The 144,179-nt window shown below is 40.3% G+C and overlaps 4 protein-coding genes across 7 annotated transcripts; 2 read left to right on the top strand and 2 right to left on the bottom strand.

Moving 5' to 3' along the window:
- Positions 1-40,389: 40,389 nt before the first annotated feature.
- On the bottom strand, positions 40,390-51,038 carry LOC146491991 (insulin receptor substrate 2-like). 3 transcript variants are annotated; one of them, XM_085150660.1, is made up of 3 exons: positions 48,118-51,038; positions 47,451-47,932; positions 40,390-40,479 (listed from the first exon to the last, which is right to left on the bottom strand). In XM_085150660.1, the coding sequence occupies exons 1-3, from the start codon at positions 50,787-50,789 to the stop codon at positions 40,475-40,477; spliced, it is 3,159 nt and encodes a 1,052-aa protein (XP_085006786.1). In that variant the 5' UTR covers positions 50,790-51,038; the 3' UTR covers positions 40,390-40,474. The 3 variants fall into 3 exon arrangements, with proteins under 3 accessions (XP_085006786.1, XP_085006785.1, XP_085006787.1); XM_085150659.1 differs by having other exon boundaries at positions 40,390-47,932; XM_085150661.1 differs by having other exon boundaries at positions 40,390-47,929.
- A 5,495-nt stretch (positions 51,039-56,533) lies between these two features.
- Positions 56,534-69,899, top strand: acp2 (acid phosphatase 2, lysosomal). Its single transcript, XM_085151114.1, has 13 exons — positions 56,534-56,707; positions 58,651-58,746; positions 59,069-59,155; positions 59,414-59,474; positions 59,565-59,656; positions 59,743-59,841; positions 61,182-61,271; positions 61,865-61,948; positions 62,041-62,089; positions 65,023-65,111; positions 65,268-65,374; positions 65,490-65,665; positions 65,775-69,899. The coding sequence occupies exons 1-13, from the start codon at positions 56,618-56,620 to the stop codon at positions 65,918-65,920; spliced, it is 1,266 nt and encodes a 421-aa protein (XP_085007240.1). The 5' UTR covers positions 56,534-56,617; the 3' UTR covers positions 65,921-69,899.
- A 1,316-nt stretch (positions 69,900-71,215) lies between these two features.
- On the bottom strand, positions 71,216-84,110 carry gpr137c (G protein-coupled receptor 137c). The gene is made up of 8 exons (XM_085151113.1): positions 83,381-84,110; positions 76,327-76,376; positions 75,908-76,015; positions 75,617-75,755; positions 74,793-74,942; positions 73,253-73,378; positions 73,037-73,161; positions 71,216-72,948 (listed from the first exon to the last, which is right to left on the bottom strand). Exons 1-8 carry the CDS (start codon positions 83,753-83,755, stop codon positions 72,666-72,668), a joined length of 1,356 nt encoding a protein of 451 aa, XP_085007239.1. The 5' UTR covers positions 83,756-84,110; the 3' UTR covers positions 71,216-72,665.
- A 1,282-nt stretch (positions 84,111-85,392) lies between these two features.
- txndc16 (thioredoxin domain containing 16) lies at positions 85,393-105,696 on the top strand. Of its 2 annotated transcripts, none has more exons than XM_085151112.1 (20): positions 85,393-85,840; positions 86,978-87,148; positions 88,410-88,492; positions 88,575-88,648; positions 89,635-89,709; positions 89,931-90,052; positions 91,058-91,148; positions 93,533-93,701; positions 95,266-95,435; positions 95,519-95,579; positions 95,670-95,784; positions 95,906-96,052; positions 96,390-96,449; positions 96,826-97,024; positions 97,256-97,392; positions 99,472-99,550; positions 99,983-100,124; positions 102,011-102,198; positions 102,326-102,516; positions 104,316-105,696. In XM_085151112.1, exons 2-20 carry the CDS (start codon positions 86,992-86,994, stop codon positions 104,504-104,506), a joined length of 2,451 nt encoding a protein of 816 aa, XP_085007238.1. In that variant the 5' UTR covers positions 85,393-85,840; positions 86,978-86,991; the 3' UTR covers positions 104,507-105,696. The 2 variants fall into 2 exon arrangements, with proteins under 2 accessions (XP_085007238.1, XP_085007237.1); XM_085151111.1 differs by having other exon boundaries at positions 85,394-85,840; positions 95,670-95,817; positions 104,316-105,695.
- Positions 105,697-144,179: the final 38,483 nt, after the last annotated feature.

The raw sequence follows: 144,179 nt of genomic DNA, 5'->3' as shown, positions 1-144,179 counted from the left end.
TGTGACACGCACACAGACATGCCCCTCACTTTTGCTGCTTAAAATGAACAGAAAAGTCAGCCCGAAACAAATCGTTCCCAAATGAAAAGTACAGGTCGTATTGACAAAATTCTTTCACCGTGAGCGGCAGCAATGTCTGGTCTACTGAATTCTCAGTTTTCATGCCTGTGGAGTTTATTATATGGACGTGGTGACAGTGGAAAGACACCATGCTCTTCTGATTTTCAAATGAACCTTCTGAGCCATTTTAACATTAGAGTCTATGGAAGAGTTGGAGGGAGGAGGCTGTGCATTGGTGACATTTATGAAAGAACCATAACACCTATTACTATAATAAACACATTGGATGAAAGAGGACAGCGATGGCTACGTTTTGAGGGTAAAATCATACCTGTAGAGCAAACGCTGCGGACACAGCAGCAGTTTTAAAAAAGATTTTAAGATTAATTTTTTTCGCTCCTCTCACTCTAGCAGTTGAGCTGTCTCACTCTAGCGCCAACATTCCGTCCCATACACACCCATTATAAACTCTGAAACGGGTGAAAAAACATCATGAAACTTAAACTGGAACTGAAGAAAAAGTATAATAGATATTGAAAAGATAAATACAAGTTGAATAGTTGAATGTCTTGTCTTCGTTTTAAAGTTTGAATGGTGGCTCTATGTCAATGTATGTGGAAGTAGTAAGAGTTTAAAAATGAGTAAGTTGAATGAGGATTTGAAGGGTCTCCCCATTGAAATACATGGGAAATTTTTGTTGAAAAAAGTTGAATAAAATTAAAAATATAAATGTTAAAAATGAGAAAAATAGAAGCAGTCATGTCCAAAAGAAGAGGAATCTAACGGTGTTTGAATGGTTTTTCTAAGTTGAACGGTTTTGAAGGAGTAGGATGCCAAAAAACGTACGGAATAGGAAATAATAACTAGAAAGTGCATTTTCTGAAGAAACTGCAGTGTGAATGCTTGAATCTGAATGTATGCACTGAAATGAATTAATTGCTGAATTTTGAGTTAAAAATTTTGAATGGGATAAAAAAAACTGAATTTTAACCTGAAAACCAAAGTGCTGAACTGCTAAAAGCTGACATTTACACAGAAGAAGTTGGAAAATAGCTGAAAATGTTTTAAAGGTAAATGAGAAAAACCTAAGAAATGAGAAAATAAAATTTAGAGTCAGAAAACATCTGAATGAATATTAAAAGTTCATATTCTTTGAATCACTGAATGACTAAAATGTGATCCCTCCACTTGGATCCACACAGTTTAAAAAGTTTACATCTCTGAGCTTTCAAAGACACGGTGTTGGAAAGAGAAGAATGATGGCTACAGTTTTGAGGGTAAAATGATGGCTGTAGAGCAAACACTGTGGACACAGAAGTCGTTCAAAGAGAAGTGTTTAAGATGAATCTTGGCAGAGTGAGACAGAGCTCGTTAGGCAGGCAGGTGTGAGCCTAGTTGCTGTAGTGACTTCACCCAATGGCTCCATACACAGGCATACAGACATGCACCTCACTTTTGCTGCTTAAAATGAACAGAAAAGTCAGCCCCAAACAAATTCTTCCCAAATGAAAAGTACACGTTGTATCGACAAAATTCTTTCACCGTAAGCACCAGCAATGTCTAGTCTACTGAATTCTCAGTTTTCATGCCTGTGGAGTTTATTATATGGACTGTGGTGACAGTGTAAAGACAGCCTGTACTTCTGATTTTCAAAGCGAACTTTCTTAGCCATTTTAACATTAGAGTCTATGGAAGAGTTGGAGGGAGGAGGCTGTGCATTGGTGACATTTATGAAAGAACCATAACACCTATTACTATAAGTAAACACACTGGATGAAAGAGGACAGCGATGGCTACGTTTTGAGGGTAAAATCATACCTGTAGAGCAAACGCTGTGGACACAGCAGCAGTTGAAAGAGAAGTGTTTAAGATGAATCCTTGGCAGAGTGGCAGGCAGAGCTCGTTAGGCAGGCAGGTGTGACACGCACACAGACATGCCCCTCACTTTTGCTGCTTAAAATGAACAGAAAAGTCAGCCCGAAACAAATCGTTCCCAAATGAAAAGTACAGGTCGTATTGACAAAATTCTTTCACCGTGAGCGGCAGCAATGTCTGGTCTACTGAATTCTCAGTTTTCATGCCTGTGGAGTTTATTATATGGACGTGGTGACAGTGGAAAGACACCATGCTCTTCTGATTTTCAAACGAACCTCCAGAGCCATTTTAACATTAGAGTCTATGGAAGAGTTGGAGGGAGGAGGCTGTGCATCGGTGACATTTATGAAAGAACCATAACACCTATTACTATAATAAACACATTGGATGAAAGAGGACAGCGGTGGCTACGTTTTGAGGGTAAAACCAGACCTGTAGAGCAAACGCTGCGGACACAGCAGCAGTTTTAAAAAAGATTTTAAGATTAATTATTTTGCTCCTCTCACTCTAGCAGTTGAGCTGTCTCACTCTAGCGCCAACATTCCGTCCCATACACACCCATTATAAACTCTGAAACGGGTGAAAAAACATCATGAAACTTAAACTGGAACTGAAGAAAAAGTATAATAGATATTGAAAAGATAAATACAAGTTGAATAGTTGAATGTCTTGTCTTCGTTTTAAAGTTTGAATGGTTGCTCTATGTCAATGTATGTGGAAGTAGTAAGAGTTTAAAAATGAGTAAGTTGAATGAGGATTTGAAGGGTCTCCCCATTGAAATACATGGGAAATTTTTGTTGAAAAAAGTTGAATAAAATTAAAAATATAAATGTTAAAAATGAGAAAAATAGAAGCAGTCATGTCCAAAAGAAGAGGAATCTAACGGTGTTTGAATGGTTTTTCTAAGTTGAACGGTTTTGAAGGAGTAGGAGTACAAAAAACGTACGGAATAGATAATAAAATATAATAATAAAGAAACAGAAGAACAATACTGTGAATGCTTTTACAAGCATTCACACTAACTAGAAAGTGCATTTTCTGAAGAAACTGCAGTGTGAATGCTTGAATCTGAATGTATGCACTGAAATGAATTAATTGCTGAATTTTAAGTTAAAAATGTTGAATGAGATGAAAAATACAGAAATTTTCGCCTGAAAACAAAAGTGCTGAACTGCTAAAAGCTGAAATCCACACAGAAGAAGTTGGAAAACAGCTGAAAATGTTTTAAATGTAAATTACAAAGACCTAAGAAATGAGAAAAGGAAATTTAGAGTCAGAAAACATCTGAATGAATATTAAAAGTTCATATTCTTTGAATCACTGAATGATTAAAATGTGATCCCTCCACTTGGATTCACACAGTTTACAAGGTTTACATCTGAGCTTTGAAAGACACGGTGTTGGACAGAGAACAATGATGGCGATGTTTTGAGGGTAAAATGATGGCTGATGAGCAAACACTGTGGACACAGCAGCAGTTGAAAGAGAAGTATTTATTAAGATGAATCTTGGCACAGTGAGAGAGAGCTCGTTAGGCAGGCAGGTGTGAGCCTGGTTGCTATAGTGACTGCACCCAATGGCTCCCTACACACACAGACAGACATGCGCCTCACTTTTGATGCTTAAAATGAACAGAAAAGTCCGGCCGAAACAAATCCTTCCCAAATGAAAAGTACAGGTCGCATTGACAAAATTCTTTCACCGTGAGCACCAGCAATGTCTAGTCTACCAAATTCTCAGTTTTCATGCCTGTGGAGTTTATTATATAGACGTGGTGACAGTGGAAAGACACCATGCTCTTCTGATTTTCAAACAAACCTTCTGAGCCATTTTAACATTAGAGTCTATGGAAGAGTTGGAGGGAGGAGGCTGTGCATTGGTGACATTTATGAAAGAACCATAACACCTAGTACAATAGTAAACACATTGGATGAAAGAGGACAGCGGTGGCTACGTTTTGAGGGTAAAATCATACCTGTAGAGCAAACGCTGCGGACACAGCAGCAGTTTTTAAAAAAGATTTTAAGATTAATTTTTTCGCTCCTCTCACTCTAGCAGTTGAGCTGTCTCACTCTAGCCCCAACATTCCGTCCCATACACACCCATTATAAACTCTGAAACGGGTGAAAAAACATCATGAAACTTAAACTGGAACTGAAGAAAAAGTATAATAGATATTGAAAAGATAAATACAAGTTGAATAGTTGAATGTCTTGTCTTCATTTTAAAGTTTGAATGGTGGCGCTATGTCAATGTGTGTGGAAGTAGTAAGAGTTTAAAAATGAGTAAGTTGAATGAGGATTTGAAGGATCTCCCCATTGAAATACATGGGAAATTTTTGTTGAAAAAAGTTGAATAAAATTAAAAATATAAATGTTTAAAATAAGAAAAATACAAGCACACTTGTCCAAAAGAAGAGGAATCTAATGGTGTTTGAATGGTTTTTCTAAGTTGAACGGTTTTGAAGGAGTTAGATGCCAAAAAACGTACGGAACATGAAATAATAATAAAGAAACAGAAGAACAATACTGTGAATGCTTTTACAAGCATTCACACTAATAAAGATGTAGAAGAACAATACTGTGAATGCTTTTACAAGCATTCACACTAATAAAGATGTAGAAGAACAATACTGTGAATGCTTTGACAAGCATTCACACTAATTATGCATTCATACTTACTGGTAATCATGAGGCCATTCTCCTCACTATAGAGTTTGTGTAATCACTGACCAGAGTCCACTGGAAGGAGGAATGTTTATGTTTTCTGATAATTTAATAGATTGTAACTACATGCAGTGTTCTCAAGTTTCAGTTTACAGTATTTGGAATTTACCAGTGTTTACTCAGAGAGTGAAGTACTTTCCAGAGTCCCAGCTATATAAATAGAAAATAAATAAAAGCCCCTGGAAGCTTTCCAAGATAAATGGTGTTATTGTCTTTTTCCACTGTGCCGAATCTGTATGGTCTTATCTTTACCTGGCATGTCAGGTGTCACGTGCAGCACATGTAAGTGGGAGAAGTGTGATTCATTGTACTTTGATGGTTTTAGTGCAAACAATATCAGAACAAGGAAGCACTTTTAGCCCTACTGCAAAACTTTGCCAGGTATTAACAACAACAACAAGTTGTTGATCAGTAATCTGCCGTGTTGAGGCCGTGTTCTGCAGAATTCTGCAAAAACTGAAAGCCTTGCCTCCTCTTTATTCTAAGCACCTCCTAACACATACAGAATGTAGGGGTTAAATTATGACTGGGCTGGCTCTAAGAACACCGGGAGAACCATGTAGCGGTGCAGCATGCATGTGGAAACGACTCACAGAACAATTTGAGCTGTAAACTTAGTAAACTAAGATTAGTTTTCTTTGTGTACACGCTGTGATCAGGTGACCTGCACTTCTGCTGCTGCTCTGGGGTTTACTGCTCTTTGTGGATTTTCCCAACAGCATTCTGCAGTAAATAAGAAGATATAACATTAGCTAGAATGGCTGCTTCACAACCCCTATCCAGTGTAAAGCAAGAAAAGATGATACTAAAGAGCTTCACGATCTTAAATTCAACCTAACTCCTACCCATAACCAATCCCTGAATACCACAATTTGCCCTGCACCAGGTAGTTGCCCTCCAGCACTGTGAACTTTATTACAATACTCCAAACCCAGTTTTATTTATTATGATTCATTTAGCTGTAAATGACATTTCACAGTATAATATAACAAGAAGCACTCTGAGAATACTCTGGGGAGTGTTTCCTTTAATATTGTATTTTCTATATATTCATTTTGTTTTCCTTGTTGTTGTTGTTTTTACTTCAAAGGATTTTTACACCTGTAAAAATGAGGTCATTGATCAAATGTGATGTGATATTTTAAATCTTCATGTGGTAGTTTCTATATGTCAACTATACACACCAAAGTTGTAGGACCTTTTGTCAATTTTCAACTAAGAAATCATTAAATTGACCTTGAGGACCTTGATGGATGCAAGGGAAGTTTTAATAAATTGTCATAACCTCCCTGGTTATACACAGATTCACTGTCTGATTAAAAAGCCTAAATTTGAGTGCTCTGATTTTCCTGCTGTCGGATTATAATATTATTTTATGCCATGTTAGACCCCTAATTAAAGATTGTGAATTATTATGTAGTTTTAGTTTGCATTATTCTCCTGAATTAGAAGAAGGTGATAACTATTACATTTGTTAAACTGATCTGCATTACATTAGACTGCTGATTTATTGTGAATGAATGATATTGTTTTATGATGCATTATACTGTGAGTTATAAGAAATACTGTTCGCAGAAAGTCATCACCTTATTTATCTGATTAGAAGAGAACAGAACATACTGGAGAGGTTTTCTGCCCCATCTCAGCAGGAGCAGATAAACAGGGAGCCAAGGTCGTAGCTTAGGCGCTGTGTGAGAGAAAGAATGTGAATGTTTAGGCTTTTATGATTAGGTGGGGGCCACTAGAGGCTATAAGAGTTTGATCAAGGCTCCACCATTTTGAGATCTGATGCTGTCTGCTGTATGGTGTCCATCTCCCACGCGTGTGTTCATTAAATCATCGTTTGACTTGACCCGGCCGGACCAGTGTGGTTATTTTTTGGTTTTCCTCTTGTATCCATCCCCAATATTTGAATCCGTAACACTGCCTTTCTCACATCTTTCTCCATCTGTAACTTCTGTCACACGTAAACATTTTGTTTAATTTACCCATTGTCCCTGGGACATACAAAAATATAGTCAGTCAGATTAGAAATCAACTCTCTGAAAAGTTGCATTTGACATGATATTAGCGACCACTCATAATTAATAAAGAGCATCTAGCTAGATGATGAAATTGTGCCACTGCACAATTTATTGACATCTGCTCACGTGAACATAAGATAGAGACAAGAAGGTGTATGTGAGTCTGTATTTCCATGGCACCAGTCTGAAGGGATGCTGGGATTCAGCACATAAAAAATGAGCAGATGTTATGATTATTAAACAGCCTGCTAGATTTAATTACTCATAAATGAAAGGTACAGCCCTGTTCTGGATCATTCCAGCCCACTGTAACCCCTGTATATACGAGATTCGTGTATTCTCTTCTCTGTTCTTTGTATGTCACAGACCTGATCATGATTTTGAAAAGTGAACTAACATAAAACCCAGTGAAGGCGCAGGAATCAGAGTCCCCTCTTAACCACTTGAACTACGATGTGCTGAAACCATTAAAGATTACTATTAATCCAGTATGTTGCATACTCCAGCTTCAGTACATATAATATGATTTACAAATTCATCATTTGACAGTTCTGCCACGTCCATGTGTGAGGGATGCAAAGGGACAGCTCGACTGCTTTTTAGCCATCGGCTTTATTTCCATTACAAACTTGTTTTGACACTTCATTAGCTGGTAGCTGGTGTGTTTCCAAGTACATGCCTGTTTCTTTTAAAGTAACGCGACATCGTTCCAGTGGCGTCTGGCTTCAAATCAAAACTATTTGAAGCATGTGCTGATGTGGAATCCAAAAAAACACAGGTCACATTCCACGCCCGTCCAGGCAGGGCACATTCCTTGAAAATAAACACAGATGCTCATTTCTCCAAAACCTGGGATCTGAGTCTGTTGGGCGTCCCTATTGGATGGAGCGGCTGAAGGCTTTTTATGCAGTGATCTGTTATTAGAAAGGCAGCTCTCCTCCAGCTTCAGAGGCACTGTTCAGTCAATGACTCTAACTTCTGATCTGTGTTTGTGTGTGTGTGTGTGTGTATCTCCCAAGCTTTACTTTAAAGAGCATAAATCCTGCAGTATATATCCACACATACACAAAGAAAAATGACAAGTACTGATGATGCATAGGTGAGATTCTGTCATACTATGAATCTTAATAGAGAAAACGTATTCATAGACATGAGACACACGCTCCATTAACACATAAACAGTGACATTGAAGCTGTTTACAGCTGTTATAAAGCATTTATTAGATTAGCTTAAATAAATTGCCATGAAGCAAAAGGTCACCAACAATAAAAGCATTCAGGAATATCACAAGTGAGCTGTCACTGTGATCATTAACAGAGATGACAGCAGCATTTTTTTTTTACAAAGACAGTATATCTGATGTATTGGGAAAGATAAATTCAATTCTGCTTTATTTATATAGTGCCAAATGACAACAACAGTCGCCTATATTGTAAATATCTGTTTTATATGTAAAGACTCTGCAATGATTCAGAGAAAATCCCAACAATCCCCTACGACTATCCCCTGCAAGCAAGCACGCTTGGTGACAGTGGGAAGGAAAAACTCCCTTTTAACAGGAAGGAACCTCCAGCAGAGCCAGGCTCAGGGAGGGACGATCTCCTTCTGAGACCAACTGGTGGTGAGGGGAGGGAGACAGGACAAAAACAAGCTGTGGACATCAGAGGTGTCTCACTTTTTACATGAACTCTCTGGCGATAACATTATGTTTAACTTTTTTAAAGATCAGTAGACGTCCTGTTCAAGAAGGTTCGCCAAGTTTATCTGTTATAAGCTATACATGATACATTTAAAAAGACCATGAAAACATTAAAATACAAATTGGGCCAAAAACCACTTTAAGGAAAAATGCCAAACAAAACATTTCAAGCACAGTCCAAATCTTGCATGTTATGAAACACTCAAATGAGTGCAGAGAAAATGCAGCTTAATCTGTTATTTGTCTGCTGTTTCCTCTAATTTAAGCACTGACATCAGCTCAGTAGGAGTGGACCACCTGTCTAGCAGGAGGACTTAATTTTGACCTGATAAATCAAACAGACCCCGGATCCACTTTCACTTCCTCAGCAACCCAAATTTGGTTTTGGTCATTGCTTGCTGTTGCCAGCAGGGGGCGAAGTGTGTCCACTCTCGAGAAGGCAGGCAGCTGTGAGCCAGAGTAGTTTACATCTCTGCTGATGCTGCAACAGCAATGGAGGACTGTGGCGTGTGTGTGTGTGTGTGTGTGTGTGTGTGTGTGTGTGTGTGTGTGTGTGTGTGTGTGTGTGTGTGTGTGTGTGTAGAGGGGGTCCTCTTGGAGTTATTATGTGCTCCTGGAGTGAACCCTCTGTGTTTTCAATCCGTACACAATGCAGGCAGTGGAGGGAAAAGTGTGTGTGTGTTTACTGTATGTCTGCATACAGTATGTGCATGCACCTGCGCTTATGTGCGTGGGGATGATGTATCGTGCAGGCATGAGACCCCCGCCCACCCTCCCGCAGCACACACACTCTGCAGTAAAGTCATGTCATGCTGACATCCAGCAGGCAGGGGGGTTACATAAGCCCTGCTGGATGTGCTGCTGCACTGCAACGAGAGGCAAGACAGTAAACAACTGACGTCACTGCTTCCGTGGCATGCGTCAGCTCGCACTGAAGAGGAGGGGGGGGGGGGGCTTGTGTTTATAGCGTGCTGGTGGGAGTCGGTATCCTGGCATGGAGGCACAAGAGGAGGAGGGGGGGGGGCTGCAGAGAAATCACGCTGTTCGTGATTAAATGGTGCTTCCACTTTCAGAGTGAGCTGTTGGAGGAGTGTGGCTTCAGAGACAGTGGTAAACACTTCCTGGCCCTTGAAAGGGGGAGGCAGGGAGCTGACACACTGAGAAATGGATTTGCCAAAAAGCTTCACCCCCTTTTTTTTACACTCTCCTCAGGTATGAAGGGGTGGAGGGGATCCAGGATGGAGACAGAAATTGCAAGAAACAGAGAGGCAGTTTTAAAAGAGCTGCTAATTTCACATGTGACAATCTACTAACTAGTCAAGAGGAGTGCTGCTCAGCCGTGAAAGCAGTTGTATAACATTTTCTGTCAGCCCGGAGGGAGCTTTTTATGGGCTGGGAAACTAACCCTAATGATGTCAGAGTGAAGTCATTAGAGTTTAGAGTAAATACTGTGCTTAAATTCCAATATCCCTGTTGGTAACACTCTGTACACCATGTACTTGTTTGTGTAGTATGAAAATCCAGTACAAGCTGTTCAATTCAAGGAAGCGATGTGTTTGCAGCATTTGGAATTGATTCTCCTGCTTGCTGTGGCTTTTCTTTAAACTAACATTTAAATCTCTGAACTCTGAGCACACGATGCAAAAATCTTCCACACTCAAGCACGGTGGAACGCAACACCTGAAATCCATCTTAGAAGACCATAAATTCAAGCGTGGCCGCTTAACCTGTCAGATCAGCACATCTAAATGCCAGCTCACATCAGCTGATATGCTTGTGTGCATCTGTTTGGCAAATATGTTGGCTGATTTAACCTGTCCCTGCTCTAATTTCATTCTACTGTTGTCTGTACAATAAAGCACCTGTTGTGAACTGGACTCTCTGAGTCCACATATTGAAACTTATAAGATATAAAAGGAGTCAAAAGAACCTCACGACTAAACTGCTGTTAAATCCTGATTCTTTGCTTAGAGCTTGAGCTTAAAATCCCTTACCTCTGGCATGGAAGCCTTCTATATATTCAATTAGCAAATATCATACAGGCCATGCTATTTAAGCTGCTTTGACCTACATCTGCAAGCCCCTTTGGAACCAATTTCAACCCCAGCATCTTTGTGCTGTATCTGACTTAGACTAGTATTTATATTGCCTATGGATATAACAGTCTCCTTTTTGGCTGTAGTGGTCCTGACCGAACATATTGAACAGGAATGCTCGTTATAGATCTGAAGAGTATTCTCGTCCTGATGGTTCCTTCCCTTCTTCCACTAGATGCCAACCCCTGAGGGTAACAAGTGTACAAGTATAAGTTCCACACACTTTTTGGTAGTTTTCAGCATACTATCCTGGTACTGATAGTGTACTAAACATAGCCAGTGTAAAAGCAGTCAAAATTATCATCATCATCATCATCGTTTATTTATATAGCACTTTAAAAACACACAAGGCTGACCAAAGTGCTGAACAATAGGTGTGTCCCAATATAACCCAATATAACATAAACTAGGCTTATTTTGAATTGCGAATCAGGCAAAGCTACTATAGTAGAGTCCAGGAAATAAGCATAATAGCTGTCTTTTAAACCTACGTGTTGGGTGGCTGTAGCTCAGGTGGCAGAGCAGGTCAGCCGCTAATCAGAAGATCGGTGGTTCGATCCCACGCTGCATGCCAAATATCCTTGGGCAAGATACTAACCCCATGTTTGCCTACTGGTGGCGCCAGTTTGTCAGTGCGCCCCAGGGCAGCTGTGGCTACAACGTAGCTTGCCATTGCCAGTGTGTGAATGGGTGAATGACTGAATGTAGTGTAAGGCGCTTTACTCAGTCCTTAGAGACTGAAAGCGCTATACAAATGCAGGCCATTTACCATTTACATTGTCAAACCTTACTGTTGATCCATCTCCAAGAGCGTCCTGTAATTAATTACATTTAAGCATGAGACTTCATTGCAGCTTAACCACAACGCCTTTACCTGACTGCTCTTTGTTTTTTCTATCACAGCCACAGTAATGTGGTTGCACAAGCTCAGTTTCAAAGATAAAAGGGAAAACAAGATAAAGTGGGTAGGTTTCCAAAGACTGATAGATTGTTACTCTTTAGTTTTACCTCAAAATTCTTACGAATTTCTGTGCTGTTATATTTTATATACGGCAGGAATAGATATCCAAAAGTCACGTTCTAGTCCATTATCTGTGCTTACTTCATGTTTTTGGTGCTGCTGCATCACCTGAAATTCCTCAAATTCACTGTTGTTTACACTGTTAAATGAAGCATGTTCTTGAAACCACCGCGTGTAGTGCACCCGCTGCAAACAGCAGCCCAAGGGCTCGGTCTGATATACATCACAGGACTTACAAGCGTATGTGTTTTTCCGTACAGTATGTACCAACACGTACAAGTGCCTCATTTGTGTTCCCAGCAGTTGCTGTCTATACAGAGTGTGCAAAAAAGAATCCACGCTTGCCAAAGCCACGTTTGATGTTGTGCCACCGCCTCGAGACACAAATGTACTCCTCACCACATAATCTTACACAAATGTCAGGAAAGATGAGGACAGTGCGATCCTGTTTGTCAAAATTGCAGAGCACAGAATTTTGTGCGAGGCCTTTTTTCTCTCTCCTTTTTTTCAGCTGGCAGGGCGAGCCAGACAGAACCAAGAGATATTAGGATACAATTAGACATCACTGTGATTCTGGAGCTCTTTGATATCTGTCTGTCTTCCCTGTTTACTCTCCTTCATAACATGCTGTGTCATAACAGCACCTCTCCTCTCCCTCTCTCAGTTGTTATGAAATGCCATTCCTGTGAAATCCCTGACTGGACAGCAGGCTAACCTGTAACCTGTGATTATGTCATGTAGCATAATAGCAGAGGGTTCAAGGGGTCAACACAGCAGCACAAACCAAGAGACAACAGCTAGTTCAGCCATAAAACAAAGCAGATGCACCCCTGGTTGTCAGGGTTCGAATGTGAGACTAACGTAAGAGTACTGTGTAATTTGCAAGCAGAATTTATCTGCTCATATCTCCTATTGAGCTATTTTACCAAATGACAACAATGAATTAAATAAACTTTCTGAAGGTTCGGTTGTTTTTAGGAGCTAATTAATTCATAGAAGCCGTTCATAAAACACTCGTCAGGTCCACTATCAGCACAGTAGACTTGTGTGAGTACATTAAAGGGAGGTTAATGCCAAACTCTCACTGATGCCTCTTATGCCTTAAACTTAAGCCCATTCAGACTAGTGCTTTCTCATTGTGCTGCTGCTTTTGGCGCCGCCAAATACATTATCCGAATTTATTAATAAAATTCCAGATTTCACACGTCAGGATCTAAATTAGATAGCTTCTCTCCTCTGTCTGTTCTACCGGAAATTTGCAGTCTCTAGTGTTTATAAACAAAATGAGAAAAACATAACCGCACGCCCACGCCAAAACTGATATTGACTCATCAGTGCTTCGAGGTACGATCGCATTCAGAGCAACAGTGTCAGGAAAGACGAGGGCAGGGAGATTCTGTTTTGCTAACTTTCAAAATATTATGTTAAGTTTTTGTTTTCCAGCTAGTGGTGTGGAACTATGGAACTAGTCTTCAAGCGAGAAGTGGTGTGTCTATAGTACAGTGGCCCTGAAAGGTCAAACGCATTGCAACTTAAGAAAATACCAACAAATCCCACCTCTAAAAGAAAATGCTGCAAAAGCACACAAAACACATCAACATTGAATGAATGGAAATGATTTTTTTTCATGAAAACAAAAGTACAAACTTCCTGTAAAGTTTATTCCACAGAGCAAACCATATTATGTTTCTCAGAGGTTGTCACAAAGGGGAAACTAATTATAAAGGCCCAAAACATTTTTTTGTACCGCGCTGTATATCAGTCTAGTTTCAGAGACTTCCATAGAACTGAGTATTGAAGGTGCTCAAAGATGTGCTTTTAACTGCAGACTCTGGAAAAAGTACTGTTTTAAACCTTTTAGACTTGTTTTAGACTCAAGTGAGCTTTTGTTACAACCGTGTTACCTTTCAGCCCAAAAGCATCACTTGAATGTGCCTCAGGGCTCGATTCTGGGGCCTATTATGGTTTGTTTTCAGCCTGGGCCCTCACTGTTTACAACCTTGCATTTATTTTTTTACTATTTCAGTAAACGACCATGAAGTAAGTCTTTGTCAATAGTAAAAGCTGTAAAACTAACAAAAACACAGTTAAAACTCCAAAAATGTATGCCCTTCATCACATTTCTTTCACGAGGGGACTCAACTCAGCTGGCTGCCAGCTGGTTGTATTCTGGTTATTTTCCTATAGAACATGAACGTTGCTTAGCACAAATCTGATACTTAAGTGTTTCTGTCTATGTAGAGGAACAAATGTTTGATTTTCAATGATTTATCACAGTTAATTGCTGCATTATCAGTAACAGATTGCATGTACTTTTTACCCCATTCAACTGCAGACAGACTATGTCTTATGGTAACATTTATGGCAGGTTAATAATCTAATTTTGCAGCAAAATGAATAACTACAGTGAGAAAACTTTATCTTATTGTATAAAACAGATACTGACAAAGTTGAAGTTTGAGGACATATTCGAAATGTTATAGATTGTGATATATCTTCCTGCAAAACCAAGAATATCAGAAAAATGTAAAAATCACAATGATATTGTATTGCGAGTGAAGTGTTGTGACAATGTTGTATCATGGGGTGTCTGGTGGGTCCCACTTCTAGTATTTGCATTGTTATTCTGTCCATTTCTAATGTAAAAGCAACACTGTACGGAGTTCCCTGTATTCTCAACCAAGCCTCTCTGTCACATGCATTTGCACTGTTGTCATTTATAATGCCAGGCTTCTCCTCCCATAAGGTGATGTTGTTGATCTCACTGACGCTGCTGTAATTGTTATCTGCTGCAGTCTTACTATCTGAATGTTTTCTTTGAACTCAGTGACTTAGAGAGCTTTGTCAGGAAGAGCTGCTCCCATCCTGACCTTCAGCCTAAACATGACGCGCTAACCTTCACTCGCTGATAATACGCACAGTATCAGCCACCACAAAGAAGTCAAGACATTACCCTTTAATACATCTTATGTAACCTTATACTATCACTGGTCGTTCTCTAAAGTACGAAGCTCTGCACAAACAAGTTCTTACGTAACATTCAAATTAATGACATTTCTGAGGGACAAGGCATCTTGTTTGGTGAGGGGGAAAAGCTCTGTTGCGAACGCAGGGGGTTGTTCCAAGACAGTAGGCTGTACACTTTGAACTTAATAACATACTGTCGGCTACTTCACTGCTGTGTTGTTTACTTTTATAACAATTTATTGTGCTTAAACTACAGTTCTATCATAAAAACATGAACCTAGATATTTACATTTACGCTCCTGTGAAATGTTACGATCAGCTCAGGATTGATTCATATAGTAATTATATATAAATTGCATATACGTCGCTCTGTGTTATTGACATGTTGTTGTTTTCCTCAGGCCGGCACTCTGGCCCTGCGTGTGTGATACCAGTCTGGGACACTTGGCAGTGGCTGTAATCCAATGAGCAATTGGAGCGACTACAATCTGGTCATTTGTAAACAAACATTTGCTCGCAGCCTGTCTGGGTGGCCCAGAGCAGCACTGTCTCAATGTTTACACTCATTTGTATTTTGAAAATGCCAGACTATGCATGTCCAGGTCTGTGATACTGTTAAAGTCAAGCAATATTATAGAGTTAAAGACTTTAATCATATTAACATGTGAGCAAACCCTCAAACAGCCCATTAAGAGCAAGTCAGATTCACAGATCCTATGCGACATTACCTGCTAAATGATTTGTAATTTGTGTCTAATGAGGTGTTTTCTATCAATTACTAATGCTTTGTAGACTTATCTATAAAAACACATTGTTGTTTCTCCTCCATATTAATTGAAACTTACTTAACGTCTTACCTTAACAGCATCTGCCTAAGCATAGCTTAGAGCAACAGCAGGCATGACAAGTCTGTTAGGGTCTATGCGCGTAAAGCCTTAGTGAGATTATAGCAGAAACACACACCATTGCTCACACTATTCACACCAGTGTTGCTAGCAATAGGTTGCAACTTTCAAAGAGAAAGAAACACAAGTAAGGTAATTTAACTAAGTCGCATAGAACGTGTAAAAAAGAAAAGGCATAACCACTGTGACGTCACTCATTACTTTTTGTGATGGCTGCACTTACAGCCACACAGTGGTAATACCCACCATGTTAGTGTAGAGGCTTATAAGTAACATTGCATTCACATTTGTCTTTCTTTAAATATAGGAATTAGTCTACAGGACAATAAATAACTGGTTTTGGTTTAGAGTTCATTCACATATCCACATAACACTGCATTCTAAAATAAGTGCGCACATTTTAGTTTACACTGTTATGTATGATTAATCTTTTGTTTTCTGAGTTACCTTAGTTGCAGCTGTTCCAGTCCCTTGATTAAGGAGCCAAGAGGTGGAAAAGGGGCGGAGCGAGTTTTAAAGGAAGACTACAAATTGGTTCATGCCATAACTCGGGACATTATATTAGGTTTTAGTTAGGTTTTGTGTGTTTTACACCTTCCCGTGTTTTTTGTGGGCTGATCAGCCACTATTTAAGTTTCCCCTTTGTCTCGTTAAGTTAGGCCAGTTGGTCAGAGTTATCAGTAGTGTTGTCTACTTTGAGTAGAGTTTTGTTATTTTGACCTCTTTTATGGGCCCAAGATTTTGATTCTTTTTGCATGATTTAACCAATTATGTTTTTGGGGTTAAATAAAAAATCATTTTTTTGGACTTTAACCTTTGCCTAAGTTTCCTTCACTGCTCGGCCCATCACGCTTTTCTAACACGGACAGTGTGATATCATACACTGGTGTCTCGGTGCAGCGGTCCCCATCCCCCGGGCCACGGACCAGTACCGATCCGTGAGTTGTTTGGTATCGGGCCCCGAGAGTTGAGGCTCAGGTGTGAAATTTATGATTTTCATGGTTTTTATCAGTTTTTATTTTTATTTTTTTATCGTTTTAATCTTTAACACGGTTTCCGTAGGTCTTTTCTCGTGTGTTATGAATAAACCTTCTTTTTTTTGGTACCAGTACTGGTTTTATTTTGTTAGATTTACCTGCGACACCTTAAAGGCCGGTCCGTGGAAATATTGTTGGACATAAACCGGTACGCAAAAATGGTTGGGGACCACTGTCTTAGTGCATTCCAGATTAAGATGGAAGTTGGAATATCAGGGTTTCCAATCAGAATTTTTATCCGGAACACCCCCTCGACTTGGTTTTCCGACTCGGAAAGTCAGGGCAACCCCAACAACCCCATATTATCAATCCAAAATGGCGGCAGTGAATGTAAAACTTTTAATCTGCACTGCGACTGTTGTGTATTTGTGACTAATAAGCTAAGCTGACTTGGCTCTAGCCATCAATGTGCTGCGGCTGTGTTTTTAAGCTAAAAAATCTCAGCTATAACGCTGTACTGCTAGCGATGCATGAATGGGGCTAGCTTACAAAGAAGCAAAACAAATCCTGCTTTTTGCGCTTTTCCGACTTTACAGTTGGAATACACTCGACTCAGCAGTGACATCACTCCTGGGTTCCAACATTTGACTTTCAAAGTAACTAAAACGCAGCATATTAAGTCCCCTTCTGAAGCCTTGAGATTGGTTTTCACTGCTGCCATCTTGTTTTTTGTTTTTTTTTAAATGGATGCGGCAAGGAGGGCCGTTTCTGACTGCAATCCTGCCTGCTTGACGGCATTGTCAGTCATAAGTTGTTAGCCAATAAGCATACCATAGATAATCTTCCATTTTGAAACACACTAAGTCCACTTCCTGAAATGATTTCTCATTCCTTTTTTTCACTGAAACTGATAAACAACAATCCATTAGGATATTTTTGACTGTACAAAGATTGATTTGATTCAAACATGTAAAGGAAAATGGGGAAAAACGCAAAGACTGTGTATATATATTTATTTATTACAATGAGGGAAATACTCCAACAATGCAGCAAATCCCAGATTTGGAGTTGAACAGGGTCCAGCATTCTTGAGTTAAATCATTTTTCTTTTTCTTAATGTATAGTTCTGAAAATATTTTCATAGTTTGTGTTGCATGTGTTGTAAAAAACAACCCAGTTATCGATCACAGCACAGTGCGTAAATTCTGACTTCCTGATTCACTAAGCAAACTGCTGTTCACGGGTTCGGACATTTCCATGGTAACAGTGACCTCCACCAGTCAGAGACATCGCTGTTTCAACTCTGCTGTAGCTCTTTTTCATGACAAAGTGAATCGAACGCTCTTTTGTTAAAACAAGGTTGTTATCATGCAGACTTGTGTTTCTACGGGAGCAAAGATCATCATTTCACAATGTCACACCTCCCACTAAATCTGCTTTGGATGGCTACAAGATTATGGCTTATACTCAAAATTCCTTATGGAGAGCCAGAAGTTTCCATAATTAGGTAAGAGGGAGGAGTGCTTTCCGTTCCATTTCTGCATTTGTTTCCTTAATAGTGTTTTATTTTAAATATTTCAGGCATTTAAGTGTTTTATGAATGCAAACTTATATGTGAGGTAATAAAAATAAAAATTTTGATGTGACAAAAGTCAGTCCTATTCACCCTATTGTCATGTGTAAAATAATTATTTAGTCATTAAGTTGTTTTGTAAAAATTCATAAAGTTTTGACCTATGACCATCTTCAGCTTCAGAGCGTTGCAACAGTGTGAAAAGCCTTTTAAGAGTCAGGTCCATGTTTAGGTAGAAAATAACATAACTGGAAGCACAATAGCCCGCTAACAGCCCCACTCACACCTGCAGGCGTGTCGTATTTAGTAAGCATTATGACAGGAAATAAAAGGCCATGCTCTGTTTACAACCAGCTTACATTAATACAAAAATTGTCACGTTTATGATGTTCGTTGAACTCTTTGTTGAAGCTTATCACAGATTCCACCCCACCTCCACCCTACTGTATGTTGTTTCTACAAGCTGGCTTCAACTGTTTCGCACCTGCTGGTGATGTCAGAGCGATGGGGCATAGAGTTGTTTACTGGATTTGATCAGCAGGTTGCGTGTGCAGCTTCTTTGCGTGCTGCCGACCTCCATTAAGCCCCTCTGAATGTGTGCCTCCGTCTTACTCGGCCCTGTCTCTGTAAGCTTTAGCCGTGTGGCTGGGATGTTTGACAGATGATTTACTTGGCTGCCATGCATGCAAACATGCCCCCGGTGTTACCTCGGTTGGGTGTTGTCGTGTCACGGAGTAGGCTTTCTATAGGCACTAACCCATTCAGAGTAATAGGATTGTTTCAAATTGTGGCAGACAGCCATGTGTAGAAAGATCATACGGGGAATATGGGAAGCACTTTAACCACAGAGTTCTCTTACACATATAAACAAATCTGTATATATAGAACTCATATTTCAGGTTTTATATATATATGTTCATGTTTGTAGCTACTGTATGGACATTGATGGTGAAACAACTAGTAGCTCAGTGTTCCAACATTTGGAAGAAGTAACTGCTATCATAAATGAGGTACAACACAAATGCTAAGGCAAAAGGAAGCCAGGATGTCAGGTCAGGGGGTAGATATCATCACCATCTCTATATCATCAAGGAGCGTTGAGTGCAAGAGCTGACCTGAAAGATAGCATCACGGTGAAGCCCCACTAAGACTGGGAGAGCATCTGGGAAAAGGACGCAACACATAACAGCAATGCTCAGTGGCTAGTAAAGCTAAGAGCAGACCATAGTAACCTCCCTGAACAGGGGCTAGTAATCTTCACAGTGGCAGATATGCAAGAATGAGTCTCCAGTTTGAAGACTTGGACACAACTGACCGTGTGCTTAGTGAATACTTCCGGCAACAGAAACCCAAGAAAGAAGAGGAGCAAGAAGAAGAACCATCATAGAAGGACAGGCCTCTGCACTCTGACGAGGGCAAGACGAGGGCATCACGGGGTCAAGGGAAAGCTGGAAACAAAAGGTCAGATCCTGGTAATGTTTCTGAAATTCCAGGTTCTTGCCTTACTGGAGCGGCAAGCGGGTGTGTACCACCGGCAGAGAGAAGAAGTGGCTGAATCCTACCAGCTGGACAAAGCTGGACTGAAAGACAGCACAGAGACACTAATCATGACAGCACAGGAACAAGCTCTAAGTACAAGATCCATAGAGGCTGGGGTCTATCACACCAGGTAAGACCCCAGGTGCAGGTTGTGTAAAGCACTTGATGCTGTGAACCCCAAGCTAGGCAGGTGGCTCCAGCAGATCCCAGGACAACAACCGAGATCTTCATCTAGAAGAACAGAGTCCTCTATATATACATATACATGGGTTCTGTGCTATTTATACATTTATTTTCATCTGTAAACCTCATGAAGTACAGTGCATTGATTCTGAAAGTGACATTTAAAAGGGTTTTCTGTTCAATCTGACCCAATACTAAATTCTTTGCAGGGGGGTGGGGGCATCCAAGAGCCTTTGGAAAGAAATATTGACTTGCTGTGCTCATCAATAGCTCCCTAACATATAACAAACACGTCAGTGGAGTGTTTTCAGCAAACATGAGAGGAAATTTCCATAGATTGGTCAGAGTATAATGGCAACACACACTGGAACTGGTCAACAACTGCCCGAGGTGCATGTGTTTCCACTGTGTGTGTGTGTGTGTGTTCAGAATGCGTAAGCTAAGTGGGCCTTTATCTTTGTTGTGTGACCTTAAAAGCCCGGTTATTGGTCATAAAAGCGCACGTGTCAGGACACTGTGCGCAGACAGAGTGTAAGGCCTCAGCACCAGTGTGTGCAGTATGTGTGTGTGTTGGAAAGCTTAGCAGTGTGTACACAGGGTTTCTTTATTTGATCACTGTTTAGATATGCTGTGCGCAACACCAGAAAGGCCATATCATTAAAGCTGTTTGTTTGCGTGTGGGTCAGTGTCTGTGTGTGCTGCCCTGTGAGCCAGGTAACAGGGGAAAGTGTACTTTCTGATAGATTAAGCCTTACATAACTCCACATTCCACTCAGCAGGTAAACAAGCACCAGGACTAAGGTCAAAAACAGTGAGGTACCAGCTCAACTGTGGAGCCAGACGCTGGAGCCTGAAGCACATCCCAGCCTCAGTGACCCACATGCTCACAAACCCAAGCTGTCATTAAAATCTGTATGGCTTAGAAAGCTCAGTAATCAACAGGAACTGTAAGCATCCATTTGCGTAGTCACTTAATTGCCACTGTAGTGCAGTGACAGTCTCCAGCGGAGGTCGAGGAGTGCTTGGAAGAATGTTTGGACATACAGAAAAAGCCTTTATTTACACTGACACACTCAAGCTAGGAAACGTACGGCTACTTGTTACATTGGGAATAGATAGAAAGAGAGTTGCTATAGAAGAAATTCATAGTTAGTAAATCCTGGCTTCGAATATAACAGAGTCTACGTGCAAGAAAAGTGAGATCACAATTGAACTAACCCTGTGAGGTCTAAGTCACGATTGGTGATGATCCTAAACTAACTTGTTAGCCAAAAGTCACATGAAAGGGCTGACGCCGCTCACATGTCTCTTTATTTATAAAACTGGAGCCCGGAGAGCAGTTAGCTTAGCATAATGACTGAAAACATGCAGGTAGACTGAAGTTTATAAACTGTGCTTCTACTTTTATTGAGTAGAAAGCACATTTTACTCTTCACCTACACACACATTCATACTTCAGCACTTTTAGTCTATCACTGAAATATCAGTGGAAGCATCAGGGTTCAGCATCTTGCCCAGGGACACTTTTCACATGAGGCTCTTTGCTGTGTGTCTTCACTGTAGGTTATCTAATCTTCTCCAGGTTTGGGTAGTGACTGCAGCACTCTGAGCAGAGAATCCCAGACTTCCCTGACCCTGGCCACCTCTTCCAGCTCATCAGAGAGGACACAGTCATTCCCAAGCTAACCGAGAGATAGAATCTCTCCAGTGAGTCTTGGGTTTGCCCCAGGGGTGCCTCCCAAAAGGATACGATATGCCTGAAACACCACACCTCCGAGGCATCCAGGAGGCATCCTAATCAGATGCTCAAACCAACCACACTAACTGGCTCGTTTTGATTTGATCTGGGACAATAAACATACAGGGGCCTTCAAATCAATGAAGGCCCCTGTATGTTTATTGTCCCAGTGTTAGCTGTATATATGTCTGCGTGTAGAGCTTTTATAATCATTTATACAATGCTTAAATAAGCATTGTGTGATTGGTGTTTATCTGTGCATATGAGCACAAAATAAAGTATCCCAGTGGTATAGTAGCACTGGAATTTAATTAGCTCATGGACACTTTTTGGCAACAGCCTCTACTCTGATCCTTACCAGATGTACCTGACTCTGTCCAGCCAAACTACTCAGATATTTTACTCTCACCTTAGGAAACTCACAGGCTTGATGGGTCATTTTCAATGCTCACTATACAGTTATTTTTCAAGCTGTTTGGAGAAATTGTCCTTAAGTTGTTGTAGAATACCCAGCTCCCAAAAATCATCCATGGTCTTTACCTCAGAAGCTGCAATCCAGGAATTAAACTGAAGGCTCGACAAATGAACAAATTCAACATAAATCTGACTTTCTGACCTTCTTGGCTTCTTAAATTTCTGGCAACACTCATCGGGCACCAGTTCAAGAACTTTAAGCACTGCAGGATTACCATGGACAACTCGGTGCTGTCATTTAAGTTTAATGTATAGAACCTTTTTTGATAGGTAACTAAAACCATTAAGGTAGCAATTAAACAGTCTTCACTTTTTGTCATGAGCCTTAGACTGCATTGTAAAGAGAACGATCCACTTCAATAAAAGACAGAAGCTGAATAGCTGAACGTCCTTTGTTAAATACCACATAATAAATTCAGTCCACCAACCAAAGTTGTTGCATAAATGTGTAAACCCCCTTACCCTCATGTTATCAGTTTGAGTCAAATGGCGCACAACCACACACAAGTGCAATCTGTCAGGAAGGTCATTTTACTATTTCCAAGATTTATTTGCTTACATTTAATGTCTTTTATTATTTTCTAATGTAAATAAGTGCAGCTAAAAACCAAAGAAAATGGTCCAAGTAATGCTTGAGGTAAACAGCGAGAGCCTGTGTTGTGTTGTACATGCGTGTTTGGCGATTTTAGGTCACCAACAGTATCATCCCAAATCCAGCGAGTCAGATTGGTTGTGTGCTAAGGCTGCCCTCAATGTTAAACTGCCATGCTCTGCATTATAGACTTAAGCTAATGCTCATTAGCAACAGCGTCTCAGTGGATGAGTTACATGCACACATTTTTTGATTGAAAATTTCAGGTCAAATTTTACATGGAAAGTGATTATGATGTTTCTAATGTTTGCGTGCATTTGTCTCCTGCTTATCTTTCTTTGATCAGCTTCCTAAAAGTCCGCAATCATTTCAGTCCAGTAGTTATTGTGGACTGTTGTTTACAATTATATTTTAAAAAATTTAAAAATGCATTTTTGGGAAGACAAGAAATGTATCAACACACTGATGCCAAGATGGAGAGTGTGTTCAGAACAAAAAACTGCACCCAGAAAGTAATCAACTATTCAGTCCACAAGAAGTGGGCTTCATGTAAAAGTAGCTATATGTAGTAAAGACAACAAACTAACTTGAATTGCATTGTCCTCCATTACAGAAACATACGAGGCTAAAGAAACGGGACAAAGATGCAGAGTGCACTAGCAATAAAGAAAGAACAGTATCACACATGGACAAACCTCTACGGCATTCTCCACATTATAAAGCTCCTTAGGTGTGTTCAAATTCCTGAGCATTCACGTCATGTGCATGAAAACATATGCCACCAAATGACTTCCCACTTGAACACTATAGCTTGGTAGTGAAACATTCTGCAAAGACGCCATAGCTAAAGGATTAAGCAGCGATAAAAAAGACCAACAGATTAGGCATCTTCAGTAATAGTGATAGAGAAAACTCTTTATGATACTCTGCGTACAGCAGCGTGGGTCTTTAAAGTTGTTTGCCCTTGGGCCAGTAAAGGTCGGAAACACAGATGGAAAACGTGGATAAGCCGACAGGATTTATGTGCCCGACTGTATGTGTGCACCAAAGTCACCATTTCTCCTAATCTCGCCTTGTGTGTTATGGTTTCTGATAGCGGCAGAGAACTCCACTCTTAAAAATCCACTCATGTCATGCACATGCTGTGTTTCCTGACATGAGCGGATTAAGTAAACTGTGGGTGGAAGCTGTGCTTTTACTCTATGTTGTGTTCCGTGACTTTAAAGACAATTGCATAATTACAGAGATGGCAGGAAGAAGCTTGCTTTCATGATAAATAAAGGATTAAATGGGATAAAACAAATGTAATCTTTGACCTTTTTAGCTTGGCTAGTGACATTACTCTAGGGATGCTACAGTGAGTTGTTCTGTCAGCCTAGACTCAAATACATGGATCTCAAATCATCTCTGATAGAGTGCAATTGTATTTTGGACATATATTTATTCATTGTACTGAAGATGATCAGATTTGAATTGTCGTGCCACCACGTTGACATTTTTTGGCCTTGACTTTAATAGCGCAAATACTTTTTTCCAACCAATTCAGGATGAAAACATTGATGCTAACTTTAAAATTGTTGACATTCATTAAGATGACATGCTAATCCAGAGGTTAGCTGCAGCAGCAGCAGCAGCTCACTATTGCAGTGAATTTATGACCTGAAACTTTAGCTATATTATCATTATATGAAACATGATTATTTTTCAATAATATATAAGGATGAAAACATTGAGGCTAACTTTAAAATTGTTAACAGTCAGTAAGATGACATGCTAGCTAATCCAGAGGTTAGCTCTAGCGGCAGCTCACTGTTGCAGTGAATATATGACCTGAAACTGCAGCTGGACTGTATTTGACACGGTAGTTTGAGTTCTGATGTTTTGGTTTATTTTTGAATGATTGTTGTGTTTTCGGGTGTTATTATTATTATTGTTATTAGAATTCTTTGTGTCTGTTTGTTCTTGTTTAAGGATTTGTTCTTCGGTCGTGTCTGCTTAGTATAGGTCTAGTTCCATGTGTCATTTTCTGTCTGTCTCTCAGTGTTGAGTCTGCGTCTTTGTGTGATGGTTTCTTGTTCCTGTTTTATTGTGAAGGTCTGCGTCTCATGTGAGTGTGTTCAGTTTTACCTCTTGTCTCGTCTTGTTAATTACTCCCAGCTGTGTTCCCCACCTGTGTGTAATCTCCCTGTGTTTCTCTGTGTGTATTTAAGTCGTGTCTTCTGTCTTTGTAGTTGCTGGTCCGTCTGTGTATCTACCATGTTCCTTTCGTGTGTTCTCCCTGCTGTCATCGTCATAGACCATCTTCCGTCTTCCTTCATGTTCAGGTTTGTGTTCTTGTTCAGGCTCAGTAGTTTAGTTGTCCCCGTATAGTTTAGTTTGCTGTTTGTCCATTCTTATTTTTGTGTTCAATAAACCACCTTCACACCTTCACTACTGCCTGCGATTGGATCCTCCTTTATTATTTCCACACGGCTCATTTCACTTGCCGTGACAGTATTATCATTATATGAAACATGAAAAAGCACTTGCTGCTTAATCTTTCAATAATATATAAGGCACTATAGAGCTTTTAGTGATGCTGTATTGTGATTGTTAGTTTTCATTTTCTTCAGTAAGGTACAGTGCTCTCTGTTTCCAACTTTTCTGTTTCCATATATGTACACATTTCTCTATATCTGCTCAAAAAAAAGATAATCAAAATAAATGATGGGCACACCAAACATCTGTATGCAGGGATCTGTAACTTGATGATCCAGGTATGTATTGTACAATTGCTAATTGCAAAACAGGAGGCTAAACCATTCTATGTTCACTTGCTCAAGCCAATGAGCTTATGCTGTTTTCTGCCTTCACTTAGTTTGGTTTCAAAATATATGAATTAAAATGACTATGGACTATCAGCTTGAGGCTTTAAACTGAGACATGACTAATGGGTAACACTGTGGTGCCTTTGTCTATGTTTTACAGGCTATATAGTTCATGGCTAAACATCTACATCCTAGCATTACTACGCTAGCATGTTAGTGTTCTTGCGCACAGTTTCAAAGATCCCCTACTGTTGCTGTATACACTTAAATTGGCACAATCAGAAACATTACAAAATTCCAAAAAGGAGCCTGAAAACATATTAAATGTTGTCACTGGTAACAACATTGCCACTCTGGAAGTCTTGAAATGGAGCATTAATAGAAAACATAACTGTTATCTAACCCTGATCAGATGGTGTTGATCTCTTAAACTGATTAAAACAGGAGTGAAATGAATGAATAATGGTTGAAGATAATACCTGAACTGAGAGTGGAAGTACTGAACTTCACACTAAGGCTGATGTAAATAGTCACTGCAACACACACACACACACACACACACACACATTCAGTATCCAAAAAGCAAAGAAGGTTCAAGGTCCCACTGAGAGTTTAAAATGCTACAATGAGAAGTGTAATTACTTATATATATAAATATATTCATTATGAATAATGACGTTTGTGCTTTTGTTTAATTATTTAAAAATTGAAAAGAATATCTCAAACGTGTTCATTTCGTCTCCAATCACACTGAATCATGATGCAACAGCTGGAAAAACTGTTATTTGCATATTACCTATTAGCAAGAATTTGCAAGATCAATACGTGTTCACCTGTTCAGCCTAAGGCCTGCAGTGACTCATGCAGGCCCGCGTGCGTCAGTCAGAGAATTCCAAGCTTTTCCAGGCTTGTTTTTCCCATATGAAGAACTTGCAAAGACGTGAACTTGACTGAGGTCAAATTTCAGGTAAACTCTTTCCAATGGCCTTTTTTTTTTCTTCTTTTTTTAGGATCTGAGGTTTAAAATTCCAGAAGTGTAAAAAGTATATTTAATACATATATAAACAGGCAAACAGAAAACTGACTTAGAGATATTTATACAACATAATGGGAATGTGTGTTGCCATTCAATTTCAGCTTCAGTACATGTGCGGTGCTAACAGTGCTGCTACAGAATTGTAAAGATGCTTGTTACTTTCTGTTAAATGCTGTTAGCACAATAATTGGTGTTTTGGGCAGAAGATTTTTTTGACTGAAGAGACTTATATGTATTTAACTGAGAACTTGCCTAGCACATCTGCAGTTGCCCTCCTCTTGTCCACAGCTGGCAAAAAATGTTCCGTGAAAAGAATAAAAAAACTAAATTTCTAACTTTTCTAAACTTACTGTTTGTCTGCAACATTTCCACTGATGTAGGTGCTGCTGTGATCCAATCATCGTTAACATTGGCTAATGTTCGCAAGTTAGAAATATGACTATTTCTAATTTTCTTATAATAATATTATTATGTCTGTTCATGCTGTTGGCAAAATGATGAACTTAACCACACTCAGAACAGTCAAAATAATGGATGTTGTTTATATAAATAACTAGAAGATAAATATGGGACTCGTTGTTTGTTTTTATACAGCAAAATACCATCCATCCATCCATCCATCCATTCTCTTCCGCTTATCCTTTTCAGGGTTGTGCGGGGCACTGGAGCCTATCCTCTCTTAGGGCAAGAGGCGGGGTACGCACTGGACCTCGACAGAGAACTCGAGCAAACACCAAGAGAACGTTCAAATTCCACACAGAAAAACACGGCCTGATTGTCCAGTTGAACTCAGTGAGGCAACAGTTCTAACCACTGTGCTGCCCTTTGCAAAATACATTTATGTAAAATTATGGGACTGCATCGGCTGTGCTTTCTAAGCCCTACACTCACCAGCCAGACACTGTTGACACTCCTGAAGTCTATAATAAAATACTAGTACGCAAGATCTTCCTCAGTTAAGATGTTTTTTAATTCTCTTATAGAAAAAAGAGGATTTCATGACTCAGCTTTCATTATGTTTGCATATTTATATTCCTTATAGTTTGACTATAGAGGTCAATGACATACATGTAACAATACATGATGATATGGAGGAAAAAGGGTGATTAACATGTCTTGAAGTCTCATTGCTTTAAATACATTTACAAAATTATTTCTTTGACTTTCTCTAACAGATAGAATTAGGAAACATTAATTCAAACTGAAATGAGGAGTGTAACCTTGTCACTTTGTGATATTTTATAGCTCGTATTCACAGCAGAATGATGTTGGATGTTGATCTTCTGGGTTGCATGTTAGCTGATCAAGGCTTTATCAGCAAATCTTTCAGCTTGCCAGAAATTTGTCTTCACTTCCTTGTCAGCTGAATTCCCTTTTCCCAAACGGGACTAATACTTCCTACACATCTGTTTTGCTTCTGTGAGACTAACATTCCAGCCTTAAACAAGTTTCAAGCATGAGGTAACTGGGTACAGGTCATGTGTTGCAAGACAAGAGGGGAAGAAAACCAGCCTGGAGGCTAGCAGGGTCAAACACAACGTATTCTGTTTAAGCTGAATCCAAAATTAGTAACACCATAATGCTGCAGACATATCGCTCCCATTCAGCATGTCAGCCACTGAAGGTCATCAGAGATATAAAAATATATAAGCCTAGTTATGTTTGGCTTTTTTACAACTGTTTTCCCTGAGAATTCCCTCTGCAAAACATGTTTACAAGCTGTGAGAGTGTGCCGGCTGATAAGACAGCATGTGGACAAGCAGGCTGGAGTCTTCCACTCTGCTGCCAGCATGGCAAACACCAGCGGGAGTGTTTGTGAGCAGTGGGCAGGACCTGGACTCCACATGCTGTTTAAACACGTGGATTCTGAATGCCGTGGACCAAGAAACACAGAGCTGTGGACCATCCCTCCCTCCCTCCACCCACACGCACACACACAAACACATGTATGCACAGGCTTCTTCACGGACATGTGCTCTTATTTATAAGAGTAAGACAGAGATGTCCTACTCTTATAAATTCTAAGAGAAATCCAAAGATTTTAGACATAAATGACTAACCACAGAATCCAGAGTTTCCTACCTGGGAATTAACTATTAAGAGATAAATAAAGCCAACTGACCTCCCATTGAGATCACAAGACTAGCTAAAAACAGACTCAGATAACCTGATCACATGACCTCTCACCACTTTTTTTCCGTGAATCAGTCTTTAACAATTTAATACCTACTGCATCAAGTTTTTGCTTCTCCAGCTTTTCATTCAGTGCGATTACCAAACGAAGATCTCAGTTTGTTCAGTGGATGATGTCCACATATGTCCAATATGATTTATTCCCAACAGCCACTCCTCTTTATTGTGCTTTGTGTTGGATAAACAATAATGGTGAAAGCTGTTGTCATGGTGCGGCTGGCTGGGCTCAAAATCCTTATTTTCTTGTTTCTCTAACCCTTCTTGGTTTTAGTCTCAAGAGTTTCTCCGTTGGTGCTTTCTTACACCTGCTGTGCATCTGGTAATCAAGTGTTTGGTGTTGGAACGGTTCTCTGCCAGAGCATCATTGCCATTATGGCAAACCTTCAGCTCCCTCTGTTACCCATTGCTTATCTTTGTTTGCCTTCATTAATCCAGCCTCTCCTCACCTCTCCTAGTTGTCAGCTTGATGCTCCTGTTGAAACCTTACTAACTCACCTACTCTGTTACCCACTCTCTGCAATATGTCAGGACTTTTCTGCTTATCTGCCTGCCCACTCTCCACTTGTCACCTTTTCCAGTTCTTGAATTACTGCCAGCTGTTTATATCCCTGGATAACCCATGGGGTCAAATTTGACCCCATGGTTTCCCTAGTAAACCAATGGGGTCGGATCTGACCCCATTGGTTCTCCAGGGATATACTCCCACCGAGTCTCCATTCTTTGGCAACACAAGTAACATTGTCTCAAATTATCATGTTTCATCCTGCAAACAGTATTTAGTTTTATTTATACAGCGCCAAATCACAACCATTGCCTTAAGGTGCTTTATATTCTAAGGTAGAGGCCCTACAATAATACAGAGAAACCCTTAACAACCAGACAACCTCCTATGAGCAGTGTTGGGACTAACGCGTTATTAAGTAACGCGTTACAGTAACTACGTTATTATTGTGGTAACGAGCACGGTAACTAGTTATTATGCCAAAACCGGGAACGCGTTACTCGTTACTGGGATTTAGATAGGCGCGTTATTCGTTACTTCGTGTGGTGGCTATCGCGGAGCTTCCACAGATTCAATAACATTAGCAAGTGGTGGAGGCCAGCAGGTGGATGAAGGAAAAGGGAGGCAAGAGGAGAGACCGGAAGCGGCCGCTGCTCCGAGAGTGTCAGGTGAACTGAACTTCAGGTAAGAAGTTATAACCTGCAGTCCATCTGGGTCAGATATAAACCAAGTTTAGGTGGAGTTTATTTTCGTTATGCTGACTTTTTCGTACTGCGTACTAGCTAGCATGACGGAGTTTCTACACAGCTGGGTGGGTGCTATGTTACTGATGTTGAACTTTATTTTGTTCATAAGGTTAATTATTAGAGTTGCCAACCGTCCTGTAAAAAACGGAGTCCTCTCGTATTCAGAGAAAATATTAAGCGTTTCGTATTGAGGTGAAAAGGAACACAGTTTGTCCCGGACTTCAGCTACAATGAAAAAGACACAAAGGTGGATTTATTCTGTGTCTTTACGCTGTCAGCTGCCTCTTCTCCTCTCATTCTCTCCCCCTCCCTCTCCTGTTTCTACTTCAATCATGAAACTGATCAATGATCAGCTGATTGGCTTTTCTCTCTTGTTTATTTATCGCCCACTTTGCGCCAGAAACAGGAAACCAGCGGATGTCACGCTAAACAACAGTAGCACTTTTAAGCTTGATCAGCTGTTGTTAGAATTTATTTAATATTAATTTCTAGTATCAGCTGATGTTTGCTGGAGCCACAGCTGTAAACCTGCTGGTCATGATATCGGTTTGGTTATCTGGTGAGAGGGAAACATGAAGATGAAACCAGGAGATGTCCTTACTGAATCATCAGAGCTGTGATGGAGAAACAGGTTTACCTTTTAGGTGACATGAATGAGTTGAAGGGAAGTTATGAACTGTTTCTGAGAGACAAATAACACCAGGATCCTTTTCTAAGTAGCTGACAGCAGGTAACTGTGCAGGGGCGGATCTAGCAAAGTGTTGCCAGGGGTCCATGTAGGGCATTAAAAGGGAAAGGGGGGCACAAGGAAATACTTTCTTATTCTCATTTAAAATGTCTCACTTTTAAAAAAATAATTATCTGAGTCTTACAACAAACGATTGATAGATTGATACATATATACCATCAGAACAGTGTACATCATTGTCACAACAGCGTTTGTTTTCATTCAAAGGCTTTATGATTTTTCCTATAATGGTGGGCCGGGACGATTTTTTTTGTCCCAGTCCAGCTCTGTATGCAGCTCATCTGCAGTCTGGTGTTACCTACATCTTCCTATTCAGAAGGCAGAATTTCCGAGTTCTGAGTACAATCGAAAACACCACGACTGCAGTTTTTGTGTTGGATGTAAAAAGCAGGCTAGGATAGAATCAGACGTGGGATTTCTCTCGTGGAAATGTGCACATTATGTTTTCCTTTCTATTGGTAGGTGGCACAGTGCACTTGTGGCAAGTAAGCAAGCTAGAAGACTGGCAATCTTGCTGGGTATCCAGTTACGGAAGCAACACATTAACAAGAGAATTCTGAGTAAAACCAAAGTTACTTTCCCTAGTAACTAGTTACTCTGAAAGTAACGAGTAACTTGAAGTAACTGAGTTACTTTTGATAGAAGTAACTAGTAATGTAACTAAGTTACTAGTTTAAAGTAACTTACCCAACACTGCCTATGAGCAAGCATTTGGTGACAGTGAGAAGGAAAAAAAACCCTTTAAACAGGAAACCTGCCCTACTGTGAACAGGTAGTGCTGTCCAATGTTTCAATGAATCATCTACTGTTTATATGCTGTCCACCTCCAACCGCACTATTAGAAAATTAGTTGCCCTCTGACAATAAACACAGTAAACTTTCCAACTGTTCTTTGAGTCTGCTCCTCGGGTCGGCTTTTTGCCAAAACATGATAGTTCTATTGTTCTATTTAATCTGAACATGGCCCTAAAAAAGTCAGTGGCCACTGTGGAACTCTCTTGGTTTTTATTACCACTATTCATTTTAAAGCTCAGTTTTTAAAACCTTATGATGTAACTACAGCCCAGCCCATTAAGCACTATATTAATGATTGACCTTGATTATCTCAGTTGTTCTCCTGACTGAAGTTTGGTCCATTTACAGCATCCTGCCATGGAATTGCATTTGTCCCTAACCATCGGGAACCTTCACGTTAACTTTTATCGAGTGGAAAAAAGTTAGCGTTCATCCTCCAGCTTCACTGTTTATATTATGCTAACATAGCTGTTTCGCTAGCCACTATGCAGCACATCATTATATACCAGATAGCCAAGGGTGACCAACCGTCCTCTTTTCCCCGTACATGTCCACTTTTCACGTTCTGTCCGGGCGTCCGGGGGGATTTTTGAGATTGATAAAAATGTCCGGGTTTTCCTATATTCCAACAGAGGACCCATGTGTGTGACGTCATCCCCGAACTGCTGCTTTGTGAGCGCTTGTTGTGCACTCACAGACGGGACAGACAGCGCGCAGCAACGCACCTAATGATGTTTAAAAGATCCCAAAGCGCAAGTGCATCTTTTCAGACAAACTGCAAAAGAAATTTCCCTTGTACCGACCATAGCTGGATTGGCCATCGGGCACATCTGCCGGTGGGCCGACGGTGATTTTTCGTTTTTACGGCCGATGGTTTTGTTGTTGTTGTTGTTGTTGTTTTGTAACGGTATAAACAATGAAAGGTGGTGGATTGGCCAGATGCTGGCCGGTGTGTAAAAATAACTCAGTTATTTGGTGGTGTCTGTGGCAGAGCTTCCACAGAGGCCAACAGGTGGATGAGTGTCAGGTGAACTGAGCTTCAGGTAAGAAGTTATGACCTGCAGTCTATCTGGGTCAGATATAAACCAAGTTTAGGTGTAGTGTATTTTTGTTGTGCTGACATTTTACAGTCAGTTACAATAACTCGTACTGCATACTAGCTAGCATGACAGGGTTTATATACTGCTGGGCGGATGCTATGATGTTACTGATAGTGATATGATATCGGTTTGGATATCTGGTGAGAGGGAAACATGAAGATGAAACCAGGAGATGTCCTTACTGAATCATCAGAGCTGAACAGGTGATGGAGAAACAGGTTTACCTTTTAGGTGACATGAATGAGTTGAAGGGAAGTTCTGAACTGTTTCTGAGAGACAAATAACACCAGGATCCTTTTCTAAGTAGCTGAAAGCTGGTAACTGTGCAGGGGCGGATCTAGCAAAGTGTTGCCAGGGGGCCAGGTAGGGCATTAACAGGGAGAGGGGGGCACAAAGAAATACTTTTTTTTCTCATTGTCATTTAAAATGTCTCGCTCTTATTAAATAACTATCTGAAGCTTACAACCAAAGTTTTTATCTGATGTAAAATGTATAGAAATCATACATATACCAACAAGACAGTGTACATGACTGTCACCACAGCGTTTGTTTTCATTCAAAGGCTTTATGGCTTTTCCTATAATACCTGGTGGGCCGGTCTCTAGTCAAAATGCCCTGGTCAATTTTTTGTCCCAGTCCAGCCCTCATACCAACCCAGTACTGGTAATTTTTTTATGCAGATGAGGCATTATTTCTGTACCATTATTTAATTCCAGAGGTTTTTAAGTTATTTTTTTGCACTTGTTGACTTGTAAAAGCCTATATGACATATTTTATTTCACAATTAATTAACCACACAGAGAAGGCATCGTTTAAATATGTTAAATATGTTTCTTTAAGCAAGTTCTTCAAGACTGAGCTAAGTGTCCTCTTTTTTGGAAATCAAAATATGGTCACCCTAAGATAGCCCAACTTCAGTAACCCTACAAACGTCACTACTGTTTAGTTTTCTGTCTTCATTTATGTTGGAAGTGATAACAGAGCTGTACGTTTTAATTTTTCAGAAATCTTTCAGTCAGAACATGGCATATCATGTTTAGATGGAAACTAGTGAGCTAACTTCCTGCAAACTTCTAACTCCATTAAACTTCATAAATGCTGTTTTCATGGTTGCCTGGATGTTAAACTTAATTGTTACACCTGGTAGAGCAGCCACACTGATCATTTTATTAAAGATGAAAGAATTTAGACAGTTTGTAACTCTCAGTGATGCCACAGTGTTTGTTTGACTTTGGGACCTGAAGCAGAGTTTGGACCTAGAAACAGCTAATGACATCAGACTTAAAGACCTGATAGAGATGGCCACCCCAGTGTCCAGTTTGCACTCAGTTCAAAATGAGAGCAAGAAGAAATTGTTTTGGGCAGAGTGAAACATTAAAAGACCAAGAGTAAAAATTAAGCTAACACAGAAGTATGAAAAAAAAATTGCAGCTTCTCTAATGGCCACTTGAGGCTTGTCCCAAAAGTGAGTCAGCATGTTAAAATTCGTTTTAGACAGTCATGTAAATTTAGTGCCAGGTGCAAAAAAATGTTTGGACTTCTATGGATAGAGTGCCCCTTTTCTTCCCTGTTTGTGGTGGTGGTGGCATTTTTCACTGAGTCATCTACTGTTTATATGATTAGCACTAATAAACAGTATTCACTGGCTTCAAAATAATAAAATAAACAATGTGGACTTTTTTTAAATCTTCAACAAGCTTTCTATATGTTTTTCATTTTCAAAACATTTCTTGTGTGTTTTAATGCAAAAAGAGTTGTTTTTTCGTGTGGTATTTCTAAAATATATGTCAGTATGTTATGTTTTGTACTATGTGCCTTTATTGCCTCCTCTGTGAAGAGCCAGGGCTGGCTACTGTAAGTGGGTCACAGCTCCACCCTGCTGCTGCTGTGCGGTGGAGCTCAGTGAGCCCAGCTGAAACCTTCCTTAGGCTGATTCAGGGAGAAATAATGGGGCCAACGACTCCCAATCCCCTCAAGAGCCATGGCAAAGCACGGCAGCAAGCTGGCAGGGAGGCCCAGTGGAGCACAGGGTGGAGGAGGTTTTCAAAGGAGCAGCTACTGGCTCACTAAGACCCTCTCACATGTTTGTAATCTACAGTGTATGCCACAGAGGCCGTTTTGATTTACAGTGCAGCAGGTCTATACTGTAATTAAGCAGAAATGCCTTTGAAAGTACTACCTGATATGATTACGTCCTATTTGGCAGCATTCTGCACATCAAGGCACTTACTCGTCAGGCCTCAGATATGAGTTTCATTTCACTCATGCTTTCCTTCCAGTTTCCTGTAGATCCCAGATGGAGGTGGACATACATGCCCCTTAAACTTATAGTATTATTTATAGGTTGAAAATTAATTATAATTTTTGTTGCAATATTCTACAGTCAAAAATCCCAAAACTGATAATCAGTAGCTTGTCTATAAATACAATACATCACAAAGGATCATGTCACATGTATATGTTTGTACAGTACTTTCTGTTGCTAATTCAGCTAACATGCTGCTGTCTCTACATGACTCCTTTTGAAAAGTAAAGTCAGCCATGTCTGTTAATGTCAGAAGTTTTGCCATATTCAAAAGAATCTACAAAATTGAACATGTGGAGCTAGCCACTGGGGCAACCCTTTGTGAAAAAGGGGGCAGCTGAAAGTAGCTTCTTCCTCTTCTACCATCTTCAAAGATATCTACACACAGTTGAGGTTGCCAGGCTACTAAATCACATAATAATGGCAAAGAGAAAAATGATGTTCAGCTTCAACAGCCAGGCTGAATTCTTTGCTGCTTGTCCGTGTGTGTGTGTGTGTGTGTGTGTGTGTGTGTGTTTACATATCTTTGTGGGGACCAACAACCTTATAGGTCAGACTCAAAATGTGGTTTTAGTGTCAGGTTACGTTTAGATTAAGAGTTGGGATCACACACACACACTTTTTGAGAGCAGCATCCTGTAAACTGTATTTAGGAAGCCTTAGCTGTTGTAGCACAGGCTTGAGAAATCCACTCTGTTTAGGAAGCTGTTTAGTCCCCTTTGTTGAGGAGCACAATGACAGAAGCGCTGCAGAGCAAAAACCTGCTGCTTTCCTGTCCTTCTCCTGTGGTTTGCCTTTGGAGCAGAAATGCCCATAGAAAGATTTTTAAAGAAAAGGGAAAGGAATGATGCTGATTTTAAAAAAAATAAATAAAAATTCAATTTCAGACAGTCAGTGTGGAGAGGGGTGAGGAACACTGTGTTCCTGCTGGTGGCTTGCTAGAGGGGTCTTATGTAAGGCTGGTTTCTTTCTGGCAGCAGTGCAGAGCCCCCGATGACAGTGTCATACTGCTAATTAATACACACCAGCTAGAGGTGAGTCCTCAGTGGCTGCTTGTGTGTGTGCTCATTTTTGTGTCTACATGGGAGACTTGGAAACTTAGAAAGCAATGCTGATTGATTATTAAAGGGTCACAGATGCATTTTAATTACACTGTGAGACGTAAGGTGCCTGTCTGAAACTAGATTCTTATTGGAATATCAGTGTAGTCCAGATGTAATCAGTTTTAATGAAAGGCATTTTCAGTGGTGGACTAATGAGATCACCCTCAGCACACTCACTAAATGTATTGTGGCTACAGGAAAGCTATACAAATACACTATTGCTAATATATTTTAGTGTAGCACCTGCACTGGGGCAATTTCTTTTGAATGAAATCTTTAAAAATGAATGGATTCAAGTTTGAAAGAATAGACATTTCAGGAAATTATTTCTTATCATGTGGAGAGCAAGAATGCAAATTGACACCACTTGTGTTGAATCTCCTGACCTTCCAGCTCTGACTACACAGTCTTTTCTGGATCTAGTTGGCTTGGCAGGAAGTCATTGGCTCAGTATGAGCTTCCTGCTTCTGCCTCAGCCTGAAATAAAAACACAGAGAGAAAGTTCTGGCTGGAGACTCCAGCTCTTCACTCTCCACAGGACAGAGAAAGGATATCCTCCTCGCTTCACACACAGTCGGGGAGCTGTTTGACAAAGTGCCAAATATACAATGATATCCCCTAGTGTGTTTCTTTCTTCTTATTTTACCTCACTAATTTCTTCATTTAAAGTTACGCTTTCATTTAGAGCTGTTAAAGATATTTCTTAGGATCTATAAACCTTCCTTCCTTTTCCCTTTGGCAAATTGTTTGTAACTCTTTAGACCTGCAGAAAGTTAATCTCATGATACTATATATTATATTATATTTTATATTTTATATGTATATTTTCATTGTGATTTTTCAAATAAAATATCTAATAAAAGCATAGTTATTATATGAATTCGGTCACTTTAATGACACATATTTGCAGGTATATTTAACATAGTTTTGCACATTTGAACTTAACTTAGATAAATAATGCACTGTGTAAAATAGCAGCAATAAAAAACATTCTTTGGCATTGTCCATACCTACATAGTTATTTTTACTCTCCATTTTGGGCTTTCATCCACATGTAAACAGCATTTTAGGTCGCTGGAATTAGAGCTTTTAAAAACTGCTTTTTTGGAAACTCGGTTTGTGTTTTTATTTGTGGAAAAGGAAAATAAGATTTTGTCTTGCAGCATCAAACCTTTATTCGGTTTTTAGTCAGATTGTGTGTCATCTTATTGTCCAGTATTTCTATATGGTTGGGGTTATATCACAACTTGTTTCTTTGGCATGCCTTTGACAGGACTTGACGTTTGTGTTTTCATATAGACAGGGATATTTTCTAAATTGAATTGGGAATACCGTGCCTTAAAAAGTACTGTTGTGAGTGTGGGTGTAATGTTGTTCTTACAAATCATAAGCAATCAAACAGACACTTCTTTTGCTGCTGCAGCCTGTCTTGGTTTTATTATCAGCTTGTTAGCTAGCAAACTGTAGATGTAAACAGATATTGCTAGCTTGTTAGCTAGCAAACTGTAGATGTAAACAGATATTGCTAGCTTGTTAGCTAGCAAACTGTAGATGTAAACAGATATTGCTAGCTTGTTAGCTAGCAAACTGTAGATGTAAACAGATATTGCCGTGCAGTTTGGCTTTATAATGATGCCATTGCCTTGTACACTTTGTTTTTGGTGCCTTTAAAATGTTCCACTTGTTATGTATTAAACATATGAAACAAAGAAAGAAATTAGTAATTATTGTTATGATGTAGTTTGCAAGAAATATAACTTATGGTAATGAAAAAATAAGGGCAAAAACAGTAGCTCTTTAAATAAATTCATTTATTTCCTTAGGTTTGCTATTCATAATTAATACAGACAAAAGCAATACTCGACTACCAAAATTTATAAATCATTATAATCATCTCTTGTGTGCATCACAATAAACAGTATATTGAATTATGTACACTGGAAGACAACACATTCAAACTGAGTGAATCAAAGATGAGTGGATAAAGAAAAATCTGTCTATGGACACTGAAATGGGGAAAGCGCATTTAGACATGTCGTGAACAGAGTTCCCAGCCATGGAAAAACAAAAACACTTGGCAGAAAGAGAAATGTACAAGGAGCTAAGCAGCTCCTGCTCATCACAATAAAGAAAAAGAAATGCAACATTACATTTGGTTCCACAGTTGTAAACTAGATTTTATTCATGTCACTATTGCATATGCCATTAGGTAAAGTGTGTCAACAAGGCAAAGAGATTTCTATAGTAAAATAGACAAAGAGAATTTTTTTCCCATATAGTCACTGTGAGGGAGAAAAGAATAAAATAAACTGTATTTCCCAAATCGCCCCCACCCCCTCTTTAAAAATCGGTAGCCAAAGTCTTTACAGAGGAATATCATCGCAACATATTTTAAATCTAAGTACTCTATGTATATCCAATAGATTTGTTTTCTTTAGTTAAACTCTATATACATAATATACACATTCAAGATTATGAAGATAAATAGATACCACGACTTAGTGTGGTAAAGCTCCAATATTATTTCACTCTTGTCAAAACCATTTGCACATTGTTTCTGAGGTGTTTCCACCAGCTCAACGATACATTCAGACATAAAATTTACAATCTACTGTACACTAAAGGGGTAGAGAGCCAGTTGGAGTTGCCACAGCAGACGGCACAAAGACCACAGTTAGGATACCGATAGAGTGCTTTAAATTTACCTTGAAAACAAATACCCTAGCGGCCATTTTGGAGGTTCACAGAAAGAGTCTTGATTCAGATTAGTTTTTTCTTTTAATAATTTTCCCCCAACTGGATTCATCAAATTAAAAACAAGCCAGTTTTTCTAAAGAGGAAATAACACATTTTTCCTCTAGCAAATTAAACTGTGAATATTGCAAACAGTAAAGTTAAAGGTTTTGTGTCTATGAGTTAACATTAGCAACATTTGCTAACAGTCCTAGCATTACCTAGCTTTTGATAACATTAGCCAGTTTGCTTACTTCTGAAATTTCTTTAGACTTATTAGCTTTACACAGTATGTTAGCATGTTCAGAAACAGAAAAACATACACATACAGATTGCTCTCTTAGGAGTTCATACATAATTTGGTCTGGAATAAACAGTTGCTAATGGGGGGGGGGGGGGGGGTCACAGTTAGCCACAGGCTAATGGTAACTAATAGTAGCAAACGTTAAATAGACACATTTGTGTGATACATCTTTGTTATGTCCATTTAATTATCATTATATTTATTACTATTGCTGACTTCTACTCTTCTTTGCTTGGGCTAATGCATTATCCTGTCACGAAATAATTATTACATAATAATTCAATTACAACGGCTTGCTTTAATTCGTAACCTTATATAGATTCTTCAGCTAGCTCTAATTTCGTTATACTGTCTGCCATGTAATCATATTTTCCAGACCGCTGACTCTTCCGTGAGCCTCCGTGGGGGTGTCACATGTGGCTGTGGGCCTCTGTTGTGCTACATTTTCTTTGCTGCCCAGCCCTCCTCCCCCTCGGTGCCCTGTTCCCCTTTTCTTCAGCTCTCCCTTGCCGACCAGATATCGGCTCAACTGCGCTACCCAACCTCAACAGCTATCGTTGGCTCCACCCCTCCATTATCACCTCGCCTAGACAATTGTACAGTCAAACGATATCACAGCAGGGCGGCCTGCATCGAGCTAAACAGCAGGCCGTAGGTTTGAAGGTAGGAGTGTGTGAGGTTTTCAGGCTCAAGTGACTGAGGAGCTGTGGGAGGTACAGTGCATTCAGATGCCTGGTGTTGTGGGGGTCTGAGCTGAGTTATATAGACATGCATAACTCTTGAAGACATTTAGAAATATATTTCTTTTAGTCCAGCACTTCTGATTGGACAAAAAATAAACTAAGGTACAATTAATAAGAAATCATTAATTAAGAAAATACTTTAATATCAATACAATAAATCAGCTCTCAAGCAGCCCCACAGTACTGTACATTTCTTAAATAATATATAGATTTAATGGTAAACTAGGCATTTTACTTTCCACAAGAGAATAACAATATAGAGATGTAGGTCCAAACAAACATACAATAATAGAATATTTATCACTTATTTCATAGAAAACATAAGGACAGTATAGACATTAAGGCATTGTGTAGGTCTTTTCAGACATTCATCATCCAAAAATAAATAAAGTATCTAATCTAAGTATACTCAGTGTACCTTAGTATCCTCTCTCCCTTGGCCATTTCTAGGTTTCATTGTTCACTGGCATAACTGTTGGTCGTACTTTTTGTCAGAAACACGCACACACATGCAGGCAGTCATAAAACTACCCTCAAGTAAATAAATAGTATTTGGGTACCATTAGACTTCTGTTATTGTCTGACTATCTTTGCTTCTGTGCTTGTGCCAAAAACTGGGTCACAGGAGAAATGGCCTCTAAAAGTGCAGGAGACACACCGATTCACAACACATTAACACACCCATCCACACAAACACACCTGCCCTGCCATCAGCAAATCCATGACATGCATAGATGGTGATCTGCTTGTGTCCCAAGTGTGTGTTTGTGATGCAGAGGGTCCACACAGTCTTTTCGGGCTGCAGAGCCCCGTAAAAGGGCAAAGTTTGGGTTTTTGTTGGGGGTTTTTTCTCTTCCTTTTGAGCAGCAGGTCAGTCAAGATGCCAAGTCAGAGGACAGATCAAGTCCTTCAGTCTGGAAGAGATTACAAGAGAGAGAAAACAACAGTTAATAAAAATATTTAACATTTTCATTCTTACAGTGGCTAAGCCAAATAAACTAGTACACCTCAACTTGCACCCTCTAACAATCATATGCATATTTGGTCATTTGCATCCAACTGTCAAGCAAAGCACACTCAAATTCGTGGCATGTAAATCCACGCAAATAAGCCTCACTTTAAGCAGTTTAGTGAATGGAGACTTAAAGCCTCAATTTTCTTTGTTTGGAAACAAAATGACTAAATCTTGTGTGAATATCATCCAAGGTCTAAGAACTGTTTTTTCATAAAGCACCTGTAAGGTCAGCTGGCCAAACGCTGCTCTATAGCACCACTAGTGGCAAAAAAGACCCACATTGCACCTTTAATGCTGCAAAACATCCATTGACTTGACAAATCGAGTTCTTCGACAATCCAAAACACAAGTTCTTTAACTAGAAAACTGTAACAGTCATCCTAAAAGGAAATGACCCATGTTAGTAGTCTGATAGTTTCCCCACAAACAACACTGGTGCCAATTAAGCAGCTCTCTTGAGGCAACAGACATGAGGGCCTCTGAGAGAACAGTGTTCACTCTGTAAGGTACACATGTACTGTACAGAGTGAACTCATTCACAGGCTCAGATTAGGGTTTTGTGTGTCACAATAACAAGGAGGCACAGGGAAAAACAGCTTAAATATCAAGTGGGTGCCACACACACGGGACAGTTCTGAACATATAGTTTTACACATCCACAACAACACATTTGGTTTTTTTACATCAATATCACACATGTTTTATAATCTGACTCTAGCCCGGTTATTGATTTAAAGGCACTTTGGTATTTGAAGCTATGCCTCTTATCCACAGAGCTAATGTTTTGTAATTTTGACCTCACATTTCTGGAACTGCTACTGACTAAATATGAAGATCTTTTGTCCAATAAAAAGTATCCTGCAGCTGAAGGTGCTAAAAGTGTGTTTGTGTGTATGTTGGGCCTTATTGGATAGTAATGTTCTGATCTTAACACACCAGCTGTTTAGCCCGGGAAAGACTTGAAGGACAGTTTGTGTGTGGTGGGGCAAAGGGGCTCATCCACAGCAAGCATAATTACATAATCTAGGATGCAGAAAGATGAGGAGGGGGTGGGTGTTCCTGTCATGCTGCTCTGGACACACGCTGAGCGCAGCTACAAGCGGTACAGCAGCATCTCTAATATTAAACAAACGGAAAGAAACTGTATCTGCATTTATGCTGCAATAGACGATAAGAATGGAACATTTTGTGTTTTCTTTCTGTGGAAATGCAGCAACAGTAGGAGCTGAAAAAGACAGGGAGCATCAATGTCCTTAAACAGTTTGAGCTAAGAAAACTTTAGCACTGTAAGGCTGATGAAACCCTGGGGAAGAAAAAAAAAAAAAAAGCCAGCTGAACGACCTCAAATATGCGCAGCGATCAGGCTGTTTTTGTTAGTTCCTGAAAAGCTGCCATTTTTGGATCTGTCATTCAGCGCTCTTATAAACAAGCAGCCCAGTTCTCTTTCACAGAACCACACATTTAGATCTTTTGAAGATATTTTAGGCCCCATAAGATGATAGTGTAGCTGAGGAGGATGTTAGAGATGTTAATCACTAAATCCAAAGATAAGTCCCTCGATCTTATATGATTTTTCAGAGATTGACTATAATGACGAGATAATTTTACAGTCAGGGTCAGATTTCTGTTGAATTCAGCTTTATAAACATGTTCAAATTCGGACAAAACATCCTAAATGCCCACACCTTACATTACACATTCCCCAGCTCCTCTCCATGGAGCATCCACCGGCAATTGCTGATCTACCCTTGGCCGTCTAATCTTGCCCGCAGAGGCTATAATCTCATCTGGAGCCGTGGCTGGCTAAATGTGGGGAACGCTGGCCACGCAGTTATCTAGCAGCTAGCGCTTCTGTCTGGAACATCCCGGCCTACTTTAGCCCCCCTCCTTCTCACTGAGCTGTGACACAAACACACACACACACACACACACCATTGGAAACTCTGACACAGGAGCCTTTGGCATTACGTGTTTGTTCTCCATATATCATGTAACATGGCATCTCTGGAGTTCCTGCTTTGGTTGTTTGCCGTTCTTTGTTATTTTAGTAAGATCCCAACTTCAATTTTCCTCTGACGCAGGTGTAAATAAACTATTTAACAGCCGGCATGTGTATGTGTTCAAGGGTCAGGGTATAGCAAGAATGGATTGTGCATTCAGGCTAATGGGTACAATCAGGTGTCATCTTTAGGAGTAAATCCACATATCGCAAAAAATTTTTTTTTTTAATGTGGCTGTAAAATCCAAACAGAGCTCTTTGTTGGGGTAAACATTTAAAGAGGATGCAGTAGTTCCAATGCAACCATCAAATGCACAATTTATCTGCTAGTAATTGTGCCATCAAGTTGCTACACAGCTTTAATATTTCGATATGGAGTTTGAATTTCCTGTACAAAAACCCATTTTTAGCAAAAAAGCAAAATAAGATACTTCCCCCCCCCTTACCATTTATCTTGTGACGCATAACACAAATCTCAGCCCTTACTTTGGGAACTGAATAACAACTTGGTCTACTGGGCATGCTCTGAGTAACTTAGTAATGCATGGCTGGGCAACTTAGACCGCTTTTGCTTGCTTCCCCCTCTGACATCAAGGACACGAATCAGTGGAAACTTGTGTAACAGATACAAAGTGCATGCAGTGGGTGCATTTACCCACTGCATGCACTTTGCAATGACATCACTCACAATACAACCAACCGAATGACGTCAGGGGGGAAGTGGGATTTGAGGAGATGGACGCGGATGTCTCTAATCTCACACACACATACACACAGAACTGATACACTCTGTAGCCTTTGGGCGCAGCAGATGGTCTGGGTTGGGGGTGGGGGGGGTTAACCGGTTTGGAGTTTGGGTGTGCACTGCAGAGAGAAATATAGCAGGATATATGTATGTTTACCAGGTAGTTTGTATGCATGTGTAAGGGAAATCAGTGTAATGACAGTGTGTAAAGAAAGAACAGGATGGCAGGTGTTTAAACCCCCCCCCCCCCCTTTAACAAACCCATGCGCACTCCGGAAAATGGCCATCTGCCACTAGCACTCAGGAGGGACTTGAAGTGACACAGCAGGGCTCCTTTTGGACTTGTAGCCCCCTTAGGCCTCAGTCTATTTCCCACCTTCTGCTAATGTTTAGTTAAAATTGAAGCCCACAGATAAACACCGCTATTCTAGGTATAGATTTATAACACGTGCACGTTTCCAGTTTTTGGAAAGTTTCACTAGTTTGCTAACTATTTCTGTTTTCAATAAGTGTCTTTCTAGCAGTAGTATTCCAAAGGTTTCAGACCAAATTACCTTGCTATTATTACAAGTGTTCCACAGAGCTCCATTCCTGGACCTCTTTAATTCATCCAGTACACACACACACACACACACACAATATCACTTGTGCAAACCAAAGCTGTACCGTGTATTTTAAGACAAGATGACATCATTTCATACGCCATTACTATATAGCTTCCCTTGATCTGGCTATTGCAGTTCTGTTTTGGATACATTTCAGAAATCTCTTGCTAAACACTAGCTTTTTTGAAGCTCAAGGGAGCTCAAGATTGTTATGTCACAGTCCAAGCTGATAATAAAGTATACAGAGATGGATGCTGCTTTTGGGTTTGAAAGTTAAATTGTGCATGTCAGAAACTCATCAGAATGGTGAGCTGCTATGTTGTAATTTGATACAACTGTACAGATGACTGTTATGTCTATTCTGATAAGTATATTGCTTATATATATGGCTTGGTTAGCAGCTGCAAGAAGGGCAAACTTCACCTTTAACAACATTTTGGAAATTATGCTTTTGTGATCACTGCAGTCGTTTTGCCTCAGCCCAAAATATGGATCTCTTGTCTTGAATGCATGCAAAGTGTCCAACGTGAACACAAACACATCTGCACCATGAGCATTTAAGCAGGTTATTTCCCCAAAAAGTGATACAGAATGCACTTCATCCATTCCTGATGCCTGTTTTTTACATAAAGATGCTTGCATCACAACTTTCTGTAAACAAGATGCAAAATTCACCTGATTTTAAGGAAAGTGTCTGACAGTCAAACAGATCAGGTCCAAACCCACTGCCTAATGTGTTCCCCTCAATGCTTAAACAAAACGTACAGCCGTGAGTCTAGTGAAGGACAATCATATCAATACAGCATTAGGAATGATCTCTTCAATCATCACAGGAAGCAGGAGCTGATTGGTGCCGTCAGATAAAGGTATTAGTCAGAGGTGGTGGAAACAGAGACGGCTGACTTGGCTAATCTGAGTCTGGTACAGAACATCCACCTGGCTGAGCTGCGGCTAGCCAGGGCCGCAAGTGGAGACAGCCAACTTGAGTAAGCGCGGCAGTAAACACCGCCTCCGAGTCACATGGCCTGGCTCCCTGACAAAACGGGAGGTAAACGAACTCCTGACACTTATGCCAGGCGTTTAAGCTCACTGGAGGTGGAGCATAGAGAAAAACAAACAAGAAAAAACAACAAACCAGGAAGCAGCACGGCACGTTGTTTTTCAAAATGCAAGGCTGTCACATGGAAGGAGGAGCTATTTGGGTGTTTAGTTGCTTTAATCCTCACTTTAGAGTGAAAGTTACCCACCGGGCCAAACTGCATTTACCTGCGAGTGTAAAATTAATCAGCAGGGGTGTTTGGCTGTAATGAAAACCTGCAGACTTTTGGGTCAGAGTGGCACACGGTCCAGGAGCCCAGTGTGCCGTCCCTATAAACACGGGATCAAAGCCCTCCGCCAGCGGGGCAAGGTGCCAAAATGCTCCCTTGCAGAATGCTCTGACCTCCTTCACCCTGCTTCACCGCGCAGCAGAGGAAGCGGGTAAACAAGGGCTCCCGCTCTCCCAGAATGTACCTCAGTGGAAGAGGGGCCTCGCAGATGAGTTTATTTGTTCCTTTAAAAAGCCAGAAAGCCTCCCCTCCCCTTCCTACCGAGCACTCTGCCGCCCCCGCCTCCTTCTCTCTCTCTCTGCTTACTTCTTCTAAGTGAACAGACTAATGAGGCAGAAGGGCAGCGGAGTGCACGTGCCATCCTGCCCCATTATGCACGCATTTACTCGCTCTCCCGCAAACAGGCAGGCAGCACTGGAAAACAACACAGCCTACACACTCTCTCACTCTGTGCTCATCTTTGCCAAGCATTCACGGATACAGGCTCCACCGCTGGGAAAAAAAAAGGGAAAAAAAGAAGAAGAAACAGAGAGAGAAAAACAAACAAACAAAAAAAACACCCTATGTGTACGTGCTAGAGTCCACATGTATGTTCCCTCCCCCTGTCCCCTGCCTCTCCATGGTCAATTCAAAAGCTTTATTAGTGTCATAAAAATATTAGCACTTGTCAAAAACATGAGTTGGGGACACGTGCAAGCCTGCAGAGACAAAAACAAACATGTCACTGTCTCAGTATTGTTACATTCCGCTTTATTTACCAGAGCGCCACTGACTCTCCAAATACTAATAACTTAACAGAACCCCCCCCCCACTACCCATTTCTACATCCTAAAAATCAAACCTCCTCACATGAGGGGGGGGCTTGTGGTAAAATAAAAGCCACCGTCTGTTCAATCGGCCTGGAGCCAGAGAAAAACAAACCCCCTCTCACAGCAACTTTTTCTAACCAGCTCAGCCAGGAATGCAGCCCATGACATCCAGTTACCTGATGGCCCTGCTTTGTTGTTTTTCCCCTAGTCATTGCTCACAAGGACATGCACATATATCCACTTACACTGGGCCTCACATTGGGGGGTACAACATCCCTCCACCCCCTCCGACCTCTACGTGCTCGCAAGCACATGTGAGCTGCTGCATGTCTCAGTTGGACGGCAAGGGGGTCAAAGAGTCACACTTAGCTATAAAGTCAAAACTGTGCTGCCCCCCACTCCACAGCACTTTTTGTTTGCTTCCCCCATGATCCTTTCGTCTGCTGCCCCACACTGGGGCTTTTGTTTTGCTCACTGGGATATTCTGGGACGCAGTATTGATCACAGGATGGTGGGAATAAGGGGTCTGTAGAGGTCACATTGATGTGCAACACATCCTAATGCCTACCCAACTGAAAAACAACAGCCGGAAATGCCTGCGGCTCAGAGAGACATTACGGCTGACAGGAAGCCTCCACTAGGATTCCCGTGACATCGACAACTGGGTTATGCCTGCTAATAACCATCCACAGTAAACCAGTTACATACACTTCACAGATAAATATTTAATGACTTATTAGTTGCTCTGGAATTTTTTTTTGCATGAGGTTTAAAATGAATATCTAATTTGTAAATTCTGCCCATTTTTGCAACAAACTTCCACTCTTTATAAGCGTCGGTGGAACTGAGCTTGTATTTTCGGTATCTTCAGCCCACGACAGCAACAGCGAGGCAGCATCCTGCTCTGTCACGGTGCTTGTTTACTTCACAGCCCTCAGCCTGGTCACGTTTCATAGCAGTCACATGGTGTGTTCACATGTTGTGGGAAATACTGCAAATTCTCTGTTAGTGATCTTAAAAGCAGTTAAGAGTATCTTTAAACTTGCTGCTGCTTTCCTCGCTTTATGTGAACACTCCCAATTCCCAGTAGCACCCTAACATTTAAGCACAAAGAGATTAACTACTCACAGAAGAACTCAAAAGTAGAAGCTTAAAAGGAGCACTTGAAGGCAGCATCAGCTGCTGACGGCCAGTTTGAATTTCCTCTAGATTCAAATTCAAGTCTCTCATATTTTTTTTCCTCACAAATTTTTCATCTGTGCAGTACCGCTTTCTTTTTAATTAAAGAGATGCCTCCCACATTCCTGAAACCCTTCATTCTCTGTGCTAAAATCTGACTATTTGGATATTTTATTCAGCAGTATGTGACATAAACCTCACCCACCTTTGGCAGTGGTTGCAGCCTCCTTGAATCCCAGGCAGACATATGGTGAGCTGTGCAATCCATTGATGCCCCCTTTGCAGCTGCTGGTGGGTTTGAAGCTGACCAGGTCCTCACACTTCTCTAGGTTCAAGGCAATATAGTTGAGTCCATTGGGGTAACCCGCTGAGCTCTGCCGGTTCTCAGGGCTGCCGTACTCCTCGTCAGAACCCTCGCTGCTCCGTGACGAGATGTTCTCCACTGAGCTGTGCCTCTTCACGGCGTCGCCACGAGCAAAGGATGCGAAGACCGGGGTCACAGTGGCAGTAGATGAGAACGTTTCAGAGCTGTGGCGCCGGCGTCCCTGTGGATTTGCCCTGATTACCTTGGCAGAGCAGTCAGGGTCCACTGTGGAGGAGGAGTTTGGACCGAGCAGGAAGACCCCGATGTGCTCTGGAATACCCTGGTCTTCCATGGAGCGCATCTTCTCTCTGCTGCCCTGACTACTGGAAAACAGAAGCAGAGAAATTAAGATAAAAGTAACTAACAATGTGACTAAAACTAACTTAAACTTAAATTTAAATGATGTTTTGTTGCCACCTGCAGTGAACCAGGATTTTCACCAAAACACACAACCAAATACTTTAAATAAATAATAATTAGTGATAAAACACAACAAACAGACACACACCTTACTGCGTTCAGAGGTACGAGCTGTGGGGGCAAACTGGTCATCCCAAATGTCATCTCAGTGTAATCATTTTTCACCTCATCATTGAGGCCCTGGGAGTCTTTCTCACTATCCACATGGTATACGCCATCCTCCTCCGAGCAGGGGCACAAGGTTAGCTCTGGGAGTGTGTCCAAGCGCTCAGCAGGAGTGTCAGCATCCTTGGGCGAGTGTGATCCCAGCTCCAGGTTTATGTAGTCTGCTAGAGATGACCTCCCAGGACCCCCACCGCTGGAGCCCAATGATGAAGACTGGCTCTCTGTGGATATGACAGAGGGCGGAGAGAATCTGGCACCACTGAAGTCGATGTTAATGTACTCCCCAGGGCTCCTGGGCTCCCCTGGGAGGGGATGTTCATTCATGCTGGGCAGGGTTCTGAGTGTGTCCAGAGACAGCCTGTTAGGCCTGCCCAGCCTCCCCCTGTAGGAGAGGTTCTCAGCCCGGCTGTGTCTGGTTGGGGAGGGTGCTGAGGGGCACAGCGGTGAGGAGTGAGCTGCACTGGGTTGCATCACTGAATAATAGTCAGACTCCCCAGGTCTCTGCCTCAAACTCTGGGGACTCATCAGCACATACTGGCTGTTATCTTCATTCTTGGAGGCCTGCAGTTTAGCAGGTAGTGTGAGGGAGCCGGTCTGATATGCTGATCTAACTGATGTGGGTTCAGCAGCCAGCAGGCCCAAGCAGTAATCTGGTGGAGTCTGGAGAGGAGGTGGGTTTCCAGGGGACATGTTCATGTATTCACCATGCCGATCTGGGCTTTCGATGGAGGATTTAGCGCCACACCACATTCTCATGTATCCGTTGTCTTCTAGGGAACTGGAGGAAGGGGAGTTGGTCTTGTAGCTGCCACTGGCAGCCGCCTGAGGATGCACCCTAGGGTTCACAATCTGCTTCGGTGCTGAGACGCACATGGGGCTCATAGGCACGTAGTTGTCTGCCTTGCCAGACTGAGGTGCAATACCTGGTGTCATGGGCATATAGCCATCGTCACCAAGGTTGCTGCTGGAGCTTCTGGATGAACCGATTTCAATATCACCGTAATCCTCCGGGTAGCACACTTTGGGTGAGGCAGAGTGGGAGTTCTGTCCGTGGGTCATCTTCATAAGCGTGTACTCATCCAGAGAGGCTGAGGACAACGGTGCCACCACCCTCTGTTGACGCGGTGTGGTGAGGGAGTGTGTTCTTTTCCTGTAAGCCAGACTCTCACCCCTGTTGCACCTGCTCCCATTTACTCCCTCCATTATCATGTAGCCACAGGGGTCACTAGTGTCACGGGAAGGAGGAGTGCTAGACAGGGAATCGGGGGTGTCACTGCGAGTAAGGGGGAGGAACCGGAGTTCACCTGGACTGGAACTGTAATCATCACACAGCATGAAGCCAGTATCGCTGAGAGAGCCCGAAATGGAGGCACTGCAGCTGAAGGGGCGCCTAGCTTTGTCAGGAGTAGAGATCCTGCCCCCCCCTCGTGGAGACATGCTAATGGGGCTGGAGACAGCGGGAGGGGAGTTGGACACTGGCATCGAGCGGCTGTGATGGAGGTTGTATGTGGACTCCAGCATCCTGCAGGTGCGCCCATTGCTGAGGGTGTGGGATCTGTTCAGGGGATTCCCAGAGTTTGGACTGGTGGGACTCCCGTGTACAGATATGGACATTGACACAGGCCGGGTCACACTTCCGTCTCCCTCGCTGGACGTTCTTATCCGACAGGGCGTGACCTTCCTTCCTGGGGATGTGGCTGCCATGCTGTCGGTTCTGGATCTCCTCACCAGGCCCGTCTGACTTGGGGGGGGATTGTTCAGGTTGCGCCGCGTGGGCACAGAGATGGGGTTGGTGCTAGCAGACTGGCTTTTGCTCCTCGGCCTGAACTCAGACAGCTCCTTCATGGCCTTCATGGCATCCAGGATCGTTTCGTGGATGTTCTGTGCCACCACCAAGTCCTCCGCCTGCATCCAGAACTCCCCGGGCCCCGTGACCGCAGAGCGGCCAACCTCTATGAAAAAGAAGCTGTCTGAGTGGCCACATCTCCTGATATTCATGAGCTGTAAACTGACAGCAGCTGTTTCAGAGTTCAGTTTCACAAAGCTGATGGTCCTGCTGGACAAACACAGCCTGTACACTCCAGTGAGGTTCTTCACCTGACCTAAACCTTTGGATTTCAAGTTGACCTGCCATACCTCCTTGTAGGTAGGTGTTGCCGGAGTGAGGAGTCCATAACTGGCCTCTTCAAAGCCAACTAGAGAGGAGGTGGAAGCAGGACTGTCATACACTTTCCCCTCAGCTATTAAATCAGTCAAAACCCTGTACCAGCTCTCCTGCTCCTGCTCGTTGTCTGCAGCTACGGCGAAGTATTCGTCCTTGGTGTAGAGGGCGATGAGGTGCTTGTGTTTGGCGTCGGCGCGTTTGTTTACGCACAGACAGGAGTCCAAAGTTATAACCCGTTTCGCGGCGGACTTGTTTCTCCATTTCTTCTCGCTCTCATAATACTCCAGGCGGGCCGGGCAGCGCTCGATCGGCTCCCGGAGCACAAAAAATCGCCTGTGTCCGTGCTTCTGCTTCCTCAGGTATCCGCACTTCTTCACCCCATTCGTCCCATTAGATAACAGGTGTTCTCCCGTCGCCGGAGGACTTGCCATTTTCCCTCCGCTTTTCTTTTCAAGTCCAGATCGGCAAATTCCTTTTGTTTTTTGTTTTTTTTGTTCGAAACTCACAGCAAAACGCAAAATAAAGAAATTATTTCTAAATATATAATACTAACCGCTAAAAAAAATCTCTAAAAATCTCCATTGCAGGATATGTCCGCCACGGCAGAAGCAACAGTGCAGTGGGGACCAGACTGATCCGATCCAGGAGAAAAACAACATGTGACGCTGCTGCTCTAAAAACAGAATAAAACACAGAGTCATAAGGGGGCGGGGCGTCCTGCAGGGGCCGTGCCTGTCCGTCACGCCAAAGCGTCGCCGACTATTGGCTGTTTTACTCACTTGAAACAAGCAAACCCCACCTCCCTCCCTGCTTCTCCAACAGCAACCTCTCTCACGTAGAAAACGAAAATACCAGCGAGTCCATTGAGGAACGTGAATTCCTATTTCCCACTGTAAAACGAAAGCGTCATGCACCCCCACTACCTCATCCCGCCCCCCCCCCCGGGGTGTTTTCTTTCTTCTTTTCTGTTTTTCTTTTAAAACACCAACACCTCACTTCAAAATATATCCATGTTTGTCGATGTGATTGGCAGGCCAATTGAGCCCGTTTGGATTAATGGGGGATTTGAAATGTGCAGCATAATGCTGGATTGTAACCCTTTATTTCTCAAGCGGGGACGCTGTAAACAAGCCTGACGTCCCACTTATTATATAAGGAGTGTTGTGGCCTATTTTTATACCTGTGGGTATTCCTATCCAACTGGAACCTCGTGTTTCCTATTTGAGCGCATCTCCATTTATGCTCACATCCAACTGCCCGACTATATTCGGTGATAATTAGGGTGATTAGCTCTTTAAAAACGATCTTTTTTTTTTTTAATGATGGGGAATGAAAAAGAAGAGAATGAGAATTGTGGGGAATTCTTTTCTTTTTTTTTTAGTCTTGGGTTCGGTATTCCTTTATGCTTATGTTGTACTTTATTTCCAAAATGTTCACACTGAATGAAAAACAGCTGTCTCACAGAGAATAGTAGGAAAGGCTGAAGTAAACACCTCAGAGGCTTATGTGCGAGCAAATTCTGCGGAAATGCTGCCATCGTCTGTTTTCATGGGCTCACTGCACAGCATGTGATTCGGGGAAAACAAAGCAAAACTTTCCCAGGATCATATTTATAAAGTGTACGAACAGGAGCAAACCTGCACACAACATTCGGCTGTGAAGGGCCCCTCAGATGGCAGCAGGAAGCTCACAGGCATCTGTTCATCAGATAATCTCGGTAATTTTGTCAGTAATTCTTCCTGTGATCTTAATGATCATTAGTGAGATCAACGAGGGGGCATCGTTCCCACTGAAACAATACCCTGGGATTGTTTTTTTTATATTTATAATCTGCCAACAAGCAGATTACACGTCCATCTCTGAGGTGTCAGTGTGACTGGAGGGTACCCCTCCTCTTAATGAGCATATCTGCCCGCTATAAGCAAACACAAAGATGCTTAAGATTAAGGCTAATCCTCCTCTAATCACCATTGTTCACATTATTATTATTGCTGTTGTTGATGTCTGATTTCCTTATTTTTCTGCATGTGTTTTCAGCTACCACCTATAATCTGAGATAAGAGCAAAAACATAAACACCTCCACCAGGACTTTGACGTTGGACCACAGATAGAAACAGCTGCAGACAGCAACAAATGGGACTGTTGTTGACATTTGACTGGCAGCCTTGGCGACAACATGAAGGGAAGGGTGCCGAATACAGTTGTTTTGCTGTTGATGGGAATGACACGTACAGGGTTTATTTAAGCACTCATTTGGATGTTTTTTTAAACCTCTGTACGACTCGTGGTCTCTTCCATCTTTAGTGTAAGCTCAGTTAAAAATGCAAAAACACCAATTTTACACCTTCTCCAAGTATCATAATCCAAAGCCTAAATTTTGATTTTATTAGTTTTGTCTGGTGCACCTTTTAGGCCTCAGTACTAATGGATATATCATAGTTTGAATAGCAAAACTATATTCAGCGTAATGCGATTATCACATAAAGAAACATGAAGAATGATTTATGCCCCTAATTTACGTTTTCTCATAACTCACCATAGACAACTTCAGAAAGCGTGCTCTGGGTAAATATTTGATAGGTTTCCCTTTTATCTAAATGATTTTACAACCCATCATTAGTTGTGTTTCAAAATAATGTTCTAATGAGGAATAAAAACCTTAATGATACTGACTGAGTGAATACTATACATGTAAACAACGTGCCAAAGGTGTGGTTTACAGTTTTAACTTGCTTGCTCCTATTTCGCTTTCAGTTTATGTCTCAGCTCAGTAACTTTCACTTCATGTTAAAAACAAGCTGCCTGTTTTGTCATGAAAGCAGAGTATGATAACAATAAAGTAATAACGTCATTAACGTAGGACGTTTGAGGATTCTTTCCGGCTCAGTGAACTTTATTCTAGACCAAAAAAGACTTTAAATGGTCCCGATACAACTCAAAGACCCCTTACTTAGTAATTATAGGGTTTTCAACTGCCAGTATTGACAACATTAGGGATAAAACAGAGTGTCTTTTTAGTAAACATCTACAGCCTACACATCCCTATACTCAAATTCTGATTGTAATTCATTTGCCAAACACATCAGAAACAAAGTTTAATTGATACTAAAGTTATTGTTCCTCATGTTTTCTGTAGCTATTGTGATAATATTAATTATTCTGAATTCTGTGGGTGAAAATATGATTTTTTTTTTTTTACAGTAGATCAAAATAAAGTTTCTTAAAATAAATGTGTTTATTTTTTACATTTTTTAAACCAGTAAAATCCAGTGTTAATAGTCACAGTTGCACTATTAGTAAAGTAAAACGGTGGCAAATGGAAGACTGAAGGGAGTGTGATACCAGATCAGTACAAAGCTTTATATTTAGCCCTTTTAATCAGTACCATGTGGTGACTTTACTGAAAGGCAAGCAGAGACTGTGCCCCCACCACCGCCACACTGACACAAACATACAAAAACATCTTTTTCCACTGTTAAACAGGACAAATTAGACCTCAAACATAATGTGCTGCCTGTCTTTATCATCTCTCCAGCTTGCTGTACGAATGGACATTTTCACCTTTCTGTCTGAAGAATTGTAAAGACTTGTGTAGTTACATAAATATCAAATATATTCACCCAAAATATTTAATGTGGCAATCAGGTCATAAATTAATCCTCTAACTGGAGGTTGGCGGCTCCCTTACTTGGACACTGGCCTTTTGGCACCACCTCAGCCAACTTGACGATCAAGTTTGTGGCCCACACAAACAGGTGAATTGAGAACTACAGGCAGTTATGATGCCTTTCCAACCAGTGCCATGATGTTACTGTCCTTGAAGATGCCCTCAGATAAAAATTGTTGTAATAGTAAAGGATGAGACTTTGGATCTTCTTAAAAGTATAACAGCTGGACAGGGATCTTTCCATTAATTTGTATGGGATCAATCCATGGGCATTGGAAAGATCCAGCTACAGTACTGACACATCCCCTGTGCTCCCCTGAGTCTCTCTTATCAGCTGGTTTACTATAACCGTGTGCTCTATGGACTCCTTCCCTCCTCCTCAACTGCTGTGCCAACATAGGAGTTCTTCAGAAGCAAATCCACAAAGCAATTTGTAACAATCTTGAACATGAAGTGTAATGCATAATTGTTGTTTATGTTACGATTTTCTTCCTACTCTTCTGTTGTACTGTCATGTTTGTACTGGTACAGCTTCCTACAAGTATTTTATAGCCAACTAAACCAACAAATAAATACCTGTTAATTTGCACAATTTTAAGGCCCTAATTTTACTTTACTATTGTATGATGACAAAAGATAAAGAAAGCCCTCCAGCTCTTTGAGCCCTCCTGAAGATCGGTAGCTGTGGTGTAAACATCTTTGAGCTTTGCACTTCTTGCTGCCAACAAAGCTGCTTTTCACAGTCGGGCTCAGGCAGAAGGCTAAACTCCAAATCAAAGGTTTCCAATGTTTACTGGTTTCCTGCACATAAAGCCATTTAAAATCTTCCACACTTTCCTGACTGATGCTTACGTAAAATAACAGTGACCTATTGCCCTGGGCTACCTGTAAAACAGATGGAAAGTAAATAATTAGTAAATTATGAACAAAGACATGATTTGCATCTTTATTTTATAAATGTTTCAAAAAATGAAATAACTCAACATATTATCCTTTAAATTGTAATTGATTCATTTTCAACTTTATTACCTTTTAATTAACACACTCCTCAAATGGATGAAACAAATGCCTTAGTAATACACTGATTACAGTGTATGACCTTTACATAAAGTATGTGTGTAATAAAATAAAAATAAGGCAGCTTTTTATATCAACAATATTTTTTAAATAACCTTTACACCTTACAGCTTATGTAATTCTGCAAAGCAGGAAGTCTCCTGTCAGAGTAACGTGTCGGACGGTTTGCAACTAGCTCAACAGTGACATCTAGTGCCTGAGAAGGAAAACTGCCACACAACATGAAACTCGGTGACTGGAAAATGTAGTCTCAACTTTTTAAAAAATTGAATTCATCTCATTTATTATGTTATAATTTTTAAGTAATTGCTATCAAACACAAACTTGAAATCATGAATATTGTGAAATTTTGAGCCAAATTAGCATGATTGTTTTCTTATTTTTGTTTTCAACTAAGTGAAAGGGACTAAAACAGTCAATCATGCGTTTCATGCCAGCATGAAAATGAGAATGGCGCAACTGAATAACAATCTTAGGAAAAGACAAAAACTCCTGTTACACACAAAATCTAATAATGAACAAATGAACAAACAAACAAATATTAATGTAACTCCTGCATTTGACTTCCACGTTGCATTTCCAAGTTCATATAAATCCCTGCGCACAGTTCTATTTATGTAAAGCTATAAATCCCTTCGTTAAAGCTGTTAAAAAACACAATGTACAGCAAACTGTATAATGTAAAATAATCTAATATATAAATTGTATAAACAAATATATAATCTATTTATATCACTGAAACTCATTATGTATACTAAATCTAAATATACCTAAGAAATGACACCATATTCGCGGTGATACTGTACTTTATCCAGTAGCGGTTTTTGATACGGGCGACACGGGCGGTTGCCCGGGGCAGCAACACGGCATCGGCAAAAAAAAAAAAAAAAAACAATAATTTTTTTTAAAGAATGCTCGTACTCATGCTTTTACATGCTGCCCCGACGTCATGCCAGCGCATACTGGGGATGGCATAGGCATAGGTTTTTTCGAAATTCTATACGCGAAAAGTGAGCGCGAGAGCCCTCGGTGCGCTTCCTCGCTGCTGAAGTCAAAGTAAACTTTATTGTCATCTCCGCTACATACAGTCCAGTAGACAGACGAGACAACGAGGCTCCAGTTACAGCAGTGCAAGTAAACAAACAATAAATATAAGAAGAGTAAGAAAATAAATATACACTTTAGGACTAGGGATCAATAACAATTTAAAATTGCTGCTCCGTCACTTCCGTTTATCGTTTCGAAATAAAATCTGACCCAGTAATTATGGAGCAAATGTGGATGAAAAATATCATCGTCGGTTTTATGAATATATATGAAAACAGCAGAAATACGCCCACCTCAATGGTTCTTTTTTAAAAAATTTAATTTCCTTTAGAAATATTGCCAGTTTATTTTACGACTTCCGATGTAATTCTGCTGCTGACTTGACCCAGCGCGCACAAGAGAGGAAATCGAGCCAGTTAGCCGCTGAAGCCAAGACAGGTTATCGCTCTGCTGACACAGACAGAAACATGCTGCCAGCTGCGGTGCTCTTTGTTTTCACACTGACCTGTGTGTGTGGACGAGCCGCGGCAGAAAGAAAACTAGTGTATACGACTGTGGTGAGTAACGTTGAAGGTGCTGAAACGCCGCGAAAGCTGTGCGGAATTCCACAGTGTGTAGACGGTTGCGGAACTACATTTATAATTTAGGAGGTTTTCTGTAACCATCGGTTACTTGTCAACATTTATGGTTTTCTGTCTAGGAATGACATCTGGCAGAAGTCTTTGGAGTCTTTTAGAAACATCGGCATATAAATAATACATTCACGAATAATTATCATTAGGAAATTAGTAGGTAGGTTAAGTGTTTTGCCTCTCACCAGTAGCTAGTATCGTATTGAACTAGAAGGCTGCAATGCTAACCCGTTCTAAAACTGCACACTGAAGGAATATGTCAACTTCAAAGTATTAGAAATTGTCAAATGGCACGGTGTGCACTGACTTCAGACGAAACCACTACAGGAATCCTCACTACATGCTAACTCTGTTAGCAAGTGTCTATCATTACTTTAGTAAGAAACCTGAGGTGTTGTGGGCTGTAATGTTAATGTCACTGCTGGCACAAGAAGCTGCATAACCGGCCTTACCTCTCTGACGTGACAACTTAGCGAACTTAATGAAGTTGGAATGAGCTCTGTCGATACACACTGTTTTATTGGTCCTGTCAGGTGATTGTTTGGCCAATAGTACAAACACTAAAAAAAAACCTGAACAATTAATGTGTAAATGTAGGTCACAGTGATGATAGTGTAGAATGAGCCCAATAGTCAAAGAACAGATGCACAAACTACAAAAGAGCCAATATTTACAGATGATCGGGAACACCAGCATGCCCCATTAAAGAAAAACAAAGTGTTTAAGGATAAGGAAGTTATTGTCTTCAAGAGGCAACAATGAGCTATACACTGCAAGATGTACTGTTTTCTGTTGTCTTCCAGTCCATATGTGTTTCGCTTGCTCTATGGGTGGTGCACATTAGGATCTTTTTTTTTTTTTTGCATGTCTAAGACTACCAACTGAAAAGGGAAAGTTGCCTGTTTTTTTTTAACACTTTGTGTATTGGGGAGAGCTCCAGGTCACATGTTCCCAATGGGTTTTTCCAGGCATTGGCAACAAAAATGTTGCCATAGTGTGAAATAGGAGATCAGGATATACCTGGACTCATTCTTAGAAACTTACACGGAGAGCCAAGACTGTATTGTAGAACAGATAAGATTAGAAAGGGATAATCCACTCTTCAAATAGAGTTGGGACACTTGTGTAAACTAGAAAGCAGCAGATCTCTAGAGTGGTTTGAAAGCTGAAATTTAAAACCATTTGATGTGTGCTGTAGGATGTTTGGGTGAAACTGCTTGTAATAGGATCTCCTTCACTTGAAACTGATCGTAATGAACTCTCATACCAATGTTAGTGTTCATAAAAGACCTGCTTCATAAATACAGGTTTCACTGTAGCCTTCTTATTATTAAATATGACACAAACTGCATTTAGTCGTTATCCGTGCTGTTTTTAGGGAACTGGTGTTAAAGCCATTTGTCCTAATGGTTTGACATTATAGTGTTTGCTAAGCAGTTTCACGTGTCTGCTGACTGGGTGTTATGTCCACCAGTGATACTGTTAAAAGTAGAACAAAGGTTTTGTCGTCAGTATATGCAAGATAAGCAGCAGATGTTGCAAACAGTGTTGTGCACTGTCGGGCAAATATTTTTCCTAAAAAAACCCAAGCACACACATTTTCTACCTGTTTACTGATTTACAGTTTCAGAACCACCAAGAGTAAGAGCTTGTTTCGTTTTAATTCATGCAAAGCACCTTTGGTAGACTTTAAAAATACGTTTATGAAGATGGAAAATAATATTTCATGGTTTGTCAGGCTTTCAGTGTGCGTATAAATGATACACAGAGCACGCTTTGTGCAGCTTTGAATATTTGAAAATATTAAAATATATGTTTTAAATGGCAGTTTTTCATGACACTCTTTCTTTGACTTCTGTCCTCTCCAGTTGTTTCGGCATGGCGACAGATCACCAGTCAAAGCCTATCCCACCGACCCCCACCAAGAGAGCGACTGGCCGCAGGGCTTTGGTCAGCTGTCACAGGTATAACCAAGACTTCTTTTTATGTAAACTGTTAAATCTACATTTACTACAGCAGGCAGTATTGTGTGTAGTAGAGCTGTCACACAGCTAAAGCTGATACAGAAAAATCTGTTCAGGGTACAAGCTAGATTACTGTTTTCCAAGTTTGTACAAAAAATAAAAGATAAATGAGATAAATACAGGTCATGCAAAATGTTGCAGCCAGGCTCCTGAGCAACACCAACCAGCTGGCCCACACTACTCTGATTTTTAACATACTGCATGATTTTACAGTTCTGCTACTTTAGCCAGAGTGTAACTTATTTCATATTTGTCGTTGTAGATAGGGATGCAGCAACACTTTGAGCTGGGCCAGTTTCTGAGGACTCGATACGAAAACTTCCTCAATGCATCCTACAACCGGCACGAGGTGAGATGGAGCCTCCTTTTCGCTTTTAGTCCACATGACAAGTCGTCATGAAGCTTTTATAGTCAAACTGTGACTCTGGTTAATATTTGACAGAAGAGGCCTCTTCAGAGTTCGCACCAGCGCACAAATTCCTGTAATATGACGGAAGAGTGCCTCTGTTTTTGTGCAGTTTGTTTCTTAATATTTAACTTTTGACTGTTGATATCCTAAATTTCAACTATAATACATCTTAACATGCTTAATGCCTTTTGTCTTCAGATCTTAGTTCGCAGTACAGACTACGATCGCACCCTTATGAGTGCCGAGGCCAACCTCGCAGGTCCGAAGACCTCTTCTTTCTAATATTCATACTGCTGTTTCTGGTACTCTTCTCATTTGGCGTGCCATATTTTTTTCCCCCCTCATCCAGGTCTCTATCCTCCCAGTGGCCAGCAGGTCTTCAACCCTAACCTGAAGTGGCAGCCGATACCTGTCCACACTGTGCCGCAAAGTGAAGAGAGGGTTAGTGCATGAAGTCACTGCTGTTTGAAGTTGTTTATGTTTGCGAAAAGTTAGTCGGTGTCTGAAATGTCTTTTTTGTTTTTTAGCTTCTCTCATTTCCTTTGAAAGACTGTCCTCGTTACCAGCAGCTGATGAATGAAACCGAACACACGGAGGAGTTTTTAAACGTTACTGCAACATACCAGGTACCGCTTCTCTTCTGTAGTATATCTGTCCATTACTGTTGGGTCAGACGTATAGACTCAGCTTTAATTCAAGAGATTTAATATAAATAGTAATGTATTAACTGTTTAGAAATGCGCTCAGTTTCATGTTTTTATGCTTATATAATGATAGCTAATTATAAATATAAGGAAATTAAACAAATGAAATTAACTTTAGACGTTTTCTCTCATCAAATGCTGTGAAAATGAGCCACACCTGGCCTTAAAACAGATCATTGGCCAATCACCTTTAAGCATGTAAAAATCGACTGTATATGTTTTTTTTTGTTTGTTTTCTTTAAGTGTAGTTTTCCTAAATGATTTATATTTTAGTTTTGTTAGAGAAAAAGTGAAAGCCTGCTTTTCAGTCATGCAAGTGCATACTTATGGCTTTCATGGAAATTGAGAGGATTAGCAGCAGCTCGGCGCTGCTAATGAATTGCACTTAATCAAGTGTGATCACCCCTATAAAAGCAGAGGTTTTGGCAGTTGAATGATCTGGAGCATTTTAGCTATTTTAACAAAATGCTGGAATCTTCCCAGCAAATTCGCTAACAAATTCAGTTAGCATGTTAAATGTTAAAGTTCAGGACGGTAGAAAAATGGTCATAAAAATGACTGAACAAGTACGGCTTATTTGGAAAGGTTGCTAGAAGAAAACCTCCTGACATGGCAGCATGACTTAGGTTTGCAACACTGTGTTTAAATACATCACAAAGCTTTGACCAAAGTACTAAATGAAGATGTTTGGCCATAATGCACAGCACCATGTTTGACAAAAACCAAACACAGTATATCAGCAGAAATACCTCATATCAACTGTTAAGCATGGTGGTGGAGGGGTGATGATTTGGGCTTGTTTTCCAGCCAGAGGACCTGGGACCAAGAACTTCTTTGTGTACCAAAGTACTCCAGAGCTTGGCTGAAACAGGTCTTGTTACAGTACAATTATCCCAGGCACACTAACAATCCTGACAAACAAAAGAATCAATGCGTTGATAAAGTCCCAGTCAAAGTCCAGACCTCAAACTGGCTGAAATAAGACCTCAAAGGGTTTTAAGAGAGCTTTGCAAATATCCACAAACAAAATGAACGGAAGCAATGTTGTAAAGAACGGCGACCCAAAGAGAGACAAAGTCGTACAGAAAATGATTACTTCCAGTCTAAAAGCTACTGAATCATGGGTGTACTTGGTTTTTAAAAGAATGCATACAATACCGTGAAAATGTTCTTTTTCACATGACTGTAAATGACTTTTTGGAGAATAAAGAGTAAGAGTTGGAGGTACACTGTTCACGAGTCTGCTTTGTTCTTCTCTTCAGGATATCATAGAGTTGGTGAGGAACAAAACGGGGCTGAAGGACACCACTGTGGAAACTGTCTGGAGTGTGTATGACACTCTCTTCTGTGAGGTAAGAACGCACACACACACACTAAAAACACCAAGGGAAAGCCAAATTCTCCGTCAGCCGGTTTGTTGAGTTTTTATTTACAGCAACAACATGTCAGAGCAGAATAGACCCGGTTTTAAATGATCCAATGTTTTCTACTGCTGTCAGATATGCAGCTAAAAGAGGCCGTCACGTTGCTTTAGTTTCAAAATAACAGCACCGTGCTAGTCAGGACAAATCTCATATGTCACATGAGTTTTATTCTAATAACTCAACTGACCATTTTGAGGAAACGATGAACAGTCTGGGTAACACAATGTTTGAGGAACAGCAAAGTGCTGCTCACAGCAGTTTCACATTTTTCTTGTCTCACTTCCTGCATTTCAGCCTGACTTTAGGTGGACCGCATGAGCAGTGGCGTGCCACTGTGACACTGTTCACACTTTTTTACTTTTAGTGAGAATAAAGTAAAAGGTGCCATTTATACACCAAATGGTGTTAAATTTCATTTGAGCAGAGTACAGCTGGGACACAGAGTGCAGCCGCTGAGTAACTAAGTAGGAAAGTGTGAAAAAACTTGTCTTTATGTCTGTCTGTGTTTGCCTCCCCCAAAGTCTCAGCACAACATGACGGCTCCTGATTGGGTCTCGCCTGACGTTATGAAGAAGCTCCGAAAGCTCAAAGACTTTGGATTTCAGGTAAAAGCTGTGGTTCCATCTCAGCTTTCATTTAAAGTTTCTGATCTCAGTACTGATGTTTACTAATATTATCTAATGTGACATGTTTGCAGGTCATATTTGCGGTGCACGAACAGCAGGAGAAGAGTCGGCTGCAGGGAGGTGTGTGTCTGTCTGTGTGTGGCTACCAAAACTAAATTTGTTAGGTTTCAGCGTCAGCTGTATGTGTTTGTGTTTGGGTGTCTTGTTAGAGTTTTTAGAAGAACGAAATGAAAAACATGAGAACACTTGTTATGATCAGTGTTGGGTAAGTTACTGTAAAAAAGTAATTAATTACTAATTACTTAGTCAATATTGTATTTAAAATACGTATTTAATTACTGTGTCAGAAAAGTAACTTAATTACTAAATAAGTAATTTAACTAAATACTTCTTAAAATCCCTATACACCTTGAGTGGGCAAACAATAGAAATTAAACTCTTTAAATAATAAATACATTTTTTTTAAAGACGGAGACTCTACAGTACGCAGCGGTAGCATCTCTTCCACAATGTAGCCTGCAATCATTTTTTTTAAGCTCACCTTCAGACGCTTTCTGTGCTGCTGAAGTAAAATCAGGTTTTGCCTGCTTAGCAGGAGTTGCCGCGGTGTTATCCATGGATGATGAACAAGAATCACTCAGAAGTGTTCGTCTATGCTCTCGTGTCAGGCGCTTCAGTAGGTTAGTCGTGCTATTAACAGCGGCCTCCCCAGGACATAGCTTACATATTACTGTAATATTCTTGTCTGCTTGTTTCAGAAAAGTGAAGAGACGGGAATATGTCTATTTCAAAAAGCAGCCACTCGCTTCAGCCGAGTCGGAATCTTCCGCTTTAGAATACGACTATGCAGCAAACTGGCGCGAAATGACCTGCACCTGCACTGCAACGATGTTAAAGCGGCAGAGTTTACTTCTACGTTTAGAAGATAAATTATTGAAATTAAATAATGATTTTCAGCGAGTTTAATTATTTTACAATGTAACACAAGTACATTGTAAGTAACTGTAATTAAAATACCTAAAAATGAACAGTAATTAGTTACTCTACTTTTTCAGTGGAAAAGTAATTTAATTACAGTAACGCGTTACTTAGTAACACATTACACCCAACACTGGCTTTGATGCAGGAATACTGGACTCCATCTGCAGTAAGTACAGATAAATAGCACTCTTGGATTGGATACTTTTAAAACTCCCGCCTCTGAGTACAGTGATATTACAGTTGCTTTGTGTTCGCTCCACAGTACTAAAATATAAATATAGTATTAATAATTTAGCATTAATACACATGAAAAATGATATATTGACACAAAGAAAGCCATAAAACAAATTTTGGAGTATATTTGTAAATTCTGTTTCTAAGAACAGTAATTAGTTCATTTCTAAGGAGAAATCTGTGAACTCTGCACCGTGACTTGGCATGGGTCTTCTGTATTACTTTTGCATATGTGAAACGTGCAGTTTCTGTAAAATTCAAAAACGGAAATGTGATTAAGGCTACGTCCACACGTACCCGGGTATTTTTGAAAACGCAGATTTTTCTATGCGTTTGCACCTTTCGTCCACACGTAAACGGCGTTTTTGGTCACTGAAAACAGAGATTTTTAAAAACTCCGGCCAGGGTGGATATTTTTGAAAACTCAGTTTTTGCATTTACGTGTGGACGAGAAAAACGGAGAAAACGCAGCATCAAAGGTGTGCGCATTTTTTAACGTCACACTGTGCGCCACGTTATTGTTTCGGTGAAATGAATTTCTACAATACTATAACTGTTAATTGTTCTCTCTGCGGTGTTTAAATGCTTACATATACACACACAGTTACTGTCCCTCCACACATACGACTCGGTTCTGCTTCTATGCCCCAGCTTTGTTTACTTTTTCCCACCGAGGCTTCTAGACTTCTGATTGGCCAACATTTCTACATGGTTAGGAATATATCGCCACCTGTTGCTTTGGCATGTTCCTAGCAGCGTTTTCCTTCATTTCTGCCTTTACGTGTGGACGGGATTTTTTTTTTTAAATGAAAACAGAAAATCTCAGTTTTCAAAAATACCCGTGTACGTGTGGACGTAGCCTAAGATAAGAGCATGCTACAAAAACAGTACGTAATGTGCTCTTACTCTCTGGTAACAAACATGTAGCACTGAGTTATAGAGACAGGACTGTTGATCACACTTTTAGATTAGATATAATGAAGATTTCTGCTTTCATACAGAGTCAGCCTGTGGTTGTTTACAGCCCAGTTCTCAGTGTTTTTTAGAATTTAATTTGTGGGATAAGTCACCTGACGTTGGTGTTCTAGGGTTAATCTGGCAGTAGGTTAGAGTAGCATCATGAATGTGATAAATTAAAAACAGCGGTGCTGTTGATTTTCTCATGGTTTTTATATATGTAAAAATATGTTAAGAGTAGGTGAAAAAACCCAACACTAAAGGGAGTATTTGTGACGGCTTGATGATGATCTGCAGTGTGTTCATGTCTAAAGGCGCATTTTGTCCTTTTTAATCATTTTTTTGAATAACAATGGATCTGTGTTACACAAAGTCTTTTTTCTGTTCAATTTATTTATACAGCACCAAGTCAAAATAACAGCCACCTCAAGGCGCTTTATATAGTAAGGTAGACCCTACAATAATACATACAGAGAAAACCCAACAATCATATGACCCCCTATGAGTAAGCACTTTGGCCACAGTGGGAAGGAAAAACTCCCTTTTAACAGGAAGAAACCTCCGGCAGAACCAGGCTCAGGGAGGGGCGGGGCCATCTGCTGCGACCGGTTGGGGAGAGAGAAGGAAGACAGGATAAAAGACATGCTGTGGAAGAGAGACAGAGGTTAATAACAGATATGATTCAATGCAGAGCGTCTATTTTCACATAGTGAGTGAGAAAGGTGACTGAAGAAGTGCACACAGCACTCACTAGAAAGAGCAATAATTGCAAATGCTGGTTTGTTTTTTCAGGAGATTTATTAACAGTATTAAAATGATTCGAGCTGTCATTCATGGCTACAGGATTAAAGGGGTAATTGTATCTGCTGTCTGTCTTTCAGGGATGCTGCTGGGTGAAATTGTGAAGAATCTTTCCAAGATGGCCGTTCCAGACCCAAAACAGCAGCTGAAAATGATGATGCTCTCAGCGGTGAGCTAGTTTGAAGACTTATCTGTAACTTATTGTTTTGTTTTTTGACTGAGCCATGTTAGCAGTCTCCCTGTTTCTGGTTTTTGCTAAGCTAAGTAAGCTAGCTTAAGCTGTCCTATACTATTCTTTATATGCGTGTGTCTGTGTGCCTCACAGCATGACACCACTGTAGCCGCTCTGCTGGCCAGCTTGAGCGTATTTAATGGAATACAGCCGCCATATGCCTCCTGTCTCATGATTGAGCTCTACAGGGAAGACCACGGGTAAACACACACACAAGCATCACAGTCAAACAGACTCCATTGAGTTGATAACAGTAGATTTAAGTGGGATGATGGGACTTTGAATTGTAAAAGTCTCTGTCTCGTGTCCACGCAGCTCTGCTTCAGTGTCCATGTTTTACCGGAACAACACCAACATGCACCCGTACCCGCTTCAGTTACCGGGCTGCTCCCTTGACTGCCCCCTGGATGAGTTTGTAACGATTACAAAGGTCTTCATCTCAGACGACAGAGACAAAGAGTGTCAGCTCCCTTCAAAACACACAGATAAACGTGAGCACTTCACACATAATAAAACATGACACACTTGACTGTAAACATTTAAAAAAATATAGACTAAAACAGTTTTGCACCATTTTTGCATTCTTCTTCATATTTGCAGTGGTCATCACCAGCCTGGCTGTGACCGGATGTGTGCTCCTCGTCCTCATTGTCATCCTCGTCGGCGTTCTTTGTCGGCACAAGGATCCAATAAACAGCCGGGGATACCAGCATGTGATCAACCAGGAAGGCGGAGAGGATTCCTGACAGAAGCACAAACTCCTTCCTCGGAGATCTCCAAATCTTGCATCTTGGGAGACCAGCGATGACGATGAACTTTGAACTCTAACCCACCCGCTCGCAGAAGATTTCAAACTCAACCCAGAGAACAACTCAGCAAGACTTTAGATCTCGAGATGAAAGCGGAGAACATCCTTGGTTTTGACATTCCTTGAAAAAACTTTTTTTTTAATTTACATTTTTATTGCTAAAGACTGAAAATATAGATTTTTTAATTGAAACTAAATGAGTAGATTTTAATGAAACGTGTGGAGGATGGGGTTGGGTGTTGCATTTTAAGAATCCAGATTTTTATAATAGCAATTAAAAAGACAACAGCTGTGCTGTGAAAAATGTTTTTTTCTTCAATAGGTCAATCAGTGCGCGGCCTCATTCTGGGCATTTGCAAAATGACTCATTTACAGATGCTGCTGCTCACTCACTTAATAACCCCGCGGTGACGTGGCATTACATGGTTAATGGTAAGGACCCATCACATCTACCATAGTTGCCCTCACAAACAGCAGTGCACACCCATCTAGTATACACAGTGACAGGGCTGTGGTCGCGCCACAGTTTGCGCATAACACTACCAATACAGCAACCATAATGGGCAGTTTATGCACTGTAGCATCATGACTAACTGCTAGGTAAGCTAACCATGTCTTGTCAGCTCCTCTCCAGCACATCACATGTTACATAACCCCACTTGCTTGTTTAGAGTACGTTCAGATTCACCGAGTGCCACACTGGGAAAATATATGCCTTACACAGTCATTTCATGTAGCCATACATTTGGTCTCCATTAGCCCTTCAGCCAGTTCACAAAGAGTTTATTAGCCCATGTTAAACTTAGTTAAGCAACATACTGCATAATGATTACAGTTCTCAAAGGTGGCAGCAATACAGCCCATTCACAGCATCATGCTTCACAAGTGTGAATCTGAGCAGTACTGCAAGTATGTGCCGCTGAATAAATCCAAAATATATCCTGATGGAAAGTAATTAATCTTGCATAATATTAGTGCAAGTCTTACTTAACAACCTGTTTCTCTGTGTTAAACGTGACAACTTGATGACTGTTGAGGTGTGGAGGTGCACTTATCTGTTTGCTTTGGCATTTGCATGGTGCTTTGCAGATCAGTTAACACTGGATGGGGTAAAAGCTGCAGCATTTGGTTCTATTAATTTACTAAAGAGGTTTAATCCAGCATATGTCTTCTTGTAATTATATCATTGCATTCTCCTGGATATTTCTAACTGCAAACCTGTGTGTTTGTACCAATGCTTTCATACATCTGCCTCTCAGTGTGTGTATGTGTTGCTTTTGCACACTGGGGGTAATGTTGATTCATTTCAGCTTTGGATCTGTTTTGACTCCAGCACCTAATGATCAAGATGCCTTGTATGTTTTTAATAATATGGTGTTTTTTATGCTGTTTGTAATTTTAAATCTTCCATCTGTGTTTGATTTAATAAAGGGAGGTCTGTCACTGAATGCTGCCAAGCACATTGGCAGCTTGGCTTAAGCCCAATGTTTAATCTCTTTGCAGCAAGAAACCAAAATAGTATTCTTGGAATTACCAAGAAGAATCATTAGGGTTTTGGGTTTTTTTTATGTTTTTGTTGGGTTTTTTTTTTGTTAAAGGTGTAATCTGAGTGGGGTTTTTTGCCCCCCCAGCTTCGTTTTTAATCGATCCATTTATGAAAATGTCGGAACTTGGGAACACTGGAAATGCATCTTTGACTCTCTGCCTTATTTTTTAAAACTTTAAGTCATTAAAACCCATTAATGGTATCTCACAATGTTTTACAAAAAGAAAACACCCTGTTTTGGATGAGATTTTTCAGGCTGCATATAAAAGATGGCCAGAGCTTCCACCCCACCACCTTTGTTATAGCATTCATGTTACGTATTAATTACATTATGGACGCCCAGACGCATTTCTACAACAAGCACGCACACTGGGTTGTAATGCAAAACCAGTTGAGTCGTGGCAAGTCCATCTAAGTAGGTACTAATGGAAAAGTGCCTTTAGAAATACAGTGTGTAAAATCTCACCACTAGATGTCAGTAGATGGCAGTCAACTAAATTCTGTTTTCTTGCATAATCCTAGTTTTGAACTGGTTGCTGGCATAATCTTAGTTTATAATTCAATTCAATTTTAATTATATACAGCGACAAATCACAACAACAATCGCCTCAAGGTGCTTTATACTGTAAGGTAGACCCTACAATTTGTGATCTTTAAATTAAGAATAACTTACAAGGTGAACTACATATATGGCTGTTCTCCAGTGACATACTTAAAACGCAGTCAGGTGGAACAGCGATGTCCATGTTGGTTCCTTTATTCCAGATGGTGGGGCAGCATGGCAACTTTGATAAATCTGTGCTCACTCCTGTGTCTTTTTAATTGATTAATCCTAAGTTTATGAGAATGCATTAGTTTGTTGGGAGACATAATTACACACTAATCAATGAGTAAAAATGTAAAAATCTGGTAATTCTTTGTTTTTACATTCATCGGGCCCCAATATGCCCCAATATCAAAGAAATTAAAAATGTATGCTGTGGAAGAGTTCGGGTCTTAGGAGGTTAAGGCAGCTGAGTGAAAATACACTGGGTTAAACAATGAGACTTCAGTAACCAATAGGTGATGTAACACTGGCTATGCCCATGTTATATTTGCAGTCTGTTTTGCATAAGTAAATTCAGGAACCAAATTTAAGTCTGAGCCACGAGGATGTGTACTTTGGACTTGCATTTTGCAATTAATAAATAAATAAAAGAATGGACATTTGCTAAATGAGCCAAAATGTGCTGTCATTTTTTGTGTGCACAACATGAAAAGAAATTACATATTCCAGGGAAAATGAGACTTAAATCTCATCAGAAGCTGTTTTGGAAGATTTCCCCTTTGTTTTTGTTTTTTAAATTAACACTTTTTCAACTGCTGAATAAATGTTTTCTGGTGCTACATCTTGCAGCTCTCTGAGAAATAGCTAGCATCTCACCTTCAGTTCAGATCATTTCCATAATCTTGTTAGCTGGTCAATTCAGCCTCATGATCTGCTGTGTGTACTCGTAGGCGAAGTCAGAACTGGTCAGATCCATGTTAGCAAACATAATGAGGACCTTCTATACATGAACGATTTCCATCATAAAAACAGTGTAGTAGGCCTTTATTCAAACATGGTAGTGTTTTTCTTGCATACATCATTAGTGATCTCTTGCACAGTAGGTTACATTCATTATGGCCACAGATGAAACAATTCATAACATGAAACAGTTATCACTGCTTTTTTGTAGCAGGAAGAGCAAACACCATTTTTACACAAGTATTACTAGCTTCAAACGAAAATAGGAAACTGAGTTGTTGTGCACCGTTTCAGAAACATGCATTCTCCACTGCAGATGAACAGCTGGGCCAAAAAGAAAAATGAGAACTTCATTTCTTTCATTGTGTTTCAGAATATCCAGTATAACCTGCTGAAGAAGTGATGGAAAGCATGAAATGCAATTGAAATGATTTTATTGCTAATTTGTTCCACAAAAGTGAACCAAACATAGACACTTTCTTGCTTCCACCCCCCCTTTGGTGGTATGAAGTTTGCATGGTCATTTACAAGTCTGTTGAAGTGTTCCAAAACCATGTGGAAACATTTTTTCTTTCAGTCAGAAGAGATTGAGGGATTCTGATTTGTGACCCGGGTCATAAAGCAAAAAGGTTCCATTAAAAGTGAAGCTTACAGGCTGCAGTCTGTTATGAGATTTGGAACATTTGAAACATGAAGAACAATGGGGCAAAAAAATTAACTGCATAATCTGTTAGACAGTAAAAATTAATGTAGAATAAACAGTAATGTAGAAAAGCATAAGATCACACACAGACTCAAATTACTTCACACACGAATTAGAAATTACATAGCCAGACACAATTAACAACATCATTCAACCTTTTCTTTTGTGCAAAAATATTTTCCTTAAGGAATGAAACTATTAGATATGACGACATGTGATGGCACATTGATGTTTTCCTTTCCAAAAGGATAAATAGTAAAATACAGAATAAAGATGATTACTGAAGAAAATACAAGGTTTGAGAAGAAAAACCTACATTCAGGCCCTGAAAAGCTTTTTTTTTTTTTTTTTTTTTTTTTTTTTTTTTAAATTGAAGGTGAACTTCTCTTCTTCTTCTAAGTGCAAATCGTCGCCTCACAGCTCGCAGAATTAGGTACCATAAAAGTTTTTGGTCACGTTTCACCTAACCTTTCCCTTCCAAACGAACAGTAAGGGCCAAGTTATAGTCCAATATTGGATGTAGGCCACATATTGATGATATAATGTATTCACTATCTCACATAAGAATATATGATAGAATTTTTGCTCCAGTCTTACATTTTTACAAATTTCCATTTTGTGATTTTGTCCAAGGTTGCCTGGATGTAGCTGTTAAATATTTGTATCTAACATCAGCAGTTTCATCAACATCGGCATTCTCTAGAAGCCAAGCAGATTTTGTTGAAGTCTGGCTCGGGCAATAATCTGTTAAACAGTCTTCCTCAACTGGGCTGATTCTGTTGAGATTGATACCCATACAGCTGCTACATATAAATCTGACTGTTTTGGGGGGGTTTTCGTGGACATATAACTCTTTAAAAAAAAAAAAAAAAAAAAAAAAAAAAAGAGGGCCTATTACAAGTTAAAGAATCAATCTATGACTTCATGTCCACAACATATGTGACTTGTGTTGAAGTAATATCAGCCAAGTTGAACTAGCCCATATTTTGTAATACCAATGTCAAACATAAGAGGGCGCTCTGAGTCAATCAGGCAAGTCATTAAGTATGCATTCGTTTTAATGGCAATCTAGATGCCTCTTGAGGACACAAGGGTGTGGCTAAACAGAAATGTGAACCTAATTCAGTACACCTGTTGTTAAAATGCTGCCTCCTGGTGGTGAAAGTGCTGATTTAACTTTTCAGAGGGTAATGACAAAAAGTACCTTTAAATGTAACAGTATTTTGCAAGTTTTGAAAACTGTAAACTTATTTGACCCAACCAACATTACGTGCCAGTAAAGAAGTGGTTCAGCAGCTTAAAGTAGCAAGGTTTTGATAGTTTTTGTACACCTTTCTATTTGTGTGGTACAATTTAACGGAAACATTTTAACAAAAGTAATAAATTTGCCTTTAAAAACAGATTCCTACCAATCTGTTTGGTGAAGGACTTGGTTATGAAAACACATGAAGCTAAGGAATCATTAGCTTCCTGCATTTTCTTGGTCTCTGCTAATTTTCTTGCTAAACAGATTAACAAAAGTGTCAGCACTCGGTATGACCTAGCACTCGCTGAATCAACAGTCACTGGCAAATTAGCAAACGCTAATTCCTGTCAAAACTAGATTTTAAGAGTCTTTTGCAAAAGTACATAATTTCGTTTTCATAGTGAAGCGTTACTCCTATGTTTAAAGGGTTAGATTTTAATGGCCTAGCTTATAATGGTATTATGACAAAGGGTTGAACTTTCCCAAGAACATTCTCTATAGCATAAGAGGATTGTGAAAAACCATTCCCAGATCTCAATTGTGGGAACAAATCTCTGTAAAAAAAAAAAAAAAAAAAAAAAAAAAAAGTATGCATATGCATATGTAGGAATGTGTAGGCTTACAAGATTTCTGGTTTCTGTTCATAGTCCATTAGCCAAATAGCACTGGCCAGTTTAATTTGATTAGGCTGTTTTTGCATTCAGGTGAACCATCTGCGTGGCAAATAAAACAAGGAATGATAATTAAACTTTTTATTAGCTTCATCTTTCTTTCTTTTTTTTTAAATGTAACTACATCAGTACACAGTGGCAGGCACACAAAATATTTTTTTCCTTGTTAGCTGCTAGCCACACCGTTCTCTCCTGCAGCTACCTTGTCAAAAGGTTTTAGCTATGGCTACAGCTGATGACTCTTGTGTTTGCGTAGCCATTTATTTAATAACGCTTAAGAAATATTTCACTTTCAGAAAAGTGCAAAGAGGTGTTAATGTGCAATAACTGAATACTGAATTGGAGAACATAGAGGTTCTTCTTTTGAAAAAGCCCACCTGCAGTGCTGTGCCCTTTCCCAACTTAGCCTACTGCCAATTAAAATAATTGCATTTTTACGATTCTATTGCAAAAACCGTCACATGATCCAAACAATAATTTGACAAGACGTCCCGAACTCGTCACTGTCATACTGTTGCAGATTCATGATTAGCCACTTTAGCTTACATACCTGCTTGATTATCGTACATATGCCAAAATGAATAGTGTCTGAGTGGAATTTACCAGGAAAGGGTGATGATTTTTCCAGTTGATGATTGGTTCCAATCTCAAAAAGTTATTGACCAAAATATTAAACAGCAAAAAAGCATCTTCATTTGTAGGCATATTAGCCACTAGTGCTGCAAATTGTTCCATGGTTCCTGTTTAATGATGGCTTTCAAAAAGCAAGTAGTCATGGTGTGCCAACCTTATACCCCCACATTTCTCCAAAATTATTTGGCGAACCAATTATGATGCACAATTTGGTCCAGAGAAATTTTTTTGTACAAGTACAAGCTATGACGCTGTTTGTTAAGCAGAATGCAGACAAGGGAAAAAAAACAAAACAAAACAACATTTTAAGTAATTAGTCCCTCTTCTTTCTTTTTTTCCCCCCCTTTTCTTTTTTTAAACTTTATAACCACTCCAGCTTAATTCTGTGGGGTGGTGAAATATGTCTGTGATCCGCAGTGATAATTCTGTGGCGTAGAATAATAGTTACTGTGATGGTGATGGTGGTAGTTGTTCTGGGGGGTGGAGTAGTAGTTGTGATGGTGGTGATGGTGACTCTGGATGTTTCCATAGGCAAAAAGGAGCGGCGCAGTGGAAGATGGTGGCTGCTGGGCAGATGACACCCCTGCTGCTAAAGGTGCATTACATTGGATGGAGCCATACCAACTAGATGCTCCTGGTTGGGGTGTGGTGGACAAGAGACTGAGGATGGGACAGAACACATTTTTTAAATGACGAGCTTAACATGATTTAAAAATGGTGTCTTTTAACTTCAAATGTTCATGCCCACCTGGCCCGATCAGTCCTGTTATTGATGCTTCTGGACAGGTCGTCATCGCTGTCGTACCGCCGGGGATTGTCAAAGAAATAAGCCCTGGAGCTGAAACTATGGCTGTTGATCATGCCTCCTGGAGCCTGAGAGATGCAGACATATTTAAGTTTTGTCTCAAATTTACAACTTTTGAAAAAGTTCACATGAGACAGTATTTTTAACTTCTTAGTTTACCAGGTTTTGGTTGGGTCTCTGGACTCTAAAGAAAACCACCACTAAGCTGGTAGGCAGCAACTCCCAGAAGAACAGAATGATCCCAAACACAATGTAGGCTTCACCGCTGATCTCCTGTACGTCAGCCTTTAACAAGAACACACTGTATTACAGATATTTTCTTTGACCTATAACATATTGAAAGCAGTAAATAACTGAAAAAAATTTATTTTATTTTTTTTTTAAAAAAACCCTTAAAATATCGAAATAATAAAGAAGGCCGAGGACCCTAGCTACAAAAGTTCCAGTTTGTAGCTAGCGTCATGTAGCAATTATCACAGCTTAGCCTAAATACTGGGAGCACGGAGAAACTGCTAGCCTTTATATATTTAAAAATATGGCTTCCAACTACCTACAAATTTACACATGTACCTTTTTTGTAGAAAGAAAAAAAAAGTTAAAAATATTTACCAAATTACCAAACCTCAAGTTTCTATTCCTTTCAGTTTGTATGCTAAGCTAAGCTAGTTAATTCCTAGCTCAAGCTAAAATAGTAGGTTTTAATTTTATTAAGTAATTATCTCATTAACATACGTTTAAAAAATATTATTTTCCTTGTTTACATAATATTAGAACAGATGGGTGGGGTCTCATGGAACTTAAAGAGACAGAGGTTAAAACAGCATATTTCTATCAGACAAATACCACTCATGAATCATGCAAAGCCTCTAGCACCCAATATGGGATGATATTGTCAGCCAAGATTAGGTGCATGCTAATCTATCATTATCAGCATTTATAATATTAAAAAAAAAGAAGAAAAGAGGTGAACCACCACCACACCCCACAAAACCCACCCCCAAAACAAAACAAAACCCTTCAACCATGTTTTGACTGTTGATGTTCCATGCTGTATCCACCAGAGGGCAACCTTGATCATCATTGACAGCAATGCACATGTTTAAAACTAATGAGAAAATAATAGCTGAAAGAAGTACTGGTTTGGTTTATATCAGGTGGGCTATACTTAGTACACACTTATCGAATAGTTTGGCTAGTAATTTAGTGGCAAATAATCTTCATAGACAGAAATACCAAAATAAATAATACATACTATTATCATTATCATTAATATTATTAATAATAATAATAATAATAATATTCACACAATTGTTGTCCGTTATGTGTATGCGTATATCTTCTTGTGATGTAAACTGAAAGTGCTCAGACGCTACACAAGGGGACAGAAGAATATCGGACTGCCAAATTAAAGAAATAATATCAGATTACGCTCCTGTTAGAGATCTGTTACTGTTTGTCGTGTGCAGCACCTGCCCACAAAATACACAATGGAATGATTTAAAAATCTCTGTCCATCTCAAAGCCTGAACTCAGATGTAGGTCAGTTCACACAGATACATAGTTATTTATAGCAAACAAAGCCCTTTACCCCATTAAGTATCATCTTCCCAAATCTCCTTAGATGGACTGTCTGCGCGCGCACACACACACACGCACACACACACAATATATCTATAACTTAACACACATGATACAGTACCTGATCAGAAACACTGTACCAGCCATAATTAAAGGGACTGAATCGGTCCTGTGGGGTCAGGGCCACCACCACCAGATTATAACAGGCTCTGGACATGAAGAGGAGAATCACCATGGCACCGATGGCTGTCGCTTGGCACACGGATGTACCCTAAAGGAAGAATTTCTGTGCTTATTACAAGTTCACGCATCAGCTGGCCGGCTTTCCTGTAATGTATTGTCAGATGTGGGCCACCAATGTGATCCACCAGTACAACAGATGCTTTAGCGTGACAGAAATGTTTGACTACAGCCAAAGATTGAATTATAGGAGAGATATGATATTTTCTCATTGGATTTCTAAGGTTGCGTCCAGAAAAGCATCTTGTTCATTCATTCACTATTCCCTGTGTAAAGTTTACTTTATAGTTTTTATACTTTGGTAGTGTAAAATCATTTCAAATTTTGGGACTTTTGGGTTAGGAGGATAAAATATCTCAATCGTCCCCATGTGGCTGGTTGCAGAATAGCTGATAATATTTGTTTTCCCTGATAAATTGTTTTTTTACGTTATGAAGACAGTTTATATCATAAAAACAATGGCAGACTCCTGCAGATGGGACGAAAATATGCAGGTTACAGTTTTCTTCACTTCCCAAACACAGTGCTGTTGGAAAGTGGATGATCTGAAAACACTGAATGATCAGCATCAAAATTATTAATTCCTAATATCTCACGTTGTTGAGTATTAACTGTATTTACTGATTAGAAGAAAGTAATATCAGTATCTAAAGAAAAAGCAGCTGAACAATTCATGCTTTTTTCTTTTCTTTGTTTTCCTTCTACCTTGGACTCGAGATAAACGTTGGCAGATGACATCTTGGCGATCTTGAAGATGCACACAGCCAGAGATATGGCACACAGCACAAACAGACTGTCGTTGATCAGGACCCGGGCCAAGACTGCATGTCTGACACTCCCATCACTGGAAACACAGAGGTTATGCTAATGTCTTTCAATACTGGGATAAAATTCAGAATTAAAACTGTGCTATGAATGAATTTTTTCTCCGTTATTTTCAAGTAAGTAGAAAACATTCAATTGACTGTTTTGTTTTGATTAAAGGTTTTTGTGTACCTCGGGGATTCAGAGTGTTCAAGAGCTCCTTGCACTAACAGTGCACAAGTCAAATTCACCACCAGGAAAAATATACTGAGACACAGGAAGAACAAACGTAGGGGAACCCTGGAGAGGGAAACAGACAAATACAGACAGGCAGTAAAAGGACGGCCAAAAATGTGACTTTATTCACACACAACAACTTATTAATATTCATAGTGTTGAAGCTGCAATCCATCTGCGCGCACAGTTGTGTGTGTGTGTGTGTGTGTGTGTAAAGAATAAGAAAGACAAGAGAGACTCTAGCCATAAGCAGAAGAAGGATCTTATGACTTATTCTGAATTCTGTCTTAAATAATTAAGGTTAAAATTAATACTGCATAACTAAATGCAGTTTACTTAAAAACAGAAATATTACAGATTAAAAAGAGACTTACTTGTACTTTGTGAGCTCTGGTGAATACTTGGCTTTAGCTTTAAACATCACCTGAGAAAGAGACAATGATATCACTTTTATTACAATTATAGGGCAGATACTGTACATTAACAGTGTACTTCCAGTCCATACTGTTATCATTGACATTTAGTATAATACCTTTGCATGCTGTAGCCCCCTCAGTTCAGCCAATGTCTCAGTTTAGCCCCTCAAGCTGACTTTCTTCTCATTTTGCTGCCCCAATGATTGCAAATAAATGATTTAAACAACAGGTAGGTGGGGCTTCGGTGCTCACAGCTAGACATCTATGCCTGACCCAGCCATATTAGGGATACCCACTGTCAATTATATTATATAGAGCCAAGAAAAAAGTAAACTGTCTAAAACAGAGTTTAGAGCAGTTATAGTGACACCTTTTGGCTGATAAAGACAAAGATAAAGAAAAACATCATAGGGGCAAAGATGTTACTTCCACAGAAACCACTAACAGATATATGGACATATGGCAAGTCTTTTAATCTTGCCATATGTCCACTGTTAGCTTTTCTAGTAAGACATAATTTGGACTTTCTAGCTGAAGGTTAGACAGGATCACATTGTGTGCTTTTCTTTTATATATTGTTGATTTTAGAAATTACATTTCTGTATGTTTGGGCCTTTTATGACTCACTGATTGTCACAGACTGTCCCTATGGAGCAATAAAACTGTTCTCTGACACAAGCAGAGCCATTACAGCTGCACTTGCAAAACCTCTACTGGTTGGCAAGACTATCATGTTGCTTTAAATATTATCAAATTGCAACATTCACATTGTAAAGGCGAACTAGATGTTAGCCAGAAACTAAATGCTAATAACAACAACTGCTCTGCTGTACGCAGATGAGTAAATGAAAAATTTGTCTATAGCCATCTTATTTATATTTTTCATTGACACAACAGAACACAGAGATCATATAATTTAGAGAGTAGCAACACGAAACATTGACAAGTTCTTCAGGTTGGTGTGCACGGGTTAATAACATTTTCACCACTAAGGGTGATGTGTTCTTTTTCTTCTAACTTTTGATATTTCTTTGTTCTCTACCAACATTTATGTGCCACCAGTGCACATAATGTGCTCCCAATTATTAGCCTGTTTAACTCTTATGGTTCAAATTGGTACTGCATGACAGTATGACCCAGCCCCAGCTTAACTTTAGTCGATTACTCTCTACAACAACAGAAAGTTAAAGAGCCCCCCACCCCTACATGTCTTTGACTTTTACAGCTCTGGCTAATTTTATAAGCTAATTTTAAATTATTTTTAAACATAGGTACCCGTTAAAATACTTCATCACCTGTGACAATCATATTTTTGTAACATCATAAAAATTTGGAATATTCTTTAAACAGTAAAAACAGCTAAAAATGAAATAAAATAATGTTAGCTGTTATGCTATGCTATGCTATACTATGCTAACTGCTGCACACAGCATAAAAACAAGCTAATAAACTGCTGAGACCTGCACTACACAAGCTATTGACTCTCAGCCGCCTTGTTGCCAACATCTTATCAGTAGCTGCCTAAAAAACATTAACCTGTGCCCAAGTCCAGCATAAAGGTACAAAAGCTGGAACACCGACATCCACTGATCAAGTTCACTCGCTCCTTGGAATGAGTCCCTTTTCATAGATATTTAGCAAAAAAGTCTTTATTCAGCGGTTATGAGGTACAAACAGGGAAACGCCAACATTTGCTTTTGAGCAACGTTAAATGAAATCATAATCCATTTCTGACATTACTATATGTTACATTTGCACTGGATACACAGGACACTGACCCAGGCAACGCTGAGTTTAAACACACACATGGACACGTACACACATTATCAGTGAGCCTTTTGTGTGAGAATGTAGGCCAGGAGGAGGTAATTTGTAACCTAGAAATGAAGCATCAAGGCAACAGATGACTACCAGGGTGTGTACTTTATGTGCACTATGTTTCTGCATGTATGTTATGGAATTTAAAAAAAAGAGTCTATCTATATAAAATGTCCACTTATCAATACTTTGTCTTTATTAATAAGTAGACAATGAGATTAGTTCAATTTGTTCCTGTGTTTTCTCTCAGCATAGGAAACTCATCACTACATTACACTTTTTGTAGGAAGCAGAAAAAAATATGTATAATAATGGGAAGTACATCACATGTCAGGAGTCACAGCTGACTCATCAGAAAGACACTATTTCCACACATGAATGTCACACAGCAGTTGCATGACAATATATCAGACCTCAGCTAAAGAGGCAAGTGAACATTAAACAGTGAGGTGGAAAAATAAAATAAAATCATTGAATACTGTTTGAAAGAATTAGTCATGTGTTTCAATAGTAAAGCCCTGCAGATCTCAAGGTCTGTGATGATACTATGAAGCTCTTTTTAATGCATTTTCAGAAACGAAATCAAGTTAAGTCAGAGTATTTGCTGAGAAATGAATGCCAGTCTATCGGCATAGAAAATACTGGGTACAATTTTCAGGCTCGTGTGCAGCTCTGTGCTCTCATACAGGAGTTATAACATGAAAAGCGACACAACACACAGGTTTAAATACTGCTTTATGTTTAAGAACTGCTTTGCAAGATGGAGAAGTAGTATTTAGACTCTTAAATAAAAGCAATGACTCTGCAAAAGTAGAAATACACAAGTATTAGCATCAAAACATAATTAAAATACCTAAAATTAAAATATTCACTATGCTGGGATATAAACATTATATTACTGGATCAGAATTCTTAATTTGGACTTCATTTTAATGGCGAGATGATCTGAATTCCTTCTATTATGCTACATAATTTCATAAGAATATTATATATTAGCAGGTTTAAGTTTTAAAATCTATAAAATGCTAAATATTTCAATTACAAATGTTACAGTAGCCCTGGGGCATTTGTCACAACCCTAAGAGGTCCATACCTGGACTCAAAGAATAATAATTTCATTATTTTTGACAAGACATTTATCAGTTTGGTCATTTTTCAATAACAATAAGATTTTGTTTCACGTTTTTAAGTGTTGAGTTTTCTTAACAGTTTTTACAGTAAACGATATACTTTTGTGGGTTTTGATAATCAGCAAAATGACCCTTTATGAGTCACTATCACATGGTTAGTGAAGACACTTCCAGTTAACCCTGAGTAAGTGTCAGTAAGTGTCTGCCATTGATTTCCAGCATTTTTGGCTTTTGTCTCATTTACACAAGACAAAATTTGTCTGGGAGTTAATATTAACCAAAGCCATATTTCTGATATCCATTCATGCAAATTGTCACAAGGTAGTTTAATGCAGAAAACAAGCAATAAGCAATCGCAACCCACAAATTCCAATTCTTACCAGCTAACTCTGTCACTTTGCTTGTTACAAAAAATAAAACAAATAAAGCTGAAAGTTCGTAAAATTCTTCAATTCTTTACAAAGCACAGTTGAGTTCTTTGATGCTTCATCGCTGTGAGTAACTTTGCTTACATGCAAGCCAGCTGAGCCACCGCTGGCGTAGAGATATTGGTTATAGCAGCTTTAACAATGATGGTCAAACAGAAGAAGTGAGCAAAAAGTGTTTTCTGCTATCACTGAGCCTGCAAGCTTTCAGTTTGAGCTGTATACACTATAAGAACATATGATTCAGATATATTACTCAATGCTGGCCAGACCTGGAAATGTTCATTCACTGGGCTGGGCTGTCACATGATATTCCAACATGGGTATATTTAAATTTAGATTTAAATCTATAGTAACAACAAAGCAAAACAAAACTATATGACATGATTCACTTTTGTTATTCCAACACAAGGAAATGTAAAGCTAATTTTATTCATATTAAAAAGGAGCATAGTTTGTGTGCATTTACACTTAAGCAACAATGACTAATCAGCAGTCATAGGACACCATTGGTTTCATTACCAAACCTCCACTTAGCCAGTTGCATGAGCTTCCTTTTTACTCTCCCGGTATGTAAATGAGACATTAGTGAACCAGCCGAGAGTGTGGAGGTGCTTCTGACCAGACGTCAAACCACAAGCTGGAAATGTTTGTTCACTGGGCTGGCCAGTCATGTGATGATCCCAACATGCGTAGATGCATTTGGCACGGGCAGGTGTTAAACAACTGTGTCCGTGACAGCAAACAGGGACATTTTCTTGAGTCCAATCCACTTACTGCACAGGAAACACTAATGGAGGTTAGAAGCAAATGCAATCCACCTTCTCCCACTCCAGGACGTGAACCGAGTCTATTTGCAAAGCTTTCAAAACCAACCCAAACTGCTTCAAACCAGTCTGCTCAAAACATGTAGGCCAATGGCGATAACACTGGCCATATTTATTTAGCTGCACATACATTTTTAGAGGGAACCCCTGCTATTTTAGACACCGCGTAATGAAAAACTGGCTATATCAAAGTGATAGCTTTGATACTGTCACTTTATGACAAATATTTCAATAATAAGATTGAAGACACTTTTATATCCATCCATTAAGTATTGATGGAATACCACTATTACTATTTTTAGTAGTAATAGTATTGGCCAAGTATGACATTACAATTAGCAGCTGATTAGCTTAGCTCATCATAAAGTGTGTTTAGGCTTATTAGCATAACAACTAAAACTGCAAGCCTTAGTTTTTCCAAAAGTAACAAAAACAATTTAGAAAGCTTAATAAACCAAATATACAAGAACATGTATTTTCTGCATGTAAGGTTTCTGCAATTAGAAATGTTCTTAAATCTGAGAATGACCATTTACACTAATTAGCCACTTTAATAAGAATACCTGCTCTCATCCACCAGTCACATGGCAACAACTCACTGCATACAGGCATGCATGATGATCGAGACGACCTACTATAGCAGGGGTGTCCAACTCCAGGCCTCAAGGGCCGGTGTCCTGCAGGTTTTAGATGTGTCCTTGATCCAACACAGCTGATGTAAATAGCTAAACGACCTCCTGTACATGTCTTGAAGTTCTCCAGAGGCCTGGTAATGAACTAGTCGTTTGATTCAGGTGTGTTGACCCACGGTGATATCTAAAACCTGCAGGACACTGGCCCTTGAGGTCTGGAGTTCCCCACCCCTGTAACTAAAGTGTAAACGTGAGGATGTATCTAAGAATGGGAAAGAAAGTGACTTTAAATGCTGCATGATTCTTGGTTTCCATATAGGCTGGTCTGAATATTTCAGAAGCTGCTGATCTGCTGGGACTTTCCAGCACAAACACAGAGTGCCACTCCAGTCTTTTCCCCCAACATTAAGATAACAGGGTCTGAATTTGATGTAGACAACATGAAAACGTGGCTCAATCCTACCTTGTATCAACCATTCATGCTGGTGATGGGGTTTTAATGATGTGGGGATATTTTCTTGGCACTCTTTAGTCCCCATAGTACCAATGGAGCATTGTTAAAAATGCTACAACCAACTTGGGTATTGTTGCTGACCATGTCCATTCCTTTATGACCACACCGTACGCATCTTCTGATGTCTGCTTCCACCAGAATAACAATGATTTAAGCTTTGTAATAGGACAACTGTCACAAAGCTGAAATACTCTTAAACCTGTGTCTTCGTCACCAGATCTCAGTGCAATGGAGCACCATTCAGATGCGGTAGAACAAGAGAATCTCATGACTTTGCAGCAGACAAAATCTTCCGCAACTTTGTGATGCAATCATGCCAATATGGAACACAATCTGAGAAATGTTTTCAGCACTTTGCTGAGTCTACGCCACAAAGAATTAAGGCAGTTCTGAATGTCAAAAGAAGATTCAACCTGGAACTAGTAAGGTGCGCCTAAAAAAGTGGCAGATGAGTGAAATATAAAACAACAAGAGTCCAGCACGTTTTATCGTGCATTCTATGAATCTCTGAAGGTGAATAAATTGCTGCCTACACCTTTGATGCATGGTCCGCTAAAAAGTATTCATAATGTACAAGTATGTCTATGTGAAACACGTGATACTTGTTTATTGAAATACAACGCAAACACTGAGCTACTGAATCTGATAAACTATCATGCAGCTCTGAATTCATGACACACAGAAGATGTATTATCTGTAAAACCTTTGACATACCATTAACCTTGTGCCTGTCCTCTCTATGTAGCTCTTACTTTCTACAGGTGTGTCTTGTGATCTGTGCTTTCTGGTTCACCTGGTAAGTCTCTCTCTTACCAGGTCTTGGGTTTGCCCAAGAGACTGGGCAAACCCAATCTCTTTCTAGGCTGTCCAATCACCCTATTAAACCTGCAGCACAGTTATACCTCTTTCCCCCCCCATAAAGACAACATTTGACGACCTCTACTGTACTCTCAATGACCAGTTTTGACACTTCAGAATATATCAATAAAGATTTGTTTTGATGACCATTTGAATAGTTTCTGGGTTTTTCCAAGCGTAGAAACCACCCTCACTAATTTCTGGTGCAAACAGTCATTTTGTTCTATATGCAGGCCTAAAATATAACAGCAACCACTCAGTTCAGAAAAGAACTTCAAGCTACTCCGAATAGGCTTTTCTGGATGAGTTTGCGGTGTTAATATCTAGTTTAGAAAATCCAACATGATGCTCATTTTATGTATTTTGCTCCCCTTTAGAGTCCAGAAGGCTCTCTTTCGGTTGGGCCTACCTACCGTTTGACTGTCCAGTTCCTCTCAGTGTCTCGGTCATATACACCCTGTGTTTGTAACATGTGGTTTAAAAAGTTAGCATGCCAAAGTCCTTCAGCTCAAGCCTTCAAAGACAGGATTTAGTGACATCATAGTGGCAACATCCATATAGTCTGTTATTAAAACTTTTCAAACTGGCAGCACAAGACCTTAAGAGCACTGGATCCTTCACTGATGATGTGTTTTTCCAGTCCCTTGTGACTGACATTTGCACTAGACAGGTGGATAAAGGCATTCCTGACCAACTGTAAGTGCTTATGCTTGCATTTAGGGCCAAAAGAAGGGAAAACTGCAGTGTCAGCAGTTTTATGAAATCTGGTATCTCATACAAACCCTGTACATCACACACACACCCTTACCTGTGTGAAGTAGAGGTTGAGCAGGCAGAGGGTGAAGAACTGCAGGCAGCCGGGGCAGCAGTAGAGCAGCCAGTAGGCCAGAGGCTGCAGCTGGTTGGCCTGCACCACATTTTTAAAGTAGAAAGAGAACAGCGTCGTCCGCAGCGCTGCCCACAGCAGGCACAGAAACAGAAACACGCTCTGATAGCTGAAACGCTTGTGTCCGTAGTGCAAAATAAGCCAGAGCTGCAGGTAGACGAAAACAAACAGGAGGGAGTAGAGGACGGTGTAGACGGCAGTTAGACTGAGCTCCAGTGCTGGGGAGACTGCAGCTCCGGAGGACTCCTTCAGTGAGGTAAACAACTGGGAATGAACCTCCTCTCCTGCCGAAAACATCTCCGCCGGCGGCTCGCACTAACACATGAGGTGCAGTGAAGGCGAACACACTTCAAAGTGGGTCAGACCTGAGCTAAATTCACTGTGGGTGACAAAAAAGACGAGGGGGTGCGGGTGAAAAATTGCGAGAAAAGCAGTTTATTCTGAAAAGAAGTGGCATTGTGGAACTGCGCTGTGCTTTAAATTCGCTACGGGTCTGAAAACGAAAAAAAGGCTGGATTTAGTTTTTTTTTTAAAGCGCCAGGTTAAAATAACAAGACAGAGGAGAAAGAAAACAAGAGAGAGGTCCCCTTGTGATTCTCTGCAACGCTGCTCTCTGCAAAAAAACAACTTGAGGGAGGGGGGGGGGGAAACCTCCAGATCAGCTGTGATGCAGTTATATAGACCCGCCCCCTCGGTCCCAATTAACAGGGAAACTGGCTCTTCGCAGGCCGCCATCTTGGCTCCTCACCAGCCTTGTTTTATTGGAAAACATCTGACTCCTGAGCCGGAGGTTGTAGCTGGTTTCCGAACACCCATAAGTGAACGTCAGTGGCACGCCCACCTTATCAGAACACCGCTTCATTGGCTCATCAGGCCGCCCAACCTCCAGAACTTCCTTTCTTCATTGGGTGACGATGATGTCAGCTGCGGAAGTTTCCGCCCCTTGCGCGCGTGTGATTGGTGATTTGCTCAAGTCAAAACCCTTCCACGATGTGTTTGGTTCAGGGATGCCAGTGGGTGTCTCTCGCAAGCAGATAGATAGATAACAGATAGATACTGTTGGCTGAAAGTTGGGTAAAGGAAAAAGTCAGAGGCACCAAAACGTCTGTGGTTTCAATATAAACGCATATGCTAGCTTTACGTTAACTAAAAAAAGAGAGAGCAACCTGTAATTGTTTTTCTATTTTGTTTTCAAGAAGTCACAGCTCCTTTTCTTTTTTTTATAAAGTGCATTCAGGCGACTGTGTTGTGATTTTAGCTCTTTATAAATAAATTGAATTATCATTTATTTCCACTCCTGTCCTTGTCCCTGATCATTTCCAGAGGAATATTAATCAATATCATCAATTTGTACAGAGGTCATTAGAAGAGAGGTACAACACCCAAGGTTTAGGGGTGCATTTCAACCAGTGGTGTTGGGTATCTTATCAAAATTGATTGAATTATGAACGCCGAAAAGTACCGTTAGATTCTGATCCGCCATGCAATACAAACAGGAACGCATGTGATTGGCAGAAGCTTAATTTTCCATCATTACACTGAGCCCAAACACACTGCCAAGGCAATAAAAGTATACCTGGATAGAAAAACCTAATCAGTCATTGATTTGTTTTCGTCTCCAGAGTCTGAGCCTCGATATTATTGAAGCAGTGCTGGATAATATTGACAGAAAGCAGAACAAAAGACAGCCAACATCCCAAGAAAGAGCTTAAAATGTCATTCGAGAAGCTTGGGGAACCATTCCTGAGAGACTGCTTAAAAAATTACAAGAAATAGAGGCTGTGATGAAGAATATAGCTGGTAATACATGATATTGACTTTCAAGCTCTTTATAACTGTACAGTCCTTGTTATTGGCTTATATACTATATTTTCATGTTTGCTTGCACGTATAAATAAATTTCAAAAATATATTATTGTGGATTTATTTTGAAACGCTTCCCGGAAGTGCCGTCGTAACGCGGAGCATTTGACAGTGTTTTGCTAAGCTTGGAGAGTCACATCTTGAACTATTTTCTTAGATTTCATTGTGTATCAAGGCGAAAAATAACCTTGGAAACAGTTCTGGTTTGGGCCTACACTCCCCGTGGACATATAGCGACATGCATATTCTAAATTTAAAACTAATATCAGCTAATTGTTAGCTATTTAAAGCCCTTAGCACGAATATCCATCAATAGGCAGCTAACAAGCCTAGCTAAAGAATTAGCTTTTAAGAAAATCTTAAAGCGGTGTTTTTGGACGTTTTATATCTGTAAGATAGTTTTTTGCTCATAATTATCGTTGTAATGTTTCTCCCTCCATCAATGCTTTAGCTGTGGTTTTTACCTCTTGGAAAGAAACAAGTTGAGCCTGAAGGTTTTCCTGCAGTCTGCTTATTCAGGTAACAGATAGCATGCTTATTTTTGTCACTTCTTGCGTGCTGCTGTTCATTTGACTGAGCCGAACAAGAAATATTAACTATATAGCAGATGGTATGGGTCACATAAAACAATAACGAGCCTTAAGCTGGGCATACACTGCGATTTTTTTCAGTCGCGCGATTCGGCTCCTGCTCAAACTGTACGATTGACTCGCAGAAGTTAGAAGTTCGTAGGTCACGATGCAGGGTCTCACGCTGTACGGCCCTATGCTCTGATGCGACCTGAGTGCTCACACTGTGCGTCCATAAAAATGAAGGTTATAACAGAAAATCTGTCGCTCACTCTCCCTCTCTGTCTTTCACTCACGCAGACACGCACACCACCACCATCAACTTTGCTAAATTGCTAATGAAAAACACTGATCAGGTAGCTGATTGAGCAGCAATGTAAATCCAACTATTTTCATGGTTGTTGTGGTCGTGATAATTTTGTGAGGCCACATCGAAAAGGCTCGGATGAGCTTTCCAAAGTTCTACAAGTGCCTCTATCACTTGTGTCCAGATCACACGCTGCACTGCCGTGCTACTCCGTCTTTTTCGCCGACATTTATGTGTTTGCGCGTGCGCAGTGTGAGAAGCTACGGTGACACCCTCAAGACCAAGCGATTGATGATCGGGAGCTGGTCGTGAGGTGTTAATCGCTTCTCATTACCCCACGTATACTACACGATGCACAACGCACGATGAAGGCCAAAATCGGGCCGATCACCAAAAAGGTCGCACGACTCAAAAATCGGCTCAAAATGGGCCAAAAATCGCACAGTGTGAGCCCATCTTAAATCGTCCCCGTTTCTTGTTTAGGACTCAAATATGACAGCTCCCCTGCGCAGTTTAGAAATTTCAGAAGCTGAGAGTATTAACTCTACAAACTCTATAATTAAATATATATTAGAACAATGAAGCAGCTTATATATATATATATATATATATATATATATATATACATATATATATATATATATATGTGTATATATATATATATACACACATATATATATATATATATATATATGTGTGTGTGTGTGTGTGTGTGTATAGATAGATAGATAGATAGATAGATAAAACTGTGCTCCTTTAATAGTATTGTTTCTTCCAAAGAACACACCTCAGCCATGATGTGGATGTGTGTTGCTGTCTTCCTGCTGTGGATGAGGTCGGGACGGTGCACAGACAAGGCCAACACTTCAGACCTGATTGAATACACAGCTGTGGACTTTTATGAGAAATTGCATTCTGGGAAGATGATGTTCATCTATTTTGAGCATCAAGGTAGGCAGCTCACTGCTCATGCTATCTCAGCTGTGCTGTTGTACATTTGTCATAGGTCCCACACTCCTCATTATCAGGCTTGTGATGTGAAACATGCAAGCGTGCTGAACAAGTGTATTTTGATGAGTTCAACATGCTAATGAAATTAGCAGCCATGCTGACCTGACGTCAGTTTACTGAAATAAGGAGCTGTGCAGCATTTGTGCAGGAGAGCCATCTCTTCTACATGAAGAGATGAAGAAGAGCTTTTCAGAGATTCTAGATGATGCTGGAGGGTTAGAAAGACCAAAATGACTATCAGAACATCAATGTGTTGTTTCTGGCTGTGCATAAATAGTGAGTGACATTCTGTCTGCTAGGGCCCTATTCCAGGAAGCAGGATTAGCTAACATCTCTGGGTTTGCTTTCACCATAAATAAGGGAAACTCTCGCTTTCTGTTCCAGAAAGACGATTAAATTAAATTCTGAGTCAGTTGCCAGGGTAACAGACTCTGTGAACTAGACCTGCTGGCAGGCTTAGTTCACAGAGACAGTTTTTCTCCGACTCCTCCCCTCCTGAACCAGGTGACTGACGCTTTGATTCAATTGCAAGGTAATAAAGTTGCTGTCAAAGCTCATGTTATGTTTTTACAGACAGGGAAATACCAGTTTTACGGGAGTTTGCTTTTTTGTGTACTTAACATGAACACTTTCCCAGTTATTGAGTCATCAATATATAATGACAGAGACAGTGATCACTTTTATTCATAACCAGCTCACAATCAATTCTGTAGAACCCACAACTCTAACTCTGTGTGTGGGCAGTACTGCAAAGATTTACTGTATGTTACACACTGATCAATGATTAATTATTAGTCGTCCTGTAATCGGTCACACGCTGGATCTTGCAAATGATGTGTACATTTGAGTGAAGCTGAAGCTGAAATGACTTTAAGACTCTAAACTCAATCAAATGTATTTAGAGTGATGTTTTCAAAGCAGCTACAGACAGTCTGATTGTAATCCAAACACATTTAATGTTGAAATGTGTTCACAGATTGAGATTCAGTCATTAAATGATGTCAAACAACATTTTTTTTAAGGTTTAGTTTTTTAAAAGTTCAGTTTAATAAAAAAAAAATTCAATCTTTAATACATGTGAATGTGTAGCATAAGACGAATAAGAGAAAATTCATCATACATTAAAATGTGTGGATTCAGGTTAATGGAAAGCAGTCCGTGTCTGAAAGGCGTTTCTCTTTGTCGCCTCCTCTGTTTCCAGTCTCTCCGACCATCTCTCTGTTCCTGGTGGAGTTGGAGAAGTCTGCTGAAGCTCTTCAGGATTATGGAGTACTAGTTGGTAAGGTAAGTGTAGCCCCCTGTGAGCGCTGCGCTTCATCAGTCATTGAAGTTGATGTTGAATCACTTTTTTGTCGTTGCTTTTTAGGTGAACTGTAACAAAGAGCTGGTTTACACGTACTGCGCAGAGGAACAGCTGCTGCACACTGCTTTTTTGTTCAGGTGGGTTGTAAAGTCTCAGTATGTGTTCATTCTTAAATGACCAGAACATGGAGGGGCAGCCAATCAGAAGAAAGATGTTTTAAAGGATGGGCAAAGTGAACTAAAATAGCTTGTTTCTGAGCGTGGGTGAAGTGGGACCTACAGCAGCCAGAACACAATAAGTGACGGTTATTTTAAAGTGTGAATCATGCTAAGCTACAGTAACAAAATGGAAGAATAACAATTCAAGTCTGTAAATAAAGATAATAAATCTGCTGATTGTCTCTTTCTCTGTGATTTCCAACTTAATTCACTGGCATTTGTTCACACTGGGAAGTGATGTTCACATTTAATGTAAAAATTGGTGTAATATAGCTCTGTGTTTGAATTTGATCTCTGACTCAGCAAGAAAGAAAAGACGTAGCTTCCCTTAAACCCGATTCCTGACTCCACGAGCAATCAGATCCCGACTGTGTTAAACAGGCAAAGTTATTCCACCAAACTATATCTAACTGGTCTCTCCCCCACTTCAATTTCTGTTGCTCCTCAGTATGAAAATATCTGCTGCCACCTGTTGGCATCCACCCTACAAGCTCTGCATCAGAGTCCAGAGGAAGTTCTAACTACATGTGGGAAGGGTTACTGCTCATATTAATGAAAACTTTATTGTATTTCTAACAGTCAACACAAAAGGTTTTATCCCAGCTATCATCACTGAGATACACTATTAATGCTACTGTATCAACCTTTTTACCTACTCCCCTAATATATAGTAATGAAGTGGACAAAGTATTATGGAAACTGAAATGTAATGCAGTAAACTTCTTAACATCTTCCCTTTAAAACTAGAATTTGTAACTGTAAAAAAACATTAAGTGTCCATAAAGTTTCATCAATGACTTTCACCAACAGTGAGAATAAAAACTGAACATTATAACCTTCATGAGGGTTTTTGTGTCTGCATGGTTGCAATCTCGTTGAATCTGCCCTTGTCTTTCTGTTGCTAGAGGCGGTAAGGAGTTCTTGAGTTTTGATTTGGACACTATCTTTGACGTCAACTCGATAGTCTCCGAAGTCTTGTTGTAAGTAAGCCTTATGCTCTGTGTTGTAGAGACCTTTGTGAAACTTTAACTTTTGAACCCTTTAGGATCACATACATTTAGATGATCCACTGAGATTGAACCAGAACCAAAGTCACTCATTATTTTTTGTCTTTTGGTGAGCTTTGTTGGGGGAAAAAATGAAAGAAGGGAGCCAAACGTGTACTTCTGGCATTTAACTGAAGACTGCTTTTCTCTTCCAGCGCCATTCTACGTGATGAGATAAAGTATGTCCACACAGATGCTGACCTCCTCGCAATGGAAAAGGCAGCCAGAGGGAAGAAAGACATTGTGCTTGGTTATGTTTGCAGTCTGGGAACACAAGGTATGGGAAGAAGGACAGGAAGGATAGTAATTACTGTAAGGCTGGGCAGTTAATTCAAAAGGAATCAAAACTGACAATCATAATCTTGCCCGTGTCTGTTATTATTGTTTCTTTGTTTTTCATTTCTGTCAATACTTATATAAACTATAAAACATACCGTTTGTGTTGTCACATGACTCAGAGCGTAATTCGAACACTGAGCCGACTGTAAAACTCCAGCAGATGGTGATTCTGCATTGCCCACAGGTGCGAGTGTTGTCCGTCTCTCTGTGTTAGCCCTGCAATAGGTCACCAGCCTGTGTATGTGTATGCATAATCATTCATCAATCAAAATTCAAAATCATGATGTTAATTTGAGGTCATATCACCAAGTCCTAAATTAAAGATGGTAAAATGTCTGTGAAGGTTCTCAGTCATCCAGGTCATCGTAGTCAAAGGAGCTTGCAAAGAAAAGCATCTGGACTTCTTTAAGTTACTTGAAGACGTTTTCACCTCTCGACCATCTTTGAACAGAGGCGGTGGTTTACGACACCAACTCTCTGCCATCTATAATCCAGTTTTGAGATCCCTTCCCAGACACCTTAACGCCCACTCACATCCTGGGCCATCTTACCTCAGGAATTCGCATGATAAGGTGGGGCCAGGTTTCACAATGAACTCACCCGAAACTCTGGCTGATTGGGACCCACACCCAGTTCCACACCTTGGCTCAGGCGATTAGAGGATCATCAGGGGGTCCTTTTGTCCCTCTGTGGGGGGAAACTCCCACCAGGTTTATATCTGGGACTCTCCACCATTTGACCTTAGAACTGAAGAAGCTTCTCGGATGAGAGGTGAAACGTCTTCAAGTAACTTAAAGAAGTCCAGACGCTTTTCTTTGCAAGCTCCTTTGACTAAAGATGGTAAACTTTTTAGTAGCTACTCATAGGTTTGATCGTACTTTGTAAGACAGACATTGTCCCATTGATTGATTAAATGTATCATCTTTGTTTGTTTTTTCTTAAGAGCACAGATCGATTATGGAGACGGCCTATGTGTATGGATCCAAATATCAGTTTATTCTCATAACAGGAGGACCCGTGTTGAAGCACCTAGGGTATGTTCTTTTTGGCCTTTCTTTGTGTACAGAGCAGGCGTCAATGACAACACTTGTACCTGGGAAGTATTCACAGCGCTTCACTTGTTCAGCATCTTGTCATGATACAGCCTTCTTCCAAGTTAGATTAAATTCAGTTTTCAACTAAAACATTCTACACACAATACCCCATAATGACAAAGTGACATTAGTTCGCTTGAATTTCTTGTAAATGTATTTTAAAAAAAAACCACACAAATATAACATGTACATAAGTATTTTTACAACTTGATTGGAGTCCACCTGTAGTAAATTCATTTGGATGTCATTTAGAAGACACACCAAGCACAAACCAAGCCACAAAGTTCAAGGAACTGTCTGTAGACCTCTGGTGCAGGATTGTATCAAGGCACAGATCTGGGGAAAGTCCCAATGAGCACAGAGGGTTCAGGGTAGAAGGGCCTTAGGCTATGTCCACACTAATATGCTTTGAAAACGCATCGTTTTCTCTCCGTTTTGGCCTCCCGTTTACACTGAGACGGCCTTTTCGCTCAAGAAAAACGCAGCATTTTGAAAAGGCTCTCGAAAACACATACATTTGAAAATGGTGCTTTCGCGGAGACTTTTTGAAAACGATGACACATTTTAGTCATGTGATGTAGTCATGTGACCAATTAAACTAAGATAGCGGAGGGCATTATACAGCAGGTTTTTTTGCTCTCAATTTTGACAGCCCTATTAAAGATTAATATCAGTTTGTACATGCTCCAGATAGCTTTTCTTCAAATTCTTTAATTCTCACTCGCTTTTGCAACTTTGTACTTTTGTGTTACTCACAGCAACAACTCCACCTCATTGTTAGTCCATTTAAAAAACTCAGTGCTTTTCCTCGACATTTTGCTGCGACGTTTCAAAGAGCTGGAAAGTAAATAAACGGCAGACAAAAATGAATCGTCTTGCTTTTCCCACATGCACAGGACTGGAACGTCGGCCGTTTCAATGTGGACGCAGAACTCTGTGAAACTGAAAACACTAGTGTGGACGCGGAGCGTTTTCAGACGAAAACACAGTTTTCAAATCTATCCGGACTAGTGTGGACGTAGCCTTAGTCAGGGACGTAACAAAGAACACAATAGTCGCTCTGACAGAGCTCCAGGAGAACCTTCCAGAAAGACAACCACTTATGCAGCACTCCAGTAATCAGGCCCGTGTGGTAAAGTGGCGAGATGTAAGCCACTGCTCAGTAAGAGACACATGACAGCCTATGTGTAGTTTGCAAAAAGGCACCTGAAACAAAATTCTCTGGTCTGATGAAACAAGGACTAAACTTTGATTTGGCCTGAATGCTGTGGGCCGTGTCTGAAGGAAACCAGGCACCACTCATCACCAGGCCAACACCATCCCTACGGTGAAGCATGGTGGTGGCAGTATCATGCTGTGGGAATGGTTTTTTGGAGCAAGAACTGGGGGACCAGCTATGTACAGAGACATCCTTAATGATAACCTGCTGAGTTATCATCCAACAGGACAACAACCTAAACACACAGCCAAGATAACAAAGAAGTGGCTTCGGGACCTCTCTGTGAATACCTTTGAGGGGCCGGCCAGAGCTCAGACGTAACCCGATTAACCCGATGGCTGTGCACCAATGCTCCCCATCCTGCCTGAGAGGAGAAACTCCCCCCAAAAAGTGTTTCTTGTTGCATCATACTCAAAAATACTTGAGGCTGTAATTTTGCCAAATGTGCTTCAGCAAAGTATTGAGCAAAGGCTGTGAAAAATTGTGTACATTTAGTTTTGCTTTTAATTTTTAATGCATTTGCAAAAATATAAATCAAATGTTTTTCACTTTGTCATTATCGGGTATTGTGAGTAGAATTTTTCAGGTGATAAATGAATTGAATCCAGCTGGAGATAAGGCTGTAACATGACAAAATGTGGAACAAGTGAAGCGCTTTGAATATTATGTAAGACACAACATAGAAAAGAAGAAGCTGAGATTGAGGCTCTTTGCAAAGTGTCCTACAGCTGTGCAGCAAATGTAGTTCCAGCTACAGCAGCAAGTTGAAGATGACAGTTGATGTGTCCGCTGTGGCCTTGTGACCTCAGAGATACATGCTCAAAACCTTAAACTCACACGGCTGTGAAAACCAAAGGGACTGTCATTCGAAACAGGCTTTTAACATACCCAGGATAATTTTTGCTTTTCTGGTCTGACTCCAAATACTTAGGAGAAAATATGAAAAGTCTGACATCCTGCTGGAAATGCATAGACAAACACACAAGTGTGGATACAAAGAAAAGGATTCATGTAATTTCTCATGTTATAAACTAAAGACCCGACAGTATGAATGTGTTTGATGTTAGTCTGTGTTTTCAGGAAGTTGTCTCTGTGTGTCTTTCAGTGTAAACGAATCGTCTCCTTCGTCTCGAGTGTGGTTCCTCCACTGCAGAGTTCACAGTGGGTTCATGACCCCAATGACCTCTGAGCGCTGCCCTTTGACCCGCATGAGGAAACCCCTATCCACCTTAAGCCTCCACTCCTTCCTGCAGCTCATGGAGGCTCCACTAGTTGTAAGCTGGTACAGGATTACTTTGTAAATTCATGCGAAATTCATCAGGTTATTTGGCGTATAAAATGTCATCGAGCTGTTGGCGTTGTGCGAACAGAGTGAAGTTCATGGTTCAGTTTTCTTTGCGTTAGCTGACTTGACAAAACCCCAGTCAGAGATAAGGGTTGTTATCAGTGTTCTTTCTGCTTTAGGCTCAGTGTCTGTGCTCATTTGGTGATACAGATCTATGCAAATAAGACAAGACAGCGGTGCTGCAGTTGGTTGTTAATCTTCTCAATTTCTGATCTTCACAAACACGCCAAAAAACCCAGAATACTGTCTTGAGTTGTATAAGTGTTTTATTTCTCAGTGCCCTCTCATTCCTGCTGTTTGTTACTAATGTGACAGCTGCACATCAGCACTCTGACACCTCAGATACATTTAAATATTTAGTCAGCGTGTTCACTCTCCCACAAGCTCATAGAGGAAAAATTGAGAACGCTTTATTTTGTTGCCAGGTCAAAGTGAAATTTATTTTAATAAATGAAGATTATTGGCAAGAAGTGGCCAACAGATGTAATTGATCACTTTTCTAATCTGATCTCTGTTAGGTGCAATTCCAGCTGCTGTAACTCTTTGGCTGGGCTTCAATCAGTGGGATTAGTAAGGTACGGCTTAACAACTTTCATGTATAAAGTGTATTTCTTCAGCACTGAATCTTTATAGCTCTAAAGCAGGGATGTCCTCACCGTAGTACATTTTCCAGTTGACCGGATTGGACACTTTGGCAGGTCATTTCTAGCCCCCGGGCCTCACAGTAGGCATCCCTGCTCTAAAATATATTTTAAGTGAAAGATTCGGTGAGAAGCTGGACTTCAGCATAAGTTACCACAGTGATTTAGCAAGGGTAAAATAGACCAACCTTCATGACACTGACAACTAAACTTTGACTTTATTTTAGCTTCTTAACCTGTTAAACTCAGCGGTCCAAAACAAAAGAGCAAGATCAAAAAAAAATTGAGGAGTTCAGTCATTAAGAAGGAGAATGACAGCCTCCTGTTCTCTTTGTTTATAGTAGTCACATATTGTGACGTTTCTTTCAGTTACCTGTAGGCTAACGTTTCTGAGGAGTGATTAAAAGTTGGACTTACTCGATGCTTCCTGTAAAAGCAGCTTTAATAACAATATAAGACTCACTACGCAAGCTTCTTCACAGTTCACAAGTCAAGTCAATTTAGTTTTATTTAGTTTTATAGTGTCAAATCATAACAAATGCTTTATATTGTAAGCTAAAGATCCTCCAGTAATACTGAGAAAACCCCAACGATCAGATCACCACCTATGAGCAAGCACTTGGCGTCAGCGGGGAGAAAAAACACCCTTTTAACAGGAACACAGCATATTAGATCATGTGGTTATTGTGCTGTCATTGCAGCTGTGTTTTGTAAGTAGACCTTTAGAAAAAAGCAACGTACAACTTACCAAATTTACAAAAAAAAAAGTAACCATGAGCATGTTGTGCACAAAAGAGCCACCCTGCCACCATGAGTAGAATCTCTTAACACTTTGTGTCTCTTCCTTACCAGACCGAGGTGTACGACGACCCCTCCTCAGTCCAGCCCCCCCAGTTCCCCTACCAGCAGACTCCCCAGGTCTTCCTCTTCTCTCATCCCGCAACTGAGCACCTGGACCTCGATACGGCCACCACGCTGGCATGGAGGCTGCGAGGCCTCGCCCTGCTGCTGCTTGTACACAGGTGTGCAACAGCTCCAGCTACGTGTACGAGCATGGATATGAAGACATTAAGATCATTTCTTTTATGGGTTTGTGTGTTTCCAGGCAGAGCCCTGCAGTGAAAACCCCTGATGAGTACAATGCTGCTTACAGGCTGCCTGAGAAGGTGTGACACTAACATGGCACAAGATAATACACAGAACGAGAGCACTTGTTATTCTTACCCACGTTTTTGTTTGTGTGTGTGCACCTCCAGAGTTTAGAAGTAAAGTATTTGACCTTAAACAGCCTCGATGAGGTGTTGGTGCTGTTCGCAGATCAAGAAAAAGATGAAGAGGAGGAGGAGGTGGATGATGAAGAAGACAACGAAGGTGTGGATCACAATGAGGAAGATTCACATTTTGGTAAAGGGACTCAAGAGTGAAAGAAGCGTGAAGAAAAGGAAGAATGAGAACAAGAGTTCAACTTTTTTGTGTTTGCATTGGTCTCCAGGCAAGCTGGACGATGAAATCGCAGCGGCAGTTTTTGAAAACAGAGGCACCTTATCGGACATGGATTCAGTTACCCAACTGACGTCAGACAACTTTCACACTGCAGTAGCACAGAGTGGCCTCACAGTGGTGCTCTTCTACCTCAAATGTAAGACAGAGTCGCTGCTTTAGAGGCGTCTTGGCACTTTAGGCAGTTAATACAACAAATTCAGTATTTACCAGGAAAGAGAAACTACATGTATAGAATCATCAGACAAATCTGATTTAAAACTCTAAAAAATGTTGCTCATTTACTTCTAACAGTCTTTATGAAGCCTTTTCCCTCCCCTGGAAGTTATACTTCTACCACCATATTTACTGTTTTGGAATTCATCCCTTTCATATAATGTCTCTTATATGAGCCAGGCATACTTTATGTAAAAAAAAAAGTTTTCCTCTTGAACATGAAATGCAAGTGAATTGCAGTTTCTGTTTTCTCCCACCAGGGGATGCTGTTTCAATGGCTTTTCTCAGCTCTTTCATTGAAGTTGCAGAGAGACTTGCAGGTAAACAAGCAGGGGGGGGGTTTTGGGAGGGGGGGGGGCTATGTTTCCACTGTTTATTTTAGCAGACGTCAAAACAGAGATCTGTATTTGAACAGAAGAGTGTTTGGATGGCAGTAACACGTCAGTTATGACTCCTATTATTGTGCTTTACAGTTTGTCTAAATTCACAAAAGATGAAACCCCCTTGTGAACCAACATACAGTCGTCTAAATCCATGTACTGAATGAATTACGCTTTTGCCTTAACCACAAAGGGTTGTTATCTAGGCAGATGTAATATTCAGGCCTCATTTGCACTTAATTCAAAACTTGATTAATAGCAACAATGGATAGAAAATTCACTCATCAACACATGATTTGCTCTCACTGACCTTAAGACTCAGAGGTCAACGAAGTTCAGATGAGTGTGGTCGACTGCAGCGAATGGACCGACCTCTGCGCCGCTCAGCCAGGCAGTGCTGTCCCCTTCCAGCCAATCACTGCCTTTCCCAGTGTCTTGTTTCTTCACCCCCAGCATCCGGCCCAGCACTTCAGAGGAATGCTGGGTAGTGAGTCACTACATCGCTTCATCATGATGTGAGAAAACATGAATATAACTTTGAAGTCATATATAAGCCTTTAACCTCAATCGGGTCCAAATCAAGGATTGATTAAGTTATTGAAATAGCAGTTAGTGTACTTGTACAATCCTTTCCCTTTAACCTGAAATAGAAATAGAGGTGTGTTTAGTTTTGTAGCGCTGTCTTTTTAATGTCAGTCTACTTACATGTACACGTGTGTTTGTGTGGACTTGATTTTTTTAACCAGAAGCCGTGTAGCTTCTCCTGTTCGTCTGTCCACTCTAGAGGAAGCGCAATCATTCCTTCTGGAAGTGCCTCATCCTGAGCTAGCAGGGTACCAGCTTGACAGAGTTGTGGGATTGTTTGAGGCCCAGACACAAACAGGTAAGATGTTGTTATTGTGCATTGTTGTTGCAAGGGAAGCCAAAGTGCAAATGCTAAACTTCTATTAGTTATGGTTATTCTACTTAGGAAGATCTCCCAGTAGCTGCAATCAAAACAAGAACTTTTAAGGGAGTGGAGGAGAAATACTTGGAGGTGTTTTGTAGCTGTGAATTAACACTGTTGTCTGTACTCATTCACATTCATAGCTATCTCAATGTTAGCATTGTTTTTACAGTAACAGAGTAGGTGTAATCAGCTAATACTCACTCTGGCTAATATATAAAAGATACATTTAGCTACTGTGACCTCTGTTGGTTTGTGAACTCCTGTTTTAAAGCAATGAGATGAGTGTTTTTACTATTGCTATCTTGGTGTTTGGAAAGTGGGGGTGATAAATAAGGGGCAGATCACTACACATGATCACTATATGAATGGGAGTGGTAAACAACCAAATGGGAAAGTAGTTGTCTCAATCAATCAATCAATCAATCAATCAATCAATCAAAGCTTTATTCGCCACATGCAGGTTGCCCTGCAGTGAAATGGGACCCCCACCCCCGACTTTACACACACAACACAGACATTACATGGGGATACAAGTCGGAGATCGGTAGCGTTACAGAAAAACACAGAAATATACACTACAATGGGAAAGTACAAGAGGAAAAAAAGAGACCTCTACTCATGCTGTGCTTCCATGGTAGGACAGCACGAAAACAGGAAACAAAAAAACTCCTCTGCACAAAAAGCACATAAATGTCCACAGTACAACATTGTGAAAGACATGACAAGCCACAGGATTGGGTGGGGGGTGAGGAGTAATCCGACGCGAACACAGCAGCCGCCCTGCACAGCGCTACCATTCCAGCGCGGCACACAGACCCGCCGTGTTCCCCCGCAGGAAACAAGCATCGAAGGCGTTTGTCTGTCTGCTTTGTCACAATAAATTCAATTTCAGTTTTATTTATATAGCACCAAATCACAACAACAGTCATCTCAAGGTGCTTTATATTGTAAGGTAGATCCTACAATAATACATACAGAGAAAAACCCAACTTTGGCGACAGTGGGAAGGAAAAACTCCCTTTTAACAGGAAGAAACCTCCAACAGAACCAGGCTCAGGGAGGGGCGGGGCCATCTGCTGCGACCGGTTGGGGTGAGAGAAGGAAGACAGGATAAAGACATGCTGTGGAAGAGAGACAGAGATTAATAACAGATATGATTCAGTGCAGAGAGGTCTGTTAACACATAGTGAGTGAGAAAAGTGACTGGAAAGGAAAAACTCAATGCATCATGGGAATCCCCGGCAGCCTACATCTATTGCAGCATAACTAAGGGAGGATTCAGGGTCACCTGGTCCAGCCCTAACTATATGCTTTAGCAAAAAGGAAGGTTTTAAGCCTAATCTTAAAAGTAGAGATAGTGTCTGTCTCCCGAATCCAAACTGGAAGCTGGTTCCACAGAAGAGGGGCCTGAAAACTGAAGGCTCTCCCTCCCATTCTACTTTTAAATACTCTAGGAACAACAAGTAGGCCTGCAGAGCGAGAGCGAAGTGCTCTAATGGGGTGATATGGTACTTGAAGGTCATTAAGATAAGATGGGGCCTGATTATTTAAGACCTTGTATGTGAGGAGCAGGATTTTGAATTCAATTCTGGATTTAACAAGGAACCAATGAAGGGAAGCTCTCTACACTACGCTACAGTATTGAGAATCGTACGTAATGAGGAGGTAAAATTATTAACAAGATAATCTTCCAGAAGGAAGTCACCCAGGATTTTCACATTGATATCACTGAGGCTGCTTGCTTGGTGCATCCACTGCGACAGTTGAGCGATCGGTCAAAATAAATTGCAGTGTGAGTGTTCATGGTAATGTGGAACTATATACCCTGATCTAACAATGCAGCTCGTTGTTGTGCTTTCATTCAGTTCTGGACAACACAGACGAATGAGTTCAGATTCTGCTCATTGTTGATTTTAGTCTTTTTCTCTTTGTTATTTTAAATAGACGGTGTGTTTCCAGTATCCCGTATTACTTACTCTTTCTTTCCAAATTTTTCTTTATTGCCATGTTTAGCAGCGTTTACCGAAGCAGCAAAGTCCCTGAGAGGAGAAGCACTGACTGGACTGCTGACAGATGAACTGGCAGAGAAATGGTACGAGCTCTACCATTTCAAGGTTGAGGCAAATTGGCAAACTGCTTCTTCGAGTTTAAAGTCCTAAATTACTGGACGTTTTGAAAAACACACTGTAGCTGAAGTTTGAAGTTGTCTGTTTTTCTTAACTTTGAAATGTAGGATTTCCAGTTGCTTTTAAAGGCTTTAGGAGATGGACGGTTAAGCAGTTTGTTTTTGAGGGGTGGAAATCCTACACGTACCTACTATAATCCAACCTGGCTTTGGAAAGACACTTTAATCAATGTTGTAGTTACATTTTGTAAAGGTTTAGACATACCTGTCATTAAAAACTTAGCTGTGTTTCCAATGTTTAATATTTGAACTTTAACCATTTAAAATATTGTTTATTAGTTTTACTTATATTGTGTGTGTGTGTATGTGTGTGTGCGTGCGTGCATGGTGACTATGCAGGGCTGCAGACCACACTGTAGACCTTCCCGCAGTGTTAGTGTTTCCATCTTGGAGGACACACACTCATCCTTTCACACTGCCTGCCTCCTCGTCTGCTGAAGAGCTGCTCACACACATTAACACTGCGCTGCTCCACCCAATGGTAAACCATAGTGTGTGTGTGTACACTTGTCTTTATCATTTTTTGCAAAACTAGTCACAAATTCAAGTTGGATGACTTGTTTCAATGCAATCATCCAGTCAGGAATAGTGAGTGAATAACTAAGTCCAGCTTGATTTTAATCACTATAATCCATCCGTCTTCTTCCTCTTATCTGGGGCCGGGTCGTGGGGGCAGCAACTTAAGCAGAGAAGCCCAGACCTCCCTCTCCACGGCCACCTCTTCCATCTTGGCCTGGGGAACACCAAGGCGTTCCCAGGCCTTCCGAGAGATATAATCTCTCCAGTGTGTCCTGGGTCTGCCCCGGGGCCTCGTCCCAATGGGAGATGCCCAAAACACCTCACCCAGGAAGTGCTCATGTTGCTCATGGAGGAGCAGCGGCTCTACTCTGGGGCCCTTCTGGATCTGGTTCTCTAAGGGAGAAGCCAGCCACCCTTCGGAGGAAGCTCATTTCCACTGCTTCTATCCGCGATCTCGTTCTTTCGATCACTACCCACAGCTCGTGGCCATAGGTGAGGGTAGGGACGTCGATCGACCAGTAAACTCAGAGCTTTGCTTTTACACTCAGCTCTCTCTTCACCACGACGGACCAGTACAGTGTCCGCATCACTGCAGCCGCACCAATCCGTCTGTCGATCTCCCGCTCCCTTCTCCCGTCACTCGTGAACAAGTACCCAAGATGCTTAAACTCCTCCACTTGGGGCAGGAACTCGTCCCTGACCCAGAGTGAGCACTCCACCCTTTTCTTGGCTTCAGATTTTGAGGTGCTGATTCTTATTCCCACCGCTTCACACTTGGCTGCGAACCATTCCAGTGCGAGCTGGAGGGTGTCACCTGATAAAGCCTTTGAGGACCTCCGTAATCCCACTTGAAAATACACTGCTATAAATTCTTGGATGTTTATAAAAGCCACTATGGCGTGTTCATAGTATCATAGTCTCAGGTAATGGGCTTCACATGTGGTTTAGTTACGGCTTTCCAAATACAGAGGTCATGCCAGGTCAGAGTAATGCTTCGGTAATCCTTGATGGATGATAAGATGGGTTAAGGGTCTGATTCCTGCTGTGAAAATGCTTCCATGGAGCTTGGGCTCAAAAGTCCAGTCAATGACACATTCTCCCCTCTGGCTGTGCTGATGACCTCACACCAATCAATCACAGAATATGACTCGATAAATCGAGTTAAATGGAGACATTAACACTTGCTTCTGTGTTATTTATGATGGTGAGAGGGTGACCTGGACTGAAATGTGTCATATATAATTCAAGGAGAATTGCACCATCAGAAAAATCCCTGCTAGTGTTAAAAACTGCTGACGGGACTGATGAGGCGCTTTGTTTTATATCTACTTTGTAGATTGTACAGGTCAGCATTAAATCAGATTTGTGCATTGTCAGCAGATTACTCGCAGTACCGTCCACTCTCATGGATACGTTTATTTTGCAGTCACAGCCTTGCACTCGTGCTCTGCTTAGTAAATCTTTATTACTTAATATTGGCTCAGCCATCTCACTATTTAATTGACAGACCCTCTTAAAATTCCAGCTGCAGTCTTCTTCACAGGAAGTAAACAGCTGCTTCTAACATGCTTGGTGCTGACCTTTGTAAGCAGGTTTTCTGCAGGATGTTGCAGGTGCAGCAAAAATCAGTGATGCGTAAACTTTGGATAATTAGCCGAAACTCAAGATTTGTGGTGATTGTGTTAAAGTCAAACCTTCTCTTTTTCATTTGGGATGTTGTTCATTTCACTGGCCTGTGTTTTATCTGGTTTGTAGTGTGATGACTGTGAGTTTGTGAAAATGCAGATATTTGAAGTCATTGTGTTATTTGGCACTTCTTCGTCCTCTTTTCATGATTTCTATCCCCAGCCTGAGCTGACTATAGAAAATCTGCCATCCTTCCTCTTGCTGGGCAAAGCCCTACTCCTTCTGTTTGTGGGAGAGGAGGAGGACAAGATTGGGCGGAGGCAGAACCAGGCGCTGGTGAAGGAGATGAGAACAGTAGTAGAGTCAGGAGGGGAAACGATGGAGCGATATTTGGCCTGCTGGATCCATCTGTAGGTTTCTGTTTCTGCTTATTTGCTGCTCCATTTTTCCATCATGTAAACAATCCAGAATCCCCACTTTTTTTTTGTTTAATGCTGTCCATGTTATCTTGACAATTATTATATATTTTTGTTTCAGTGGACGCACTCCAGCTGGTATGTCCGTCCTGGGGTCATACGTAGGCTCTATGCCCCCTCTTCCTGCACTAGTCCTCACACACTTGCCCTCCGGAGACCAAATATACCAGTACCCACCCAACACCCCCATAGTGGCCTCCTCAGTCCTTCACTGGCTGCAAAGGGTCGAGGATGGTACTGAGTCACCAACAGGTAAGGAGGAGAGAACAGAAAGCTTAAAGCTGAGTTTACAGTCCCATAAATTCCAAGACAGCTATGCTATACAGCTATAATTCTGCCTTATTACAGACAGTTAATGAACCGGTCACTCTTAAAAGCAGAATTGAGATTAGAAATGTGCAAGATTACCTTAAAGATTGAAATCTTTAAGGTAATGTTTAGGTCACCTCAGTCTGGATGGAATTTCCAGTCAATAAAAAAATCAATAATAAACAATTTAACTATGCCTCAGATTTACCTTTAGCAGTTTGTAGATTCTAGTCACCTGGAATTTATTTGAGTTACAAGCACATTTTGAAAATCTCGCACAAAGTCATCAAATGAGACTGGATGCAATGACAAAAGCAGACATTGTGTGGGATTGTTGACTGACCTTTACAATTAAGAGGCTGTCCTTCTGTCTATTTACCTTTCTACATACAACAGTTAATCTGAGAAATCACTTGTACTGGTCATATTTCTAAATGGAAATAATACCTGTGGTCAGCACATTCCCACCATAAAGACTGACTACACATTCAGCAGTCTTCTGTATCAGTGAGAGAACTGTTAATATAACTGTTGAACGTAGTTCAGATATGAAACCCGAACTATCTGGAGTCCTCTTTTAGCTCTGGAGTGTATAAAGGCAAGAGCCGAGATAAGATGCTGGTCTCCATCACTGAAATGCACCACGTTTAATTGATTCTCTGCACACAAACTGCGGACTAACAACCTTTTTACTAATGCAGCAGGACTTAAGGTTCTGTTTTTGACTGGCTGTAATCTTGTTTTAACCAAAACTCTTCTGCTGGATTGCAATGTATTCATTTTTACTATTCATCGATTTGGAAATGCTGTTAAACCTGTATTATGTTTGCAGACTCGCATTTAGTTTACAGGTAGAGATGGTTGTCATATATGAGTGAGTCCTAAAATTATTATTTGAAGTCATTTTATAAAAGTGAAAAAAGTTGTTGTGACGATTATAAATTGAACTTCAGGAACAAAAATGGTCTATAAATAAAAAAAATGTTATTTAATTTATTTATAGAAATAAAGTTGTATTTATTTATAAATAAATAAATAGAAGCAAAACTAAACACACTGAACATGGAACGCAAGACTATCAAAATAAACCAGGAAACACTAAGACACAGACTAACTCATAGCATGACACGGGAACTGAGAGGAAAGGACACAAAAGGAAACAAGATGGATTAGGGAGATAACGGAGGAGATAACGAGGGGGACGCAGGAACAGATAATGGAGACGAGACACAGAGAGTGAGAGAGTGAGAGGAGAGACATGACGGTCTGGGGAAACATGGGATAAAAATGACAGGCAGGGGAGGGATGAAATGAAACATAAGGAGGAGAACATGGGAAGAGAAAAGGAAAGAAGACACAAGGACACACACATAAACAGAGACACACACAGAGGGACACAGAGGACAAAGACACAAGGGAAACCTAATAACCAAGGAGCTAAAACAGGACAACCTGGGCTATATAGAATAAACTCAAGAAGACTGGAGAAGATAAGCCCGACTGATATGTCGGCCAATATTAGCTATTTGCTGATATATTTTTATTGGCATTTAAAATGACTGATGAGTAAAGAAGACACAAAAGAAATTGATGTTACAGCACTCTGACATCAACATTCCTGTGAAAATTCCTGTGTTTTACTTTATAATCTTAAGACAAATATGCTTTTAATAATATAATTTATCTTACATTTTAATTCTGTATGAAACTTCACATTATAATTAAATATTTTTGTTCTGTAGGTTTGCTGGATGAGGATAGCTGGCCACCTGCTTTTGAGTTCTATGACTTCTTGAAAATTATGGACATGCAGGAACCTGACTCTGCCCAGCAGCAAACTCCTAAGGAGGAGGAGGAAGAGGTTAATGTGAAAGAACATGTAGTGGTAAAGGACATGACAGGTGACAGTCGTCACGCTCACTCTGAGCTCTGAACATCAGATGGAAAGAACACTGCTGATCTTGAAGTCTTCTTTTCTATTAATAATATACAGCTTAAATGTTGGGTTACTGAGTATTTAATGAAAGATTATAATAATGTAATAATAGTAATAATAATATTTTTGCCATTGTGTTTTAATGTGACATGCTGGCCATTAAACCTTTCAGTTGTTCCTGGATGTTATTTTTTTTAAAAAAATTTTATTGAGACTGTTTTATTGTCTGATTTGTTACTGCTGTGATTTTGTGACTCTTTTAACTTTGTAGATGCATCTGATTGGCTGTTTTTGTTTGGTTTTATTTTTAAAGCTGCTCATGTGCCAGTTAACTGAAATAATTATGTGTCAGTCAGTAAACTGTCCCTTAATTTCGTTGCAACTCATAAACTTTTGGAAAACAAAAAGTGTGTTTAACTATTTTTATGAACGCATCCATAAAAATGTGTTCATTCCATTCATTAACTCAAAAACCAGTCTTATGTTATCATCGTGTCATATCGTCTACTCGGTGAAACAAATATCTGTACTTTCGATGACATACGTTTTCAAAACAGACTCGTTACATTAGGTTCAGCAGTTTCATTTGTAGTGTTTATACTGAGGAGTTAAAGTGGGCTGGAAGGAGTGCAGGTGTCAGAATCTAGCTCGAGCAGCAGCAGAAGAGGAGGAAGCATGAAGACAGTGATGTTTATTTAGTTGCAGCTAATTTCAAATTCAGCGTTTCTATCAGCTCAACAAACACCAGCAAACACACAAACTCTGTGTGCAGTTTGTCACACTGTTTCTACTATGCCTGATATGCCTGATAAACGGCAGATTTAAAGCTTGCATATTGGTTAGGTATTTAATGGTTTCGGCTTAGTTTATTTTCTCTAAAACTTCAGTGCATGGTCCTAGTGATCGGCTGACACAGATCCCTGGCACAGGCTGGTTAGTTATTTAATGGTTTCGGCTTAGTTTATTTGATCTAAAACTTCAGTGCACGGTCCCAGGGATCAGCTGACACAGATCCCTGGAACAGGCTGGTTAGGCATTTAATGGTTTCGGCTTAGTTTATTTTATGTAAACTTCAGTGCTCGGTCCCTGGTATTGGCTGATACAGATCCCAGAGCACTCCAATCAAGTAATCAGAGAAGCTGATTACAGCTTAACAACCAGTGCTGGGCAAGTTACCTTGAAAAAGTAGTTAATTATAGTTACTAGTTACTTCTTCAAAAAAGTAACTAAGTTAGTAACTGAGTTACAATATTCTAAAAGTAATTAATTACTTGAAAAATAACTATTACGTTACTTCAAAAAAAAAAGTTTAACCCTCTGGTTATGTTATGTACAGTTATGTTTTCATTTTGACACACTGTATTGATCTAAAGTCAGACAAAAAACATAAAATCCGATTTGAAAAAGTTATATTTTTTGCTGTTACAACCACAAACATATTTAATGAATCATATTTCATAACTTTAAATGCAAGTATAAATGGTCAATTTTAAAATCATATGCACAAGTTTTGCAAAAGTTTTTTGCAGCCATTTACCTTTCACCCCTTTTTCAATAAGATGCCACACAAATTATTTGTGCCACTCTAACAATTTCTGTCCGGTATAAAGGAGAACATCACAGCCTGATACCTGCAGGTCTGACAGCAGCAGGTGTATCACTCCTGTTTCTACCTGGAGACAGCAGTCACCTTATTGTTCTGACACACAACACAAAACTATCCACAACACTACACACTACATAAGACAACACACTAACTACAAACTACAAACACGCTAAACGTCACTAATCTCTCAAAACTCTCTCTCTCTCTCTCTTTTTCTGCTGTCTTTCTTTCTTTCTCTCTCTCTCGCTGTCACTCCTAAAACTTCCCCCTCTTCCTAAACATCCAAATGTCATGTTGCCATATCATTTTTGATTGGTCGACATGGTGTCAGGTTAGGGCTGTGTGCAGGCAGGAGTGGTGGTAAGGAGGACCCAAAGTGCAGACGCTCGGAGGCAAAAGTGTATTTTAAAACTCAGCTTTTATTGCTGGCAAAACGTAACAAAAACCCAAAAAAAACTTACATGAGCAGGCAGACAGAACACACAGCATAAATGAGGGTAGACCACGACACAGACACACAGAAACACAGGGCTTAAATACACAGGGGGAGCAATCAGGGAATGGGTAACAGGTGTTTCATCTTGTTCTCTCTATAAACTCCACAAGATGCTCGGTTGAACTTTCCCTCCTCCGAGGTAAACTTTTATTAACCTCTTAACAAGCAGTCACGAGTCTCTACTTCTCACCTCCGGTGTTACACTCTCAAGACTCCGGGCGGAACACACGGGTAAATGCAATTCCCATTGCTACATCCCTTTTCTTTTACAAAGACAATGAACTATTCATAAGTTGAGAACTCAGTTTGCAACTGGAACAAAACTTAGACATGACATTTCTTTGTTGGACACCATTTTCTTCAAAAAAATAAAAAATTCTTTCTTCCACTTACTTTTTTTAGCTTTCTTTCTATTTTCCTTTAGTGTTACTTTTATTCATTTTTTCCGTTTTGTTTCTCTTTTCCTTATTTTTTTTCTTTTCTTTTTTCTTTTCTTTTTTTTTTCTTCTTCCAAACAAGTAAACAGATCACAAAGCCATAACTCAAAATATTATCACAGATGTTTTGGTCTGTTCTCTAACCAGTAAACAAATCACAACATATAACTCACAGATTACCCCTTAATTGCATACATAGTCCTTCAGATATCCAGGTTGTTGTACTACCCGTCCTGACCTGGTAGTGCTGTTTTGTGTGTTCTCTTTGCTCTGTGTCGGCACAGTAATGTTCTCTCCCTCAGGCTGGAGATGTGCTGACATGTCTTTTTTGACCTCCACAGCTCGCCTCAGATGGCGACGATTCCTTCTGAGGACTCTGCCGTTGTCCAACTCCACATCATAGGATCTGTTTCCCAGAGTGTTACACACTCTAGCCTTGGTCCATAAGTTGTGTGGTTCAAAAGGTTGGACTCGCACCAAGTCCCCCGGGTTTAATGTGTCCATGTCCTTCGCCGTCTTGTTGTAGTACTTTGTTTGTCTCTCTCTGGTTTTCATCAGTGCTAACTTGTTGTCAGTCACTTTGGGTTGCAACAATCTGTCTCCTATTGGGAGGAGTGTCCTCGTCCTCCTGCTTAACAGTCTCTGTGCAGGGCTGGTAGTCAAACCTTGTGTTGGGGTGTTTCTGTGGTCCAATAAGGCCAAATATGGATCCTGTCCAGCCAATTTAGCCTTTTTCATGAGTCGTTTGGCAGTTTTAACGGCAGACTCAGCTTTGCCGTTGCTCTGCGGATAGCCAGGTGATGAGGTATGGTGTCGAAATTCCCATTTCCGGCTGAAGTTGGCAAACTCTGTCTAACTGTACTGGGGCCTGTTGTCAGAAAAAACAATATTTGGGATTCCCTGACATGCAAAATGAGTCTTTAGTTTCCTAATCACAGTACTCGACTTGGTATCAGGTAGATAATCTATCTCCCAAAAGTTGGAGTAATAATCAACGGTTATTAGGTAGTCCCTACCCTCAAAGTTGAATAAATCTGTCCCAACTTTGGTCCATGGTCTCGTGGTCGCCTCGTGTGGTTTTAGTGTCTCTTTCTGTTGTTTTGCATCCACAGACCGACATATGTCACATGTAGCGATGTACTTTTTGATGTGGTCGTTCATACCGTGCCAGTAGACGCAGTCTCTAGCTCTCCTGAGGCACCCTTCTGTGCCGATGTGTGTTGAGTGAATTCGCTGGGTTATATCTGCCTGGAGTGCTTCTGGAATCACCACTCTCTCTCCCTTGAAGACCAATCCCTCCTGTGTGCTCAATTCATCCTGCAAAGATTGGAACTGGGTTATTTCAACAGGTACATCTTTCTTACAGGCTGGCCACCCATTTTGTATTGTTTTTATCAGCGTTTGTAGTGTGTGGTCGGTTCTTGTCCCTGCTCGTATTCTGTCCATGCTTTCTGTTGAAAAAGGTACATAGTCCACCATGTTGACACATTCTGTCTCCAACTCCGTCTGGCTTTTGATGCTGTCCTGCAGGTAGGCCCTACTCAGCGTATCAGCGAGTAGCATGTCGCGGCCTGGAACATATGTTATGGTTATATCATATTTTTGCAGCCTTAATAACATCCTTTGCAGTCTCTTAGGTGCATGTAACAGTGGCTTTTTAATAATGTTCTCCAGTGGCTTGTGGTCTGATTGCACTCTCACAAGACGACCATATGTATATTGGTGGAATTTCTCCATCCCAAACACAATAGCTAAACATTCCTTTTCAATTTGTGCATAACCTCTTTCAGTGAGCGTCAGTGCACGACTTGCAAATGCCACTGGTTTTCCATGTTGAGTCAGAGCTGCTCCCAGTCCTGTCTCGCTGGCATCACACTGCAGCGTCAGCTCTTCTTCAGGGCTGTAATATTTCAAAACTGGGACTTGTGTTAGTCTTTCTTTCAGTCTTTTAAATGCATCTTCCTGCATGTCTGTCCACTCCCATAGGCTGTCTCTGTGTGTCAGTTGTCTGAGAGGCTCACAGTCGTCTGACAGATGCTTGTAGAATTTTGATAAATAGTTGACCATTCCAACTAGTCTCTGCACCCCTTTTATGTCAGTTGGTGCTGGCATCTGTGTGATGGCCCGTACCTTCTCTGGGTCAGCTCTCAGCCCCTCTGCGGTGAGTAGATGTCCGATGTATGGTACTTCCTGTCTTCTAAGCTTGAGTTTTTCCACATTTAATTTGATGTTTCTCTCTCTGCAGCGTTCCAGGAAAAGTCTCAGGTTTCTGTTATGATCCATTTCTGCCAACTCCGTTGTCTCTCCTTTTCCAGTGATCAGGATGTCATCAGCAATGATGAATGTGCCTGGCAGGTTCTCCAACGCTTGCATCAGTTTGCGCTGAAAGACCACTGGCGCTGGGCTGATCCCCATCGGCATTCTCAGCCAACGAAAGCGACCAAATGGTGTTGCGAATGTCTTGAGATGGCTTGACTCTTCTGTAAGCTTCACATGCCAAAAGCCATGTTTCACGTCACAAACTGTGAAAACCTTCGCTTTTGACACATCTGGCAAGATGTCATCTATTGTTGGTAACGGGAAGTGACTACGCTTCAAAGCTTTGTTGAGCGGTCTCGGGTCAATACATATCCTGGGTTTGCCATTTGGCTTCTGCACTGTCACCATCCCACTGATCCAATCAGTACTACAATCCACTGGTGCTATTATTTGTCTGTCTGCAAGGCAGTCACTGAGTCACTGAGCTGTCCAAAGCACAGATGTTATCATATTTAACTTGTATTAGCTTCATCGCTTCACTAGCTGTTCTCCCAAGTAGAGGTGTTTTACAATCCTCCTCTACCACTTGGAACTCGACTCTGTACTTTTTGTTGTTTCTTGGGTTTGTCAGCTTGACCTTACACTTTCCTAATGGACACAGCCTTGACTTATTGTACATCACAAGAACCTTGTCTGTGTGCTCCATTTTGATGTTCGGGTTCAACAAGTTGATGGGAATAACGTTGCAGGTTGCACCACAGTCAACTTGAAACTTGACCAGACTGTTGCCAATCATCATGCCTGCAAACAGCTGCTCTCGTTTTTTCATGTCCGATTCTTTGATCTGGTTCACTTCTACTGCAGTCTGTGTCATAGCTGTGACAGTCATTATGTCCTCACAGGAATCCGAGTCCTGCTCCGTCACTGTTTTCACTCTGTCTGCTTTTACTCCTGCATGCTATAGCAAAATGATTTTCTTTGCCACATTTTTTCCATTTTTTTCCATATGCTGGGCATTTTGATTTGAGTCTTTCATGCGCTCTTCCACAAAATCTGCATGATATCTCTTTATCCAGTCTTTTTCTCTCTTTTTGTTTTACTGCATGCAGTTCTTCTACAGCCTGTCCCACTATTGTTTTGTTGTATTCTCTTGAAATCTCCATTGCTCTACAAATATCTAGACATCTGTCTAATGTGAGGTTCTCTTCTCTGAGCAACCTTTCCCTCCAACTGGAGCTGTTCGTGCCACAGACGATCCTGTCTCTGATCAGTGAGTCTTTTAATTGTCCAAAGTTGCAGGTGCTCGCCAGCATTCTCAGGTCCGTAACATATTTATCAATATTTTCTCCAGGAGCCTGATTGCGTGCAAAAAATCTGTATCTCTCGACAGTCTCGTTAACTTTGGGATTACAGTGTTCATCAATTTTTCTCATCAGCTCACTTACTGTTACTCTTGACTCAGCTCCGATCAGCATTCCACAGAGCTCCCTGCCCCGTTCCCCGATCAGATAGTAAAACAGCTTCACTCTCGCCTTTTCCTCAGCATCCGGCAGAGCTAGTTCCGTGTAGAGTGTAAACTCTTCTTTCCATGTTTTCCACGCTTTAGACAGGTTCACTGAATCCATACTCCACTGTGCGGGTGGCTTCAATCCATCCATCGTAGACGCAGCTGTGCTCTTCTCGTCAGCGTCTCACCTGCTGTCCTGAGCCGTTAGCACCTCCAAGGCTAACTAGCCTAGCTGGACGCGTCGATACCGTCCGCTCAATCTGTTGTCATCAAAGCGCGGTGTGGATCACTCTAGACCCCGCTGCCACCATGTTTCATCTTGTTCTCTCTATAAACTCCACAAGATGCTCGGTTGAACTTTCCCTCCTCCGAGGTAAACTTTTATTAAACTCTTAACAAGCAGTCATGAGTCTCTACTTCTCACCTTCCGGTGTTACACTCTCAAGACTCCGGGCGGAACACACGGGTAAATGCAATTCCCATTGCTACAACTGGAGGGAAACACAGCTGGGGCAAATCAGGCCTAACGAGACAAAGGAAGCAAAATCAGATGCATATACATGAGACACGGACTTTCAAAGTAAAACAGGAAACATAACACAGACTGAACTAAAGACAGGGGCTGTGTCCCAATTCAGGGTCTGCACGCTTGAAGTACGCGCACTACGCGTACTACGTACGGCGCGTACTATAAGTACGAGAAGTGCGGAAGTGAGAGGCTTGTGAAATGGGACAGTCTAGCCCTTCGTTGCGCTGTTCAGGTTGCCTAGCAACCATGATACTAACCGCGAGAAACGTTACATACAGCTTTGTTTGACAGAAATGAAGGAGAAAAATGTTTTGTCATGACATCACTTTGATTAGTTGAGTATCTGAGGCTGAGGCCACGGGACTGTAAAACATGATTGTTGGGCTTCATTTCTGTACTGAACAGTTATTTAAGATTAGTTAGTAAATAACAATTAGCTCATGTTGTTCATGACACTAAAATCATCTCACTGTGGTAATGTAAATATAATATGGCCAATATTATATTATTGTCAAATTATTAGGATACATATATATATATGTATGTGTGTGTGTATGTATGTATGTGTGTGTGTGTGTGTGTATAGGGCAGACAGACACTGACTGGACACGGGGATATAGCAACTAAGGATACACAGAGACGCGAACTTGACAAGGGGATACAGCTGACAGGGGAGACAGAGCAACTAGAGAAGACAGAGACATAAACCATAAGACAAAACTCAAAGAAACCAAAGACTAGAAATGATAAATAATATAATAAACTCAAAAACCCTGGGTCAACGACCCAGGCATCCTAACACATGGTGCATTCTTCCACCAACACCAACGGGCTGTTTTTTGTTTTGTTTGTTTTTTTGTTTTTTTTTTTTGTTCATAAGCAGAGAGTGCTTGCTAGCGCTGTCATTAGACAGTAAACCTGAAGAAACTATTGAGGAAAAAACACTCGGCTATATTGTTTATCATGACTCTGGTTTTATGTGGCCCATCAACACAATTTAAAAACTATCACCTTGTTGCTTTGTCATTTTGAAATGGTCATGTGATTGGCTTACCACTACTTTATTGTTCCTCAGCCAAACAGAAGCACTCATGCGATTGTTTTGCCCCCCCAGCTCCAGCTGTTGTGCCAAAAAGTGATCGACCGGAAGAAATTGATTGCCGCCCGCGGGAGCGCGCGCAGCTGCTTAAAGCTGTAGCGCCCAGATTACTTACAGCTACTTCTGTGCAACTGATATAAGATGCGTTAAGCTGAACACAGCTTCAACCGTCTGTTTGTTGAAAAATAGTAACACGACCGCACCACATTTTCTTCTTAGTAACGGTAACGGCGTTGTAACGATAGGAATAGTAATTAGTTAGATTACTCATTACTGAAAAAAGTAACGGCGTCAGTAACGCCGTTACTTGTAACGCCGTTACTTGTAACGCCGTTATTCCCATCACTCTTAACAACTGACTGCAAATAAACTCAAAACCAGTATTAAAACAAACCATGAGAGGAAAACCAATAGGTCAGCAGGTAAGAAGGGAACCACCTTCTAACATAATACAGTATGTGTGTTTTAGTAATAGCATTTTTACTTCAGCATAGCTGTGTACAGTTACCAGTTTATCCTTGGAAAGTCCACATGAGTCCAGTTTTCATTCAGTCTTTTATTTATAGCATCTTTTAAGTGATGATATGGTCTGGGAATATATGTGAAGCTTGCTGTACTCATCAGTGAATGAACAGCAAACAGTGTAGTCCTATTGTCATGGGAACATGCATGTATTAATTATTTATTAAATGTATAAATGTTATTATACTTGATTCTAATCAGATGCTGAGTCTTTTACGCTGATGGAAATGCAGATAACACCGATTTGATCTGTGACAAACTGAATGATTCGTCTCTTGTGCTCTTTATAACAATGTTGCCTTTGACTGGTATATTTTTATGCTCTTTATACTGCAGATTTTTACGTCTCTCGAATAGTTAGTGCTAATAAGGATCATTTTCTATAGAAGAACACAGATATGATCAGTGAATTAGATTCATAGATGACTGCTATATTCATTTGATGCTCAGTTACCCAACTGACGTCTGACAACTTTCATGGTGCAGTAGCACAGAGCAGCCTTACAGTGGTGCTCTTCTGCTTCTGCTTGAAAGGTTTGCTTAGCAATTGTGAAAAACTTGAGGGACATAAAGTAGAGGATGCTGTGTTTATTGCTCTTCCTTTTATTTTAGCAAATTGTTAAAATTTTAATTGAGACATGTTAATTAAAGCAACAGATGAGCACAGAAAACTACTGCATGTGTCATTCCGACAAATTTATTTTTCAGAAAGAAAGCAAAGAACTGACCTGCTGAGTCCCAGTGTAATGTTACAGCGTAATCAAGTGTTACTTATCATCAGATGATTTGCTCTCACTGACATTAAGAGTCAGACTTCACCGAAGTTGAGATGAGTGTGGTTGACTGCGGCGAATGGATCGATCTCTGTGCCGTTCAACCGGGCAATGCCATCCCCTTCCAGCCAATCACTGCCTTTCCCAGTGTCTTGCTTCTCCACCCCCAGGATTCGACCCAGCACTTCAGAGGTGGTCTATCCTTCTAGCTCGGATCCTCTACCAGAAGCCTGGAAGCTTGAGGGTCCTGCGTAGCATCTTAGCTGTTCCTAGGACTGCGCTCTTCTGCACAAAGACCTCAGATGTTGTTCTTGGGATCTGCTGGAGCCCCTGGAGCTCTTCTCCGAGCCCTTGGTATTTCTCGAGCTTCTTGTGTTCCTTCTTCCTGATGTTCAAGCCATTCGGTATCGCTACGTCTATCACTATGGCCATCTTCTTCCGCTTGTCTACCACATCTATGTCCGGTTGGTTAGCCACCACCATTTTGTCCGTCTGTATCTGAAAGTCCCACAGGATCTTAGCTCAGTCATTCTTAACCACCCTAGAGGGTGTCTCCCATTTTGACCTCGGCACTTCCAGGCCACATATTTTTCTGTATACTCTGTTGGCCACTTGGTTATGGCCTTCCATGTATGCCCTGCCTGCTAGCATCTTACACCGTGCTGTTATGTGCTGGATCAGGGGCATCTTTACACAGCCTGCACATGGGGTCTTGCCTGCTGTGTTATATATATATATGTGTGTGTGTGTATATATATATATATATATATATATATATATATATATATATATATATATACATTTGTGTGTGTGTGTGTGTGTGTGTGTGTGTGTGTGTGTATGCCTTAAACCTGGCTTTGCCCCTTGGTGCATCTCTTTGCCTTTCCTTTGAATCAGTTTTCCTCTGATTGGCTGATTTGGACAGCAGATGGCTATTTGGAAGTTTGCTTATGAATGTCATAGAAAAATCTAATAGCTACAGAAAAATAGTATGACAGTGCAGCCGTTAAAGGGGCATTCATCCAGTGTAGTTCACTCACCACGAGAAGCATTATTCACCATGTGAAAACAGAGTGACCCTTGAGGGAGAAAAGTGATATCACAGCAGTGACATAGATGTTGTTCCTGCTTGGCCCTGGACTTTCCAAACTGAACGTTCAATTTAATTTGGGGCGTTAGCGAAGAAATTAGCATGTTAGTTTATTTATTTACACGATGGATTGGAAATGGAAATGATCTAATGTTTTTGGAGAACAATATGAGTTTGTTTTAAACTCTTTCTTGTTTTCTAGGATTTTCTAGGATCCTTTCTCCACCCATCTCTCCACTCTCCATCCTATCCACTTCAGACTTGACAGATGTATTGCTGAGGACTTAAGTGGGTGCAATGCAGAGTTTTGAATAAGAGATTCTCATATTTTGGCTAAAAGTTATTTTCTGTTCCCAGTGTTTCCCCTAGAGTGGCTGCTGCCTGCTCTGCTCTGTGTGTAGAGGGGAGGCCCACAGACACCACAAGCATAGTTGTTTAGCTCTCTTTGTGAGGACATTTGTTAACGTTATGTTGTGCACACAAGCCTCTTGCCCCTTCGTTTGATCATCACAGCTAAATTCTAAACTCTTAACCTAAACCTAATTCTAACTTTAACCCTACAACCAAGCTTTACAGTCAAACCTTAACCCTCCGACTGAGCAGTTCTCAAGATTCTCAAGTTGCAGTATATAATCTGGCCATTCTGCAGAGGCACGGTCACACATTGAACGAGCCCTGCAGCAGCCCAGTCAGTCACAAAGAGGGCAGCCTCAACAACAAAACCACTACCAAAGTGTGCAGCCCTTTAGATCAGTCACCATATGCTTCACAACTACATATAATGTCTCACAGTTTAAAAAAAGACTGCTGTGTGATGTGCTTGTGCTCTTATTTCATCAGTCATATAAGACTGACTGATAACTGATAGCTTTTACTGATGCCTGATCATGTTTTGTGTTACTGAGGTGATTTTCCACAGGCAGACGTAGATTTCTTTAATCTCAATAGGGTCCAAGGAGCCGTCCGGCCGAACACTCAGAGAAAAACTGGTTCATCCCAAAGGCAAAACTCTCAAACACAGTGATGATGATCATAGTGATGCTGTACAGTGCAACGAGGAATGCTCTGACCTCTACATTGGAGAGATCTGAGTGATTCAAGTTAGATCACTTAATTGTTTCATTGCAGTCATCCAATCAGGAATAATGACTGAATAATTAAGTTCAGCTTGATTTTAATCACTTGAAAATAAATCGCTATAAATTATTGGATGTTTATAAAAGCCAATATAGCATGTTTATAGTATGTCTCTGGTAATGGGCTTCACGTGTTGCTCCATAGCTCAAGTTCGACTCTCCCTTTGAGTACGTTGAAATGTGAGCGCCTGTCTTATTTAGTGGTACTGTGAGGGAAAAGATGATGTACGATAAGATGGGTTAAAGGTCTGATTCCTGCTGTGGAAATGCTTCCATGGAAATTGGGATCAAAAGTTCGATCAATGACACATTCTCCTCTCTGACTCAAGTTAAATGGAAACATTAACACTTGCTCGTGTGTTATTTATGATGGTGAGAGAGTGACCTGGACTGAAATGTGTCATATATAATTCAAGGAGCACCATCAGAAAAATCCCTGTTAGTGTTAACTAACGGGGGGCTGTAGCTCAGGTGGCAGAGCAGGTCAGCCACTAATCAGAAGGTCGGTGGTTCGATCCCAGGCTGCCTCCTGGCTGCATGCCAAATATCCTTGGGCAAGATACTAGCCCCATGTTTGCCCACTGGTGGTGGTCAGAGGGCCCAGTGGCACCAGTGTCCGGCAGCCTCGCCTCTGTCAGTGCGCCCCAGGGCAGCTGTGGCTACAATGTAGCTGCCATCACCAGTGTGTGAATGACTGAATGTAGTGTGAAGCACTTTGGAGTCCTTAGGGACTAGAAAAGCACTATACAAATGCAGGCCATTTACCATTTTAAAAACTGCTGACGGGACTGATGAGGCGATTTGTTTTATATCTCTTTGTTTCCTTTTTACTGTACAGAATTTGGAGAGTATTTAAACAGAAACGTGACAGTACATGATAGAGAAATGATAGAGAAAACAAATTTGTGACGGTTTCCAGTGTTCTGTGGTTTTAGATTTTTTCCTATGCTTTTCCTATTGTCACTGAATGTATCCAGGAAAATGCTTGTTGTTCAAAAGTGAGTTAATTCTTTCCTTTCCTTTGAGTTTTTGTTTTTTCCATCCTTGCATATGGATCCAGTTCCACATATTTGTATGAGTGATCGTGTGCTTGTTCAACTGTGGCATGATAAACAAATGAACACAGCTGAATTGTTAGTTGAAAAGACAATATTGGTATTGGCCAAGATATTTAAAATCAGTACAATTTGGATTTGTTGTTATTTTATTCAGCCTTCAGTTTCGCAGTTCACAAATGTACTAGAAAGACATCAGACTGATTCTTATATAGCACTTTTCTACTCTCCCGGAGCACTCAAAGTGCTTTGTACAACATGCCACATTCACCCATTGACACAAGCACTTTCTTCTATGTGCGGTGCTTCCTAGCTAACATTCACACTCCTTTGGGAAGGTTATTGAGTTAGTAGGATACTCAGGATACTTGGGATGCAGACTGGGGGAGCCAGGCATCTACTAACCTTTTGAGTGAGTGAGTGATATGTTTTTATTGATTAGCATTCAAATATCTCAGTGAAGACAGAACAAAGATTTACCACAAAGCAAGAAAGCATGAGACAAGGCTAATCAAAAGGTATTGGCTGAAGCATTTGCTTATTACGCCAACCCTTTTAACAAAAGATCTTTTAGCATGCAGCTCCTGTACACAGGGCTGCCTTCGGCTCAGTAGATGACCTACTCTACCTCCTGAGCTACAACCGACCATTCAACAAGTACAAAAAAGAAATTAAAGATCAATCAGTGAGAGAAAAAAGTTATTTAGATTTGACCTTCTTTGGCCTTGCCTTAATTCTTCATGGCATCGATTCAACAGATTCAACATCAGATTTTGGTCCATACTGACACGAAAGCATCACGTAGTTAATGATTTGTTGGCTACACATCTATGATGCAAATCTCTTGTTCCATCACATCCCAAAGATGCTCTATTTGATTATGATCTGGTGATTGTGGAGGTCATTTGAGCACATTAACCTGCTGGAGGCAGCCATCAGAATATGTGTACACTGCGGTGATAAAGGGATGGACATGGTTAGCAACAATATTTAGCTAGGCTGTGGTGTTTAAACGAGGCTCACCAGATATTTTCTCTTTTTTGGACAATTCCCTGTAAAACCTTGAGATGTTTTTGCAGGAAAATCCCAGGAGATCTGTCGTTTCTGAAATACCAGCCCATTTGACACCAACAACTATGCCACGTTCACTTAAATCACTTAAATCACTTAAATCACTTTTCTTCCCCATGCTGATGTTGTATTTAAAGCATCAGCAGGTCATATTATCTAAAGATGCCTGTTCTTTTCTAAGAACATTAACCTCCTAAGACCCGAACTCTTCCACAGCATGCATTTTTAATTTCTCTTTGATATTTGGGCTGATTGGGGCCCAATGAATGTAAAAAGAAAGAATTACCAGATTTTTTTTTTTTTTACCTTATTTTGGTTTTTAAGAAAAATAAGAGCCACATATGAGGATATTCGTTTAAAATTTTGATAGAACAGTAGCAGTATAATGTCCTCGTAAGTGGATATCAGGCCCTAGGAGAGCAAAATTGAGTATTTTGGTCTAAATAACCCAAAATGTGATGTCCACATATGTGGTCCTAGGAGGTTAAAAAAATAAATGAACTGTTAATCATTCAAGATTATGATTTCTTGGAAAACGACCAAAAAGAAAGACTTTTAAAATAAAAACAAAATAACATTTCACTGTGAAAAACGTCGACCTACTAGATCTCCTCCCTTTTTTTTCCCTTTTAGTTCTTCCAAATCATTAGTTGTCCGCTCATACTTAAGATTCATACTTTGTGAATATATAGAGGCTGCACGCTGAAGAAACAAAGAAAGAAAGAAACAACAGACACACACATGCCTGAATAATGTTAGTTTTAGAACTAAAAAAAATCCTCTGCCTCTTTCATATTTAATCAGGAGGGACATGTACGAGAGTTTTAAATGTTAGAGGACGGTTTCATTTTGTAGAGCACTCAGTGATGACCAGGTTTGAAACCAATCTGAAGTCTGTATCACTTCCCTGAATTACATTTGAGCTTTGCATGACACAGTGACTCAGCATAATCACTCAAAAAGGAAATGGCCGTGCATATTTCAGGTATATAACTAGATTATGGTCTAATCACACAGCCCCGTGTCACACGCGAGTGATGACATTAGCGTCCCCAGACTGTGTGTATCATTACATTTGTGGAAATTAAAAACACACACACACACACACACAGACCACATTTCTATGTTGCCTGCGTGTTTGTTTGTTCTCTTGGTAGTACTTAAAAGAAGTCATGTTTTTTTTATGCTCACATCACCATACAGTACTTTGAGTAAAAGCAGGCCATAGTTGTAAAGGAAAAAATGGCTAATTTCATGTGCTGTTGCTTCAAAGTATTTTTCTGGTTTGCATAACATCGACCACAGCCTGTGGTTCCAGCTATTTGCGCGTAAAGGAAGAATCTGGCTTGTTTACAAGTGCAGGATATGCTATGTGTAGTCTATGGCATAGTGACAGACAGATGTAAGCATGTGAAAATCCAAAGAAAAAAATCCAATGATAGAGACGGAGAAATACAGAAGAAGAGAGAGGAGGATGCTTTTTATAAGCTTAATCTTGTCTGTTGGAAATAGGATGTGTTTTATCTGTGATTGTATATTTTATATCCAAACCAAAGCTCATGCATTATTCACTTTTATTAGTCCTGTTTTTAAGGACTTCAGCATTTATGTGTGCTTTCAGCATGTAAGTGTGCTTGTGGGTGGCTGTAGCTCAGGCGGAAGAACATGTCAGCTACTAACCGATCCCAGGCATGCCAAATATCCTTGTTGTATCCCATGTTGCTCTCCGATGCATCCATGTGAATGTGTATGAATGTTAGTTAGTAAGCACTTAAAAATGTGCTTGTGTGATTGGATGAAAGAAGCGCTTTGAGTGCTCAGATAGAGTAGAAAAGCGCTATATATAAGAACCAGTCCATTTGTGTGTCATAGTTCTGCAGGTTACAGAGATAAGGAGTTGTGTTGGGATCATAGTCTGTGTGTCCTGTGTGTGTGTGAGTAAAGTTTATCTGGCTGGGAATATATACTCCGAAGTTTGTGTGTATCTAAATCTCAACCATAATTGCACAAAAAACTCCTACGGGAGGTCAGATAATCTGTGTTCTCACAGACACAGATGCCATTGCCAAAACCACACTGCATATCTACAAGATGACGCGCATCACCCCTCCCCAAGCTCAGTCGTGATAATCAGTAAGTGTTTATTACTGCAACATTATCACTGGATGACATTAAAGCCTTTATCACAATTAAGGGCCTGAACTGGAACCAAAAACAGCTTCTTTCTGTGGCATGCGGTTTTACAGAAAGGAAAGCACAGACACAACTTGTACCACATTAAAACATACTGTTCTGTACTGCCTATCTTTTATTCTTTTAAATACACCGACAGCCTCCTGCAGCTTGCTGTACTCTTACCTGTGTGAAAAACTGTAATATATTATTATTTATGCAGTTAAATTAATATCTACTGTATTACCAAAAAATTTTTTTTTTTTAAATATTTTGATGAAATAGTAAAAAAAATAATTGTTTTCTGTCAGACTGTCATACATGTATTTGTTTAAGAAATACAATTGTCCCCTTATTGCTGGCAGAGGCAGGAATTTCTCTGTTCTACATAATCTGCTGTTCAATTAGGACACAGATTTCAGGTTGCATTAAAACACATATTATTTCCTCATGTGTTCAGATATGTATGCTTATTTATTTTTAGCATGCAAATCTATAATAAACTAAGAAAAATGAACAGCATGTGACACAATTATTGTGTGTCCTTGCCCCAGGGTTGTTGTTGCAGTCTCCACTGTGTGCAGTGCTGCATGCTCCAGTCACTCAGAGCTAAAAGCATGGATGTACAGTCATCCAACTGACACCACGAAGTGAAAAATGGCTTAATTAAAAAAAATAATCTTAGATATGGATTAAAACTATAACAAATAAAAAATGTAAACATATCATATTTTTTTCTTTCAAAAATCAGTCCATTGGGAAGTGTAGCATTTAGTTTATTGAAAATAAGTAGCAGGTAAAGCTTGGTAGGGTCAGGGAGCTGTCTCAGTGCAGAAAGTCCACAGGCTGAGACAGAAAGGAGGAGAAAAAAATGTAGTCTTGGGCAGGTAAATGCATTAGGAGATGAGGTGTGGTTATTTATTTAGTTTAGTTTATTTGGTATAATTGGCTAGTTAGCCTTACACAATTACTTTTTTTCAACTGGTGGCTTATTTTAAATTTCTGTTTTCAGTATTTTCAGTCTCATTTGAGTTTTCCGCCTCGTCAGACAGTCACGGTCAAAAGGACAGCAAAGCCTGGAAAAACTATTTACAAGACTTCTTAAATGTGCTCTCTGCCTTATTTGTAGCCATATTTCACAGATGTATTGGTTAAGCAAATAAACCTGTTTAAATAGACCACAAAACCACGTGCCATAATGCTATATTTTATTTGATATTTCACTCAGTCAACCAACCAAATTGTTGTTGGATGAAAAAGCACAAGATAAAATTATTTACAATTAATTAATTTTTCCTGGTTCTCATTATGTGTTTGCTAGCATCACCAGGCATCAGTTAGCCTATCAAATATCTACTAATTTATTCATGAATATGCCAACATGTTTTACTAAAGAGGTGAGTTTGACTCATGTGTGCTGATGACATACATTCTTGTTTTGTTTTGTTTTTAAAGAAAAACAGCTTACCTTTGAAAAATGCACTTCAAATTTCTATGCTGCTATATATCTATGGCATGATTAATGTGCATTCCTTACTTGTGGCTACAATTGCAAGGCTCCAAGTTTTATCTTTGCTATGAAGAAAACTGGTCCTGGGATCAAGGGAGATGAGAAGACTCCAATCAAGGACTCAGAGGTCCAAGTACTCATACACATCCATTAAATGGAGTCAAACTACAGTTTTCAACTGGAACCAGGGCAAGCAGAGCAGTCTGGTTATGGTCCGCAAAGACACATCCAAGGGAGGTGAAAGACATTTTCATGTTGGCATACCATACCCCAAAGGCTTAAGAAAATGTGTCTCCTTCCTGGTTCATTGTTCATGTTGCAACCCCCTAAAGTCATCCTCATGACCCATTTAACACATGCTAATCTCACGTAATATCATATTTAATGCAGTGATGGTTTGTCTTACAGTCAGGTCAGACTGAAAGATGTTACAAGGCAACTTTTCTTTGGCATACACTTATTTTTCCTCTGTTCTGTTTTGGATTTGTTTCCAATAAATACAGGAATATCTGCCAGATCCTGGGTCCTCAGGGGCGAAGGAACGAGCCAGGGTGTATTTTTGTTACAGCTGCTTAGCAGAACTGTTTTCTTGGGTTTAAATTGTCCTATGGTTCCCCTGCTTCAGGGTGTGGCTATTGAATGGCTGTGATTTAAATTTGTATTTTCATTCTGTAATCTATCTTTTTGTGCAGACCTATAAAATTGACTGCTGAGAATGATTTTATTACACACCATAAACTGAAATTCCAAATACTGTGACTTAGTATGTTTATCATGAGTTTTCCAAGGAAATTCTCTTTTCTCTCTTAAGGAATGACAAAGGTATGCATCAGTGTTGTATGTGTTTTTTTCTATTTTTAAACTCCATTGAACATTACTAAGATTTGTTGCAATGTCACTGGTGACGCATGTTACCCTGGAAAACACCTACCACCATTTCCGATCTTTAAGCCAAGGCATAAAAAGACTGACAGAATGGCAGGGTAACCCTGTTGAGTCAATTTTAGTAAATTCGGACTAATGACATAATGAGTTGAGTGATTTATTTTGCCTATTACACTGACCCAGTCATGACTGTTGAATAAAGGTGTGAGTTCTGGAGATCATCCCAGCTGTCACAGGACGAGAGGCAGGGTACACCCTGGACAGGTCGCCAGTCTGTTGCAGGGCTAACACACAGAGACAGAAAGCCATTCACGCATTAACCTATCTCCATGTCCCCATAACCTATTACCATGTCTTTGGACAGTGGGAGGAAGCCGGGGTACCCAGAGGGGAACCCACACAGGGAGAACATGCAAACTCCACACAGAAAGACCCCGGCCTGATGGTGGAATTGAACTCAGGACCTTCTTGCTGTGCGGCAACAGTGCTAACCACCATACCACTGTGCTGCCCCAATCAATTCAATTCAATTTTATTTATATATTGCCAAATCACAACAATAGTTGCCTCAAGGAGCTTGATGTTGTAAGGTAGATCCTACAATAATACATACAGAGAAAAACCCAACAATCATATGATCCCCCATGAGCAAGCACTTTGGCAACAGTGGGAAGGAAAAACTCCCTTTTAACAGGAAGAAACCTCCGGCAGAACCAGGCTCAGGGAGGGGCGGGGCCATCTGCTGCGACCGGTTGGGGTGAGAGAAGGAAGACAGGATTAAGACATGAAACAGGATAAAGACATGGTGTTCATGTCTTTATCAAATCAAAATCATAATCATAATAAATAACAATCATAAAAAACACAAGAAACCCAAGAAGCTCGGTCAAATACCCAGAACATGACAGATTTTTTTGTTTTTAATTTACTGTAATTGACTTCCCCCCCTCTTTTTCTTTTACATAGTCCTTTACGGGAAGGCCACAACAAATGCAATTTATAAAATTACGGTGCATTTGGTAAATATTCACAGTGATTTACTTGTTCTGGATTTTGTCACGTTGCAGCCTTATTCCAAAATAGATGAAATTCAGTTTCACCTTTTTCGGTTTTTCAAAACTCTACACCAATACCTCATAATGACAAAGTAAAAATGTTTAAATTAAATTAAAAAAAACAACAACAAAAATATAATATATACATAAGTATCAACAGCCTTTTCTCAGTATTTTGCTGAAGCACTTTTCAGTGTGAGTATTTTGCAACAAGCTTGACACACTTATTTTTGGGCACTTTCTCAAGTAATTATATTTTATGGTTCTTTTACAATTCTTCAGTCAGGAATGAGTGTGGAAAGGTGAAAACCTCCATGTAGACTTCAGCAAGCTGGTAGCATACTTGAAGACAATGATGTGAGTTTGTAGCATTAGCTTAGATAAATGTGTCCATTAACCCTGCCATCGACTGCATTAGTCATAATGCAGATAGAAATCTAGAATGATGCTATTGATGTTATTAATTATTGTTATCTGCAATTACTTTTGTGCTTGTATGTGTGTGTGCAATAGAGAGAATGTGAAGATAGATTTGGCTGCTACATTATGACCATGGATACGCTCATGCATGAGTTTTTTCTAATGAGGATGATGTGCATGGAAATGGCCTAATTAGTGGTTTACTTTGTGGTTAATGCTATACCATCAAAAACAAGCTGGACAGAGACCACTAGAGCAGCTGATGCCTGGAACGTGCATGGAAAACAGAGTGTGTCGATCTATGTAAAATAGAGAAAGTAATACAAGATTAATGTGATTGGTGGTAATTAAGATGTTTGTTTAATTGAATTTTATATATGGTGGTATGGTGGCGCAGTGGTCAGCACTATCACTTCACAGTTAGAAGGGTTCAAATTTAGCCTGATGCCTTTCTGTGTGGAATTGGCATGTTCTCCCTGTGTCTGTGTGGGTTCTATCTGAGTACTCCAGCTTTTGTCTAAAGAAACGCTAAGTGATTCTAAATTGGCCATAGGTGTACTTCACCATAACAGGCTCCAGCTTCCCCACAACCTGTAATTGAATGGATGATTCTTTTGAGAGGAACAAAGCTTGTGGATAAGCAGAACATGACACCAATTCTTTAAAAAAGCAGCCTCTCAATAAAATAACCATATTCACCTAAATAGCTCCCAATCACATAGAGATAACACATAGAATTATATGCCTACCAGTGTATCGAAACTTGTGACAACACTGTACAAAAACAGTGGTCTTCACAAAAAGCCACAGCTTCAGCTGAGCAGTAAAAGCATGGTAAGTATGTATCGATTTTTTCATAAGTAAATTACTGTCTTTAGATGGCATTAGAGAAAATGCTGACAAACCAGAAGACTGAATGACTTCAAGTAAGAATGATAGAGGCTCCTGTTGTGGTATTTCTCGTAAGTCACATTCTTGGAGTTTGCATATTAAATGTTCAGTATAATATCTGATAGTCAAAGCCAGCTGTATGTATTTATACTAGCTCTCACTGTAGTACTGTCATACCTGTCATATCTATTCCTGCTTAATTTGTGTAGCAATTAATGACTAACTTCTACAGTATTATTTATTCTGTTGGTGTAACCTATAAGTGCTTTATTAGAAGCACACTTTCTGCTGTTTATAGTATTCACTCACGGGGTCTAAAGTAACATGCTAGTTTAAAGTGACTATTAGCCTAGCTTAGCTCCTAATTGCACCAGCAGCATGGCAGCAACAACTGTCTCACCAACACTTTTCGGCTACGTTTGTCACCAGCAGAGCTGTAAGATACTGTAATCCGATTACTTTTTTCAAGTAACGAGTAAAGTAAGGGATTACTATTGCAAAAACGGTAATTAGATTACCGTTACTTTCCCGTAGGAACGCTGCGTTACTGCGTTACTAAAACCGTGATTTTTTTTGCGAGAATGTCTCATGACAGTGACGTAAGCAAGTCCGACGTTCGTGACAACAGCTGTGTGCAGATCAACAATGGATAATATATCGAGTGTGGGAGAGAGTATGAGCGTGCAGCGTTTAACGCGTGGAAGTACTGACCTTACTTTGAGTTTGATTCCATAAAAAGTGACAAAAACATTAGTGTCCGTTGTGCGTGGGAAGAAAACTTCTTTTTACACCGAAAAAAACCCCCTAAACTTCCGAGCAAGCACCGAGTAGCTACGACGTAATGGGAAATTCACAGAGAAACTCGCAGATTCTTCCACTGACCGCTGCACACCTGCACCAGGGTAAACCTCCGCCTACCCCACTCCTGCTTTACAGGTGAAAATAGAGTTTAAGGACCGCTAGTCTTTGGCTTTATTTATTTTCTGCTGTGTTTTACTTGCATCTATTTGAAAGACTGAGTGTAAACACAAAAAAATATTTTATTTTATGTTCTGGAACGTGCAGAAAATAGGTTTAAATATTAAACAAATTTCTTCCAGTCAGAGAATGTTGCATATAATTAAATTTTTGCTTGATGCATAAAGTTAAAAGATTAAAACTAATAAAACAAGTTTTAGAAAGAGACTTTTCCATTTGATTACATTTTGTATGATGGATTATGCAGAAAAAGTAGAATTGGGCTGAAAGATCTATCGCTTTATCACCTATTCAGGTTGTAAATCGTGTACTTAGTTACTTTTTAAAAACATGATACACAACCTGAATGGGTAATAAAGGAATAGACCTTTCAGCCCAGTTCTATTGCATAATCCATCATATATAATTGAATCAAATGAAAAAGTCTCTTAATCTTTTAACTTTATGCACATTGCGTCAAGCAAAAATTAAATTATATAGAACAGTCTTTGACTTGAAAAAATTCTTTAACATTTATACATATTTCCTGCAGCATATAAAATAAAATAATGTTTTGTGTTTACATTCACTCTTTCAAATAGATGCAAGTAAAACAAACCAAACAAATAAAATCAAAGATTCAGCGGCACTAAGTCCTGTCGCTCTTAAATCTACTGTCACCTGTTTAGCAGGAGTGGAGCAGGTTTGCCTGGTGCCGCCGCGGTCATGTCAGTGTCTGGGTTTCTCTGTGAATTTCACATTCCCCGTGGCAGCCTGCTCGGTACTTGCTTTAATGGAGTCAGCCTTAAATAAATGGCTCATCCTTATTTAAATCAAAGTTTCGTTTTGAGTGTCTGCACTTGGGTCCTCCTGCTCACTCCACACAGTCAGCTTCAGCCAGACTGTGACAGGAGTCTCAGCTCCACACCATTGAAAATAATCATGTAGCTAGCCAGGCCCCTGTAGTCCATGCGAGCATTGCTTAATGTCATTTAGATTAACAACAATAGCTTACACAGCAATGGGGAATATGTTTCACTACAGTAAGGTGCGCTTCTGAAATAGTTGTGAATTCACCATCTGTTACATGCCTGTGTTGGTGGGTTATCTGTTTCTTAATGTGCGTATGCAAATTCACCTGTGCAGGGGCTCGGCACTTAGTGTTGTGGGGAATATGGCTACTTTTGTTGGAGTGTATAATTTCGGGGTGAGCTAAGGCCAACACAACAAACCCAATCAATCAATCAATCAATCAATCAAAGCTTTATTCGCCACATGCAGGTTGCCCTGCAGTGAAATGGGACCCCCACCCCCGACCTTACACACATAACACAGACATTACATGGGGTTACAAGTCGGAGATCGATAGCGTTACAGAAAAACACTGAAATGTACACAACAACAGGAAGGTACAAGAGGAAAAAAAGAGACCTCTACTCATGCTGTGCTTCCATGGTAGGACAGCACGAGAACAGGAAACAAAAAAACTCCTCTGCACAAAAAAGCACATAAATGTCCACAGCACAACTTTGTGAAAGACATGACAAGCCACAGGATTGGGTGGGGGATGAGGAGTAATACGAAGCGAACACAGCAGCCGCCCTGCACAGCGCTACCATTCCAGCGCGGCACACAGACCCGCCGTGTTCCCCCGCAGGAAACAAGCATCGAAGGCGTTTGGAAAGGGAGGGGGATGCGTGTGTGCTTATCAGTGTAAGTGTTTGTGTGTGCGTGTCCATAGTTCAGCTGAGACAGTGTCCTCCGCCCTATCAGGCTAAGTAAACAGTCCTCCAGCCAACCCAGGTGGCCTTGCATGGGATGGGAAGAATAGTCATCACACAGTCGTTATCAGGGAGTGTTTGTTCGGCTCCGGCCTTGGGCCTGCAGCTGGCGCCGTGGTGGTGTCCGCATTATGATGTTGATGTTGATGATTTTTCTTTTATGCGAGCAGCTCAGGAGAATTTCAAGCTGCTCTTTAACACTCCGACACTGGTCTCTCAATCTCCCGTTGGAGAGCCGCGAGCCTCCCCATGATGGTATCAAACTTCTGTTCCGTGGTGTTGTCATTCTTTTGATTCTGAGATCTCACAACTGCAGTAATCGACCGCCTTCGCTGAGAGCCAAACGAGAACAAAACTCAACCTAGGCTTCAGTTCCCCTCTGACCTGTTTAAGGAAAAGAAAAGAAAGAAATAACACAGTCTGACCTCCCTGGTCTAAAAACACAGGAGAAAAGAAGGCTTCCCAAAATAATCGGCAGCTTACCTCTACTTGCTCCGCACTTCACACACATGCCCAGTGTTGGGTAAGTTACTTTAAACTAGTAACTTAGTTACATTACTAGTTACTTCTATCAAAAGTAACTCAGTTACTTCAAGTTACTCGTTACTTTCAGAGTAACTAGTTACTAGGGAAAGTAACCTGGTTTTACTCAGAATTCTCTTGTTAATGTGTTGCTTCCGTAACTGGATACCCAGCAAGATTGCCAGTCTTCTAGCTTGCTTACTTGCCACAAGTGCACTGTGCCACCTACCAATAGAAAGGAAAACATAATGTGCACATTTCCACGAGAGAAATCCCACGCCTGATTCTATCCTAGCCTGCTTTTTACATCCAACACAAAAACTGCAGTCGTGGTGTTTTCGATTGTACTCAGAACTCGGAAATTCTGCCTTCTGAATAGGAAGATGTAGGTAACACCAGACTGCAGATGAGCTGCATACAGGGCTGGACTGGGACAAAAAAAAAAATCGTCCCGGCCCACCATTATAGGAAAAATCATAAAGCCTTTGAATGAAAACAAACGCTGTTGTGACAATGATGTACACTGTTCTGATGGTATATATGTATCAATCTATCTATCTATCAGTATTTCCTTGTGCCCCCCTTTCCCTTTTAATGCCCTACATGGACACCTGGCAACACTTTGCTAGATCCGCCCCTGCACAGTTACCTGCTGTCAGCTACTTAGAAAAGGATCCTGGTGTTATTTGTCTCTCAGAAACAGTTCATAACTTCCCTTCAACTCATTCATGTTAACTAAAAGGTAAACCTGTTTCTCCATCACAGCTCTGATGATTCAGTAAGGACATCTCCTGGTTTCATCTTCATGTTTCCCTCTCACCAGATAACCAAACCGATATCATGACCAGCAGCTTAACAGCTGTGGCTCCAGCAAACATCAGCTGTACTAGAAATTAATATTAAATAAATTCTAACAACAGCTGATCAAGCTTAAAAGTGCTACTGTTGTTTACCGCGACATCCGCTGGTTTCCTCTTTCTGGCAAAGTGGGCGATAAATAAACAAGAGAGAAAAGTCAATCAGCTGATCATTGATCAGTTTCATGATTGAAGTAGAAACAGGAGAGGGAGGGGGAGAGAATGAGAGGAGAAGAGGCAGCTGACAGCGTAAAGACACAGAATAAATCCACCTTTGTGTCTTTTTCATTGTAGCTGAAGTCCGGGACAAACTGTGTTCCTTTTCACCTCAATACGAAACGCTTAATACTTTCTCTGAATACGAGACGATTCCGTTTTTTACAGGACGGTTGGCAACTCTAATAATTAACCTTATGAACAAAATAAAGTTCAACATCAGTAACTTCATAGCACCCACCCAGCTGTATAGAAACTCCGTCATGCTAGCTAGTACGCAGTACGAAAAAGTCAGCATAACGAAAATAAACTCCACCTAAACTTGGTTCATATCTGACCCAGATGGACTGCAGGTCATAACTTCTTACCTGAAGTTCAGTTCACCTGACACTCTCGGACCAGCGGCCGCTTCCGGTCTCTCCTCTTGCCTCCCTTTCCCTCATCCACCTGCTGCCTCCACCACTTGCTAATGTTATTGAATCTGTGGAAGCTCCGCGATAGCCACCACACGAAGTAACGAATAACGCGCCTATCTAAATCCCAGTAACGAGTAACGCGTTCCCGGTTTTGGCATAATAACTAGTTACCGTGCTCGTTACCACAATAATAACGTAGTTACTGTAACGCGTTACTTAATAACGCGTTAGTCCCAACACTGCACATGCCCGACCTTTTAACCAAATAGCTATTGCTACGGCTGCTCCGTCTGGACCTGAGGCAAGTGCACGGGAAGTCTGCCACACCCCCCGCACCGCAGCTCTTCGGTCGCCCTTTTATAGTTCACGTCCACAGCAGGAACCAGTTACACCATCTGTTTTATAATACATCATCTCAATGTTCAGTCCATGCTCTAATTTTGTAAGTTTTAAAAATTAACTATATAAAAATAAACTAAGTTGAAAGAAACATGATCTATAAATATGCTTTCTGTGATTTAAAAAAAAAAGCCTTTCTAGTGAAGTAAACGTGTTCCTGTAGCACCACCCATATCCAGGTTTAATTTAAGTTTTAGTGATTTTTTGTTGTTGTTAATAATGACAGTTTTTACCATGGCAGTCATTGACCAAGAAGGTTTGATGTGAGATATTTATCCTTTACCTCATACTCACATACTCGTGCCTATTTTGACCGCTAGTATTTGTTAAAAGCTTAAAAACAAAGAGTGTACCAGACCTTACTAGATTAAACTTTTAGTTTTAGTTTGTTTTAGTGTTTACCTGAGAAGGTATTAAATAAATTAAGAAAAACACAAAATCACAGATTCTAAATTTCAATATTAAATTGTTTTGATGACCTGTTGTAATTGACACCATTCATAATCTGATTGTGCCTACCCCTCTAGTCTCATGAATATGATACTCAGTGTGTGTGTGTGTGGGGGGGGGGGGGGGGGGGGGAGAAAGAGAGAGATATATCTAAGAGCTTTTATTGAGTGTGTCACACGATTCTGGGAAGAGAAACACAATAACTGGCCTTAGAGGAGCAGAGGAGGAAATCTGGTGTTTTTGTGTGAGCGTCTGGTGAGTAATAGAGAGAAAAACAAAGAAATAGAGACAATACGGCAGACGGTAACTCAGCTTTGCATAAGTCCTCTCTCACCTTTCCAGAACTTGATGCATTTTTATTCCTGTAATGTTACAAATACAGTGTGGGTGGTCATTTTTCACATTTTGTAGTACATTAGTTTAACAGTTGTTATTTTGAGTTGTGATAGCATCTCTGTAACATGGTTAAAGAGTTCTGGGGCCAAAACAAATTTGTAATGTGCACTGCAGTTTTTCAAAGCAGACCTTTTCAGGAGGTTTCCTTTCAGGAATTCAGCTGCAGATAATCACTCATGTGGTGCTTCATGCTTCATGTTTTCAAAACAAAATAGAGCTTTAAGACTTTAATTTCAAACAGCTGACAGAAAATGTCAATAGATACAATTGTGATTTATATCATAATGATATTTGTCTTAATGGTTAAATGGATAAAATAAATCCTCCACTTATTGGCCAAAATGTCCATTTGTGGTGTTAATGATTCGCTTCTCTGACCAAATGATTTCCGTACAAAGTAGAGGAAGCTTCTTTTTCATACGGGATCACCTCAGCAGATGGAGCCCCATGTTTGAGTTGGCAGACTTTTAGGCTTGATGCCCTTTCTGATGCAACCCTTGTGTTGATAGCAAAGAGGGGATTACAAGTACAGAACACAATCTCCAAACATCTATCAGCTGATGCAGTCATAAAAAATGACATGCCCTCAGGAAAATAAGACTTGAATGGTTCTGTTTCATCTGGTTTTCACATGTCTTGGTTATATCAGAGGGCTCAATAATGCTGGCTGCCATCCCTATTTATTACTGGATAGCCTGCTGACTGGGCAGCATGATTGTGCAGTCATCTCACAGCAAGAAGTTCCCTTAAATCCAGTCTATGGTAACAATGTGCCGAATACTGTCAGGAAATACAAAAATGCATGAATTGGTTAAGAGGTAAAATATCATCTGTGATCCTTGTGTTTCACCACAACACAAAGAAATGCTCTGCCTTCTCCAGCACTTGGCAGCCACACAATACAACACCTTTTAGCACCCACTGGATTAGCTGACAAAAGTTCTATTGTGTGTGTGTGCGCGTGTGTGTGTGTTTGAGTTCAGAACAGGGAAGCAAAAGAAGTGTTTGTCAGTGGCACAGAGAAGAAAGTCTGGCTGGCAGCTGGTGTCTAAAGCTTTTCACAAAGATTTTCAGAAGGAACACCCTAATACAGAATATTTTTGTTGCCTTTCAGCAAGTGCTCAGGCATACCTAAAATTGGTAACACATCCCATGTTCAACTCCAGGGGAATCTGGGAGCTGTTTTATTTGATTAGGAGGAGGATCCAATCTAATAGACAATTAATAGATGAGAGTTACATTAGGTTTAAAGTTATCCATGCTTATCCAACCTTAGATTGCAGAGGCTTGGAACCAGTCCCAGCTGTCATAGGCTGTGAGTCAAGGTACACATTGGTTACCAGTCCATCACAGGGCCGACACATACAGACAAATTAAAGTGGGCCAGTATAACAGTGGGAAGAGGACAGTTCAATAAAATGTCTTAGTGTTTGTTAATTACTGAGTGCAGGTTTGAAATACTTGTTAATGGGAGAACAGATGTGGTAGGAAAAGCATTTGGACTTCTTTAAGTTGCTTGAAGACGTTTCACCTCTCATCCGAGAAGCTTCTTCAGTTCAAAGGTCAAATGGTGGAGTCCCAGATTTAAGCCCTATGGGAGTGTCCCCCAAGAGGGACATGGACCCCCTATTGATCCTCTACCTAATTACACAAGCCAAGGTGTGAAAATGGGTGTAGGTCACAATCAGCCAAGGTAGAGGATCAATCGGGGGTCCACGTCACTCTTAACTTAAAGAGGTCCAGATGATTTTCTTTCCAAGCTCCTTATTATACGAGGTGTGAAATATTGACTGTATCTGTCCTTGTGCAGTGGAGCTGAATATTAGAGAAGGCTGCCTGTCCAGTAAATGACACAGAGGGTGGTCAGCATTATCTGTGATTGATAACAGTTTGTTTAGTGACCTTCACAACTGATAGAAAATCTCTGACATTTTGCTTTCCACATTGAAGGATCTCATTTTCCAAAGGAAATAGAGCACACTCATCCTTTCTGTATATAGTCTCTGTGCTGGTCTTCCATTTACGCCTGTTGATGATGTGGGCAATCAGGTACTTCTCCTCCATCACATCAACATCCTGTTCCAGGATAAACATGGGTCACGCAGCTTTCCTCTTCCTTCTCAAGTTAAGCACTATCGCTCTGATATTATTCACATTCAGGAGTTGGTGAGTCCTTCCAGAACTCCCCGCAACATCATCATTAGTGCTCTGTACTCTTCCTGTTGCCCATCATTAATACACCAAAGCACTGCAGAATCATTAGGGTATTAGTGTAGGTAATGACTGAAAGTGAGATTTACACGATGAACAGAAATAGAGACAGCACAGTCACCAGAAAAATGCTCCTCTACTGCACATGACCGTTTATAATCAGTAAAACTTGTGCATACAACAGGTGATGCAGCTACTGTATTGAGTAACTAGCTCAATCTACATAGTCTACATATGTCAGTCTATACGTTAACCAAGTGCTGTGTATCCTGTTTGCGAGGGTAGAAAAAGTAATTACAATGAATTGAAAGCCCCAAGATTCCAGCTGTTAGCTCCATGTTAGCCATAATTCTTGACATTTTTATGAGCTGCCTTAAATATTACAGACACCTGAAATAAAAGTAGTCATATAAATAGTATTTATATAAAAAACAAAACAATTATACTAATTATACTAACTATACAAGTATTTATAAATTTGTTGTTTAAATTCATATGCACATGTATTAGCTTCTTGCTGTGGGAAGCTAACCTTGCGGGATATTCTTGCTGTGAGGCAACACTGCTAACCACCATGCAACTGTTCTGCGAGATACGTGATATTCCCCAATAAAATACAGCTATCTGTCCTCACTTCGCTCTCAGTGTCACTACAAAGGCTCTGTAGTACTGGTGAGTATTCCAGCTATATTTTCTTTAGCTGTTTAAATCATATTTGGGGGGTTTAAATGATGATGAAGATGTGTTCTCTCCCTCTCCAGCAATGAAAATAGAGCAAAAAAAAAACAAAAAACCTTCTTCCCAAAAATTATATCAAATATAGCCAACAATATTTTTAAAGGCTGATTTTTTCAGTCCTTTAAACAAATCAAGATTTGAAGTGATGTCTGCAAAGTGATTCTAAGAGACATCAGACTCTACGCAGACTTCCTGGATCTTTTGCAGAACTTACAAACAAAGCCAATCAAAGACAGCACGGCCTGAACGTCAAGCATCAATTAATGGCAATGCTTTTTGCTTTACTCAACTTCTCTTCAGTGGGACAACAGTTCAACCCCAAAGTGTGCTGAGGTCACTTGCACTTCCGCTACTGAAGCAATGACTTGAGAGTTTCGCTATTGATATACTGACTCTCCTACTCTCTGAAACATTCAGCTCATCCAGCCTAATTACATTTTGGCCCTGTATCTTACAGGTTTCTCAGTTTTGATTTGACGCAGAGCTGAGACACAGTTGTGACATTGCACTTATTTCACACCCAAGGATCCACTGGCGAGACCACCGTATCACACCTGTATTCAGAGTTTAAAGTTTTTCCCACGTCACTCAGTTAGCCAATTCCAAATCCTTTTAGGCCACTTACAAAGCCCTGGGACTGTCTACCTTTGACTAATTCTGGGATCTTTACTCCTTCATAAACCAAGTTGTCATCACATTGGCATGTCAGTGCACTGAGGGAGACCCACAGCGTGAGTACATGCATGTTGTCTTTACTTGTGCATGTCCATGTCATGTCCTTGTGTTACAGAAATCACTGTGGGGTCACCGTCCCAAACAGCATAGTGATTTAAGGATGTGTGGGAGAGGGATGCGGTCTGTTAAGTGAACTTTTACCGCTCCCACATATACAGGGAGGCTGCTTTTTTTTGCTTCCTTTGTGCCTTTATTTTGCAGCATAATTTCAGTCAGTTCTTAAACAGTGTTTTGTGGAGACCAACAAAAAATCATTTGCTTGCTCAAAAAATATGTATTAGATAACCAAAGCTAACATTGTGATGACTAAATGTAAGTTTATATTCAACCAGTATATTTATAGACTACTATCATCCTGTCCAGGGTTTAGCCTGCCTTTCACCCTGTGCAACCCCTGCAAGCTCCAATAAGTGATTAAGAGAACTGATGTATGTTTATATAGCCTGCTGTGAAAGAACACTGTTATTCTAAACCTGAGCACTATTTTTGTTGAGCATGGAGCATAGAGTGAGATGTAGCACAGTGAAATTCATAAGCATTTTTGTTTTCAGCATTCTGGTGAATTTTTATGCACTATTTTTCTATTTTTTCTGTATCGATTTATGGTGGTAATGTCTTTGTTTATGTGAAAGAATACACATTAATAAGCTATTGTGTCCTGCCAAAAATCTGCTCCTGTGTTTCTGTACTATGTCCTGCAGCTGAACCAAGATGTAAGGTGGTGTTAGCAATGTTGTTATACTGTTATTCCTAAATTTTAATGTCCAGATATTTATTATTACTTCTCAACTGCTAAGTGGATTATATTCAATTTTATTAAATTTTATTTATAAGCACCAAATCACAACAACAATCACCTCAAGGTGCTTTATTTTGTAAGAGTCATATGACCCCGTATAAGCAAGCACTTTGGCGACAGTGGGAAGGAAAAACTTCCTTTTAACAGGAAGAAACCTCTGGCAGAACCAGGCTCAGGGATGGGCGGGGCCATCTGCCGCGACCAGCTGGGGTTCAATAACAGCTCTTTTTAATTAAAGCAACACTTTGATGGCCACTGTTTGGTTAGACTCAGTCAGCAGGAACATTTGAAGCCTAGTTAAGGTTATGGAAACTTTGTAGTTTTGCTTAAATGTTAAATAGAGTCCTAGTTTCTGTAGAGTATTATAGTATTATAGTGGTGTACAGTGTTTGCTGAAAATACTGTATGAGAAACATTTCAGCCTAAACCCTTACTGATGAGTAACTTACTTTTATGAGCCTCTCTGGCCCTTTGTTTTATCTGACATCTCCGTTATTGTTCCTAAGGGACCACTTCATTAAAGTGCTGGTTTGCTCGAAATCAAATCAGCCCTTTAATGAAAGTTTATACATCACGTTTGAAGAAGCAGGAAAGGTAAGAGGAACCCTGTAAATCATTGTAATAAAGTCTAAAAATGGAGAAGTAACCTTTTTATCTTCTCCAAACATTTACATTCGTTTTGCTTCAGAGACGTCTAATTTGGCGTGGCTCCCTGTCAGACAGGAGGTCTGACCTGAGGCCTTGCTCTGATGGTCTGAATGTCCATATTGTTCCTTTGATAGTGAGCTTCCACTGAAGAGAATGATAAATAGCACTGAAAACCCACGTATTATCCCAAGAACTGGAGGTCAAAGACACTATCGCAATCATTTTGGTGTCTTTGTTCTCTTGGTTACATTGCTCCAGTTTATTTCTCGTGGCTGATGTTACTCCCTCAGCTGCAATAACAGTATATGAAGCATGACAGATTAAAACCTCTACTGCTTGAAGCTCTCCAAATTCAGCGAGGATTAAAAAGCCTGTGTTTTTATTGGAAACTCATTGGAAAGCAAGGGAGGAGGAAACCCAAATGAAGAAGAGCAGAGGTCAGCATTCCTGCTCATCCTCAGAGACTCTGGAAAGAATCCCATCATGAAACAGAAGAAAACAAGGGGCATGCTGTTCAAAAGAAGACTTTCAAACCACTTGGATGAGTAAAATGACTGCTCAGGGTCATCCAAGATGGATCCAAGATACACATCCAAGATAAACCCCTAAACTTGTTAGCTGAACTGTTTTTGCACAACAATTTTTTAGCATTTAGAGCAGTGAAGTTGTGATGCATCAGTTGTCTGTTGTTCTGTAGTTTAATCTTTAAAATATGCTGTCAGAGACACAGCCGTCACTGCTGAGCTCAGTTTAGTTTCACTGACTGTAAATGGTGGTGTGGCTAAATTACAGTTTAGAATTGGCCTCTTTTCCAGATGACATAGTGTCCTGAATGTTACACTCCCCGCACAATGAAATTGGTTATGACGCAGGCATGAAAAACATAATATTACCATCCAGGCTTCTGGCCAGTGTATCCGTTTTATAATTACAAAGTGGCCAAATACATCCATTTTTCTTTGCTTGTTATCAGCTGACAGGTCATTTTATACTTTAATTTGTGTTGGTCCGTAAGCACAAGCCTGTGATTAGCAATTAGTAATGAATGCGGATCCAAATGCGGACTTAAAACATGACTATCAAATTAACACAGGATGTAACACAGCAAAAGAACACTGAAACCAGAGGTGAAGGTTTAACAAGACACAAAGAACGTTACTGAAAGTAAGATAAAATGTAAATAATAACTGCAAGCAGCTATAGATCCATTCTCATCAGATAAATACAAATAAAAACTAAACTCAAGACTCAACCGAGTCCAACAACAGAACGCTGCCTCAAGACCCATCAGGGATCAACTGTAAGTGCCATTGTTGCAGTCTCGAAGTGTTTAAGTGGGAGACCATATAAACTTACAGAGCTGAGGCACATAGTGCCCATCATCTCCAAACAGTTGTGGGAGACGGCTGCCCCTCCCTTAGTCTGGTTCAGGTTAAAAGAGTTTTTCCTTCCCACTGTCACCAAAGTGCTGGCTATTAGAGGGTCATATGGTTGTTGGGGTTTCTCTGTATTATTATGTCTTTACCATACAATATGAAGCACCTTGAGATGAATGTTGTGATGATTTGAACCTAAAAACTGCAATTGAAATTGTAAAAAGTTGCCACGTTTTCTCCTGAAATTGCCTCCTACTTCACTCTGTAATAATTGCTTCTCGTGCCTCCAGCCTTTCTATGTACCGCCTGTGTTCAGTAACCCAGTGTCCTGATTATATACACCGCCCATTCTTCACCTTCCAGTTACCACTTTATCTTTGGGCAGCTTTCCGGGCATTTCCTTTTGTTCACATTTAAAGTCTTTTGTCCTCATTCATGCCTTTTCCCCAACAGATTATCAGAATTGTTCACTGTGTTGATCGTTTACTTGATGTGCATCATCACTTGTCCTGAGTTTGGGTCCCCTCTTCCATCCTCTTTTATAGTTGCCATTGTTGCTAATAATAATGCTGCTTGATTTCCTTTTTCGTTTCTGATTGACAGGAGTGAAAATTGCTCCTAAGGCTACAGGCCTTTGTCGCTGTTACAAAATCTTCCATTGGCAGCTTTTGGCATGCGCAAAAATATCTGCAGAAAAAAACAAAAAGCTGAAATGAAGCCCTAGACTCAGGGACACTGGGATTCAGTAATCTGTTTGCAATAGAATTGTGTTGCTTAAAAGAAAAAGTAAACCTCTGGTTTTCATGAACATAAAATCTGCAAGAAAGACCAAAAAACCCCAACATCCACAGTGTGTCTCTTTATTATGACTCTAACATGAAAATCCAGATGTGTTAGAGCTTGGATGTTTCTGTTGTCGGATGAAATGCCAGCGATTTCACAGGAATACCAAAGCCACCACAAAACAAAGCATCAACCTCAAAAAAGAGAAGCCCCCCCCCCCCCCCCCCCCCCCTTCACCTTTACCCAATCATTAGAGATTTTAGCGAAGATTCCCTGAAACTGGATCATCAACATGAAACCCAAGCAGGGAACCTTTTAAGTGGTTGAATTTGATTTATTAATGAATGTTTTGTTTATAGTACATGTCATTTTCTATAATAGAAATGCTGCATTAGTGTAACACACCTCTTTTTAATAACATCTGCTCCCATTAAGAGGTTTTTGCTGGATCAATATGGAGGCAAGTCCTACATATTCTGACAAAAACTGCACTTTCATATATTATTAGAATGCATTTAGGTGGAAAGGGGGGGGATTGATAGTGTTCTCTGTGTGTGCCTTAGACCCCTGCAGCTTTTCTTAGTATACCCCAGCTATATATATACCTGCAAGACAGAAATCCTCCTCTTTGTCCCGCTCTCTGTTTCCACATGCACAGCCTGGTAAACATCCTCCTCTTTTCTTGTTCTTCAGGAATGTCCTAAGGGGCTTATGTTCATGATTAGACAGTGTGTGAGTGTGTGTGAGTGAGTGAGTGAGTGTGTGTGTCTGTGCCTGTCATCCTTAATAAGCCCGGGCAACTCTCTCTTGTTAAATTCGTGTGTGTGGCAACTTTAATGATGTCAGAGCTCTCGTCGCTCGTTTGTGTCTACATTCCAATTCAACCTCACACGCTTAGATGGTTTGATGGAAGTTTGTTGTGTTTCAGCATGTACTGCGTTGCCAGTGGCAACCCAACAAAATCCTGTATTCCCACTGGATTAGTTAATCTATTGGTTGATTACATAAAAGTAACTGACAATATTTTTCCAATACATATAGCTCAGTGGATTATAGTCAAAGATGATTTCCTCCTGTTTTACAGCTGTAGGTCCACTAAGTTAAGTAAAATTAGAGAAGAATTTCAAAATGACCTGAAATCTTATGGTTACTGTGTTTTTATTTACCAATTTCTGTGCATGTTTTTCACATTTTTCCACATTTCATTTCCAAAAATGTTCAAAAAAAGGCTTCAAAGTTTCTGAGATGGAGAACTGATTTATTTATTTAAGCAATAAAATTTCGTTTTGATGGACACTATTTGCTTCGCTGATGACACTGCAAACGGGAGCCGGTGAAAATATTGCAAATGTTGGAAAAATGTACTTTTCAAGCTCTTCACATTCATACAATACATGAAACAAACCTGAATATAAATTTTTTTTCTTAGATTTTCAATTTTTGAGGTTTTACGGCTGTGATTTGGTGGAAATTATTATTTTCTCTCTTTGACTTTGATGTAAAAAAGTTACGTACTAGAGTATGTTCCAAACCAAATAGTTTGTACCACTTACCACCACCTTTAAAAGCACAAGTGTTGCATATTTACTTAATTATGCACAGCCTTAGTATTGTTATATAGCCACCGATTGTTCACAGTAGATGTGACGGAAATAACTGCCTATAGATCAAAAAAAGTGAAACCTCCTTGAAAATAATTAGTTTGGCCTTTGTCAACCTTTTCTTATCCCTGAGGACAAAGTTTGGCTTTTGCAGTGAGGTAAAACGCAAAACACATGTGTGGTCAACGTTCAAATCTAGCCCATGTTGTGACCAGCATGCATCAGGAGCCTGATGCCTAAAATCTGTGAGGAACTATGACCAAACTGTGTGCATGCACAAAGGCAGATGTATATGTCGCGCTTATGCGTGGTCATGTTTTGCAATGTAAACCTCTTGAATATGCACAGGTCTAATTTCAACTCCCATCTCTATACATTTATTTTATGTGGACACTCCTTTATTTTATTATTGTCATACAACATTACAGTCTGAATCTGGTCAGTTAAGAAAGGAGAAAGTGGTACATTGACAGAGGCATCAGTATGTAGCTATTTACTGGCAGATCTACTGGCTCTTACCCTCACCTATGGCCATGAGCTCTGGGTCTTGACTCAACAAATGAGACACATTCTTTTGGACGCAAGAGATGAAAATGAGTTTCCTCTGAAGGCTGTCTGGGCTCCCCCTGACAGACAAGGTGAAAATCTTGACCTTTCAGGGGCTCCTCCACATTAAGAGGAGCCAACTGAGGTTTAAACATGCACCCACATGTCTGTGTTGCAGACATATCCCCCTCCCCCGGTCAATAGTATGTGTGAAATCAGCACATTTTTAACACACATTCTTCCAATAAAATATCAGTTAATTTGTGGGGAATGACTGTGCATGTTTTTTTGACCATTTCAGAAAAAAAAAACTCAGGAAAAGAAGCCACATGATACCACCCCACAGGCCCATAAACGCTCCTCGTTCTCTTGCATTCCAGAAGTATTTTTATCCTCCAAACTGAACGATTACAATGTACGCATATCCAGCAATCACAAACTCGGTAGGACTTTAAAACTCATAACTTGATGTGTGGCTTGGTTAGCTAACGTGCAAGAAACACGTGATATGGTGCATTTATAAATAAGGAATGATGAACTGAAGTGGGAATAAAAAAGCAATTTTGTCTTTCCCAAAAAACTGCAAAAAGACCTGTTGGCCGGTGAAATGGCGCGTTTGTGTGCAATCGATTGAGGATGCTGGTGCCTGATTGGTAATGCAGGTGTGCCTTTGCATACCAGAGCTGATGAAGTGGTCAGAGTAAACTGGTGCACATAAATCACTCAAGTGTTGCTGCTGCATGCAGAGCTCAAAGATACACAGTGTGACCTGATGCCCTACAAGAAGGATGTTTTGTTCTTGGTAAATGCTTTGATGAATCCCTGCTTTCTTTAGTGTATATAGCTTCTCCTATACACAATAAATGAGAGAATCCCAGGATCCAAAAGAAATGACATTGTGACTGCAATGACAAGACTGCAAACCTGACTTCAGTGTCATACGTGCCATTTGTGTCCGACTGTGGCTTACATCAGAGCTCGTTGGTTTGCTCAGGTTTTGCTCTAAAAATGTATAGTTTACTGTAGTTGTCTTGAAAAAAAAACCTCCATACTTTTTAAAGCAATCTGAAAAAGATTGCTTTGTGTCAGGGTGCTGGGTCTGTGACCAAGCATTTTTGAGCTTATTTTGCACTTTTGATTTCTTAGGTTATATTTGAATATGTTAAGTTCCTGTGTTATTTTTAGTTAAGGGTTAGTCTAGTCTATGTTATGATCAAGGTCCTTTTAGTTTTGAGTCTTTGCCTGTTCACTGTGTAGTCTGCCTTCTCCTCTATGTTATGCTTTTGTCTCCTTTATCTGTTCTCATGTGTCTCTCCAGTCTGTCATATGTTCCACGCTGTCAAGCTCGTGTTGTCTTGTCTATGTCCCATTATGTTTCCTGTTTTACTTCGAAGAGTCGTGTTCCATGTTCAGTGTGTTTAGTTTTGCTTCCCCCGTGGCATCATGTTCATTTGTGCCAATTGTGTTCCCCCAGGTGTTTCCACCCTTCGGTGTATTTGACTCCTCTGTCTCCCTCTGTTCATTGTCAGGTCGTCTGTTTAGCTCATCTCATGTTCCTGGATTTCATGTCATCTCAAGTCTAGGTTTTCTCAGGTTCATGCACATGTTTTAGGTTTGTATGTACTTTTCCCTGTCTAGCTTTAGCTTTCTCAGTTTAGATTATAATTTAGTTTTCACCATTGCCATTTTGTTCCTACGTTTTTCTAACAGCCAGAATTAAAGGCTCACTTTTTGTTTAACTTCAGTTCTGTCCCTTATTTTTCCTGCTTCTGGGTCTGCTCCTCAAACACACCAGCCATCCCAGATGTGACAAGTTGTCCTTTTGAAAGACAGACCATGATTTCTGGAACTTCAGGAACAATTAAAAAGTAAAACAGTTTCAGTTGGTGTAAGGTGGCTTTGTCAAAAAGTTCTGTGTCTTGGATTCAGTTTGGTTAATGTGAATTAGACTGATCTTCTCTTGCACCTCTGGATAAAGTCACAAGGAGTCAAGTAATCTATCCAGTGGTCCAGCACTTCGCGATTTGTGTACACAATTTCACAAACCTCAGTTCAAGTTTTCTTCCCCAGAAGACTCAGGACTATACATCAGAGCTTAGCTCTGAAGGTCTCACCTGAGGGTTGAATTCATAGTGCCCATGCCAAAAACGATTTTCATTTTTTTTGTAGTTTATTGCACTTTTTTTTGCAATTTATGTAGTTACTATGGACTTAATGCATACATATTATTAAAATTTGGGCTATAACAGTTGTATTGATGTATAGCAACTTGAAATGCTCCCAAAAATTTACAGCATGTAAAAATATAAAGTAAGCTCTGGTGGACTTGGTTCTATGGTAGGTCTTAAAGGGTTAACACGTTCCTGATTTTGGCATAATAACTAGTTACCGTGCTCGTTACCACAATAATAATGTAGTTACTGTAATGCGTTACTTAATAACGCATTAGTCCCTACACTTGATCCCTACTTGATCTCTAAAACCTGCAGGACCTGGCACTTGAGGCCTGGAGTTCCCCACACTTGTGCTAGACCAATGCAATGATTTGCAATTAAAGCCTATAATTTGGTGAACAGTTTGGGGATGTTCACTGTACTGTTCCAACATTACTCCGCACCAGTGAGCAAAGCAAGGTCCAAAAACATGGATGAGTGAGTTTAGTGTGGAAGAACTTGACTCATTCAACTTCAGTGTCTGACCTCACAAATGTGCTTCTGGAGTGGTCAAAGGTTCTCACAAACACTTCTAAATCATGTGGAAAGTCTTCCCACATAGCCGAGGCCGACATCATATTAAACCCCTTGGATTAAGAATAGGATTGCCACTTAAGTGTGAAGGCAGATGAGTGAATACGTTTGGCAATATAGTTTAGATGTATCCTACTAACATTATAGTCTACATGTACTTATTTCTATTTATCTCTCTCTATTTGCCTGTCTTTGTGAATAGATTCAACTGATACATCAGTGTCCATTTAAGCATTAAAATCTCCACATAACTCACGTGCACAAAATTGATTTGTTTGACATAATCTGAAGTCCTTTAATGTTCTGTCTTTGCTGCTATGGACACCTTTACATAACCTGACAAATTCTAATTGAATTGTCTAAGGTCACAGGATGACATCGACTGGACCCTTTCAGGGTTAATTAACTCTCTTGTCACTGAGTCGCAGGAAACCATGAATAGAGTGCGTTCAGTTCTATAGAAATGATCTCCCAGGAGCCGTATGACAAAGGGCACTTCAGTGTATGTCCAACAGTAAAATTAAACAAATTGCAGAATCAATAAAAATGTTCCATCTAAAATAAGATTTTCAAAGATTTCTACTCTGACTGAAGTGGATTTGGGTTGCATGAATCTTTTAAAGCACCTTACCATTGATATGTAAAATAAAAGGCGTGATCTGGGCATAAAGTGAACACTGCACATTAATGGTAAATGGCCTGTATTTGTATAGCGCTTTTACTAGTCCCTATGGACCCCAAAGCGCTTTACACATCCAGTCACCCACCCATTCACACACACATTCACACACTGGTGATGGCAAGCTACATTGTAGCCACAGCCACCACTGACAGAGGCGAATGGTTCAGTAGGTCAGTTTTACAAAATATTCAACTATAAGACGGTAAATCAAAGTCAAAATGCAATATTATTTAAATATTAAAATCATCATTTTATTTTATATGAATATCTTGACTTTTATTTGTGATTATTTATAAA

The sequence above is a fragment of the Neolamprologus multifasciatus genome, chromosome 23 (assembly GCF_963576455.1).
Source record: "Neolamprologus multifasciatus chromosome 23, fNeoMul1.2, whole genome shotgun sequence".
NCBI lineage: Eukaryota > Metazoa > Chordata > Actinopteri > Cichliformes > Cichlidae > Neolamprologus > Neolamprologus multifasciatus.
The sequence above is the reverse complement of the archived record's forward strand: the minus strand, read 5'-3'. Positions and strand labels throughout refer to the sequence as shown.

Excerpts from the sequence above, each read along its gene's own strand:
- LOC146491991 (XM_085150659.1), bottom strand. The coding sequence starts at position 50,789 with ATGGCAAGTCCTCCGGCGACGGGAGAACACCTGTTATCTAATGGGACG. Across the intron at positions 47,933-48,117 it reads GTACCTCTGAACGCAGTAAG|TAGTCAGGGCAGCAGAGAGA; the intron begins GTGTGTGTCTGT and ends TCTGTTTTCCAG.
- acp2 (XM_085151114.1), top strand. The coding sequence starts at position 56,618 with ATGCTGCCAGCTGCGGTGCTCTTTGTTTTCACACTGACCTGTGTGTGT. Across the intron at positions 59,657-59,742 it reads TGCCGCAAAGTGAAGAGAGG|CTTCTCTCATTTCCTTTGAA; the intron begins GTTAGTGCATGA and ends TTTGTTTTTTAG. Across the intron at positions 65,112-65,267 it reads AAATGATGATGCTCTCAGCG|CATGACACCACTGTAGCCGC; the intron begins GTGAGCTAGTTT and ends TGTGCCTCACAG.
- gpr137c (XM_085151113.1), bottom strand. The coding sequence starts at position 83,755 with ATGTTTTCGGCAGGAGAGGAGGTTCATTCCCAGTTGTTTACCTCACTG. Across the intron at positions 76,377-83,380 it reads TCAACCTCTACTTCACACAG|GTGATGTTTAAAGCTAAAGC; the intron begins GTAAGGGTGTGT and ends TCTCTTTCTCAG. Across the intron at positions 73,379-74,792 it reads GGTACAGTGTTTCTGATCAG|GCTGACGTACAGGAGATCAG; the intron begins GTACTGTATCAT and ends TTCTTGTTAAAG.
- txndc16 (XM_085151111.1), top strand. The coding sequence starts at position 86,992 with ATGATGTGGATGTGTGTTGCTGTCTTCCTGCTGTGGATGAGGTCGGGA. Across the intron at positions 88,649-89,634 it reads CACACTGCTTTTTTGTTCAG|AGGCGGTAAGGAGTTCTTGA; the intron begins GTGGGTTGTAAA and ends TTCTGTTGCTAG. Across the intron at positions 95,580-95,669 it reads CTTACAGGCTGCCTGAGAAG|AGTTTAGAAGTAAAGTATTT; the intron begins GTGTGACACTAA and ends GTGCACCTCCAG.